The 144,179-nt window shown below is 40.7% G+C and overlaps 5 protein-coding genes across 6 annotated transcripts; 1 reads left to right on the forward strand and 4 right to left on the reverse strand.

Annotated features, from left to right (window-relative positions):
• Positions 1–4,603: 4,603 nt before the first annotated feature.
• On the reverse strand, positions 4,604–37,053 carry LOC124258826 (ATP-dependent RNA helicase DDX54-like). Of its 2 annotated transcripts, XM_046692919.1 has the most exons (20): positions 36,817–37,050; positions 33,752–33,863; positions 32,754–32,824; positions 29,165–29,350; positions 28,610–28,659; positions 28,296–28,337; positions 28,016–28,111; positions 26,257–26,440; positions 18,578–18,709; positions 17,310–17,520; positions 15,980–16,114; positions 14,969–15,060; positions 14,447–14,582; positions 13,916–13,989; positions 11,427–11,618; positions 10,729–10,880; positions 9,480–9,584; positions 6,821–6,925; positions 5,849–5,973; positions 4,604–5,376 (listed from the first exon to the last, which is right to left on the reverse strand). In XM_046692919.1, exons 2-20 carry the CDS (start codon positions 33,840–33,842, stop codon positions 5,186–5,188), a joined length of 2,370 nt encoding a protein of 789 aa, XP_046548875.1. In that variant the 5' UTR covers positions 33,843–33,863; positions 36,817–37,050; the 3' UTR covers positions 4,604–5,185. The 2 variants fall into 2 exon arrangements, with proteins under 2 accessions (XP_046548875.1, XP_046548876.1); XM_046692920.1 differs by lacking the exons at positions 4,604–5,376; positions 5,849–5,973; positions 6,821–6,925 and adding an exon at positions 7,680–7,749 and having other exon boundaries at positions 36,817–37,053.
• Positions 37,054–37,164: 111 nt separating this feature from the next.
• Positions 37,165–58,844, forward strand: LOC124258779 (mRNA-capping enzyme-like). Its single transcript, XM_046692867.1, has 19 exons — positions 37,165–37,273; positions 38,009–38,101; positions 39,472–39,581; positions 40,210–40,313; positions 41,737–41,825; positions 47,141–47,216; positions 47,997–48,027; positions 48,243–48,351; positions 50,621–50,724; positions 51,003–51,106; positions 51,594–51,695; positions 52,315–52,449; positions 53,080–53,152; positions 53,807–53,986; positions 55,671–55,742; positions 56,247–56,347; positions 56,549–56,615; positions 57,265–57,388; positions 57,804–58,844. The coding sequence occupies exons 2-19, from the start codon at positions 38,032–38,034 to the stop codon at positions 57,944–57,946; spliced, it is 1,794 nt and encodes a 597-aa protein (XP_046548823.1). The 5' UTR covers positions 37,165–37,273; positions 38,009–38,031; the 3' UTR covers positions 57,947–58,844.
• A 3,068-nt stretch (positions 58,845–61,912) lies between these two features.
• LOC124258761 (COX assembly mitochondrial protein homolog) lies at positions 61,913–65,666 on the reverse strand. The gene is made up of 4 exons (XM_046692843.1): positions 65,549–65,666; positions 64,460–64,564; positions 63,828–63,918; positions 61,913–62,804 (listed from the first exon to the last, which is right to left on the reverse strand). The coding sequence occupies exons 1-4, from the start codon at positions 65,625–65,627 to the stop codon at positions 62,687–62,689; spliced, it is 393 nt and encodes a 130-aa protein (XP_046548799.1). The 5' UTR covers positions 65,628–65,666; the 3' UTR covers positions 61,913–62,686.
• Positions 65,667–66,818: 1,152 nt separating this feature from the next.
• LOC124258760 (carboxypeptidase Q-like) lies at positions 66,819–69,401 on the reverse strand. Its single transcript, XM_046692842.1, has one exon. The coding sequence runs from the start codon at positions 69,356–69,358 to the stop codon at positions 67,958–67,960; it is 1,401 nt and encodes a 466-aa protein (XP_046548798.1). The 5' UTR covers positions 69,359–69,401; the 3' UTR covers positions 66,819–67,957.
• A 35,661-nt stretch (positions 69,402–105,062) lies between these two features.
• On the reverse strand, positions 105,063–112,207 carry LOC124258749 (monocarboxylate transporter 6-like). Its single transcript, XM_046692831.1, has 6 exons — positions 111,849–112,207; positions 110,322–110,413; positions 109,862–110,005; positions 108,308–108,967; positions 107,774–107,872; positions 105,063–105,290 (listed from the first exon to the last, which is right to left on the reverse strand). Exons 1-6 carry the CDS (start codon positions 112,205–112,207, stop codon positions 105,145–105,147), a joined length of 1,500 nt encoding a protein of 499 aa, XP_046548787.1. The 3' UTR covers positions 105,063–105,144.
• Between the last annotated feature and the right edge of the window lie 31,972 nt (positions 112,208–144,179).

Genomic DNA, 144,179 nt, shown 5'->3' on the forward strand with positions numbered 1-144,179 from the left:
CCTCTGGCACAACAATTCCTCTCCTAACTTAATTTTTATGAATGATAATGCCTGTACACATTGAGAAAGAGTTGTTAATGACGTTGTTTAGATCAACAACGTCACACGTATGGACTGGCTTGCATGGTCACCTGTACAAAACCATTTCATATCATTTTGTTAATTGTGTGTACATACGTTTCACCTTTCTACTGCATCATTCCATGATTTGCAATTTCAATAAATGAAAATGTAATGAGACAAAAAAAATTGTGTTGTGAGGAGTATAGTAGGTAGGTATTTCATGTTGTAATTAACCATGCACACAGTGATACACTATCAGGTAGGCATTCCAGAATGTTTGAACTTGGTGTCTGTAAGTATGGATCATCTAAAACAATGATAGGACAAATGTTGTAAAACTGTATAAATTGTGTAAATATTTATAATAATTAGTGAGTGTCATTGTATCTCGTTATTACTTACCGAAGTGATACAATGTCATTTTCTTACCCCCTGGAAAAAGTTTGACGAAAGTGCAACCTGTAGATAAGTTGACCCCTTTCTACAGACAGCCTTTTTTGTCCTCAAAATTCGGCTTATCTACGGTAATATATGGTACATTACAAACTCTGAAACTGGAAACTCTAGTGCTCACATGTCTTGTACTTAGCTATGAAATGAATGAGTGGCTATTATTTATCTTGAAATCTGGAACAGATATCTGCCTACAGTTCTAGATAAGATGCTTACCTGATCCAGATTGTAAACAAATGTAAACAAAAAAACATTCAAAATTGAATGTCATGTAGTGAATAACTGTAAAGCTTTGTGTTGTATAAACAGGAGGACATACATTTGTTTTAACCTGTGCATTTTATTGTAGATTGTTAAAGCAAAGATCAGATGTATTTTGTGATGTGTTGTTAATACGTGTAGGACATAGTAACAAAATATTTATATATTTACATTTATGTTTATATTGAGTTTAATATTGTATTTGCATCCAGTTGAATGACACACATAATAACAAAAATAGAAAAATAATGCTTCTTTTCTTCATGGGATAATGAGGATTTGTGATTGTATCTTGTTATTAAATACTCTGAAATTGGAAACACTGCATACATAATAGCAGTTATTTATCTCATGCTGAAAATAGCCATAAAACATGATAATGAATTATCCATTATCGATTTTAGAGAAAACAAACCATTTTGTAATTATTTGTAGCATATATTCCATGACAAATATTTCAAGTATTTGTATGTTTATTTCTGCAAATGAACCATACAAGAAAATCTGAATCATAGCTAGTCTTTTGTTATTTCATGCTGTACATGACTGAACATCATATTACAAAATTAAGATGTCCGTTAACAGGATTTTGATTGTATTACAGTCTTTTGAGGAGAATGTTGGAGATAAGTCAATTAGGAAGAAATGATGACATGTATGGTTGTGTGCATATAGTTTCTGTAGTATTATAGAAACATTTTCACTTTGTAAATGTGATGTGTCTATATGCAGTTGCTGTTTGCTTTGTGTTATTTACCCAATCCCTTATCAAAATGACCAATGTCATTGAATGACTTGTACTTGTGTACCAATGGCTTGTTTTGTGGATATACAGTATGTCATTGTATGGGATGTATTATGAACATCTGAATTCATTGGTTTTATGGCTAGACAATATATATGTCAGAAGTTATGAAGTTGAGAAATAAACGTTTAAACATTTCATTTTTGTAGGATGTATATTTTTAGCATGTATTCTTTAGCTTGTGTTTTTACATCTTAAATGCAACTTATGCAGAAACTATTTGAAAAGCAATTAACACATTAGACTTCATATGTACTGACAGCATATCAAGGTGAGCTACAGTACAGTGGCACAATTTATAAACTTTTTTTCAAGCTTATGTACACAATTGTTTTCTGTCTTGGCAGGACTTATACATGTAGTGATTTTAAAATGAATATTATTTTTAGTTGATTTGATGCCACGTTTTTATCGTTCCCTTAAATATAAGCAACGTTAGTTTATAAGAAAAGAGTTAATCAATGCCCCTTTACCATGTCAAATGAGAAAATGAATTGGTTCCTGTGTGAGTATAGTTTTATGCTGCTTTAGTGATATTCCAGCAATATGATGGTGGAGGACACCACAAACTGGATTCACATTTGGCACTCTTGTGGAGAACCAAACCAGGCCTTTATGTGATGAACTAAGACTTTAACCACTAACCTTCCCCTTACCCCAAATTAGCATCTAAATGTACATATATTTTGTTTCCTTAGTATTGCTCAGTTAAATGATTCGAACACAGGATGTTAATGAAGAAATACTGTTCGCTCTACCACCATGTATAGTGTAATAATATACACTTTTGCCCTGAACTATTATAGTTAAAGTATGAGGATGCCCATACAGGATATTTAATCTTGATATTAAGCAAATGCAATTATATGCCTTACTTCACCTTCTTTTATTCAATCTAACTATGTACATTTTGATCTTCATGCCTTGAATACTCTTTAGTAACATATTACCCAAGACTAGTTTCAGCGTTTGGATCACAATTGTTTGCAATGCGCTGTACATGATTAATCCCATAACTTATGAATTAAGAATTTTATTGTTTTTGATCATATAAAAATGTACCAGTTATATGGATTGATCTAATTTCTCTTCCCAAAACAACTACCGGTATATATTGTTTCAATATTGTGAATATTCCCAAAGATTTATATACTTATACTGCACTTATAAAAATGATCTTGTCACTATAAGCAATTATATTGTGATAACCAAATAAATCCATTTTACCCAAAGATTTCATATACTTGCCTTTAGTTAACGATCCAGCAAACCATTCCAGAAATAAGTATGATCCATGTCAGATGAGATTTCAATATTATGCCTAAATAGTTTCCATATTGTTTGAAATGTCAATCAGTATATAGAAACATTTTGATGAAAATGGTAAGTTCCTCACTGAACAGACTGTTGCGAGAAGTCAAGCATTAAGATGACAATTACATGTATATCTTCTACTGTTCTACACAAAGAAAATGTTGGGCATGCCATATCTCATGAAAAATGAAATGTATGACGATAAATTTTGGCTGATATTTTCCAACATAAAGAAAAAGCATAGCCATGCTTAATGTTTTTCTTTGTGTAATGCTTCTCACATCTTTTCTTTTCAGATCTTCCAATAGCAAAGTATTAAATCTTTTACTTAATTTAATAACTCAATGCCTGTTAACTTGAATCTTTATCAATATAAGCAGCTTACAAAAACACACATGCTTTTGAGTTTTCTTTTCAGTTACCATCTGTGTGTGTGTGTGTGCGCTGATGTGAGTGAGTGAGCGAGCGAATATTTGTTATATGATTGTAGCTGTTAATAACCAGACAATACAGTGATCAGTATTATGATCCACCCTTAGTGGAAAGAATGGCATGCTATTAACCAAGTCAGATCCTGAACCATTAAGCCACCTCTTATGACCAGCATTGGTTTTGTGAGTGATTCAGTATCACAGCAGCCTATGTGATGATTAGACCTGGGTGAGACATAAAGGAACAAACAACATAGTGGCAAACCATGAATTGCAATGAGAAATACTACTGCATGTATCCACAGATATTACCAGTTTATCACAATAAGCTTTGCAAATGATAGGGATCCATATATCGGGAACTAATAAATGAATCTTTGTGATTACCTCTATGGTTTAAGTTATAATCTTCAAAGACTTTCATTCACACTGACTTTTCAATGATTAATTGACAAAACAGCTTACAGGTACTTTATATACAGAAAATACAATCCCTCAAAATAAATCTAAATTCAAAATTTCTGTTATCATATCATTTATTTTTAAAGCTACAGTATTAAGGAAATAGGTTGCATGTACAATCAATGTCACTCACTGTCAAACACTCATGCTCCCAATACATCTCAATTTGTATCAAAATAAGGGTACCAGAATCACAATATATTGCAATATAATTTATTTGCCAATACACGGCCTTGTGCATCAACCTTGTCAGCATGCCTGCCAACCCATGGTCAACCCTGTTAATCACTCCTTACAACATACAAGGTTGCTAAAGATCAGTTGTAACTGTATCTTAATGGGTCTGAGGAGATGTATGGCAAATTGAGGTCTGCAGTCTGGACTTCCAAGATCTACAGGCACTTATATACTCCTCATAGAGCTGAGCAGGCAGTCTATATGCACACCAATCATTTCGGCAGGATGCTAATCTTGTGCAATGAGCATGCTTGTGGGTTTGGATATGGCACAATGTAAGTATGTATACTAATTACTGTAAAGTTTTTACACAAAGAAGAATTATTATTCTGCTAATTATAATAATTGAGAATACAATCCTGTGCATAACCCACTTCAAGGTAGGCTATGTGCCTGTAGCAATACGGTAATACTCAACATGGAAAATGTTGTATTTGTCATGGTAACCCATACATCCACTCCATTGCATGTTGGTCTGTGGACACAAAGACAAGGTACTGATGTCAGGAAAAAATATATACAATAAGCCACAACAGTTGAAAAAGCATGTACACAGGCAAAAACATTGGCAACAGCAAAGCATGGAATACTTTATTCTCAAATTCTGCACGTTTAAACCTTGCATACTCACAGACATGAATTACTGTGGACATAATGTTATTCAGCTGTGATTGGCACTGCCACACCTGTATGGAAGCATCACAACAATTTACCTATAGAGCAGGATGAAGGTATAAATCAACAAACAAAACATTAATACTTTGACATAGTTGTTAGCTTAACAATGAAACAAGTTTATTGTAAGACTTTAACCTTCAGACCTCTCCAACCAGCCTCTCGTATGTCATATATTTTAGGCATTTCAGCAGTGGGCGTATAGTGCAACTGTCCAGGCATTACTCTTGCAAGTAGCTACTCCATCTCAACACAAACAGGTGGTTATCCACTGCAACACAACACCTGCTGATAAGTAAGACTTGTCACAAGCAGCTTGTCCCATTGCAAGAAGTTTTCATACTTCTGAACCATAATTCAGAGTAGCATACATTGTAAACACTTCTGTTACTGTCTGACACGCACATCTTGACAGTTTCTTGATGTAGACCACATATTAACAAAACCGATGATGAACTCAATGACTGACGGAAGCTGTTTCCAATTATTTTTGTTTTTTCATCTTCTGGTTCTTAAATGTTCTCCTCTTACGTTTCTCTTCCCTTCTGTGTTTCTGGAAATTCTGGATTTTGCTTTTTTGGTTTCTATTCTTTGCTATTTGATCGATTGACTTCAGTTCCTTAAACTGTTTCTTCTTCTTAGTTCCTGAAGCTTCTTCAGATCCCTTGGTGTGCCCTGCAATAACAGCAGTAATGTTTAGACAACCGCCACCCACGCAATGCAGACACAAAAACTGATGCCTTACATATAAGAAGAAATAATGTTGAGAGAACTGATCATAAATGAAATGTAAACAAACAAAATGGAAATACATGGCTATGTAATATGTACATGGAATCAAATGAATGTTGTTTTATGCCCCATACATAAAAGTTGTTGGGTTATAATAATCAGGTAGGTGATACTCTATTACTACCTGATCCATATTAATTAGCAGTAGTATTACAAGAACAAGTTACCTGATCCTGAATTACCATAGGATACATCTAATATGAGTATCATAAAATCTGATTATTTTGAAACAGGCTTTCATTTCAAATTCAATTGTTTGCTCTTCCTGAGAGAAAGCTAATTGTTAAATTGTTAAGCTCCTGAAACAAGTTTTAAGAAAAGTGTTAAGTTTGTATGGAATATACAGTGAACTCACACAGTCGTCCCTTGGAGCCCATTACCACTAGGCGGCCTGGTCTTCCTGACCTTGACTTTTGACCTTCGCCATCACTGTCCCCTGGGTTGGAGTCAATCTTGTGTTTGTCTCGCCAGTCACGGTAAGTGAAGACATTAAGGAAAATACACATAAGGGAAAAACTGGTTGAGCAAATTCTGCCTGATTTATCTATTATGAGCGAGTGAGTTTAGTTTTATGCTGCACTCAGCAATATTCCAGCTACATGGCAGTCTGTCAATAATTGAGTCTGGTCCAGACAATCCAGTGATCAACAGCATGAGCATCGATCTGATTTGGATGCGATGATATGTGTCAGCTAAGTCAGTGGGCCTGACCACCCGATGCAGTTAGTGCCTCTTACAATAAGCATGGGTTACTGAAGATCAATTCTAACCCTCATTTTCACGGGTTTTTCTATCATGAAGCACTATAGTCCAGCCATGTGACAGCAGCCTGGAATCAATCAAGCCTGGACCAGTCAAACCATTGATACTGTGAGCAACAAGCAGACTAGGAGGACAAGACGTCGACCACCTTATCCACTTAGCTACCTTAAACAACAAATACAGGATGCTTGGGATAGATTCTAACCAATAATCCCAACTTGCGTCTCTGAGTGAGTGTATGCAGTGTAATGAAACGTTAGTCTTATTGCAATGGACACCTATACCTTTAATAGGTTGTGTGATTAGAGTAAGATGTATTTGTTGGTCAACGCATCACTCATCAATATTCAAGCTACATGATGACATCCTGTCAAGTCTAGACTAGATATACCAGTGATCGATATGACCAATGTCCTCCACCGTCATAAGAACATGACTTACAATCGTCCAAGTTACAGGGACTGACCACTCAATTCATTAGGTCACCTTCTAATTAGTATGACATCTTGGGAGCAATTCAAAACCAGAATGCCACAGGGAGCCGGTGTAGGAAAGCAAAGGATATGCATTGGACTTGTAAGAGGCTGAGATCCAGGTACCACTCTCTGTTTTTATCTTCCTCTTCTTCGGGTCTTGTTCTTCTCGGACAAACTTCTTCTTCTTTCTATCCCTTTTAACAAAAGTAGTTGATGTAGCTGCATGTCATTTCAGACAGATTTCTACGTAGAGTGAGTGAGTGACTTTAGTTTTACGTCGCACTCAGCAATATTCCAGCTATATGGCGGCGGTCTGCAAATAATCTTGTCTGGACCAGACAATTCAGTGATCAAGAGCATGAGCATCGACCTGCACAATTGGGAACCGATGACATGTGTCAACCAAGCCAGCGAGTGTGACCACCCAATCCCATTAGTCGCCTCTTATGACAAGCATGAGTTACTGAAGGTTGATTCTAACCCGGACCTTCACGGGTCTCTTAAGTAGAACAAATCATGCACATAAATCACCACTGCCCCACCAAACCTACTTAATTCTGAATATGTTTGAGTATTTGTCTGACTTCAAAACACTAATGAAAGACCACTTCTGCAGTTAAGGACATTACCTTGGGGAAGGTTTGTTTGTGGTTTAACATCGTACTCAGCAGTTTCTCAGTTATATGACAGTATTTCTGTAAATAATCCAGTCAGATAATCCAGTGATTGACAGAACAAATCGATCTAAGCAACTTGGATATGATGACATGCATCAACCACCCGATCCCATTCGTCGCCTCTTACGACAAGCATGGGTTGCTGAAGACAAATTTTAACCCAAATATTCACGGTTCCCTTTGAGGAAAGACCAAACGTTTTTAATAACAACTCAGAAGGGCAAATCCTATTGTGTGACAGTTAACATTACCCAGGATGCTGAGATAATGGCTTTTTTCTGACAATTTACGATCTAGATAAAGACTGTTCTTCTCGGACAAACTTCTTCTTCTTTCTATCCCTTTCAACAAAAGTAGTTGATGTAGCTGCATGTCATTTCAGACAGATTTTTATCCATACAAAAGTGTTCCTCTTCATTATGCCAGCTTCTACCGTATATTACCGTCTATAAGCCGAATTTTTAGGATAAAAAAAAAGCAAAAGAAGAGGGTCGGCTTATCTAGGAGTTACACTTTTGTCAAACTTTTTTCCAGGGGTAAGAACACAACATTGTATCACTTCACGTGAACAAACAACAGAAGACAACTTTGTCAGTAAAGACGTCAAATTTGCAATTAAACATCACTAGACAAGATTATTTACCTTTTAAGTTCTAAGTTGTTTTTGCTGGGCATTGTATTATTTGAAGGGATTAAGATTACCGTGTGTATCTGAGCCAGAAATAGCAATCAGCTGTGCACCCGTTTCCTGGCGATCAAGTTCAAACATGCACAATAATATAACGGGATGAATTCTGACGCAGTCATCAGTAAAATATCATACAGAGTGCTATTATTTAACCCAAAGAAATATATCCTAGCATTGAGTAATTTTAATTACAGTTTTTGATCTATAAATGTAAAATATATATAATCAACACTAAGGTTATACAGACCCTCAAGGTAAGCGGAATTTGTACACATTTTTACTGATGTTAATGTAAACTAGCAGCCCATGGAAAACAAGGCGGTAATCAGTTTGTCCTTGTTGAATGGGGTAAAATACGCAAGCCAGTTTGTTGACATGTGATCGTCCAACTACAAGTATGATATTTAGCGAAACAAAATATATTATCCATTTTCTGTCAACTACCCTTCATTTCGATGCGTGAGTAGACGCAATATGATTGTGAATTCCTTGAATAATGTGGACCAAAGTTATAATTATTGGTAACTGCCAGTTGTCTGTGGTCTGTGTTTGCCAGGATTGGAACCCTATCATGGGGGATGTACGAAACATACCATTTTGACACTGATTTTAAGGGTCAAGTTTCAGGGTTGGCTTATTGACGGTAATATACGGCAATTGCCACTTAAAGAAGTAAGATTCATGGTGAAAGTAGGACAAGAATGTTTACTTAGTTTAGTCATGAAATAGATAACTGAGACATCATGTAAGTTAATTTTGTCAGATGAAAACCCCCAAAACACCAGGAATTTAGGTCTTTGTCAAACATCAAATTGGTTGAACAAATCTTTTAATAAGCTTTAACATCACCGAAGGTTAATCACTTTGGGATGTACAAGAACCCAGAAAATGTACAGTCATTAGTGAATGCAGAAACTGTTATGATCCTTAGGCTACAACACATTAATTATAAGATTTTCATCCAAATTTGCCTTAAAACACGCAGGAGCAGGTAATTCAAGTCATACTGGTTTCCAAATGACATCTGCTTTTATTTCATAAACTATCAAAGGATATCTTTCACATGGTGTGTTTTCAGTAGGATATATATGGGGTATTCAATCAAATAAAGGGAACAGGATACAGGTTGAAAGTTTGGTTATTTACACAAACTGGAGGCTGATATATAAAGTGAAGAGAGTTCTTTAACAGTGAGGTGAGACAAAGAGACCACAACCCTGATATTTAATCTCCTACAGCTGTAGAATCAGTCAGTACCATCCAACTACATTATTAGCATGGTATGGGACAAGACTGAAATTTGGTTCACACAATGTTTAACTACTCAATGTTTCTTATGTTGAGCATTGACAGTGAACTGGTAACTAAAGGGAGACAACTCACCATTTCAGCTGATTGTTTTTCTTCTTGATCCCGGTCTCGTCATCCCCTGTGAGATCCAGAACAGCACTTGAGGCCTGCTGCTCAAATGTACTGCTGACGCTCAGGCTGAAAGAAAACACTCCATAACATAACCAGCTGCAGACAACATATATATGCAAGATGGCCCTACTTGCACAAAATCCTTGAGAAAGAATGTGAAGCTTTATTGACAGACTCTCAAAAACCTAATTCTATAACTGCAATGGCCAATCCATAAGGGACCAGACACAACGCTTCACAATCCAAACACTGTGAATTTAACTGATGAATAGTGATTATTACCCAAGGGTGTTTGTGTATCATGAATACCCCACATTAAATAATGTCTTATGCTAACATTTAGCAAGCATAACAAGCACCTTTAATTCCTCATACTGGACATTAAATTTAAGAAACAACATTAATCATCTCTGATTTTGAAAATGATTTTTTTTTAATGCAGTGTTCAAGATGAAATATCACTCCATGAAATGAGTGAGTGTGGTTTTAAGCCGCTTTTAGCAATATTCCAGCAATATCACGGTGCTGGACACCAGAAATGGGCTTCACACAATGTACCCATGTGGGGAATCGAACCCGGGTCTTCGGCGTGACGAGCAGACGCTTTAACCACTGGGCTACCCCACTCCATGAAATGACCTTAGAAACCAGGTATGAATATAGTATATGCATGTCCCATAATATAGTGTATGCATGTCCCATAATATAGTGTATGCATGTCCCATTAATCAGATAGTGTTATTATTCATATATTTGTCTACAAAATGACCTACACATCAGAGAACCTTTGTCTGAACTCAATGGGAACAATGAGCAAACACACATCTCATATATATGGAAATAGATGCTTGATTGGCAATTTAGAAGATGATATTTGATGAACATAGAGATTTTTTCTGGGTTAGATCTTCTTTTTATTCTCAAGTGCAACGTTTCAGGGCTTGTTCTGGCCCCATCACAAGCCCTGAAAGCGTTGTACTCAAGAATAAAAAGAAGATGAATCATGAAAAAATCTCTATGTTCATTATATGGAAATAGTTCTTGCTTGGAGACTTCATTTACATAGATCCTGCCACCAAGTTATCAAATTGTCTGTGTTTGTGAGCATTTCAGCTTAATTTATTCCCTATGTGGTTATTATTTATAACTTTTTTTAAAAAGCCACCTATAGGTTAAACAGTTTATTAGCCAATCTGTAGTTGTGACTGACCCTTTTTCACTCTGGTAGTCAGCAGGACGGTAGTGGAGATAGTTCTCTTCATCTTTGATGTCTGTGAGTTTCCGTTTCTTCCCCTTCCTCCTTTGGGAGGTCTCCCTGCCAGAGTGATGCTTGCTGGGTGCAATCACAGTGCTGAACACGTTCTACAGACAGAGAAAGGACATTTCTACACCATCTCACTGCTAAGGATCTACATGCATTCAACTTGTATATAGCTCTACTACCCTTATGAAAGTGTTTGGATCTTATGACAAGCCCAAGGTAGAATTCAAAATAGAATATCATTAACACATTTTCAACAATATATATAAAAGTATGACTTTAAAAGTTATTACGAGATTATTGTAAACATGTTGTTCAAGTTACTGGTAGAAGAATGAAAGAAATTACTACAACATGTGAAAGTTTCAGAGATTCTTTAAACCAACTGGACAGTGAAGCCTCTGTGAGTGATTGTCATTGAATCACATCACATGTCAGCATAAAGATCCTGACACCCACTGACCACTGAATTCATTTAGCAGTAAATGACGAGTCAGGGGATCCTGTTATGGCTAAGATACACTCCAAAGTGAATAGTTATGCTTTACACGTCCTCCATTGCTGTCAGTGTCTGTGGTAAAGTAGGAATTCCAGGAATCAGGTGTGCTTGATTAGCCCTGCAATAAAACATGTCTAGCGACACAAACCTTAACATCCTCCTGATTTGCTTCCTCCTCCCCCTCCTGATCCTCCTCCTGATCCTCCTCTTCCATGTCTGCGTCCCGCATGTTGGCCTCCTTCAGTCGGTTGCTGCAGACCACCTTCTCATGCCATGTTCGCTTGTTCTTCATCACATCAAATGATGGATTCTTGTTGGTGGAATTCACTTCAAATATTGTCTGTAACATGATTTGTTCTTGCAGTGAATGTCTGGTCACTATATCTGTTATATCACAGTGTGTCAGCGAAGTGAGTAATGCAAAACTACAAGCCCAGGTATGGTGCTGACAAACCGAATATCATAATCTGGGCAAGTATGATCAAAGGACTGTGGCATGCAAGGGGAGGCAACTCTGTATGGCACATGGTGGTGCTAACATGACTGGGTCAGCCATAAACTCTGTTACAACAGAAACCTGTTGGCAGGTATGTTAGCTCATTACATGTATGATGTTTACTGTACTAAGCTTAAAACAAATTAGATTGTGAAACATGTGAAACATATATATGTAATAATCTACACTTTACGGTCTTCAGTGAAATACCTGCAGTTTCAAAATTCCAAGCTAACACATTCCTCTGTAAGTATGGAGTAATGTCCAGGGCAATGTATCACAAAGTATCTTACTGCTACCATTATCTAAGCAAGTTCAGCCCATGTTGAAGAACAGGAGTTGCGATCACCTCATATTTGGGAGTTATGTAGCCCTTTGCAACAGTAATTGTTCTGGAGGTTCAGTTTTGAAAGGAGTGAGAGTGAGTGAGTTTAGTTTTACGCCGCACTCAGCAATATTCCAGCTATATGGCGGCGGTCTGTAAATAATCGAGTCTGGACCAGACAATCCAGTGATCAACAGCATGAGCATCGATCTGCGCAATTGGGAACCGATGACATGTGTCAACCAAGTCAGCGAGCCTGACCACCCGATCCCGTTAGTCGCCTCTTACAGTTTTGAAAGGGATGGGCAGGGTGGATTTCATTACATTGTATATCCACATGGACATTTCATATACTCCATCATCTGCACCTGAAAATGTAGAAATCAGACAGCACTTCATTGAAAGAGCTCTTAGGTTGTACTGCCTGCTGTGACGGTGTGTGTTTGATGTTAACTCCATATTCAGCAATGGTTCTAAATTATCAATTACACTGACAATCAATCAATCAATCAAGTCCAGGAGCCTGACCATAGTATACATGCAGTCATCATTTACAAACAGGATTGGTTGCCTGGGCCAGTTCTAATCTACAAATCTCAAAGGATTTCCAATTTTATCGTCTGTTGGATGCTTGACAGACATTTAACTCCAGGTTCACATGGACTGACTGACTGAGTTTGGTTTTACGCCGCTTTTAGCAATATTCCAGCAAAATCACGGCGGGGGACACCAGAAATGGGCTTCACACTTTGTGTCCATGTGGGGATTCAAACCCGGGTCTTCGGTGTGACGAACCAACACTTTAACCATTAGGCTACCCAACCGCCCCGGTTCACATGGATGCTTGACAGACATTCTACACCAGGTTCCCCACCGCCCCAGTTCACATGGATGCTTGACAGACATTCTACACCAGGTTCCCCACCGCCCCAGTTCACATGGATGCTTGACAGACATTCTACACCAGGTTCCCCACCGCCCCAGTTCACATGGATGCTTGACAGACATTCTACACCAGGTTCCCCACCGCCCCAGTTCACATGGATGCTTGACAGACATTCTACACCAGGTTCCCCACTGCCCCGGTTCACATGGATGCTTGACAGACATTCTACACCAGGTTCCCCCACTGCCCCAGTTCACATGGATGCTTGACAGACATTTCTACACCAGGTTCCCCACCCAGCCCCAGTTCACATGGATGCTTGACAGACATTCTACACCAGGTTCCCCACCGCCCCAGTTCACATGGATGCTTGACAGACATTCTACACCAGAGTTCCCCACCGCTTCCAGTTCACATGGATGCTTGACAGACATTCTACACCAGAGTTCCCCACGCCCCCCAGTTCACATGGATGCTTGACAGACATTCTACACCAGGTTCCCCACCGCCCCAGTTCACATGGATGCTTGACAGACATTCTACACCAGGTTCCCCACCGCCCCAGTTCACATGGATGCTTGACAGACATTCTACACCAGGTTCCCCACCGCCCCAGTTCACATGGATGCTTGACAGACATTCTACACCAGGTTCCCCACCGCCCCAGTTCACATGGATGCTTGACAGACATTCTACACCAGGTTCCCCACCGCCCCAGTTCACATGGATGCTTGACAGACATTCTACACCAGGTTCCCCACCGCCCCAGTTCACATGGATGCTTGACAGACATTCTACACCAGGTTCCCCACTGCCCCAGTTCACATGGATGCTTGACAGACATTCTACACCAGGTTCCCATGGAATGCGACAGGAATTGATCCTACACTGACAGAGGAGACAGACACTGATCACCACATAGATACTGACTGTGTTTGACTTGTAGCTACGGAGAGCATCCAGCAGGTTCAGCCGCTCAGACTCGTCTCCAGTCTTGACACTGGCTGTGGAAGGAGAAGTGTTCCACAATAGTCACACAATCACATCTTGGTCACATTTCCTGCTCAGTGTTGATAAATAAAATACACACCTTACATGCAAGCAACAATAGGCAGACTTACTAAAGGATCACTGTTTTATATCTTTTGTGAAAAATTCTTGTATATTTCTTTCCATGAAACATTCTGGTTCATACAGGTATGTAGGACAAAATAATATAAAAAAGACATTTTCAAAACTTATCTGAACAGATTGTTTTAGTGAAGATATGTTTTGACTACAAACAGCCATTTTCTGTTCAGTGGTTTTGAGTATATTCTATTTAAGATGCTCTAGGGTAGCTTCAAAACGATAAATCTTCATGCTTATTGCATAATGTGGAAAGACAGTTGTCATGGCTGGGAAAAACTGGACCTACAAGCACCTGAAAGTTAACCAACAGCCCATGGAGCACATCCTTACCAAAACAAGGGTGAGCACCCAGTTTCACCCCTGACTTGTCAACATCTTTCACTCTCTTTACAGACTCTTGGGCTGGCAGAGGTCGAGATTTGACGTAGTGCTTGTAGGCATTCTCACTCACACGCTTCAAGTTTTGCTGAAGAAGGGAAATCCACTTTTATACAATATTGTCACTTACAGGTAATGAAAGGGTTAAATGACAAATAAGAACATGTAGCCGAAATAAATAGTGAACTGTTTACTTGTCATTTTTAGATATTTAGACACATTAGATATTTATGGATAACAACTTTTATATTTGATGATGATGAGATAGTACAGTATAGATCTCAATATCTTGTCAGGCGTTGTCGTATCAACACACAAACATTGTGACTATCACAACAACACTGCATATGAATAAATCAGTTAAAAAGTTACATTCACTACTTATTCCAGTGGTCAGGAAGAAGTGCTGCAAGATTCCAATTTTCCTACACATATATAATTTAGAGGTCCCACAGCCTGCCCTGAACAACTCACCAGGTCCACAGACTCGTCGTGCAGCTGCCTCACCATCTCTGCCTCACTGTCTATCACTCGCTGCGGCACCTCACCGAACCACCAACCATCATCTGTACACACAATCAGGCACTGGTTAGCAACAATCAAGATCTCCAGGGCCCCGTTCCACAAAGTGATCGTAGCGCTAAGATGATCGTAACTCCCATACCTTAACATAGACTTACGACAGTCGTAGCGCTACGATCGCTTTGAGGAATGGGGCCCTGGTTTTAAACAGAACAGGAAAAATCACATTGCAACTTTCAGTTACAATGAAACTGGCTGCCTATGTGGTGTGGTGGTTAGAGCGTACACCCCCCACCCCCAACCAAGAGCGCAAGGTCGCGGGTCCTATCCCCTGCCACGACATACCAAAATACGTCTAAAAGGTTCTTGTTGGTCCCTGCCTGGCGCTCGGCATTAATGGGTACAACAAGGACTGGTCGGCTCGGAGTCAGTATAATGTGTCTGAGTGGGGTATTCATGCTTCACTGCGGCATGGTATGTCAGTGAGCTAGCACTATATAAAACCAGCTTAAGTTTGGGCTAGTACAAGCAGCCACACATACACATGAATGCACGTCGTCATATGAGTGAATAATTAAAAAGTACAATGTTAAACCCCTTTTCACCTCATCTACAATGAAATTATCAACAGATTTTTCCAACTTGCATCAAAGCTTTGCTTTCATCAACAGTGACAGGTTCTGCCACAAATTGAGCTAACTTGCTAATATTGGTTGCACAGTTTCTACTACACTTGAGTTGAGTCCCATCATTGATTATCTCAGAGTAAGGCAGCTAATCACCAGTCCACAAAGAAAGCAATCTAACACACTCAACCAGCTACGTAAAGTCCGACAGGTGGTACTCTAGATCACATACTTTTTGTCCCTAGCTGGCAAGTGAAACCCGTGAAAGCCATTTTCACTGTGGAATCAGTTCAATCACAGACAACATCTGGGCAAAGCTTGATATAAACTGTCATACCTGTGATTTTTTTGCCTTTGGGAACAGTCCTGACAGCCCTCCCCAGAAACACGTGAAGGTCATAGAGGTAGGGCACTTCCTCGGGGGCTACGAGGCTGTAGGCAGTTCCACTACGACCAGCTCTAGCAACACGACCTGAAATAAACAGTTGGATGTACAAGGTCATGACACTTCTACCTCACATAGCTTGATTCATCGGTTGCTTCTGTGTGAAATCCTCCATGTTACTTGAGGCCAGCTAACCACCTTCCAATTGGTTATTTTAAGCAAAATTATAGTACATGTGTATTATGCAACCAGATTTAGCATCATATTTTGAGAAATATGCTAGGCTCAGCAGTTATCCAAGTTATTGAAAAACTTTGTATATATTACTCGTCATAAATCAGTACTCAATGTAAACACCATTTGTATGAGTGACCGCGTGGCATGTCACATTGTCAGGTGTTAACTTGTGACGTATCTATATATTGATGAATCTTAATATGCACAATCCAACAAAAACCAAATGAAAAGGTGTAGGATCAGCAGACATATTGGTGATGTGTCCACGCCTTGCAGATAGTCTCAGAAAAATCTGCTGTCAAATGCACATATTACTTTCGCAGCTGAACTGTGCATTTTCTGTGGCATGTAAACAACCTTCCACCAGGATATGAATACTTAAGAACTGAGTCCTCTTTGGGATTGTAGCTCTGTGACTGTAGAGTTTAACCACCTGTGAAGGTATGGGTTAGAATGTGCCTTCAGTAACCCATGCTTGATGTAAGAGGCGACTAACGGGATTGGGTGGTCAGGCTCGCTGACTTGGTTGACATATGTCATCGGTTCCCAATTGCGCAGATCAATGCTCATGCTGTTGATCACTGGATTGTCTGGTCCAGACTCGATTATTTACAGACCGCCGCCATATAGCTGGAATATTTCTGAGTGTGGCGTAAGACTAAACTCACTCACTCAAAGTTTAACATGGATGTACAGCTGTTGTTCCTCCCATAGTTTAACATGGATGTACAGCTGTTGTTCATCCCATAGTTTAACATGGATGTACAGCTGTTGTTCCTCCCATAGTTTAACATGGATGTACAGCTGTTGTTCATCCCATAGTTTAACATGGATGTACAGCCGTGGTTCCTCCCATAGTTTAACATGGATGTACAGCTGTTGTTCCTCCTATAGTTTAACATAGGCTTACAACAGCAGGAATGAAACTTCAGTTATGAAATGGAACATTATGTGAGAAAGTATATCATACATTGTTTAGACAAGTGTATGCTCACAAGGATGTATGTGAATTTATATGGAAACTGCACATGAACACTACACTTACCAACTCTATGAACAAAAAGCTTGGACTTTGCTGGGAAGTTGAAATTGATGACATTGTCCAACATTGGTATGTCAATGCCTCTGGCTGCCAGATCAGTAACTATCATCACATTGACCTTCTTGTGCTGGAACTTGGCCACGCTGATTTTACGATACGTCTGGTCCAGGGAACTGTATATGTAGCTGGATGGGATTCCGGCCTTGGACAGGACCTGGTGTGAGTGAGTGAGTGAATGAATGTTGATGTACGATGATGGGGGAGGATTCTTGGACAGTTTCATGCTTGTGTAACTGTCAGCTTAAATCAGGATTGGATGGTAATAGTGTGTTACCCTATTCTGCCCAAGAATGCCCCCATGAAACATACACTGGCACTTGAGGCCCAATCCTTCCGAAGAGTGAATACATGGGGCACAGGGGACGTAATCTACTCAAAAAAGATCAGGTAAAACAATCATAGTCACCTATTCTACCCAAGAATGCCCAGGTAAGTCAAGCATTGGAACCTATTCTACCGAAGAGTACCCAGTTAAAACGATAGTGGGGACATATTTTACCTAGGAATGCCAAGGTGACAATTATTGGAACCTATTCTACCCAGGAAAGCTCAGGCAAGACAATCACAGGGACCTATCTACCCAAGAATGCCAATCACGGGGACCTATTCTTACAAAGAAAGCTCAGGTAAAACAATAATGGGACCTATTCTAGCCAGGTGAGGCATTCCTGGGGAGCTATACCAGGTGGAAAAGTCGTGGGGACCTATTCTGGATGAGAATCCCCAGGTGACACATACAGGGGGGACCCATTTTGTCCAGAGACAAGCACAGCGTACCAAGCATCTAATCTGTCTTGAAATCCCAAAATTTTATACGCTTTTTGTATCTACATTTCAATGACAAAATAGTACTTTGAACAGAGAAAGAAACTATATCAATGCTTAACAATGAGTGAGTGAGTCTGGTTTTATGCCGCTTTTAGCAACATTCCAGCAATATCATGGCTGGGGACACCAGAAATGGGCTTCACACATTGTACCCAAGTGGGGAATCGAACCTTGGCCTTCAGCATGATGGGCGGACAGTTTAACACTAACACAACTGATGAACATGATGCAATCTGGTAGCCAGTGATGATCCCTACAGCTCTTATAAGAAACAGTTTCATATTAAGAGGAACTTTGTTACCCCCTTTTTAACAAAGATTAAACTCTGCTGCATGCTTGGTGACGATGGTCTCTTGCTTAACCTTCTGTTACCATGTGCTTACCATGTTTAGATATTCCACATGATGTTTGGTGGCGGCAAACACGACCGTCTGCTCCTTGGCCTTGATAATAGACTGTAGCAGGTAGATGAGGAGGGGCAGCTTGTCGACAGCCCGACAGGCCAGGAAGGAAAGCTGGAGGCAAACAAGCAGAGTTCAAATTATAAGTCTTGTTAAAATAAGATCTTGTGCTCTAAAATGACACCTCTCTGCATGAACAGCCAAGGACATCTTAATAAAGGTCACATGAGGTGAACTCTGACTGAACCTTGACTGCCAACTGATGTCCAGTGAAGGAAGAATGGGTTCTTAAGCAAATAGGGTGATAATTTTGTACAGTGATTTGGTTTCAATTATTTACCAAATTTATGCAGAAATATTGATTTTGACAAAAGAAACCCTACAGAACACAAATATTTATGACAGTATCTTCTTGGGTGTAGATACCATGGTGCTCGAGACAGGGTGAATAAAATATGATCAACAATATAATTTGTTCATTTTCACAGCAAATTTAGAAGCTTCGATGCAGAATGGTTGACAAGAAAGGACACTTGATACTATCATCTATGGAGGTGTTCTCATATGTTCACATAAAAAGGTCGCATGTCGGAGTAAGCAATTGTGCAACTTTATCACTGATGCTTGTGAATCTGTCTAGCTATTCTCGAAACGTTCATAGCCCTATGAACTTCTTAAGCCCATTCTTAACACATTGGCTACGATCAAAATTACGAATTCTTAGGTCTAGAAATGTTTCGAGAATAAGGGCCCTGGTTGGTAAACATGTAGCAACACTAATGCATTGTCAATACTTGGACTACTGGCATGTATAGTGTAATTTTTTGAGTAAAATTGATATTTTATACTTATCCTGACTCATGCTCTTTGCTTGTCCCTTCCTCTTGCTTAACATAGTGGAACACTTGTATCTCCTTAATTGAAGCTCCCTTCAATGTAAAATCACTAATTGGTACTCACCCACGAAGTTACCTCCCCGTCGTAAGCGCTGAACAGGTGTCGCCACCCTCTGGCCTCATGCTTCACTCTCTCCTGATTTTATGAGCCCAACACTTGAATTTACAGGGAAATCCAAAGTGTTATGTGGGAGGATGGGAGGGAGCATTCATGAGTCAGGATAAGTATAAAATATCAATTTTACTCAAAAATTACATATTTTTCCTTATCCTGACTCATGCTCTTTGTTTGTAGAATCCAATCGGAGAGGTGGTGGGTAAACAGAATACTTTGGATTAATTAGTGATTTAAGTAAGTGATATTGTAATAACTTCAAGGAACTTCATAAGGCATTGAGACTTAGGATATTTCCTTTATAATAAGCCATAGATATATACACTATAAGTGGGGTATTACCTTACTAATATACTGATATATCAATATATATATATAAACTGCTACTCTAACGTAGCTGTACACTGAATATAACTCAGTATGAGCTTAAGGTTGAATAACCTAAGCTAAATATGTACATAGCCCTAGAACTCCATGGAGTTATAAGCTAGTGAATATATGTATCATATATCTAATAATCTCGTAAGTGAATATTAACGCCACGAGGGACTGTCAATTGCTGAGCGAGGACCAAAGGACCGAAATGATGAATGCCAGAGACGCCCTCGGTGGTGATATCTCTGAGATAGTGATTAGCAAACACCATGTTAGATTTCCAAAAGCATCCTTCCATAATTGTATTCAATGAACAGTTACCATGAAGGGCGAGGGTGGATGCCAATGCCCTGATTTCATGGGGATTTGATGCTGTTGGAGGGTCCAGTCCTGCTGCCTTATAGGCTGTGAAATGACAGTTCTTATCCATATAGATATGGTGGTACGAGAGACTTCTGTCTGATTTGTAGGCTTATAACGGATGAACAATCTTCTGAGCCATCTTCGCTTTGTTTTGGAACGACGCAAATAGATTATGAGAGCTCGTGACTGGGCATAGAGATAAGTCCAATGTATCTTGAGATCCAAGAATTGAGGATAGCGCAGGGATGTGAAATAACCTGTCTGGTTGACCTGGTAGTTGATTTTGGCGATGAAATCCCATCTTAATCCCAGGTGCTTGTCTTTTGATTTTCATCAAACTGTATCCTCTCATAATCTAGAGCATGAATTTCAGATATTCTGGCTGCCGTGGGGCTAGCGATAACAGGAAGACTGTTTTCTGTGAGAGAAATTCAAACGCTTGTCGATTCCAATGGTTCATAATCCTCACTTGTGAGGTGTCGTGAAACTACATTCAGATCCCAAGCTAGCGCGTGGAATTTCCGCTTTGGTCCTCCAATCGAAAGCACGAGTAAGGCCAGTAACTCTGGTGTTCTTGTTAATTTAACACCCGCTCTCATAGAAATCACAGAACTAAGCTGCAAGATATGTTGACAATGTCGAGCCTTTTAAATGTTTGTTTTGCCGTAAGTAACACAAATAGTCTGCCACTTGAGGATGCGTAGCATCTCTCGCTGTAAAACCCTTTGTTTGTTGCATAATTTTCAAACTTTGCCACTTGTCATCGCATAAGCTACGCTGAGTATCGTAAGGCAAGCGGACCGCTTTTGCCGCCTCTGGTAGAATATCCTCTCTGTTTAAACACATTTTAATACAGTCCATAATGCGAAGTTTGAATACTTGGGTTTCTGTGCACCTGTTTGGTGTGAGGATGTATTAACAGGTTTGCGCTTTTGGGTAGTTCTAGTGCCGGGTTGACCGATATCTTGTATTAGGGCGGAAACTGACGCTCTGGCCGGCCAATAGGGCCACCAAAGTGAGTTGTAGGCTCTGGCGCTTGGTTGATTTTCTGTAATACTAGAGGTATTATTGCTGGGGCGGAACGCTGCACGCATTGAGGCCTTCCCATGAAATGCTTAGAGCCGCCTGTTGCCCATGCTTGTGGGTCTGGCACTGGTGACACGTAATGTCGGTAGTTGATTGTTGAACCTTGTGGCTTAATAGATCTACTAGCGGCCCCCTATTTTGCTTGATTATCTGTGCAAATATCTCTGTATTGAGCATCCATTCTGTCGGGCGACGGTAGATGTGGCCGAGAGCGCCTGCTAGTATATTCCTGGCTCGGGAATGTGGCATGCTTTGACATGTAGATTTAGATCTTGGATTAATTCAACAGTTGAAAGGTTAAATTCAAAAGGTTCGGCGATCTCGCTGAGCCTTGTCTGTTCACATAAAACGCCACTGTCGAAGTTGTCGGTATGTATCATCAGGTGCGATTCTGTAGAATGTTGCTCCAATGTCTTATGGCGCTGATTACAGCTTTCATCTCTAATGCTTATGTGGAGTTTGCTTTCTAGCTGAGTCCATAACCCTGATGTCAGTCCGGTTGGAGAGATGAGCTCCCCTAACCTTGGAGCGACGCTGCCTACATATAGATGGGTCTTGAATTCCTGCTCTGCTAAACAAATCCCTTCGCAGACATTCGATTTCTTTGTCCACCATAATAGATGAGGTCTGAGATGTATCGGTAGACTGAATGGTTGTAGGTCGCCGAGATGTGTATTGACGAAGACCTGTAATGGACGTAACTGTAATCTGCCTATGACTGTCAAGTCTTGGGCTGATGTTAGAAGACCTAGTAAGCTCTGCCATTGTCGGTGGTAGCGTGAAAGTAGAGCTGGTGGAATGATCTGTTGGATCTTGAGCCAACGGTCTTCTGGTACGACTATACGGTTGAGATTGGTGATAAATCGGATTCCTAGGAATTGCAGATCTTGGCGATGGTACTAGGTCCGACTTGTGTAAGTTTACTAACCATCCCAGCTGTGTTAGTAGCTTTATGATGTAGTTTAACTGTAGTTTGAGATGCTGTGGATCTTGATCTACTTGTATCCCGTCAAGTCGAGGAAGAACGCACTCATGTGAGCCCTTGACGATGTAGATAGGTAACAATCGGTTTCGCTATCCTCGTGAATAACCATGGGGCTGATGCTATTCAATGGGAGTACTTTCCACTGGTAATGTAACCCGCCTAGCGAAACCGGCTGGTATTTCCTGGATTCGATGTATTGGGATGTGCAGATAAGCATCTTGTAGATCTATACTGCCCATGTAGTCCATGGGGCTTAATCATCTGCCAGAGGCTGCGTAGATGTATCATAGTGAACCTGGGTGGTCTGCTTAAGTAAGTCTTGTTGAAGAAGCTCATGTTGTAAATGAGTCTGTATTTCTCCTTGGAGTTCTTCTTGGGTACTAGGAAAACTGGGGAGTAGAAACCTGGTCTCGATGTTTCCTTGCTCTATTACTTCTATGGCCTGCTTGGTTAGGAGTAATGTAACCTCCTCTTAACTTTAGTAGTTGTTGTGCCTCTACCTCTAACTTGTGAGGGTTGACTGTTAGTGGAGGCTTGGCCTGTAGTGGGATAATGAAACCGCTGCTGAAGAATGTTGGAGACATAGGTGTCTTGAAGTATTCCCAGTTTTCCCAGTGTAGTTGAAGACGCCCACCCACTTGTGACGGTTGTACTGGAACGGCTGGGGGTGGAAGACTCCAGTCGCTCCGAACCTGTCTTTCAGCTTTATAGTTATGGGAACCTCTGGGTGTCCTGCCTCGCCCTGACCCTCCTCTATAGTTGCCATATGGGCTTAATTTAAAAGAATCTCTTCCCCTGAACTGGCAATCTTCCTGTCTCTAGCTCTTTGTAGGCCCGTGAATTTAGATCTCCCTGAGTATCTTTGTGAAGTCTGTCGAATGACACTGGCTAGCGTGTCCATCGATTTAATCATCAGGACTTCTCTAGAATCCTTGGTGACTTCTTTGAGACTGTGTCTATTCCTCCGCCAAATATGGATGGGGAAGACCACGGGCTGTATATAGTGGAGCTGTAAAGTTCTCACCCCAGTTGCAGGAAGCTAGGAGGCCTTGACGACGAGCTAAGGTCAGTGCTGCTGAGACAGACGCCAGATGATCTGTTAAAAACTGCTGGTCCTTCTTTGCATCAGTAGGGCCGAAAAATCATTCTGTCATCTTCAGAGGTCGGTTCAAATCTGGAGATAAGTGTCTCATTTATTGTTCTAGATCTATTTAGACCAAAGAACATACGCCTCGCCATGGTTTCTATCTGAACCAATTTCCATCATCAATCTTGTAGTACTTGTTCTTGGCATCGGAGATCAGCTTATAGTTCTCATCGATGTCTTGGCGCTTTGAAGAAGGGTTCCATATTATGCGGAGAACTTCTTGGCTTCGAAATTTGGCAGATGTGGCGCCTGAACCTTTGTGGCTTTGTTAAATGCTGTATCTAGGTTCTGAGGTACCGCCGCTAATCGGGTCGATTGGGGGTAGTGTAATAGCATCTGCGCCATCTTCTTTCATCAGATAAGTCTGCGCTCTTTATTGCCACTTTGAAGGTGATGAGAGATCTAGATTATTGACCATCCAATATCTTATCTCTGCATCTGAGAAAATAATTCCTCCATCATCTTCCATTCCATCATCATAGATAAGAGGTTGTTGCTCTTCTGATGTAGGGCTGTGTGGCTCTATCTCTATATCGCTTGACGCTTTGTGGAGATCTAGTTGTAGGCTTATGTGCAGACCTGTGAGGTGATCGACGCAGGATCGGGCGAGGTGATCGCCTTGGTGATCTATATCGATAGGTTGACCTTCTTGGCGACCTATGAGGGGACTGATAGCTTCGCTGGCTCTTGTGTAGTCCCTTGCTGATCTTTTAGATGAAGACGATCTGGGTTCAGGTGTCCTTCGCTAACGCTTCGCTAAGCTTCGCTTATGGCGTCGGGTCCTGGGGAACGATGATATGACCTTCGCTGGCTTTGCGCGGTGGTCTGATGATCAGATTCCATATCTGAGTATGACGCCAAGAAGGTGATGATTCTTCCCGCCGCACGAAGGCCTTCGCTGGGCTGTACATCTGGGTCCTTCGTCCGAGGTGGTCTGTGACTTCCTTCGCCGGCTGCATTGTCGGGCTGCTACGCTGACAGATGGTGCCCCTGGGGTGCTGTTCACGCTGGAGCCTTCGCTAAGGCTCGACCCTGGGATGGCTGCTTCTCCAGTCTATAGTGGCCTTCCATCATAATCATGATCTGTTTCATAAGATCGCTTTGGGATGATCTGGCGACGTAGTAGATGGTGCCCTTTCTGCTGTGTTAGCGGTGGGGCCCTCAGCGATCTCGGCCTGACATCAGTGTAGAGGCATCAGGCTGCTTTGTGATCTCTGCTGACGCCACTGTCGCTGTCACTGGTCGCTTCTTGTATGCATGTCGGGTATGATGATAGGCTGGTCATCGAGAGGCCAATTCTGCTGCTGGAACGATCTCGCTGAGAAAGTTCTCGATGACTTCGTGATTTCCCTTTGGAGGAAGACGCTGCCCTGGGGTACGTAAGTCTGCGCTGAGAAGACGCTTGAGGCCCTCTTGGACTTTGTCTGCGATGACTGGATGTCTGGAGAGGCCGGTCGCTTCTTAGAGGTGACGGACTGCATCCCACGCCCCTCTTCCGATGGGGTCTCAAGCAGAACACCAGACGGGAGGGGATCACTGACAGCAGTTGACTGGATGGGCAATCCGACGATCGGGCCATGTCTACACCTAGTTTGCGGACCTATCTGCAACACGCCTCAAGACGCAAAGATGGTATTTATCAAAGGCAGAATTGGTTAAATTTATGCAGTAACTGCAACGGAGTCAAACGCACAAGCCAAGCGTAGTACAACTAGGGCATACCACATGCGGATCCGCGAGAGGAAAACGTAATCTACAAATAGTACAGTTTTTCATCAATGTAAAACTAGCTGAACAATCACGAACTCACGGAATAAACAGTAGAAATAATGATTAATTATTAATGCAAATAACTGAAGGATACTAGCTATACCTTTATAGTAAACTATAAAAGGTAACTAACTAAGAAAACCAAAGGATATAGTGTGTAAGGAGACACAGGCGCTCTCACATCCTGCTCACTGGGCGAAGAAGGAGAGAGTGAAGCATGAGGCCAGAGGGTGGCGACACCTGTTCCCGCGCTTACGGCAGGGGAGGTAACTCGTGGGTGAGTACCAATTAGTGATTTTACATTGAAGGGAGCTTCAATTAAGGAGATACAAGTGTTCCACTATGTTCTCAAGAGGAAGGGGACAAGCAAAAGAGCATGAGTCAGGATAAGGAAAAATATCACTTTTGCCTGGAACTACGAAACGCAAACTACGAAATCGATGTCTCGATCATTTATAAACAATGATCAACATATAACAAATAGAATATTTTGTTAATGTTGTCAATGGTTACGCAACTCGTGAACATATCAACTTTGTCAGACCACTCGATGACATATACATGTTATTTGACAACATTAACAAAATATTCTCCATGTCTTCTTTTTGGAGGTTACGGAAAGGGGCGAGTGGTGACAAATGACATTAAACATGAGCGCCATCTTGGTTCGCTTGGCGAGGCAGCTGTGAGAATGGTTCGCGGCGCCGAGCTGGCACAGGCGTTCAGGATCGAGCGCTCGCCAGCGTTCGTGGGCACTCGCGGTTCTGAATACGCCTCAGGTTACAGACTGCACCATAAGATCTCTCCACTGGTTATTCTGACAGCATGGGCCACTGGTGACCAGTAAGCAATTTTATTGCAATATTACAGAAAACCATGTGGAGGAAAGGACTGACTCAACTAACACAGTTCATTACACCTTACCTTGAGATTTTCACTGAGCTTGCTGTCAACGTCGAGTCTGATGAGTGTGGGGTCCGTCAGTCCGGCTTTAGCAAACTCCACCAAAAGTTTAGGCAGCGTGGCCGAGAAGAGCAGAGTCTGGCGTGACTCAGGCAGCCGGTGGATAATCTCATGGAGCTGCTCCTGGAAGCCCATCTCAAACAACCTGCAACAACACAACAAGATGTCACTGAAAACCATTCTCCACAACATATGCAGTTACCAGTTTGCTAATGCCTTTAGCAGGAAACACCAGAAATGGGCTTGACATGTTGGGAATCAAACCAGGGTCTTTGCATGAATAGCGACCACTTTAACCACTTAGCTCCCCATCCACCACCCCGACAGCAGTACAAGTGTTATCCCTCCACATGGGTACATAGCAATGCTCCAAACAGTTCCTGTTACATGCCAGACAACACTGGTAGCCATTTCCAGCATTGGCAACAGCACTTCCCACACATGATGGTCAAAGTCCTCAACTCATTTTTACTGTGCATGAGTGAACTAGTTGTTAAAACAATCTTTTACTATAAATGCGATCTAAGCATGAACACTGGTGACCATGGAAACAAACTAAAAGCCAAGAGGCATCAAATTTCGGATGGTTATTTGTCTTTTATAGACGTACAGACAAAATCAAACAACCTTTAATTAAAAAGATTATAAACTTAATCACTGACTGACTGAGTTTGGTTTCACGCCGCTTTTAGCAATATTCCAGCAACATCATAGCTGGGGACACCAGAAATGGGCTTCACACAATGTACCCATGTGGGGATTTGAACCCAGGTCTTCGGCGAGACGAGCCAATGCTTTAACCACTAGGCTACCCCACTGCCCCATAAACTTAATGAAATCAATATACTACCAAACAATTGTGGCATTACAATGTAAGTTGTGTAGTCATAATGGAGAATCTACTCTTCCTAGAACCTTTAGGACATATTGTACACACTTAGACCTACCTGTCAGCTTCATCAAACACAATACCTTTAGGACATATTGTACACACACTATACCTACATGTCAGCTTCATCAAACACAATACCTTTAGGACATATTGTACAATCACTATACCTACCTGTCAGCTTCATCAAACACAATACCTTTAGGACATATTGTACACACACTATACCTACCTGTCAGCTTCGTCAAACACAATACCTTTAGGACATATTGTACACACACCATACCTACCTGTCAGCTTCGTCAAACACAATACCTTTAGGACATATTGTACACACACTAGACCTACCTGTCAGCTTCACAAACACAATACAGGACATACTGTACACTACACCTTTGGGACATATTGTACACACACTACACCTACCTGTCAGCTTCGTCAAACACAATACCTTTAGGACATATTGTACACACACTATACCTACCTGTCAGCTTCGTCAAACACAATACCTTTAGGACATATTGTACACACACTATACCTACCTGTCAGCTTCGTCAAACACAATACCTTTAGGACATATTGTACACACACTATACCTACCTGTCAGCTTCGTCAAACACAATACCTTTAGGACATATTGTACACAAACTATACCTACCTGTCAGCTTCGTCAAACACAATACCTTTAGGACATATTGTACACACTATACCTACCTGTCAGCTTCGTCAAACACAATACCTTTTAGGACATATTGTACACACACTATACCTACCTGTCAGCTTCGTCAAACACAATACCTTTAGGACATATTGTACACACACTATACCTACCTGTCAGCTTCGTCAAACACAATGTACTCCACAGACTTCAGCTTCATGTCCATCTCCACGATGACATGGAGAAAACGTCCAGGTGTTGCGATGATGCTGAAACAGGCAAGTTCCACAAGGGTTCCATGATGAAGGCTGAACAGGTGTACCAACTTACGACTAATGCAATTATGTGCTGTATCTATTTCTAATATTTGTGGTAAACAATATGTCACGGAAAAACAAGTAACTATGATGGTAGAAAGTGAAATCATATGGACAAATGTCAGTTGATACTTACATATCTGGATTTTCATGTAATGCAGCAAATTGGTTCTCCATCCTATATAGAAAGCAATTACATCATGTTATGTCACACCATACACTATTGTCACTAGCATAATATTATTTCTGTAAATTTTAACAAATAAACTTTGATCAGGTAGGTTGTAGTCAGAAACATGCTATTGATGCTACTAGGCTTAACCTTGTATTGAAAACCTTTTCCCCACCAGGAACATTCTGACCATTAATATGACACATAACAAAATTGAATGCAAACATTTACACGTTCTAAAAACTGGTTTCCATAAACTAGAAGCGTCTATTTCTAACCTGTCTCCACCAAGGATAACGGCAGCCTTCAGACCAGTATATTTTCCCAGCTGGAACAAACATCAGAGGAAAGTCAACCAAACTATGTACGTAAGAGTGAGTGAGTGAGTGAGTGAGTGAGTGAGTGAGTGAGTGAGTGAGTGAGTGAGTGAGTGAGTGAGTGAGTGAGTGAGTGAGTGAGTGAGTGAGTGAGTGAGTGAGTGAGTGAGTGAGTGAGTGAGTGAGTGAGTGAGTGAGTGAGTGAGTGAGTGAGTGAGTGAGTGAGTGAGTGAGTGAGGTTTCATGCCGCTTTTGGCAATATTCCAGCAATTTCATGGTGTGGGACACCAGAAATGGGCTTTACGCATTGTACCCATGTTTGGAATAGAACCCTTGTCTTCAACGCAACGCTTTAACCACATGACTACCCCACAGCCCCTGTATGTAAAAGAAATGATAGATCAATCCGATATTGCTGTCAATGTATTCTGTATTTCTGACAATTATTTCAATATCAATGACTGTGTGTGGGTGACAGAAAACACAGTCTGGTTGAAACACTACACACAGCCTCACCTCCTTTGTGAACTTGAGTGTCTGCAGTGCCAGCTCCCTGGTGGGTGACATTATCATGGCCCTGGCTCCTTTAGCAGAATGGGCTTTCAGCTTCTCAAACATTGGAATGAGAAACGCTGCAGTCTTACCACTTCCTGTCCTGGCCATGGCAACCACATCCTTACTGTCCATGATGAGTGGGATTGTCTGGAGAGTACAGTAATATTATAGTGATACACATATCAGTACCTACTCAGTAACATTCGGGTTAGAAGTGGTCTACAGCAACCCATGCTTGTCATAAGATGGGAATTAACAGGATCAGGGGCTCCTTTCACAAAGCGCTAAGGTGATCGCAAGTCACTAAGGTAACCTGAGTGCAATGTTAAAGAATGGGAGTTAAGGTTAACCTTAGTAAAGGTTGCTTCGTGAAAGGACCCCCTAGTCGTCAGGCTCACTGACTTAGTTGACACGTCATCGTATCCCAATTGCGTAGATTGATGCTCATGCTGTTGATCACTGGATTGTCTGGTCCAGATTCGATTATTTACAGACCGCAGCCTGCTGAGTGCGGCATTAAACAACAAACTCAGCTCAATGTGAATTATTTTGTCTCACAGTATTACAGACAATCATTACAGACAATCATTACATCACGCACATACCATGAAATTTGAATGAAAGCAAATAAATTACAATACTGTTTGAATAATTACAAACAAACCAAAATTGGAAGTGCCGTGTTACATGCAACTGATGTTCCTATTCTGGTAAAAAATACACTCAATGTGTCAATGGTTGATTTTCTTCTGTACATCAACTCTAACACTCTCAGTAAAATTCTTGGAAATCACTTGACCAGTCTGAAACTATTATATTCATTCCTTGGACACCCAAAACTATGTCTGCGAGTCCTCTGGATTTATATATAGATTAACCATGGAGTGCCAGCACTTCAGCAAGGTCTATAACAACATGCAAGTTTTACATAAATCAAATGTCCCCATTTTCCAATGCATTAACAAAGATCAAATGGTTCTTGCTGCTCAAAAAAATACTTGACATCAAAAAGTGTGACAAAGGAACAATTACATATATTGTTAGTAATTGTTAGTAAACTTACCTCTGGATTATGGTAGCCTTATTCCTGTGAATACACAGAATACATAAAGAAAATCAAAAGAAATTTTAACACTAAGTCATAGCTATTCCTAGTGGTATACCTAATCTACCCCTGAGTTATCTCCCTTGATCCTGAAGTCACTGTATTGTTCTCCTAGAACCCTTCACAATTTTTCTAAAAAACAACACATCTATGACATCTTCTAAGGATAATTTCGTGGGGAGGACACAGGGTGGGAGCTACTCCCCATAATCCAGAGGTAAGTTTACTAACAATTACTAACAAGCATTGTCACTTAGGTGACATAATCCCCCTCCGAAAATTATCAAATCAAACTTATAAAGTAATGAAAGTTAAAGTTAAATGTCAACAAAAACATGACCAGTCAACCTCTCTTGATATCTTAACATCCAGGAAAAAAATGCGCCAACTCTTGAGCTGTGTCCTTTATAACCAGGAGTAAACTTGGAAAACTGGAGGAGCAAAACCTGTAGCCCTGCAGCAAACCAGCTAAAATAGGATAACATACCAATGGATGTCCAAGCAGCCATATCTAACTCCTTGAAATCGCTATTGTACACGGAAGTGTTTGCTCCCGGAAGCCGTTAACTTCTTGTAAGAGGACAAATCCTTATCCAACTTAGGTAGACTGGCTGGGATAAGTCTATCGTGAATGGTGTATACCTGGGCAGGTTATCCCGCGCCGTGGCCTTGGAGAGGCCTAAGTTATAATATTCCAATGGTTTCTTAAGTAATGAAGAATGCAGCAAAGACAGCTTGGGCATCCCTTCTGGCAGTAATCAGCAACCCAACTCCACGGGTATGTCAATTCCCTGATCCTCAAACGGAGGTGGAAGGATATTTAGTAAAGACCATATAATAGTTCCAACTTTTCCATAAAAATTCAACCCGGCGAGAAATCCTCTTCTGAAAACATCCATAGTTAGTGCTGTCAACAAACCCTCTCACATAGTGAACTCCGGTTGTGAGAAGGGATATACCGATGAAGCGACCAGATCGGCCAAGTCAGACACCAACGGGTTCAAGGACTGATTATCCGTGTCAGTATACGCCTGCAGTTCTGTGGCCGTATTCTCTGATCAAACCGCTAGGCCCGTGGCTGTCGGGTTGCTGGGCTGACAAGCGGTTATCAATAGCCACCTATCCAGTATCATGGCTCAATCCGGGACGGGAATCCCGTGCACCCGGCACGGTATCAAGCCAGTGAAAGTCCTGCTGCCTAGTCCAACCATGGAAAAAGAAAGCAGGCTGGGTTGACAAGCCCATTGTTAATAGCCGCCGACCCGGTGGCATGGCTCAAGCCGGAACAGGAATCCCGTGCACTCGGCACGGTATCCAGCCCGTGACAGTCCTGCGGCCATCCCACCGTTGGGAAGGATAGCAGGCTGTGAGCGAGAGGGAACCGCCATGGATGGCTGGTTCCGGGGAACCAAGATGGTGGAGTGTGTAGCCTGAGCCACGGTCACCCCGGACCTGGAGCCGGCTAGACCGACTCCGTTCTCGTCGCCTGAAGCCCTTGGGGGGACCGGCCTCCTGCGTACGCCAGGGCATGGTAACCGGCTTTCCGGTCATAGCACCCCTGGTTTCCGTCAGGAAATGACTTTGGCCCCCGGCTTGTGCCATCGACCACCAAGTCATTGCGGCTATCTGCCGTCTTGCGGGGTAAATATGTCTCCTCAATTGCTTCAATAGCCAGCTAAATTCACCTCATTTCTGAACTCCATGTCCCGTATGGACTTATCCATAGCGGCCTGAACATGGGACTTGAAACCAGCTAGTAAGTCCGAAATGGCAGACATATCCATGTGGGTGGATGATTAGATTTTGACCTAGATCTGGATTAAGGCTCAGATTTAATAGACAATGAAGGCGATCCCGTGTTGGCTTTCTTAGTTCCCGAGAATTCAGATGATGAAGATACTTACGCTTCCTAGCTATAGAACGAAATTTCTCCATAATAAGCCAACTCTCATTTGACATAATAGACCTCTATCTGATAAAAGCACGCAAATCCTTGAAGAATGAGACACATAGAGAGTGGGGATCGACGTCCGCCATAAACTTCTGGCATAGGAGACATATGTTATGCGCCAAATTCGTTCTAGTCAAAACGGGCGGGAAATTTTCAAAGTTCAAAAACAAGAAAATATACGTAAATACAATATCAAATAGTAATACGATTGAACGTTATTGAACGTCATAGGTGTGGACCATACAGAAAAATTATGAAGGGTTCTAGGAGAACAATACAATGATGTCAGGATCAAGGGAGATAACTCAGCGGTAGATTAGGTATACCACTAGGAATAACTATGACTTAGTGTTAAAATTCTTTTGATTTTCTGTATGTATTCTATGTATCCACAGGAATAAGGCTACCATAATCCAGAGGGAATGTTTACGTTATAATTAGGGTTCTTAGTGACCTCTCGGCACTATTCCAGTAACTCCGGTACCACCACTGACCTTCCTCTGTATGGGTGTTGGTATCTTGTAGCCCTTCCTTGTGACGCCCTTGTAGACAGGGTATGACAACCCTGAAACAAACCAGAGATAGCTATTAGCATTTCCATAAAGCTGCAGTACTTACTAAATTGTCACATTTTGTCACGAAGTATTTCAGTTCTTATTGACCTGTGAAGATCCGGGTTACAATTGATCTTCATTAACCCATGCTTATTGTAAGAGACGACTAACAGGATCGAGTGGTCAGATTTGCTGACTTGGTTGACATGTCATCAGTTCCCAATTGCATAGATCAATGCTTGTGCTGTTGTCACTGGATTGTCTGGTCCAGACTCAATTATTTATAGACTGCCGCCATATAGCACGAATATTGCTGCGAGTGGCGTTAAACAACAACCAACCAACCAATCAGTCCTTATCATTTATATTTATGAGCCTTTTTGGCCCACTGGAAAACACTGATATTTTGTTATGTAAATTAAACAGTAACTTCACCAGAGTATGAAAATGTGAGCTGTCCATGACCAAATAGGCCTTTACAATAGGCGCCCTCTGACTTATATCCTATGAAAATGAGCTGTATGCGCGATACTTTCATTCTCGTAACTACCAGTTTGGGCAAGTCTCTAGTATTTCCCTTATGCTGACAAGACAGTGGCATGTTTAACTTATGTCTCATACTGCGCATCACATCTGCCCCTACTCTAGAGATATACATGGTAATCTACAGCTCTGATAATCACAATAATGCTCTCTGATATCAACAATAATCTTGGCAATGACCCAATGAGGCAATAACAAATTAATTTGAATTTTTTCTCTTGATATCTTATTGTATAATTCTCTGACTGACAGGTCAACAATGGTAGGTACTAGATGGTAAACACCTCATACTGGATAATACAAATTATGTAAAATATACAGATTTGGGAGAAAATAACCAGTTCTCTATTATTTCATTATTCTCTGACTAAGGCAAAAGAATTATCAGTAATTACCCATAGCTTGGAAGCCACCAGACTTTTTCTTCTTTCTGTTTTGTTGTGTGACAAGTTTCCGTGTCTGTGCCATCTCCTCATCTGAGTCCATATCGGACTCTTCATCATTATTCTAAAATAGTAAACCATATATGTCAGTCAACACTTCTCTGCAAGCATAACATTCATTGTGTCCGGTTAAATCACACTTCAAAAACATCCCTGACTTCATATGCCATTTTTGTGAAAATAGCTACCAAATGTCAAACTAAACATGCACCTCATATTCATAACACTAACATTGTCATCTATCATTTCCATTTCATCAATACAATTTGCCCATACCATTAATGTCCTACTTCAAACTTCAAAGTATGGGATATTTTCACAATGAGTTTACTTGCGTCTTTGAGTAAATTTCTAATTCACCTTTTACATCTTTTCGAGTTTGAATGTGAATCTGTGAGTTTGGCATGACATGTTTAATTTGATTTATTTCTGTTTTCAAAAAGTAAAATTAAAGGAGCACTTTACTTATACTGATACCATTGTTTTAGCTACTTTTGGTTGTTGTATATAGGAGTCTAACCCTAACCCTATCAACATTAACCCTAACCCTGTCAACATTAACCCTAACCCTGTCAACATTAACCCTAACCCTGCTAACCCGTCAACATTAACCCTAACCCTGCTAACCCTAACCTGTCAACATTAACCCTAACCCTGTCAACATTAACCCTAACCCTGTCAACCTTAACCCTAACCCTGCTAACCCTAACCTGTCAACATTAACCCTAACCCTGCTAACCCTAACCTGTCAACATTAACCCTAACCCTGCTAACCCTAACCTGTCAACATTAACCCTAACCCTGCCAACATTAACCTTGAAGGTCACATGCAACAAAAAAATCAAACATAATTAAAACACAATTATCACTTATTCATGACATATAATATACATTACTGATTATGAAAAAACATATAAACAAAATTATAAGCGTACAATCACAAACCAAAAGTGCAATATTTTGTACTTGGGTTTACTTCCCTAGAAACGAAGCAGCCGGGATACCCTAACCCAGTCAGAGCATGTGGGGTGCACTCAAAAATAACAACTGGTTCATTTGCAGATGCCCTCACGGCTCATTGTGTGTGTATATATAGAGATGTTGGGTTTTGTAAATACATGCTCATTTTTTGTGTATAACATTTTGCAATCAACAGACATCATAGCATGTCATGTGTACCAGTATCACACCTGCCTGTCGTGTGTAATTACATAATGTGACAGAGACCGAACTCGGGCCATAAATCAATGCGTTTTGTTTATGGTGTATAGCCTGATAGGTGTTAAGTTCAAATTGCATGTGGTCAGTGATCGAGGTTGTGTATTGAATATTGTCATTAGTAGACAGGCAGGCAGACACATAGGTGTCAATAAAACAGACATTGAGTTTTGTCTGTGACAACAACATATCTATATCACAGTTAGAAATTCTGTCAACGCTAAATAATGACATTACTTTTAAGTATCGAACTGAGAAAGTGACTCGGTAAGAAGATCATGTGGTGAAATAGACAAATGAAATAATATAAACAGTTAAATCGGTAATCTACTGTCATAACATATAAAAAGCTCACACCTGTGAAATATCAACAAAACATTAGAAAAATAGCTCACACCAAAGCCTTCACCGAGTATTCACCGGACAACCCTCTTACAAGCTGTGCAAACCTATTTCACTGCTCATGTGCTATGAGCGCAGCCCAGCTGTTGAAACCACTTTTCCCTCAAGTGCTGGGGAAAAATTAGTGAATCGTTTTAATTCCGATTTCGCGTAGTTTTTTTCATCTCGTTATTTTTCAACTTTATAAGTTGAATTTGCATTTTTGATGATTTGTTTCGGTAAGTCCATACCGAAAGGTATCAGAATCTGCAAAGTTGTGTTTTACGTTGCATGTGACCTTTAAGCTTCCTTCCGATCATGCGCAGAAAATATGTTAAGTGGTACCAGTAGAAGTAAATCTACCCAAATTAAAATATAAAGAAGTTATATATACACTCCTAAATCTAATTCAATCTTAAAATCCACAAATCTATTTGATTGTTTTTAATAATCTGCTAATATATCCTGGTGTCAGGGGTTTTCGACAATGTAAGGCAAAAACGGAATTATTATCATTAATATCATTCAAAGTTTATATTTCACTAACCTTGAGTGATAAAGGATATATTCATTTATTTCACACACAAATATCAAGTGTTTCCTATAAAAATAGCATTGATGACATCATATCGGCGAAACTGTTGTCACTCTCCACATCCGGGGATTTTGTATGGGTTTTCGACAATGAGCCATACTTTTCGCTCCACACTGTGAGGGAGTGTTGTGATCACATGGCTTCCTATTTATATATTGCCTGTCACCAGCAGAAGACGGATCTTACTGAATTTTCGCTTGCTATTTTTTGTTATGATTTTGCATTAGAAGTGGTATTAACGATCTCAGGAAAATAATATTGGGGCTTGTTTGCATATATAACTTAACTTCCAGATTTCCATTGTCAATAAAACTTCTCACGACAGCGACTGGGCATCCACCCTAATGATGAAACTGTTTGTGGACTCCAATCGCGCACATACTAACCCAATATAGCGACGAGCAATGCAATCGTCGAAATCACCAAAATGTCAAATTCAGCTTGCTTTAGGATATCAACATATTTTCAATCATGTTCCACTTATCACAACAGCTTTCCGGAGAGATCTTTACCCGTCACCTCTCAACTTCATACCTTTTCTTGGTTTCCAACGTTATATTCTTTAGCATGAAATCTGGGTGACGAACATATCCTATAGCGGCTCCAAACTGAGAAATTGCTACAAGCTAATCAGTACAAGCTGCTACAGTACATCCATGTACTGCAATTTTGCAAATGAGTGTATAATTGCGTAAATGTGACAGGCAAAGTGCATACACATAAAACAAGAGTAAAATCGACACCAATACACATTATAGTAATATGCAAATATACATTCGCCACAATTCGCCGTTATTCGGTATATATCTCTTATCTGGCCCACCTCATGTTTGACATTCTTGTTGGTACTGACAACTTCTAAATCATCGGATTCTGGATCACTGTCAACTTCTTCATCGTGAGAACTGGACACCTTAGCCTCCCCTTTTCCTTCTGATGTAGTCCTTTTCTATTCTTTGGTGTATGTTTCTTCTTGTTTCTACCCTGTTTATGTCTTGCCATTTTCAACAACATTTCAACAACACGTGCGTGATTATTCATACTATATAACAAGTTGTCTCCCTTCGTATGAAAATATATAAGAAATATTTGTACTTGTGTCTTCGGGTCAAGGGGACGTCACTCTAATTGTAGTAAACAGGAAGTAAGAAATTACAAACCAAAACGAGTCTGTCATGGCGCCGATGTGGACGAATCACGCATATCGGCTTGTGAAAAACTGATTACTTAGACCCATATCACAATAATGATGACCTTACGGAGTAAACTGTAACATAGATGTAAGCATCGTCTTTAAGAGCGTAAGCAAAAGTCCCCCGTGCGGCCTGTCTTACAGGCTGTAATATTGTGAAAATGGAGAGTAGTTTACAACAGCATGATCTGTTTCATTCTACTTGTTTTTCTTCATGTTTTAAGCATTAAACAGTTTCTGTCAAACGTTTCTCTTGAATTGATGCCACAAATTTTTTATCAACTTCTTTTATAAACCTTCTACCTAATTACTGTGAAATCAACCCCAGTCAAAAGTTAGTGAATGTAAAATGCAGTAAACAGAAAGAAAGTAAAATCAAGCAAATACACTTCTTATGAGCGCAACACATATGTTTGAAATATTTTTCGAGGACATCCCAGGGGTTTACAGATGATTCATGTTACTACACATGCATTTTGCCAGACACCTAACCATCATCACAAATTGATGCTGATATTGTAGCCTCACATATCTGCTCTATTTTCAGATAACTATAGCAATAATGATCAGGGCCCTTATTCTCGAAACGTTCGTAGACCTAAGACTTCTTAACTTTGATCGTAGCCAATGTGTTAAGAATGGGTTTAAGATGTTCGTAGGGCTACGAACGTTTCGAGAATAGCTAGCCAGATGCAGAAGTTATGCTGCTCGCATTTTAGTCAAAGCCCTCCTACCACATTAAAAATTATTATGGAAAATGCGAAAAAGGTTTTGTGATTGCATGTAAGTCTGTGAAATCTAACCTGGAGCACTGACTTTTCAGTGTTAACTTTTGGAATCTCCATCATGAGTCAGAGACGATGGGAGTTACCTCCTAGATGGCTACACTGTCCAAGGAAGGGTCAGCCTATTGCAGGTAAATAATAAGGAAGATCAGGTCAGCCTATGTCATAGCTAAATTGTCATTTGATGTGCATAGTAGTGACCAGTAAATATCCTCCTCCTCTGAAATGTACATGCAGAGGAAGCAGAGACTTTGTACAAATACCAGTAATAATCAAGGTCTGTTCACACATACATCAGATCTTATCTTACCTTCATGTAAAATACTTTACTTTCATTGGTCAATGACCCTTTAACAAGTTTCCTTGTCACCCCGCTCAGGAGGGTGACAACTGGAAAAAATATTACCTGCTGCCACAGTAACCGCCAAGCTCTCCGATGAGAAGCTGAAGCGCTAATAATCATTTGACGTCATAATATGACGCATTGCGTGCCCGGAGTTCGAAAACCGTTCGATCAGCTGTTTTTGTGTTCACTTTATACAGATTTATTTTTCCGACTTTCACTGCTTTATTTAAGCTATTTTATACATTGAGTGGTTTGCACACTCAACTTAAACATAATTAACCATTTTTACAGCAGTTTTAAGCTTGTCAGTATATGTTTCACTGATTTTAAAAATCCAGTCGAGAGGCAGAGGCCATTTTGTTTACATGTCATATAGTCGGTCGCGATCTTTAACATGAAATAAAATCATGTTTTGTACATTTAACATGGCGGTAAGATAAATATGTTGGATGCTTCTCCCTCAGGTAACACAGTCTGATGTACGCCTTTTTGTAGCAGTGTCATCCCTCGCCTACCGGCTCGAGTGATACTGCTACAAAGAGGCGTACATCAGACTGTGTTACCCTCGAGAGAAGCATACAACTTATACTATCATTTGTTATTTTTGGGGCCTTTGAAAGTAATGAAACATATAATTAAAACATTAAACACCCACTAAACAGGATGCCAATGAAAATCTTCAAATGTTTCCTGTTCTATTTGTTACTACAGTTTCTTAAAGTGAAAGGTAATGAACTCATTGTCTTGTTGTCTCAGAAAGTACAAGGCCAAGAAAGCTAAGTCTCTTTGTCAGTGATTATGACAATGAGGAGTTTCAGTGCTTTAACATGTTTAAAGGCACATGTCCATCTCTGGACATCCTTTTTATTTCTCATGTTTATTTTGCTGTAACTACTAAAATTAATTTGTTGTAACATTTTATAGATGGATTTCTTATCGTGCTTATGAGCATGGCTAGTTTCCTAAAGTTTTCAGAAGCTGAATGTTGGAGGTGTCATACCTTGAAATATCCGTGTTCTAACATTAAATGATTCATGTGTGACTATGACTTTCTTCAACCTCACCGCCACTACTGTGGATTCATGTTAATGATATTTGACAACAATGATTACAAATGTTAATGTTTGCTCAGTATGTTAGTTGTTCATTCAACAGGCAAGTTTCTCCCACTCAAGACACCACTGGACTCAAAGTATGATGATCAAATCCCTGATGAAAATGTATTCAACATACAGATGCTTTTCCTTTCTCTCAAAACATTCAAGGTATGTAGTTTTCATCATGAATACATACCTGTTTGGCTTCTTGAAACAAACCTTTTTTTTCATTTTTCGTTCAACTTTCTGTAGATCATTTAAGACTAGTTTTTTGTGCTTGTCATGTTGAGGACCCATGCTCGATTCCCCACATGGGTACAATGTGTGAAGCCTATTTCTGGTGTTCCCCCACCATGATAAATGATATTGCTGGAATATAGCTAAAGGGGGTGTAAAGCACAACTCACTTGCTCACTAGTTGTTTGTGTAACTTGGCCTTAAATTTGTGGAGAAAACTGTTTGTCACAGTTCATGTACAAGTATATCAATGTCTGTGTCAAATCTGTGACAATTAACTTTGGTCTGTGTGTGAAGCCCATTTCTGGTGTCCCCTGTCATGATATTACTGGACTATTGCTAAAAGCATACTCACCGTCGGTATCCATTGAGCAACAATTGTAATATTTCTCAAATGTAGACTCTGTGTAACACATCTTTGTATTGTGAAATGTTTAGTCAGTATATCGTATCGAAGATGTTTGAAGAATGGGATGACAAACGTTTTTAGTCCATGTGTTTCTTTAAGTATAACGCCTTTTTCAAAGCCATATCAATTACTCATCTTCACTTGTTTCAGACAAAGATGGGGCTACTGATCGACCTGACCAACACAACTAGGTTCTATGACAATAAGGAGGTTGATGCACAGGACTGTAAATACCTCAAGCTACAATGTAAAGGGTGAGTAGGGCTGGACATTCAAACAAATAGATACAAGCTTGTTTGCCAAGTAAAAAGTACAATCTACATACTACATTTGAGTACCACTACCCCAGTATACAAAGCATTTAACATATTTGTTCTCATTCAGTAAGCATCCCCTACCCAAATCCTAGACATAATGTTAATGATCTATATAAGTGCCTCCTATATTAAGAATGCAAATTAACATGACACTCCATGTTTTCTTATGTACAGTGAAGCCTCGTTAATCCGGACGGTTGCGTTTCTCAGTAAATTCGTCCGGATTCCAAATAGTCCGGACTACTGAATCAAGACACAAGTTGCTTCCCTAAGAATTACAAAAACGACACGAATCTGGATAAAACAAATAAGCATTTAATGTAAAGCTTAATTCATCACATCAATAATTTTACCGAGTGACATCCGCATGTTGATCCGACGTGTCTGATCACGTCCTTCCTCAGCACAGGTGAGGTAATGTCTAACAAGCGATCTATTGTAGTATGCCTTGAATGTCCGAATTATTCCTGCATCCATCGGTTGAATATGAGACGTGGTATTTGGTCACATTTCGCAAAGTTAGCGTAGCACACTTGTGACTTGCAGCATTGTCGTAAAAGCAAAATCACTTTTAGTCCACGTGACTGGATCTGTCTGTCAAAGTACATTAACCAATCACAAAACAGCTCACTTGTCATCCACGCCTTTGTTTTGTGGTGTCAATCAAAGTGTAAATGTACAGTATCTTCAGTCGGGAGCTTTTTATGTCTAACTAAAACAACAACCCAGTTGGCCAGTTATTTAAGTAAACATCGCCGGGCGGTGTTGTTACGGTTCGTGAACACGACTTACAGCGTCCGGACTTTGAAGCAATTTACTGTTTATTTTGCTGATTGGTGACAGCTACTTACCGTCCGGTTCCGGAAATTTCCGGATTATCGAGGCAAATTATATAGGCATAGATTGGTAACAAGCTGAAATCGCCCGGGAGGCGAGACATCCGGATTATCGGAGTCCGGACTAACGGGGCTTCACTGTATATTCAGGGAACAATAAGAAGGGGTATATAAGATAAAACCTTTGTTTCATCAATGTTTGAACTAAGTTTGTTCACCTGCTTGTTTTCTGAAAACCAATTGATCCATGAAGATCCGGGTTAGAATTGGTCTTTAGTAACCCATGCTTGTCGTAAGAGGCGCCTAACAGGATTGGGTGGTCAGGCTCGCTGACTTGGTTGAAACAATATTGCTGAGTGCGGCATAAAACTAAACTCACTCACTCACTCACTCACTGAAAACCGATTTCTTTTGTAAGAATTTAGAAAGCACTGCCTTTGACAATTTTGTTAGTGTATGGGTTGTTTATTCTGTGAAATATGGTAATTGATGTTGAAAATGTGGTTATATGTTGTGTGTTTCAGTCGATCAGAGACTCCCACTGTGGAGCAAACACAAGCTTTCTTGGAAGTGTGTCACAGATTTTTATCACAGAAACCTCTGGAAATTATTGGTGAGAATGTTTTACTATTGTAAATATGTCAGATTATAAGCATGTGTCAGTTGATATAAGTAGCACATTAAACAAAGGAACCGATATGTCTGTTTGTATGGTTCTCCTGTCTGTCCTTTGCAGGTTTCTTACTCTTTGTGATTAATGCAGTATTACAGATAGCCAGGGGAGGCAGATCATTAAACCAAAAGGAAATCACATCCCCTCCATTTCAGTATGCAGGGATGTTTAGTTTTCTAAACAGCGCACTTGCTGTGGATTTGGGAAAAGAATCATTGGGTTTTTTTTCTGAAGTTCTTAGATATAATAACATTTCAATCTGTGCAATAAAATATGCCTAAATTTTGAATTCTCTTCATCTTTATTGGTCTTATCAGTGTTAAGTTATCACTACAAAGTTGAAACATTAGAAGCTGTGAAGATCCCGTTAGAATTGGTCTTACGCAACCCATCTTTTGGGTAAGAGGTGACGCAATTGGGTGGTTGGACTCTCAGACCTGGTTGATGCATGTCATTGTTTCCAAAAGAAATGTGATACCCTGGGTTAGAATTGGTCTTCAGCAGAGGCGACTAACGGGATCAGGCTCACTGACTTGGTTACTCATGCTTTTGTGAACTGGATTGTCTGGTCCATAAGATTAGTTACAGACCGCCGCCATACAGCTGGATTCTTTTTCAGAAGAAGTCCTCCTTGGGGTTACATATAAGCATGAAAATGTCCATTTTAAAATACCTACGACAGTTGTATCAATATTTCAGTAAAATATTTTACCAAACAAAAAACTGAGACCACCCCTACAGGGCCCCTCACAGGGCCCCCTGCAGCCAAGAGCAGATAACTCTGGTTGCTTACCTCGTACCTCGCTTTTCATGCTGTCGTTGTCAAGAACGGTTGTGCATGGTCCAGTAGAAGATATGTCTTCGCCTATCTACGAAAAGAGAAATGAGTGAGAAAGAATCGAATTCTGTATGTATGGTTCCTTCTTTTTCGCACGGGCGTTAGCTGGAATCTTCGTATGACTTTTCATTCATGATTTGTTGTCACTTTGTTGGCGTGTTCGCTGTTTCCAGCCATGTGGCAGTCAAGATGGCGGACCGCGTGGTCCCTTCTTTATCCCTTCTGCTGGCTTTGTAAGCCGTTAAAGTCAGGTTGTAAGGTTTTCATATTTCATTACGTAGGTTATGCTTGCCTAAATTCCTCTTTTTCAGCGTTTTTTTTGGTAAGTTATGGTAGAGTGATTCTGTAGCGTGTTCGTTTCGTATCGCTCTCAAATGTTGCTCTTTGTTAGTTATGTGCACAATTAGGCGTCGCTATTGTTGCTTTATGCTAGTATTTTAATAGCCGCAGAGGCTGTGTCAACCTTCAAGGACTCTAAGCCCAACACTTGCCTCTGCTTATCCTTCTGCCGCGGCGAAGGAACCTGTTAAATGGGCTCTGCCATTACAGTCGCGGAAGGGCAAGGACAGAGGCAAGGGCATAGGGCTGTGGCGCCCCACCAGCCTTTTCAGAGGAAGGGGAAGTCAGCCCCGGCTCAGCAATAATTCCTCCGGGGTCTTGTCAGTACCAGATCAAGTAGTTGGAGTACTGCCGACTTCGGGTATCCATTGCCTCATGCCAAATATCCCTGTGGGTGGTCGACTTACTCTCTTCCTGTCGAAATGGGAAAAGGTCACCTCCAATCCCTGGGTCCTGTCCACACTCAGCGAAGGCCACATGCCACAGTGGAAGCGAGACCCACCTCCCTTCTCCGGCCGCTCCGGAGAAGGCAGAGGCACTCTGTGCCGAGGTCCAGTCATTACTGGACAAGGCAGCCATCGAGGTGGTTCCAGTGGGACAGGAAGAGGTGGGTTATAACTCGACCTATTTCCTTGTCACCAGAAAGGACGGAGGGGTGAGACCTATTTTAAATCTCAAAGGTCTGAACGACATGATAGAGGTACCGTCCTTCAAGATGGAGACACTGCGTTCAGTGATGTCATCTGTGGAAAAGGGAGATTGGCTCGGGAGGTGCTATCAGTTTTGTGTGCTCCCCTTCGGCATCTCAACGGCGCCAAGGGTGTTCACCAAACTCATGCTAATTCCAGCGCAGGTAGCCAGGTCACAGGGCAGGGGCTGTCACCCGTACCTAGACGATTGGCTCCTTCGTGCGCTTGCCACTGACTCGAGTCAAGATGTGACACTTTCTGTGATGAGTATACTCACCAAGTTGGGCTGGATTATCAATCTCAAGAAGTCAGAACTGGTTCCCACCCAGGATCTGGTTTACTTGGGAGCAAGATTCGAGAGCAGCGCGAGGTGTAGTCTCCCTGCCTCCGGACAGCGTCACCAAAGTCCAGAGAGGGCCTCAGCTCGGACTGGGCGTGCTGGGCGACCTGTCAGTCTCAGGCCTGTGGTCACAGAGTGAGGCGCAACTGCACTTCAATGTGCGAGAATTTCAGAGCAGTCCGGCTAATGTTCGAACGCTTCCAGGAGCAGGTTCAAAGCCGTGTGGTTTGTCTGGAGATGGACAACCAAACGGCGATGACCTATATCCTGAAGCAGGGCGGTACGGTTTCTACAGGAGGTGTGGCAGTTTCTGCTCTGGTGTGACATACAGGTGATGCCTGTTTATTTCCCCCTGGGGCGGACAACGTTCGAGCAGACGTGCTCTCTCGACGTATCCTGGCCCCGCACGAGTGGATGCTAAATCGGGAGATATAAGGGATTATCTCCCAGTTGTTTGGGTCGTTCCAGGTGGATCTGTTTGCTTCTGGAGGGACGAACCAGATTCCGGTGTTTTGCTCTCGGATCTGAGAGCCATTGCCTCAGAGCTTTCCAGCTCGATTGGATGGACTGGATTCTGTGGGCATTCCCGCCATTATTCCCAAGGTCCTCTCGCGGCTTGCCACCCAACCAGCTCAACTGCTTGTGCTCCTTGCACCTCTTTGGTCGGCTCAAAGCTGGTTTCCGGTGTTTCTGGCTCAGCCTCCTGTACTATTACCCTTTCGACCAGACCTACTATCCAAGAACGGAGCGCCGCACCCGAATCCCAGGATTCAGTGGGTGGCCTGGCCACTGTCCGGAATCTCCTCCAAGCAAGCGGAATTCCTGCACCAGTTGCAGACACAATTCTGGCTTCGCGGAGGGATTCGACAAACATTCAATATGAGGATAATTGGGCCTGTTATACGCGCTGGTGTGTTGACAGAGGGATTCGCAATCCCTTTTCTTCAACTGTAGTTGAAGTGCAGGAGTTTTTACAGTCTTGGTTAGAGGCCGGCTTAGCCACGTCTACTATCCGGTGCTACTCCGCGGCAATCTCTGCCTTCTATGTACCTGCCGACGGTGCTCTCTTGGGGCAGCACCCTCTTGTGCAGCACTTTTTTAGCAGGCGTGGAATCCGTCCGACTGTCCGGCGGATTAGTCCCCCCTGGGACTTGTCAATCGTTCTTGATTGGATGTCTGGTCCTCTCTTTTACGATCTGTCGTCTCTTTCACTCCAACTGTTAAGTTGGAAGGCTGCCTTTCTTGTGGCGGTAACGTCAGGCTGGCTAGTAGGCGATATCCATGCGATGTCAGCGGATCCTGCTCTGACTGTCTTTCACAAAGACAGAGTCAGTATTCAGTTGACAGACTCTTACCGTCCTAAGATCGCAGGTGCCCTTCATATAACGGCGCCTATTGAACTGCCAGCTTTCACTCAGCCTCCATCGTCCGGTACCTCTCTTTGACGCGCTCATGTCTAAGATGTCCGTAAGACTGTCAAGGCTTATATCAAACGAAAGGAAGCAGCTGTTCTGCTGTTATGGCGGTGGTAAGGCTGGTCTTCCGGCGAACAAGCAGACCATATCTAGGTGGCTTGTCTCTGACATTTGTATGACTTACACTCACAAGGGGTTAACTATTCCTGATGGGTTAAAGGCTCGTTCGGTTAGGGCAGAGGCTACATCATAGGCATATGCTGTGGCACTGCCCATTGAAGAGATCTGCTCAGCGGCTCTTTGGAGCCTACCGAGTACGTCCATCCGCCATTATCAACTGGACAAACACTCACAGGAACGTGCTCGGTTTGGCCAGATAGTTCTCACCAGTGGGCAGTGTCGTGACTGTCTAGCCGAATGAGCTTTCGAAGTCACGACTATTTTTACTTCCTGGTGTCGGTTATAAAAATTCCACAATTTATATCGGTGGTGGTATCAGATTGGTGGTGTTTTTTACCGATTTTATTGGCTCTAGCGTTGTTATACGCTATATCCACTGTGTTTCCTCCCTGCACCACGCGTCGCTGGTTTGGGATTATGAGTGAAATATTTAGGACTTGCCCATACATTCCTTCCCATTTTGATGGTTGACGTCTGTCATCATAATTTCGCCAATAGCATATAAGCTAGGCTCCTTCTACCCCGCCTTGCCACGTCCCCGCCTGATTGACATCAGCGGTCATGTGACTCAGTAAGTGTGTTTTTCTCTCTCTCTAGGCTTTGGCTGTGCCTTCGATTAAACTAGAGGGTATGTCAGCCAGACAGAATACCGCTCCCAAATCGCCATTGTTGGGAGTCTGTCTTATGCTTATATGTACCCCAAGGATGACTTCTGAAAACAAATTTTACAAACCTGTAGAGGTTATGAATTCTTTGAAGAAAGTCCTCCTTGGGGTACAGCCACCCACCTCCCCTCATTCTGTCTGACATGTTCAGCATGAAAAGTGAGGTATGAGGTAAGCAGCCAGAGTTATCTGCTCTTGGCTGTAGGGGGCCCTGTGAGGGGCCCTGTAGGGGTGGTCTCACTAAACAAAACAAGATTTTGTTTGGTAAAATATTTTATTGAAATATTGTTACAACTGTCAAAGGTATTTTAAAATGGACATTTTAATGCTTATATGTACCCCAAGGAGGACTTTCTTCAATGAATTCATAACCTCTACAGGTTTGTAAAAATATTGCTGAGTGCGGTTGTAAACAACAAAACAAAACAGAACAAAACAAAATATTGTTTCCAAACAGCATTGATGATGCCTATCATGTCTGTCATTTGACTATCAGGTCCAGACTCAGTTCTCTACTGACCACCGTCATATGACTGGAATATTGGGACTTCAGTGTTACAGAACAAACAAACCTAACATTAGAAAGAACTTTATAACATGAATGGGAAAATGTAATCTGAATCTTTGACATTTGCTTCAGACTTATTGCCAATTATTGGCATCTGAGCATGTCTAAATGAACCCCAAATATGAGGACCAAGTCTCAGCAGTTCCCATGGTTGCGCTGGGTTCCTTGACCCGTTGTGTTGAAGTCTGTAACTGTTGACTCATGTCATGTACTGCATGCAGGTGTCCACTGTACTCACGGCTTCAACAGGACTGGCTTCATGTTGGTGGCGTACCTGGTGGAGAAGATGTCATGGAGGTGAGATGCTTTTATAGTATCGGTGACTGTACAGGCAAAGGGGCAGTGGGTTAGCCCAGTGGGTGGGAGTTTCCACATCACATTTAAGATCAAGGTTCTGTATGTGCTGTGATGTGGCGGGATTGATATTTTGGGCCATGTACCTCACGGAAGCAAGTCCTGAAATGTATAATTTGGTATTTAATAGGGGTGGGTATTGCAGAGAATTTCCATATTGCGATATATTGCGATGCGAAAGCATGTATTGCCATATGTATTGCAATATATTGCATGAAGTATTTTTAAACAAAAACTACTTATAATCGATTTACTTCTTGATTTATAGAGCAAAAACACAACAAAATCACTAGGCTTGATTAAGCTTTAATAACAATTTTTAATCATGATAAAATAACAATGTGAATAATATTTGGCACAAATTAAACAAGGACATATCTGAACATTTCCGAGTGTTACGAAGTTTCCGAATGCAAATCAAAATACCGGTTTTCGATCAGCATATCGCAATATGTATCGTTTTCATGTCTGAACCGGTAAATACCGGTAAACCGTTTATATTGTGCAGCCCTAGTATTTAAGACCCAATCTTAGAACTACTTCCACTGTTGTAGGTAAATTTTGACATATTTCTATCAGTTAGTGTCAGTTTAGTGCTAAGATTTGTTTGAAGCACAAGCTTCAGTGAAAATACAATAAGCATTGATTTTACTAAGGGTGTAATTATTGATATCTGATATCTGACAGTGATTAATGATGGTGACATTGTGTTTTCACTTTCAGTGTAGAGGCAGCTGTTCGAGCTTTTGCACAGGTGAGGCTTGGTGTGATATATGTGATGTTGATTCTGGAAAGCTAAAAATTTACAATTAATACTGTTTCTCCCTTCATCTTAAACGGTAGAAAATTGGAACTGTTGAGCTTAAACTGTAGAAGGTTGGCGAAGATCAAATAAACAACCTGTTCCAACCTTGTAACCTATTCTGCTTCTGCCTAAAATCATTTTGATAATGCATGTCAAAATTGTAGGCACGCCCCCCTGGCATCTACAAGCAAGACTACTTGAATGAACTGTTTGAGCGTTATGGAGACAAGGAGGACACACCCTCTGCCCCACCCCTCCCTGACTGGTGTTTGGGTGAGTCTTCTGAATTGGTCTCTTGGTGGAACATTTCAAACTACTCTTTATTTAGAGAAAAGAGCATGTGCTGGCTTGGTGTCTCGGTAGCTGCAAGCCTGCAGTGCAGAGTTGCCTCCCTTAGTTGTGCCAGAAACCTGTGGTCATGGGTTTTGATTTCCAAATTCATCCTGATCATGTTTTTGAAAGTTTGTCAGCACCATACTCGATAATCTCCAGGGTATACGTTACGATAAATCTCCACTAGTACCCTGGATTCATCTATGGCTCGGCCCGATAATTTATTACCTCCCTTTGCTGACTCCGCATTCTCACAGTAGCCAATCAGCTAAGCTGCTGTTACAACTGAGCTTGCCAGTGTCAACAAAGATAGCGATTGCAGCTGTGAAGGTTTGTTCGCAGAGCGACTCAGATTTTTGGGGAAATCATGCAGACAAAATGACAGGTCTGAAATCTTAAAAAATATATGCAAGAACTCCTTCTACCTCTTTCAGAGTACCCTGCAACAATTGTGTTGCCAAGTTTAATCGTTTAGATAAAAGAAGCGAAATTGAGTTGTGATTGTTACGCTCAACATCCCAGCGTAGACACCTGATTGGATAAAAAGCCAGCCAAGGGAGGTAATAAAATCACCTGGCCGAGCCGTAGATGCATTCAGGGTATAGAGGAGATTTATTGGAACTTATACCCAGGAGATCGAGGATGACCCAAGGTAAGACTTTTATTATCTATGGCTTCTATCGCATATCAAGCTGAGATGCTGTGATATACCTAATGTACTACACAAATCTCACTCATACAACATTGAAAAGAAATAGATAATCACCAGGGCTGTTGTTGGACAGTATTATCTGTGGTGCTTGATTTCATGTGTCATAATCAGTTTACTGAATACCTTTTGATGAAAGACTGTGCCTTGTCTGATATCATGGTAGTGTCTGATGCCATGCTTATGTCTGTTGTCATGGTTGTGTCTGATGTCATGGTATTGTTTGGTATCATGGTTATGCTTGATGTCATGGTAGTGTTTGATGTCACGGTAGTGCATGATGTCATGGTAGTGCTTGATGTCATGGTGGTGTTTGATGTCATGGTTGGGTCTGATGCCATGGTAAAATGGTTGTGTCTGCCAGGTGATGTTTGATGTCATGGTAGTGCAGGATGTCATGGTAATGTTTGATGTCATGGTAGTGCTTGATGTCATGGCTGATATGCCATGGTAGTGCTTGATATCATGGATGAGATATGGTAGTGCTTGATGTCATGGCTGAGATGTCATGGTAGTGCTTGATGTCATGGCTGAGATGTCATGGTAGTGCTTGATGTCATGGCTGAAATGTCATGGTAGTGCTTGATGTCATGGCTGAGATGTCATGGTAGTGCTTGATGTCATGGCTGAGATGTCATGTTAGTGCTTGATGTCATGGCTGAGATGTCATGGTAGTGCTTGGTGTCATGGCTGAGATGTCATGGTAGTGTTTGGTGTCATGGCTGAGATGTCATGATAGTGTTTGAGGTCATGGCTGAGATGTCATGTTAGTGCTTGATGTCATGGCTGAGATGTCATGGTAGTGTTTGATGTCATGGCTGAGATGTCATGTTAGTGCTTGATGTCATGGCTGAGATGTCATGGTAGTGTTTGATGTCATGTCTGAGATGTCATGTTAGTGCTTGATGTCATGGCTGAGATGTCATGGTAGTGCTTGGTGTAATGGCTAAGATGTCATGGTAGTGTTTGATGTCATTGCTGAGATGTCATGGTAGTATTTCAACTTTGATGACATGTCTGAGATGTCATGATAGTGTTATATTGTATTGTCTTGTATAGTTAAAATGTTTTAGATTTAGTTACTAGTTTTAAATTTCTAACTGTGATAATCTAGTTGTTGTACTGTCCTTCGTCAACAGGTTTTATAATTTACCTTTAATTTATATTAATGTATAACTTGATTTAGTCACAGTATGGCTGAAATATTGCCAAAGTGACTTTAAATTTTAACTCACTCATGATAGTGTTTGATGTCATGGCTGAGATGTCATGGTAGTGCTTGATGTCATTGCTGTCATGGTAGTGTTTCAACTTTGATGTCATGTCTGAGATGTCATGATAGTGTTTGATGTCATGGCTGATATGTCATGGTAGTGTTTGATGCCATTGCTGAGATGTCATGGTAGGGTTTGATGCCATGGCTGAGATGCCATGGTAGTGCTAGTTTTGACGTGAGGCTTTAGACACACACTATCTTAAGGTTTTCACCTTTCTCCTCAGAATATGACGACAGTGTTGATGATGATGGGAATAGCATGAACAATCAGTCAGAAACCTCCAGACAGAACGGTTCTGGCAAACGAAGACGAGAATTCAACAAAAAGGTGAGTTAAATCCTTAGCAGATTTCTCATCTTCAATAAAGTAGGCTTTCCTTCTGTTGCTTACAGTAACACATCCAGGACTGCCTCTGAACAGGCCAGTTTTTGTGGTTCAGAAAAAATCCATAATTTGAGTAATTTTCAAATCTTACAGTTTATTGAACTGCACCATTTCATTTTGTTACAGGATGTCATACTTCCTGTAAGGACCTTTTGAAATTTATGATTTGGGGTACCCTGGAGACCCAGTTTTGTAAATCAAAGTAAAACATGTCATTGCAGGATGCCAAGTTTATGGAGGGTGTGTCAGGGGTGTTGCATGTGACGATGCAGCCACGGCTGTCACAGATACAGCAGAATGTCCAGCGGATGTGTGACTGGTCAAGGTAGGAAACTGCTACAACTGGGATGTATTCATCAGATTATGTATATATCTTTCCTAGTGGGTGAGGCCCAGTATGTTGAGGTGAGGTGAGGTTAAATTGGGTTTAACGTCGTTCTTGAGAATATTTCGCTCATATGACGATGTGCATGCGTGTATGTGTAGGTGCGGCTGCTTGTACTAGCCCAGACTGAAGCTGGTTTTATAGTGCTAGCCCACTGAGATACCATGCCGCAGTGAAGCATGAATACCCCACTCAGACACATTATACTGACTCTGAGCCGACCAGTCCTTGATGTACCCATTAATGCCGAGCACCAGGCAGGGACCAACAAGTACCATATTTTAACATCTTTTGGTATGACGCGGTGGGATCGAACCCGCGACCTTCCGCTCTCCAGGCGGACGCTCTAACCACTACACCACGGAGGCGGTCCCAGTATGTTGAAGCAAAGCTGTATGGCTGTATCAGGTGTGAGTTTGTGTTGCAGTAACGGATTTCCTGGCTCCCAGCCTGTGTCAATGGACATCAACAACCTTGACTTCATTAGGAAGAAACCATACAAGGTCAGCTGGAAGGCAGACGGAACAAGGTGAATATTGTGGATGTTTTGTGCGTACTGATTAACAGTATCAATTATTGCAGTTGTTTAGGGACTGATCATTCAAGTTGTCTCAGAGCAGAAGTTATTGTGCTGCAGCACTTTCTACAGTTGCTTCAGAGGGCTCTGAGGCAACGAAGGGACTGTAGTCGTCGTATCAGGGTAAATATATAATAGATAACGAGGGCAGTGAGGTCGCCCAGTGGTGAAAGTGTTTGCTGATCTTGGTTGCAACCCGGGTTGGAGTCCCCACATCAGTTCAATGTGCGAAGCCCATTTTTGGTGTCCCTCCCATCATGATATTCCTGGAATATTCCTAAAAGTGCTGAAAACCATCCTTACTCATTTATGCATTATTATGTAATGAGGGTGAAATCCTTTGTTCATGAAACATATAGCACAACAGGTGATAGACGAACAAGAGATATGACAAGTTTTTAATTACCATCAAGTCTGAGTAATTAACAAGGTACAGGCACACATGCTTTAGTTATGTAACATGCAGAAACACTCACAGGGGATGTTGTCTTTTGTCGTCAATATGTCCCAAAATGTGACATTACTAAAGCCTGTGGAGTGTCTGGTACAAGTTCCCTGCTGTGTATTTCAGGTACATGATGTTCATTGATGGTGTAGATGAAGTGTTTATGGTGGATCGAGACAATGCAGTGTTTCATGTGCCTCACCTACAGTTCCCCAAGAGGAAGGACCTTAACGCACATTTGAGGGAAACATTACTGGATGGGTAACACCTTTATCATTTTATATTGCCAGACATGATTGACAACAGTAAAGGCAAGAAATCAGATGACAGCTTCTGTGTTCTATTATGATATAACGTTTCAATACAGTTCCTCATACTGCTGTCAAGCTAATGTGAATAATGATATTCGAATCGGATAGTGATGATGATTTTTAGGGGGGTTTCCCATTTTGTTCTGGGGAGCTAGGGGGTCATCAACTCATGTTCAGATCGCATGATCGTACTAGGGGGTCATCAATTTTGTACATAAAAATATGTTTAAAATTATGCTTAGAAATAATGGAAGGGGAGGGGGGGTCATTGATTTTGTACGACATGCAGGGGGTCACTTATTTTGTACATAAATATTAGGGGGGGTCATTCACATTGTACATGCTTCTCCATAAAAATCATCACCCCCCCAAGCCATAAATTATGAACAGTCCCTAATAACTGATATTTCATTTCATGCTCCACTGGAAAACATATTTCCTTCCTCCAGTTTCAGTATTTAGGAATATGTCAAAGTGCAAACAAAGATTTATTCAAATTTCAAATGATCTTGATGACATGTGTTTACAGGTAGACATGACGGCAAATAGTGCTGAACATTTGGGTATTGATTATGTTGCAGGAGATGATTTTAGACAAGGTAGAGGACAAGACTGTGCCAAGATATCTTGTATATGATATCATTAAATTTGAGGTGAGTAACAACTGATTTCTTCACCTAGTTTACCAGCTGCTTTAATAGAGTTTCCACTCCAAGAAGTTAAAGAATTTGTTTTACAGCAACCCATGCTTGTCTTAAGAGGCAACTATAACATGATCTGATAGTCAGGCTAACTGACATGGTTGTGGTGTGTCATTGTATCCCAAATACACAGATCAATACTCATGATGTCAGTCACGGAATTGTCTGGTCTGGACTTTACAGACTGTCATCATACAGCTGGAATATTGCTGAGTGGGGTGTTCAACAAACTTCTGCTTATGCAGGGGAAAATCCTGAAAATTCATTTTTAATATGAACAGCAGTTTGAATATTAACCAGATATATCTCAATAAATGGTTCATGTTGGCATGTTAAATTCTGACATCTGGGTAGCAAGCATCATGGAAAATATTGATGATGCCTGCCAAAGCAGTTGTAATTCCACAAATATCAAGGATTTCATGATTGTAAGCTAACAAAAGCTCTGCATTTACTTATGTATACAATGAAATTCTGACATCTGGGTAGCAAGCATCATGAAAGATATTGATGATGCCTGACAAGGCAGTTGTAATTTCACAAAATTTCATGATAGTAACTAACAAAAGCTCTGCATTCACTTATGACTACAATGTTTCCTGTCAGGGTCAAGATGTTGGAAAGACAGATTTTGACCGGCGATTGTTATGCATACAGAAGGAAATAATTAGTCCACGACATGCAAAGATACAACAGGGCATGCTGGACAAGACTAAGGAGCCATTTAGTGTGAGAGCCAAGCCGTCTCAGCCAAGATTGGGATGTGACCATGTGGTATGCTGGGAGGTGATGTGTCAAAGGTATCTCAGCCGGGTCAGGTGGTATCCTCAGGGATGAGGGGTTAGGTGGTATCTCCAGCAGGTCAGGTGGTATCTCAGCCAGGGGTCAGGTGGTATCTCAGCCGGGTCAGGTGGTATCTCAGCCGGGGTCAGGTGGTATCTCAGCAGGGGTCAGGTGGTATCAGCAGGATTCAGGTGGTATCTCAGCTGGGGTCAGGTGGTATCCCAGCAGGGGTCTCAGCAGCAGGGGTCAGGTGGTATCTCAGCCGGGTCTCAGCAGGGGTCAGGTGGTATCTCCAGCCGGGTCAGGTGGTATCTCAGCAGGGGTCAGGTGGTATCTCAGCCGGGTCAGGTGGGCAGGGGTCAGGTGGTATCTCAGCCGGGTCAGGTGGTATCTCAGCCGGGTCAGGTGGTATCTCAGCAGGGGTCAGGTGGTATCTCATCTCAGCAGGGGTCAGGTGGTCAACAGGGTCAGGTGGGGGGTCAGGTGGTATCTCAGCAGCAGGGGTCAGGTGGTATCTCAGCAGGGGTCAGGTGGGTCAGCAGGGTCAGGTGGTATCTCAGCAGGGGTCAGGTGGTATCTCAGCAGGTGGGATCTCAGGGGTCAGGTGGTATCTCAGCAGGGGTCAGGTGGTATCTCAGCAGGGGTCAGGTGGTATCTCAGCAGGGGTCAGGTGGTATCTCAGCAGGGGTCAGGTGGTATCTCAGCAGGGTCAGGTGGTATCTCAGCAGGGGTCAGGTGGTATCAGCTCAGCCGGGTCAGGTGGTATCTCAGCAGGGGTCAGGTGGTATCTCAACAGGGGTCAGGTGGTATCTCAGCAGGGGTCAGGTGGTATCTCTGCAGGAGTCAGGTGGTATCTCAACAGGGGTCAGGTGGTACTGGTGAAGTGTACATGTGAGGAGATATCAGAAAGTATAGAGCTTGGCATATGCTAAGTGTGACATGGACTATTATTATCCTGTATTTGTTTGATCACCCTTCACAATCTGGTGTTCTTCAGTCCAGTGACTTGCTCATAAGGTACCCTACTTCTTAGTTTTGAATTGGACTAAACTGATCAAGATTGTTATCTTTGTTGGTCAGTCTCAAAGAATATTGATGAATACCTACTTCTGTTTATTGTGAGGCAGCCCATTGAAAATGAATTAAGTATCACTGCTTCAGTGTTGTAATCTGTCAGATCTTTGTTAATCACAAGCCTTCCATTTCAAATGAAATTTAAGGGATGATTATTTTGCTCTATTCCCACATTTAGTCACCAGAAAGAGACACAGAAAGAGAGCATTTGTGTGTGATACAATGTGTTATCAACTTACTCTTATCAAGAATACATTTATGCCTGTTTTCTTTGCTTGTTTTATGAATATTTTAAAGGGACCTTGTATTGTTGTGTGAAAGATTTGCTTCTAATTTTACACTAAACAAATATGAGTGAAATTAGTAACCAATTTAGCTTGTCGTTTTGACAAACAGTTATTGTGAGAAGGTGACTAATTAAGACTTGAATGACACAATTTTGTTTGTTTCCCAGTAGTCATTATGTGATCAGCATTGGAAACTTACAATGTTGTTTCATCCAAGTCACTACTTATATTACAAAAGTTTTGAAAGATGCTTTCATTATGTGGATTAGTGACCAAAAGAAGGTTTGTGTATTGTGTTGCTGTATAAAGTCGTACCTCATTTCCAGCTCCTTGATGGGAAATTCACCAAGGAAGTGAGCCATGAAGTTGATGGTTTGGTGTTCCAGCCTGGATCTGATGTGAGTTGATGCTGATGTTGTTACATCATGTGTATAAAGTCATTCAATTGTCTTCTTGGGTTTTCTTGGGTAGTAATGTCCGTTATGTTATTTGCATGCGTGCCCGTGCAGCATTCTATACAAGTGGCCTTATTAATGGTGATGAAATGTTTCATTTCTTCTTCTTGATGGCTATTACCTTCTCCACTCCTCAGTCATATTTCTCCCTCTTCTCTTCCTCCTTGTTTTTCTCCAGCTCTTATCTATATCCTTTAGCTCACCCTTTTTCACTCTCTGTGTCCATCTTCTTCTCCTTGTTGCTTTTCCTGAAACTTTTTCTGCTCCTTCTTGTCCGTCTCCTAGCCACCTTATTTTTATGTTATCACCATGAACAGATTTTTGGCAATAGTTTGAGATGTGGTTGGTAAATGTATACTGAATATATGTCATAAGAGATTCTTTTTGGTTTAGTATTTGGTTTGGGTAAAATGTAAGGATTTTAGCGATGAAAATATTGTATTACAGCCATACAACCCTGGTAGATGTCATGACGTTCTCAAGTGGAAGCCCCCAAGCATGAACTCTGTTGATTTCCGGTTGAAAATAGTCAAAGAAAACAGACCAGGGTAGGTTAATAAAACAGCTGATTCAAATGGACTGATAGTCATCAAGAGTGAAAATGTAAAATGTACCTGGCCTTCGGTTAGTAGAAATTTTGTGTGTATTATTAGTTTCAGGCATCTATTTATCAATAGTAGGATGAAAAGAGCTGAAAAATTGTCAACGTTGTAATGCTATGTAAACAGTCCTGAAATTCCCTTCTGCAGAATGCTGCCTGAAACTAAAGGCTACCTGTACGTGGGCAGCTTAGACCAGCCATTCTCAGCCATGAAGGTGAGTATCCATTGAAGTACTTTAACCCTGCCCTACTGCCAGGCTGTCACAAGTATTGCTGACTTGCAAGATCAGCATTGTGTGTTTGCAGATTTCACCATGGTGTTGAATAGTTCAAGTAGGGGGAGCTAGGGGGAGTGATGATGATTTTTATGGAGAAGCATGTACAATGTGAATGAACCCCCCTAAGATTTATGTACAAAGTAAGTGACCCCTCCTGGCATGTCATGTACAAAATCAATGACCCCCTCACTTGCCATAATTGATAAGCATAATTTTTAAAATATTTTCATGTACAAAATAGCTGACCCCCCCCTAGAACGTGTGTACAAAATTGATGACAAACCCCCATCTTCCCAGAACAAAATGGATGGCAAACACCCCCACCCCCAAATCACCATTCTTTCTCTCTTTTCTCTCTCTCTCTCCTCTAAGTTATTATTAAAGTCACAATGCATAATATTTGCAAGGCATTCATGTTGGCATGCTGAATGTCATGTTTTCAAGTTAAGTTTGAACAAATATAATAGTTATCGAGAAGTATTCCAAGAAGTACGGCACAATGATAGGTCTTCAAAAATAATACTTAGCAATGTGTTTCATCCGATCAGACTCACAAATATTCACATTGGTTTTTCCATGTTTTCAGCTGAACAAAGAACTGAAAAGTTTGGACAACAAAATCATTGAGTGTTCCTGGGATGGAAAAGAATGGAAGTTCATGCGCCAGAGAACTGACAAATCTTTCCCTAATGCATACAGCACAGCCATGGGTGAGTGAGTCTGTGAGACTGCTACAATGGGAGGCATTTACTCCTACCTCAGAAATGTGGAATCATTTCAGTAGGCACCATGAATGTTTATATTGTTTTTAACATAATAATTACTTGAACATTTTTAATGTAATTTCAACTTGTGTTCTTCTATTGTGATGATTGATCTGTAATTGGGAGATGGGAACCTTTTGGCCTGTGGCCAGTCTAGGAGAGGTCTCAAAACACACTTCAGTATTACCAAATTCAATATTTTAGGGGGGCTGCGCCGTTTTTTGTGCTTTGACATTCTCATGTCTGCAGTTAACACTGGGTTGTATTTCCTTACAAACATACATGTGGTGCATATGGTCATTCTCTTATATGACATTCCAATCCGTACACTGCCTTACTTAAGTGTTTGTGTTCCCTACAGGTGTCTGTGAGAGTATTCGTAGGCCGGTGACAAAAGAAATCTTGATACACACCATAGAGAGAGAGAGGTGGACACCCCCGGGGTCAGGCCATTCCTCGGACAGAGACTTGATGCCCCCTCCTGCCAAGATGCCCAGACACTGATATGAACTGTGATTTGTGTCTGGGTGGATGTGTGTGTTTACTGTGTCAAATAACAACAATGTGCAACTGGTGAATCACTTCAGTGGAGTGTGACTGTCACAACAAATGATGGTGGGCGGTCTGGTCATGGAGAATTATTAGGCACCAACCACAGCTTGTGCCGACCAGTTCAGAGATGAAATGCCCACCAAGAACATGCTAGTGAAGGATCAGCAGAATGTGACAGTACAAGCAGTGTGTAACTAAGTCATCTTGGCTCTTTGGACTTGGACCTAACAGTCCGTAGTCAGCTGTCTCCTCTGATGATGCACTGACATAGAAGTAAACTGTGTTTCCCATGGGCCTAGACTGATAAAATCAGTCATCTAGGATCTGTTTCTACAATAACATGATAATTATTATGTGTGGGTAGTCACGAAGGAATAACAACCTGCTGAAACAATGGTCATAACACACCTTATTGGTGTTACTTGATGTAATGTTCAACAAAGTGTATCTTTAATCCTTCCCAGTGCTGTTATCTTGTATGGGTTCTCCAAGCTGTTCTTTAAAGTGTTGGAAACAACTTTATTCTGTGTAGGATGAAGTTATTTGCACAGTTCCCAGCTCTCTCTCATCTGTTGTGTCCAATATGTTTAATGTTAAAACCACTGCCATGTTCACTGCTGCCACGTGTCTCCTAATGTGTGTAGACAGGAGGGAAATACCTTTCAGTGTGTAGTTTGATTTTAGACAATGCCAAGATGAGGTGAAAGTCATTTTGTGTACATATTAGTTTACCAGATGTTGTATGTATTATATTCATCTGTACATTGACTTTGGTTTCCTAACATTGGTAGGACAGTTGATTCATGAAGATACTGCTTTAGATGATCCTTTTGTTGGATCCCAAACACGACTTAATGTAACTGGAAATTCTTGACAAAACAAAAGCAGAAATGCATAGCTGTCAAATGACATGAAATATCTCTTCGAAATGTGAGAATCTGTAATGTATTCAAGTAAAATAATGCACAGATACACGGACATTCCTTAGATAAAATGAGCTATACCGGAAAACATAAGCTAGGGATCATGAAGAATTTGGGGGCTATGTTTTATGCTTATTCTTTATCACAAAAAAATACCCCCTAAGCATTCATGAGCCCTAAGTTTGTTTGTTCAGTATATATATAGTCTTTTTGAGTATTGTGGCGATTTCAAAGGATTTGCTCAGCACAGTCCCAGCTTTACGCCAAATGCATGATGCCAATTCTGTCAAGATCATCTTATTTTTTTCTTATCCTGACTCTTGATCGTTTGCTTATCTCCCTTTCCCTTGCGAATGGTAGTGGAACACTTGAATCCCTTGAAGGTCCTGAAGCGGACGTAAAAATACACTCACCCACGAGTTACCTCCCTTTTCCTGCGTAAACAGTCATGTGACCAGCCTTACTGATGGAGGTTCGAGAAGGGATACAGGTTCGCAGAAGGATGATTCGCGGAGGCATAGCTCTACCGTTCAGGAGATAACTGATGAACAACCAGACTTCGTCTTCCTGGACTCAGAGGTTACAGCTTGGGGATAGCCAATGGCTTGAACTTGGAGTCTCCTTCTAAGGATATAGATGAAGTCTACACTTATAAGATGCGTAATGACGACTTTGACTCGGTGACTATTCCTCCGATTGAACCTATATCCAAGGTACCTTCTAACCTACGCTCAGCTTTGAGAAAGCTGCAGACATCTACAAGGTTCGAGAACTCTCAGATCTACAGGCAGATAACAGCAACGCAGACATCTACAGGGTTCGCAAACCCTTACATCAACAGGCAGGATGTTGACGTCGACCAATGATGAAAACGGATGGTTTTGTCAGAGTTTTAAACTCTACAAAAAGATATACAACATGTGCGATCTCTACAGTTTACAGTCTGCACAACTCTACAACCTGCACAAACCTTATACCTGTATAGGTTCAGTTTCGGACGACAACCTGCTTGATGAAAGGAATCACTTCATCTACACGGATGCTGAGGTCTTATACCGGGTAGCTGATGGCCTGCGGATATTGTAGCTCACTCACTCCAACCCAACAGAGACGGACTGCATATAAGCTGATGACTTCGACTCCAATATGATATCACCTATGAAGCCGATATCTGAAGTACTGGAGAACCTCAAGGCGACCTTTGTAAAGGGCTTAAGGTTAACAACGCCTTCAAGTATCCTTGAACGGACGTACTGATGATATTTTGACCACTCGTCACTCAGCGTGGGGATTAGGATTTTATATCCTATCAACTAGATTCAACATCTGTATTTCTTCAAGATCCATACAGACAATACGTCTCGACAGCCTCCTTTGTCATGATGGCTTATATTATCCACAATGGGAATACGTGATTTATATCACTGAACGAGAAAAGGGAGGTAACTCGTGGGTGAGTGCATTTTTACGTCCGCTTCCAGACCTTCAAGGGATTCAAGTGTTCCACTACCATTCGCAAGGAAAAGGGAGATAAGCAAAAGATCATGAGTCAGGATAAGTATAAAAATATCAATTTTACTTGAAAAATTACATTTTGTTGCTACTCCATAACAAATACAATTTATTACAAATCTGAAATTGGCACATATAAACATCTAAAATAGATATGGATATATCGCTTAATCACATTTCTTGACATTATGAACTTCAAGGACTGCAGTGTAGGTCCCAGGACAACAACAGTCTGATGACAGCCCAACAGAGCGGAGTATTTCTGTAGTGTGTACAATATGTCACTCAGGCGATCTTCAACCATGATCATGTTGGATGATAATTACATGTTGTATATAACATCAAGATACAAACTTTTGTATTGTTGACAAATATGAACTAAAAATGTTTATGGCTTACTTGTAACGGCAAGTACTGAAACATTAAACTTGATATTGAGACAAGTTTGTTAATGTTTGTGTATATATCTGCTACCATTAGTACCAACATCTCACAATCTAATCGACTATGTTCATGTGAACAGGAAAGACCCTGAGTGAGTGAGTGAGTGAGTTTGGTTTTACGCCGCTTTTAGGAATATTCCAGCAACATCACGGCGGGGGGACACCAGAAATGGGCTTCACACATTGTGCCCATGTTGGGATTCGAACCCGGGTCTTCGGCGAGACCCTGAAGAAACCAGATAATATCCATAGTGGTTAAAGCGTTTGCTCGTCACGCCAAAGACCCGCGTTCGATTCCTGATGTGGGTACAATGGGTGAAGCCCATTTCTGGTGTCCCCACCCTGCTGTGATACTGCTGGAATATTGCTAAAACTGGCGTAAAACCCAACTCCCACAAGAGCTGACTAACATGGGATCATGGCTGTGCGAAAATGTCCTGAAACTCATGCTTGTCGAGGTGACCTTGCAGTTACATTTATTGCTGAGTGTATTGTTTGTTGTCATGGCCACTGTGGATTGTTGGTCATGCAGTGAACCACAGGATTGCTGGGCCCATCGTTTACAGACTGCTGCGATACAACCAGAATGTAGCAACTTTAACTACACTTAATCACTCACTGAATCTGGTTACTATAGCTTGAGAAGAAACACTTGGGTGACCAACAGGAAAGATTCACTTTCTTAATCACCAGAATCTACAATTTAGCCACTAAGACAATCACAACTCCAGTAGTTTAACACTAGTGTAGAACTGAGATTATATCAAGTTATCAACCAATTATACCTCAAAGTTTGTTTGTTGCACATGCATTCATACTGGAAATGTAGTGATGGAAATGAATAGGCAAAAATTCTTTTCCTTGTTTCTTCGCATGCAGTTTGTGAAAATCCAGGAATACATAAAGGAACATTTGTAATTTTAGGTGTTCCCTTCATTTGTGGTTTGACAGTAATAACTATGATAGGTATTAACCAATGAGAGAGTTTGTAATTGTATAATGTATTTACACACCTATAATGTATCTAGAACACAAAAGTGTAGGTTTTTGATATTTTATTTCAAATATACATTTCCTTGTGAAGGTACATTTGCAAAACAGTCACAATGAATCACTTCTAAATGCTTTTACAAAACAAACCCTTCCAATCTCTTGAACGATAATCACTGCAAAAGGAGTGACAATAGCTTCAAGTTGTAGAAAGCACAAGGAACCACCCACATCAACACCATTGCGCTATACCTTCAACATATCTCTTTTCTACATACAAGTAACTCAGTGCACAGCATCGTAGCTTGCTCTATCACTAAGCTCACTATCAACAAAACTAGTATCTTTGAATTATGTATACATCAGTAACAAGAGTTTCAGCTTCTTACACACACACATTCATTCTCCACAACTTGTATACATGGTAATTTGGTATATCTCCACTGATTCTGTTACAAGTCAAGAGTTGCCGTTTATCACATGTTTATATTTCATGCTTGTGTTTATATCATTAGATCCATCCACCACTGGATCCATAATGTTCTAATGTAACGACAGTCCTTCATCACTGAACAAGAGTATTAACATGATAAATGGGTTATCAATGTTAAGACAGCTGTATTCACACACAGTCCTAAAATCACCACTGAATCACCATTCAAAAAGCATTATCTCCCTTTAGATTCAAAACCACCATGATAAATGCGTCCTTACTAAATCCTAATTTCAACTTTCAACAAGTTTACTGAACTTCCAAACACAATCATCACACCATAGTGGATTTCATTCTCCACAGTTATCCATCTTCTCTCAAAGTGACTGGATTAAATCATGACACCCTCTGACTTCTTCATTTTCTGTTTGACTCCAGTCCTGCGGTACTCCGACCTCTCCTTCAGATACTCCTGTGTACATTCATCAATGAATGCCTGATCTGCATATCTGGAAGATTACGACAGGGCTTAGCATATACATTTTCCTGGGATTAACCAAACCTATAAACCGGATACCATGATTCTATAAATTTGCAAATGAGGTCAAGCAGGAACTACTTCAAATCTCAAACCATTGATTGATACAATGTCTGCTTGCTCAATTCAACTACTGAATATTGTTATCAGGCTTTTATGAAATGGGTTTTCTGATATGTAAGTGATTAAAAAAACATGGCTACCAATTATTTGACACTATATGATCCTGATAATAAATGAGATTCATGCCGACGGTTTTACACCGTTTTTAGCAACATTCCAGCAATATCATGGAGGACACACATTGTACCCATGTAGGAAATGAAACCCAGGCTGTTTCTAATATATACTTCACTGAGCAGTGTTGAGTGAAATTACGTTTAAAACGTCTGTCATATTTAATTATATAAGAGATTTTTACCCATCTGTGTCTCCATGTAGTAAATTGTAAAGTAGGAATCGAAAAATGTATGATTTAAATAGTTGTGTGAGTTGGGTTTAGTGCCACTCGTAACAGTATTCCAGGTGTAGCAAAATGTGTCAGGAAAGGGAGGAAAGCATTAACTGGTGGAGGTGTTAGTATTTACCATTTTGGTGAAACCCATGACAAACCTAGAAACATAATCATGGCAAACCAGTATTCAAACCCACAGTCATTTTGTTTCTGGCATGCCCACGGGCTGCCACTCTGCACAGCCAAATACTGCCCTGGAGATGGCTGGTGTATTTGTGCCCTCTATTTAGATATGATACATGTGATATCTGAACACTCAGATCATAATTTCATAGGCAGACTACGAGTCTCAAGGCCATTTTAACAACATCACTAACTAAAACGATAACTAAATGTGAGCAACTTTCCAATTTTCTAACACTCAAATTTGAGATGCGACACATTATTATTACTGATTTCTACACACTTATGAAACAAAAATGGTTGATGATTACAGTACAAATAATCACTGTCAATATTACTGTTTCCTTGTCAACTTACGCTGCCGACAGACAGATGTGCATTTGTTTGGCTTGTTTTCTGCATTTGAATGGCAGCAGCAGACCAGCTTCCTTGGCACAGATTCCAAACTCTGCAACAATTGGAACTGTTCTGAACTTGGATGCACCATATTACAGCTAAACAACAACAAATGTTGAATTTGGCATGAAAAGAAAAACAGAGAGACTATTGCCAAGATGGAAATGTACTGTTTTTTCTAAGATTCTCAAAGATCTGAAGCAACAATTTGAAGTAATGTAACACCATAATCCATCATTGTTTTAACAACACCATAGGGTGTCAATCATTGTTCATAACATTACAGTATCTCTGAAAGTAGAACTGAAGTAGCAAGTTAACTTGGTTAAAGTGATGTGACAGCAAATTGCTCTACCAACCATTGTTAATAACTTTACAAACTGATGGTGCTGTACCATTTTGTGTGAGTTGTTGGTTGTGGTTGTGTGGTTGGTTTTAGAGGCTAACCAAAGCCTAATAAAAGCGCCTTGCTTGTGAAACAATAGCCTTCATTTCTAACATGCCATTTGTAATTGTATGGTTTTTTTTGGTTGCCTTAACTATAAACGAAAATGGTTGCAGGTCTTTAGTTAGGGATATCCCTAGAGAATTACCTTTGACCTGTTCAGCACATTTCCCCTTCTTGGCCTTGGCTTTCATCTTCTGGGGGATGACAATTTCTTTCTCAGCTTTGCGCAGGGTCAGATCATCAGGGTCACCTGCAAAGAAGCACAGTTTGCATATTGTGCAATGCCACAAAACATTGTCACCCTATTATCTGGAAGATGCACCACACGAAATATGTAATTAGTGGCAAACATAAATTTCTAATCATCGGAAATTATGGACGGAGAAGCAACCCACACGCATGTCAATGTATGTACATTATATGCAATTACTCATCAAAAACATGCGTGGTGTTTGGTGAAAACCAAACGTTGCCAATAAGATCTTTGAGGATCGAAGTGACATGGTCACTGCAGAGGGATATTACCCAATCATTATTGATTAGTGCACGTGCCTCCATGGCAACACAATGCATTGTGTTACTAATATGCCGAGTAGTAAACTAAATCACTTTGTTTTACTTTGGAACACACGACAAGTATGACCCTAAGTTTTGAACCCTTGACTTGATGGATGCACTGATTCTCCTGGTCACTAATTTATTTCTCTGAGTAAATATCTGATGTGTCAAAATGAAATGTGTGAAATTTTTTATGTGTCAATTTTTTTCAGGTCATCTGGTCATTGTCAATTTTTCTTTGCCTTAAAATGAGACGTGAGAGGTTATCACAGAACTGACAACTTGGCATTTCACATTTCAAACCTATGAAGTGAATTAGTGATGTATTTTGAAACTTTATCTGACTTCAAATTAGGGGGTTAGATTAGAATCAGAGGACCCTGTGGTAACTAGAGGGTTAGCAGACCAGAGGTGAATAACAAGTAACCGGTATTGAAGCAGGTACTTTCGACATTTGAATCTTTTGCTTCTACTGGCAATTCTCAATGTTAATCAAGTTTGTAAATTATTGCAGATATCACATCGGTACATTGCCGCTAATGGTGTGGTCCCTCTTTCATCATGCTCGATATTCTCCGTGGTAGAAATTCTCAAAACCACACATCACAGTAATGTTCAGACACTGACATAAGTATGGTCAGTTAAATATAATATGTTATTTAGAAAAAAGCCATACCAAGTCCCATGGGCCCTCCCCCTAAATTCTCGCTGAGCATGCCCTTCTCCCTTTCGGGATTCGAAAACACTGCCCCCATGTTGGATTTTTGTTTTGTCGCTTGTAACGCTCAATATTAATTTCTGTTTCGCCAGTTCGTTTCCTGCGGTGAGTTCATGATGGGGGTCATGGGTAAGTTGGAAATATCCAAAGATATCCCACTAATGTTAACTATTCCCAGAAAGTCGTATATATACAAATAACGGGGTTTTTTTGTTTTCAGTGGTGTAAGCGGCGAAATAAGTGAGGGAGGGCTTATTGTGTTCGATGGAAAGGGAGAACTTAATATCAGCGTTAAGCGTTTTGAATGATCTTCGAAGATGTACTGAATGTGTGAATGATATTTTAAATGCAAAAAATATTGAATGAAAGGACAGTTGTACTTTTCACTCAAAAAACACACACACAGACATTGAAATTATTTGGGCACTAGTCATTTAGTATATAGGTGTGTGGTCATGAAATATTGTTACATTGCCGGAGTTGGTTCATGGCAAAATGTTCGTTCAGTTTTGGGGTCGACCAAATACGACAGTACTATGACTTTGAATCATCCAAAGTGCAAAACAAACCATGTCTGATCGTTGACCGCTCAAAATATATCTCTTCTAACATGCAAGAAAATATCAATCTGATCTGTTCGTTTGTCTTCCTTATAAACCCATTTAAACTACAAGATCCTGCCTAACGTTATTGACATTATGTTTGCACAATGTACAAATAAAGCAACTGCGTGTGGCAAGTTTTGCAATATGTTTTGATCATGTTGTGATTCCAGTTACGGGAAATAAGTAAATTGTCACCTCACGTTTGGCTGTTTAGTTACAGTTTCGGCCATGTTCGGATATCCTTACTAAGTATTTACCTTTGTCTTGAAACAACATGTTGCTGGTTGTGCTAAACAAAACTGGCATTCATTTCTCGGAGATACAGGATCATTTATGTTTTCTTTAACCATGAAATCAGGCCTTCAGTTTAAATCGGATGTCCAGACTATTAATGTACTTAATTACAGAAAGGTCCGTCTTAAACTTACATGTGGCTATTGCACATTTCGTACGTAAAGATAAATGTGATCATAATGTCGGTGATAAATATTGCTCCCACTGTCCAGAAGATAAAAAGCACATTTTATTGTATGTTCTCTGTATATGGATGCACTTACCCATTGTCAAGTTTGTACAAAAGCCTGCACCTGTACTAAACGCTTCTATGATGTAAGCAACGGATATTTACATAAATAGACTTTATTTCAATCAGAAAATATGTTGACATATATATAATACTAAACAGTGAACTGATGAATTTCTTTCTTTTGTTACAATATATTAATTGTATACACACACATTACACTGACTCTCTGACATCTCATGTACAAACACCTCCACTACACACAAACCATGTACACGTGTCCCAGCAGAAATTCCCTCCTGCTACTTTCGGGCATTTGTATGTGCGAACTGAATGTCTTCATTGCAGGTGTCTGTGAGTGGCAGTTCCCAGGCTTCTATATCTGCACAAAGTATCCTTTAAATAGATGTTATCTAGATACATGGGCATAACCACCACAGGAGCTCGTGGAATAAATTAACAATATTAACAGATGGCAACTTTAGCTTTATGATCGCGACCACTTGACAAGTAGTGACCACAGGGAATCACGTGACAGTACATAATACGGTTCACTGACAGAGAAATACTTTCAACTGATACTTATAGCTGACACTAAACCAAATAATAAAGACCCCGTATCATTCGGAATAACTGAATAATTGCGGCGTAAATGACTTACCATGATATACATGGCAGCCTGTTCATGTATTTAAGACAGGATGGAAACAGCTTGTCGCAAAGTAAGACTATAGACTACAAGGAGAGGCTAGTAAACTGAATTGTAAATAATAATATCATACTACAAAGTCCTTTGTAAATATGTGGAGTCAAAATCTAAATAGAAATACACTTGTGAAAACAAATCTAAATAGAAATACACTTGTGAAAACAAATCCTTCAAAGGATGAGATCCAGAAGTCAAAACGAACATATAGAGTGAGTGAGGTATTTCAAAGTGTTTTTCAAATGAAAACATAACGTGAGTGGTATATGGTAAAACAGAAGATACGTATCATTTTGTATGTTAAAGTGATACTGTACGCACACACAAGGATGACTGTCTTATTTGAAAGATTTCCTCCCGATTTAATTATATCTGAATTATGTTGGAAATGTGGTTCTTAAAGGCGAAGGTAGAATAATTCAGTTTGGTCAAAACCCTTTTCAACTGTTGAACATAAAAGATACGTTTGATGGAGCAGTGGTATCCCTGCCATGCAAGTAACACTCTGTTATATTAGCATATTGTTAAACAACCTAATCCCTAGGTAACATTTGGTCCATATCAGCTACTACGTAGCTGACAACTGCCCACAATGCAGAACACAAATCCATCGCGTGTGGGTCCTGAACCGTCATTGTGTCGGCGTTGCTATGGTGAAAATAAAAGTACTTGTCATTCATATTATTGAGACTACCCCCTGGCACCCCGGCTGTAACGAAGTTGGCAACATCCCCACTATCAGCTGGCGATGTCAAAGTGCTTGCGTTGATAGATTTAAGCAGATTGAGCACTCCCTGCATGATAACAGTTGCAGCTTTGTTACCACTGAATCCCAGTCCCGTGGGGGTGAAGGTACCCCCGTCCGACTCCATCACAAGATCGTAGTTGCTGACGTTGTTCTTGTGTCTCTGCCAGTACTGTACTGCACCAACGTGGCCGGGTTCCTCTGCCGTCCACATTACCATTCTCATTGTACGTTTAGGGCGGAGTCCGAGCTGGCGGATGAGGGATAGAGCTTGCCACGAGATGAACGCCCCGCCCCCATCGTCCATCGCTCCCTGGCCGACGTCCCAGCTATCCAAATGTCCGCTCACCAATACAATCTCTTCTGGGTATTTGCTGCCAATGATTTCTGCGACTGTGTTACGGGATTTAACAGGAGGCAGATTTTTGGCCTCCATTTTCAAATTAACGACTATCTTCTCCCCTCTCTGCGACATCCTGTACATCATTTCTGCATCTTCAACTGTGATGCAGGCTGTTGGGATCTTGGTAACACTGTCGTTATATTCCTGTATCCCTGTGTGGGGGCTGTAGATGGAAAATGATGCCACGCTTCGTATTAAGGAAGCTACGCCACCTACTTTAGCAGCCTCCACAGCGCCGTTCTCGCGATACGCAACAGTAATTCCATATTCCACCCAGTCTTGATTATACGCAATGATCTTCCCTTTAGCTAAATCTGCTTTCTTATGAAGCTCATCAAATGATTTCACCACAAGAACTTCAGCCGTTATCCCTTCTGGAGGTGTCGCTATGCTACTTCCGAGTCCAAGAATAGCCATGGGGTGTACCCGGGGTTGGAGCATAGTCGCCGACTCATTACCTCTGATCCAGCGAGGGACCGTTACCTCTTCTCCATGAACATTTTCTAGGCCGTCTCCCTTCAACACATTCAGCATGTAGTCTATTGAGTTCTCGAGGTTTTGAGTACCCACCAACCTACTTCCGAATTTGTCAACAAAATTGGCTAATCGTTCATACGACTGGTTTTGGGATTTCCCATACACCGATCTTTGAATAATTTGGTCTGCAACACTCTGGTATGATGATATTTGTTGCATTACACGCTTTAGGTCCACACATGATGCCGGACCCGTAAAAACAGTACAGAGAAACATCGCTGATATCACGATACCCAGTGACGAAACCATCGTAAACCGCAGTCACATGACATTCATGTGACCACTTTGATGTCGGCCGGGAAAGTCGGTTGATGTAAATTTGGATTTCGGAAATATAAAACGAACGGCGTTCCTTAGCGAACAATATATTAAATTTGAAAACATGTTGACATTAATCAGCATGCTAAAGCCTCAGAGTTTAGGTTTCTTTCAATTTTATTAATTTTAAACCCACAAAAAATGTTTTGTTTTGTGATTGTCAAACAGGCGGACAGGATCCATGTCCATAATAGTATCTAGGATTAACAAACAGTTTTGTTAAAGCTTCTTAGAATGGGAAATACAAAGATGCGTGATTTTCCACAAGACCCACACAGACTGCGAGAATACTATATTAGTATTGCAATATAAATACACAATATGTAATATTTATGATGTAACTCATTTATAGGAGATAGTTGCGTTAAATGAAACCTATTATGTTAGTCTCAGCAACCTAACGAGAAATGTTTATTCAGAGCGGGAGGTCATTGGTTAATCATTTCATAGTCGTAAAATCAAGACTGACTACAATATTTCATGCAAATATAGACCGGTGTGATAAATGAAATAATATCACGAGTGCGATTGCGCGTTTGGGAAAGTGGCTCAGCCAGTTAACCCGTTAACACTTTCAACTTCCATGACATTCACATATTTGTGTGAGAATACAGCTGCACGTACGTCCCTATTCATACATTAAATTTCAGACACGCAAACGAGACAGGTGAGTGTGTTTTAATTTTTCGCCGCTTTTAGCAATATTCCAGCAATATTACGGCGGCGAATATCAGAAATAGGCTCCACACACTATACCCATGTAGGGAATCGAACCCGGGTCTTTGGCGTAACGAGCGAAGGCTTTAACCGCAAGACTACCCCACCGCCCCGAAGAAACGTGATGTACAAGAGGTAATTTTGACAGACACGCAAGCAAGCCTCCATGAAACGCGCACACGGTTTACACGTACACGTCATATTGATGTACTAGTCTTTCATATGATATGATTATAACATAGGAACTGTTTATTTCTGTAAATTATGTTCATTTCAGAGACTCGATGTTGGTCTGATTGATGAACACGTGACGATGTTTCGTACACCAACGCCACACGTACACATGCGCATATTGTACTCGTGATGTATTTTTCGAGTCAAGCACAAGGAGACACACGTGATGATTTTTCATAAACGCACGCAAGGACACGTGAAGAAGAAGAATGAATAATATTTCATGTATTCAAGCAGCAACACATAAAATGCATGCACACGTATGTACCCTTCATGAAATGTCTGACAATTTGCCAAAAGCGCAATCGCACTGGTGCTAGTATTTCATTTGTCACAGCAGGGAGACTATATAACGTTGTAGATTATCCCTGGTCACAGCGACCTTATTTCATTTATTGCCATTACATTAGGCAGGAGGCCATATTGCGGAATAAAAACGCATGTCGTTTCATGCAGTTCCCGTAACATTTACAAGCCAATTGAAACTACGAAGCCAATTTAGTGTTTACGTCAAAGTAAAAAAAGTTTAATCTGCACGTCAGACATATTGATGTGGGAAGATAGCATGGCTAAAGTAACTACGAGGGTGGATATTCTCATCAAGCGGCCTGCTCTGAATCACTGTTTGAACAATGCAATTTCTATTGATTTATCGCCTCACAGCAGGCGGACTCCTCGGGTCATATATGATTAAGAGTAATTGATCTTGATCCACTGAGCAGTCCCCATTAACGAGGAAAGTTGTTTTGCCGTTTTCTGGTTCGATTGATGTGCAGTAGAAATGGATAACTGTTTATTCAGGGATTTACGTAATTTCCATTTTCTGCAGCAGAAATCTCAGTAGGCCCATAACAAGCATACCTGTCATTTGACCTTCACCCTGCAGTAAAAACACCAGATCTCATTACGCGTTACAGAACTACCTTCGACAAAACAAAATCTGGTCTCGAAAATCTGGAAAAAATATGAAAAGAAAATAGTTTGCCGGCGAGGTTGTTATTTCCTTGCAGAGGATCACAATGTATGTATTGTGGCGATGCCTCACATACACCCTGTCTCAAACAAAAGTCCTCCCAGAATATATGATGGCCATTCCCCTACTATCTAAGTTTCGGGGATGCACACGAGTAGTAACAGAGAGTGTGTGTGTGTGTGTGTGTGTGTCTGTGTTTTACTACCGCAGATGCGGCTTAGAGGCTTATTTGTGGGAATTAAGCCTCCCAGTCCCCCTTAAAAAAATAGCGAGAACCATCCTTCGATGTGCAAGTTCAAATAAAGAAATAGCAAAAGCCCTCTGTGGCCACAACCCACGGAGGGAGAAATTGATGTTTTGACCAGAGACCCGCCTGTTCCCTGGTCTTATGATGTTTATGGTGCGCTGGTATTTCTCCCGTGGGGTTGTGGTCGACTGCGCTCTCCCTGAGAGCTCCGTGTGTTTTTGTTTTCGAACGGTAGGCTTCGAACCTCGGTGACAGAGATGCGCAACTCTGTACCTTGATCGTACCCAGCAGTCGTTCGACTGAGCCATAGAGGACCTGAGGCGTGTTGGACTGAGAGCCAGAAGACCCGACGTCGGGACCGTGTTACGTCGTCACCATCGCGCTCAACGTCTCCGTTATCTAAAATGATCCACTTGGTTGTATAGACATTTCCTACTTCTCAACCGATGAAATTATTCATGTACTAAAGTCTATTTGTGGACGAGTTATACATGTTTGAAAATACAACATTTTCGCAACAGATTTCTGGCCTATGCGTTTCTTTAGTGGGATAGTATATGAATTTTTGTTATGGTTTTCAGTTATGAACAAAGGCGTTCATGGAAAGTTGTTGGTTTTACAAAATATGTATTCTAAAATAAAACCTTCTGTTAGAATACCTGGCACTTCTATAACAGAGTATTTTGATTGCTATAGTGGAATAAGACAAGGATGTGCCCTTAGTCTATTTATATTTTCAATGTTTATCTCAGAATTTCAAATTATGAAAGAAGATTCTGATGTCAAAGGTATATTTATCGGTAAAGAATATTTAGAGTTGTTATTATTATTGTATGCTGGTGATTTATGTATTTGTGATGATAGCGAAGTTGGGCTACACATGAAAATCGATATCTCGTGTAAATTTTGTAAGTCTTGGGAATTACCAGTTAACATGGATAAAACAGAGATTTTAGTGTTTCGAAATGAGGGGTTACCTTCGTAACTATGACAAATGTTTTCCGATGGCGTACAACTAAAACATCAACATATTATAATTACCTTGGCATCTTGCTTTCTACTAGGTTGTCTTGGAGTGTTTGCACTAAGACGCTAGTGGCAAAAGCCAGCAAAGCCTTATTAGTTATAAAACAACTACAACATAAATTTACAAATATTCCTGTTCATGTGTTATTTAAACCTTTTGATTGTAAACTAAAACCAATATTGCTGTATGGGGCGGAGGTGTGGGGATTTCAAGAAAGAAGTGTTGTTAATAAATTTCATAATAATTTTTACAAATTGGTTTTGGGAGTTGGCAAACATATACCAAGTAATTTATCTGAATGTGGACGATATAGTATGAAATGTTTTACATTTTGGTGTAAACTGGTAAGAATGTCTAATGATCGTCATCCTGAACAAAGTTAAAATTATATACATAGGCGGATCCAGAAATTTTCAAGGGGTGTTTCAGGGTTTGAACCCCACCTTGGCTCTGCCATTGCAAAACATTAACTTCAACGTGGTCTTTAGTCAATTTTTAAAAAGGGGTGGGGTGGGGTGGGGGTGGGTGTTGTCACTGATATACTTAGATTAGATTCTGTTGGTAGGTTTACATGTTATCTGGTTTCAAAAATACCTAAGCTTTTAAATGATTATAGATTTGGTTATGTTTGGCTTTCCCAAGACATTGGAAATGTGCCTTTTATCATTATTTCAGCAGCGGATACTTGATTGTTCAAAACAAAGTACTAAAAGCAATATCATGGATTCATTCAGTCTTGTACATTTGAAAAGTATTATATCATCATTGCCTCTTGATAATCACATTTTGATAATCACATTTTAAGACTTAATGTAAGAGATCTAAGAAGATATTTATGTTTGTTAAGATTCAATGTATTACCATTATGATGTAATATTAGATGGAAGGAAACTATGAACTCTGATAGAAATGAAGATGAAGTCCACTTCTTGTTTGAAGGTGATAAATATGTAACACTACAAAAAACGTAGTTACCTTTATGGAATAATTTAACACATGGTACATTTATTGAATTGAGCTAAATTTATCAAATCAGCTCTTAAATGTCTATCTCCTGTAAAATGACAACACAAATGTCTACCAGTTGCCATTCTGTACTGTATCATTTGTATTGCCTTTTGTACATGGGCCGATGGCCTACAAACTGAAAATATACTTTACCTTTACTTTACTAATGTACATCAATGATATGTTCCAGGCTTCAGCGGTTGGAGAGACAAGTGCAGGCTTGTTGGTTTTAGATGACCATGTCAGTCACGCGCGTTGAAATCCAGTGTCTAAGGGAGATTACTCTTAAAGGTCTCTCTCAAGCGGCCGCGTGTTGGAGAGCTAGCCCCTGATTGGCTGATAGTTTGAGCTGTTCGACGTCTTACAGAAGTAAAGGCATAAGACGTTTCACTTCGTTTGTTTTCATGTCAGACGATTTTGTTGTTTGTAAGTGAATAGACCCTTTGCCTGAACATCCTGGAATTGTTCTGTTATGCTATATTTTAAGTGCATAACGACATTTCTGAGTTACCGGTATTGTAAACGTTTATTGACCTTGCATGGTCACTACTTCAAAGTCAACACCTGTAGCAAACAATGCCAAATGTCGGCCATATTATTGTGATTTGGTAGTCTAAAATAAGGTTGTAGCCTTCATCCTCATCTAAAACTGTGGGTCACAATGACTGTAGTCGATTTTGTTCGACTTGTTTTGTCACGGTGGTTAAGAATGTCGCCACCCCCCTGTGCAGTCATGACTTCGCATAACACTATTGGTTGGAGACTGCAATGTCACCTTGGTGAGTGCTATTCTTAGAGTACTGAAACGGGAAATAATGGGGTTGTAACTGTAGAAAATTGTCAAATGTCGGTCATATCAGTATGATTTTGGTAGCCTAAAGTATGGTTGTGGCCTTCATCATTATCAAAACTGTGACTGTAGTAAATTTTGTTTAATAATGTCACCACCCTCCTGCGCAGTCATGACTTAACATAACACTCTTGGTTGGAAAGTGCAATGTCACCTTGGTAAGTGCTATTCTTAGAGTGCTGTTCTATAATTCTGTTGTAACTAAATGAAAAAGCAAAACGTTAGCTGTAGGTTTGTGTATCGCCAATGCCTGTATATAAAGGAAAGGAACCCATTGAAATGCTGGAATCCGGCTTACTGCAAGGGTTGCTTCATCAGCCAGTAAGGGACTGGTTGTATTATACGTAGACTGACTGACTGACTGAGTTTGGTTTTACGACGCTTTTAGCAATATTCCAGCAACATCACGGCGGGGGGACACCAGAAATGGGCTTCACACATTGTACCCATGTGGGGAATCGAACCCGGGTCTTCGGCGTGACGAGCGAACGCTCTAACCACTAGGCTACCCCACCGTCCCTATATATAGCTATATTGAACGAGTAATGATAAGGATGTAAGCGGCTGTGTTAACGGGAATCCTAAAACAATATATCTTCGTTAGACATTTAGTACCATTGTACGCGACAGACACAAGGTGAAGAAACTAATGACAGTGTATTAGCTGGTGAGGGAGATGATGAATATGAGATATGTAGTTGTTAATAGGATCTAGTTGCATCACATTGACTTGGATCAAATGCCATGTCATTCAGACTGCCAGACACTATTCTTCACTGAGCTGATTAGAAACATAAGAAGACATTACAAGGTTACCTTTGGAGCTAAAGATATTTATGATGTGAAAACGATTCAACAAAATACGTCTAGGTTTGGCATCAAAATGGAAATTTCTAAGGAGCACTGTGTTTGGAATAATATTACATGTTGTCTAAAGGCTAGGTTGCACCTGAATTATTCTGCTATGGTTAGTTTTATTTGTGTGTCAGTATAAAGAGCTTGTCATTTTTTATCATGTACATTGGTATTATGGAATACCATGCAGACAGTCTTATTATGTTGTAACTGTTTTGGTTTTAGAGACTAATAGTGTATATTTAGTGTGGTCATGACTACAATTTGTTTGGTTTTCCCTGATGTAATCATAATATTTTGCAGAATTGTTTCTAGTCAGGGAATGTGCAGCAGTATTTTGCATTTTGTGTACTAGTTTGGAATAATATCTTTATTTGACCAGTAGTTAAGTTCTCTGACTGTAGATACATCGTAGTAGTGGCTTAAGTCGTTGACATTTGATACAATAGATGCTCCCTGGCTGTTAAAAGTTTACTGCGAGCGAGCGCATGAGTGACCCGCGATGGTCAAAAAGAAGTTTGTTGAGAGCAAGTATATATTGAATGTTTCAGAGACGGTTGAGATGCACTCTTCATGTACAAATGTCACTCTTATAATATATCCATGTTTGTGGCGGTGTGTTATACTATTTTCAGAGTATTTTGCAATTATAGGAATGTTCAATTATTTGGTCACGTGCAAAACGACATTTCTGAGTTATTGTAAACGTTTATTGACCTTGCATGGTCACTACTTCAAAGTCATCAACACCTGTAGCAAACAATGTCAAATGTCGGCCATAATATTGTGGATTTGGTAGTCTAAAATAAGGTTGTAGCCTTCATCCTCATCTAAAACTGTGGGTCACAATGACTGTAGTCGATTTTGTTCGACTTGTTTTGTCACGGTGGTTAAGAATGTCGCCACCCCCTGCGCAGTCATGACTTCGCATAACACTATTGGTTGGAGACTGCAATGTCACCTTGGTGAGTGCTATTCTTAGAGTGCTGAAACGGGAAATAATGGAGTTGTAACTGTAGAAAACTGTTCAAATGTCGGTCATATTAGTATGATTTTGGTAGCCTAAAAGTATGGTTGTGGCCTTCATCATTATCAAAACTGTGACTGTAGTAAATTTTGTTTAATAATGTCACCACCCTCCTGCGCAGTCATGACTTTAACATAACACTTCTTGGTTGGAAAGTGCAATGTCACCTTGGTAAGTGCTATTCTTAGAGTGCTGTTCTATAATGCTGTTGTAACTAAATGAAAAAGCAAAACGTTAGCTGTAGCTTTGTGTATCGCCAATGCTTGTATATAAAGGAAAGGAACCCATTGAAATGCTGGAATCCGGCTTACTGCAAGGGTTGCTTCATCAGCCAGTAAGGGACTGGTTGTATTATACGTAGACTGACTGACTGACTGAGTTTGGTTTTACGACGCTTTTAGCAATATTCCAGCAACATCACGGCGGGGGACACCAGAAATGGGCTTCACACATTGTACCCATGTGGGGTTTCAACCCGGGTCTTCGGCGTGACGAGCCAACGCTTTAACCATTAGGCTACCCCACCGCCCCATATTATACGTAGAAATGATGAGTCTAGGTTAAAGAGTCAATGAGTCAAATATGTGATCCAGAGGGTGAATAATATGGCAGCAGTATCATAAAATAATAGCCCTTTTTTCAAAAGTCCAATATGCAAATGAACAATATATGTCACACTTGAATATCTTGGAGCGTGGTCACATAAGCCCCGCCCTCTCGTGAAGTTTAGTACTGAGATATACTGTGGATTTTCAGGGTTGTACACACGAGCTACGATCAAGAGTCCCCGCAGTGCTGGAAAGAGGCAGGAACGTCGCCGGTCTTCTGAAAGCATCCATTCGCACTGAGCAAGGAGAGGGAGGACAACTGCTCAAGAATCGTCCTCGTGTTGCGCATTGAAATGTATAGCTGTCCTTCGTGAAACACAACCGCCTTGGACAATATCCTCCGTCAACAAGTATAAACAGGATCGTAGACAAGCTAGTGGTTAAAGCGTTCGCTCGTCACGCCGAAGACCTGGGTTCAATTCCCCACATGGATACAATGTGTGAAGCCCATTGTGTGAAACCCCCGCCTTGATATTGCTGGAATATTGCTAAAAGCGGCATAAAACCATACGCACTCACTCGACTCAAGGGAGCTCTCCATACCAAGAGGGTAACGAAAGTGTCTAGCGCTGGAGCAGAGTTTGGATGATATAAAAGAAAGTCATTCTGTATCAAGGACCCTACCAACGGTCAATTTCGCATGAATTTCACATTAATGTACTCCCGACCATAAAATACAATTAAATATCCACGGACACATAAAACGTACACTGTAAACAACTAGTTACAGTGACATCTTTCATTTTGGGACATTATAGCTATATTGAGTGAGTGGGTGAATGGGTTTGGTTTTACGCCGCTTTTAGCAACATTCCAGCAATATCACGGCGGGGGACACCAGAAATGGGCTTCACACATTGTACCCATGTGGGGAATCGAACCCGGGTCTTCGGCGTGACGAGCGAACGCTCTAACCACTAGGCTACCCCACCGTCCCTATATATAGCTATATTGAACGAGTAATGATAAGGATGTAAGCGGCTGTGTTAACGGGAATCCTAAAACAATATATCTTCGTTAGACATTTAGTACCATTGTACGCGACAGACACAAGCTGAAGAAACTAATGACAGTGTATTAGCTGGTGAGGGAGATGATGAATATGAGATATGTAGTTGTTAATAGGATCTAGTTGCATCACATTGACTTGGATCAAATGCCATGTCATTCAGACTGCCAGACACTATTCTTCACTGAGCTGATTAGAAACATAAGAAGACATTACAAGGTTACCTTTGGAGCTAAAGATATTTATGATGTGAAAACGATTCAACAAAATACGTCTAGGTTTGGCATCAAAATGGAAATTTCTAAGGAGCACTGTCTTCTCATTTATAATTGTAATTTACCAACCAGTAACCCAATATGCCATTTAATAAAATAAAAAGACGACATTGTTTAGCAGAAGCCAGTATGTTTGACAGCAGAATTATTTATACATTGTAACACTTCGGGACACGTTTCCCCTCATGGCTTTTTTTAATGGTTCCCAAGATTACAATGTCATATGTTCAAAAGTGAGGTACATACAGATAGATAATGCACGGGTATTATGTCAATATCATGTTAATACACATATATAAGTCAATAAAAGAGAAATATCATATCAGGTAAATATAGATACATTTTAAATTCATCAAAATACTTGGAAGAGAGGCCCCATTTATGATTGAAATGTTCTGTTTTATAAATTTTGTTGCATAGAAACAAAGAATATTTCTTTTCAGAGTTTTAGAAATATAGTTATGTTTGGATGCGTATTCTTAATACTGCATACGTAAATGTGTCTTTTGCTGCAATGGTGAATGTGATTTAGTAATATATTTTGAAATTCCATATAGATCTGAAAGTCCAAATGCAATCTAAGGTTGTAATTCCTGACTATGTCGTTGACAGGTAAATTGTACAGGAAAAACAGTATGGGGCCCAAAACAGAACCTTGCAGTACCCCATAAAGAAGCTCCTTCTCTTTTGACTGTTTACCTTTAATGATAACTGACTGACATCGGTTGCTAAGATATGATTTGAACCAGGACAAAACCTGGCCACTAAGTCCAACTCAGACTTCCAGCAATGACAAACAGGATGGAATGGTCTGTTGTGTCGAATGCTGCTGACAGGTCCAACGTTACCAGTGTAACCATGCCATCAGCCATGAGCGGATCATTCAGAACTCTCAGAAGGGTGGATGCTGTACTGTAGGCAGATTGCATGGTCTCCTGCAGCTGTGCCTTCACAAGATAGTCTCGAAGACATGATGCAACTACTCGCTCAATAAGCGTAGAGAGTAAAGTCAAGTTGGAAACAGGTCTGTAGTTCTTCAGGCAGTCAGAATCTAGATTTGGCTTTTTGAGGATTGGAGTGATAAGAGCTTCCTTGAGAGATAAAGGAACTTCACAGCAGTTCAGTGAGAGGTTTAACACTTTGGTCAAAACAGGAATAGTCACATCTGCCCCTAATTTTAACAACCATGTTGGCAAGGGGTCTAACGACTTTGTTGGAGAAAGTATTTGTGATATTTCTATACAGGTAGTCAGCTGAAATACAGCAAGTGAAGTGTGACAGGATGGTTGTTGATTGAGAAGACTATTGTCCTGGTTTAACGTTGATTGGAAATCCTCCAGTCTGGATCGTATAGACAATATTTTGTCATTGGAAAAGGACACACATGATTCAGTCAGTTTCTCAGAAGACTGATGAGGTGGAAGTTTGCTGTTCTTTCTTCTAAATAATAGTTCATTGCAGACCTTTGGAGTCTTGGCATCAGTTAAGATGTTTTATAGGATTGTTTGGCTTCGTCTACAAGCTTGTTGACTAGGTTGTACTGGGCAGAATGAATGTCACGATCTGTTGTGAGACCAGATTTCCTCATCTTCTTTTCAAGCTTCCGGCTCTGTTTCTTTGAGTCTCATAATTTTGTATCAATCATTCTCAAACCTCCTTCTTCATAGTTGTTTTAATTACATTCCTTTTTGGTTTATCATTCTTGTCATTCCAAATACATTTAAAAACATATTTTCAAGGGAAGGGATAAATTCTGCTGGTGGGTTGGTCAAGGCATTGAAAATATGAACCAATAAGTGTTAAACCTCTTTTTCTCCAAGATGCTAAGAGTCTGTTAATTTCCTCCAGTCTCTTTCTGATGTTGATTAGCCATAAGTCTTCAAGATCTGGTGTAAAGTTAATACCTAGTACATCAAATTCACCAATTACCCATTCAATTTTCAGATCATTACATGCGAGTATTTTATAAATAGATTTAGCTTAGGTTCTAATCCAGATTTATCTAAATTAATTTTCAAACCTGACATTTTGTAAAAAGTATTAATTGTGTCAATAGCAGTGTGCAAACTCTCTTAAGTTTCATCAAGAAATATACTAGGCAGGCACAAGAAATAAGGGACCCCCAAGTGGAATACATGCTACATAAAAGTTGCAAGCTAGTTGAAACAATGCTACATAAAAGTTGCCAGCTGACAGCATTCGGACCCAGATCGGAAATCACTTACGGCTGACACGACAGGCACGCACCATATTACCGTGTTGCCGTGAACGTCTTGCAACAACAAGGTTTACATGAAACACGTGCATGCCTGCAAGGTCTCATGCACATGGTGGACACACGTGCATTCTATTCATTATCATTGATGCCTATATTTGCAAAGAAGTCAGAACAAGATGTTGTTTCGATTAGTTAATATATTTATCCTTTTTATCATTTCAGGGCCAAATTCACATTTATGTATAACTAGGTTGATAAAAACAGTGTCAAACGCTTTTTCAAAATTAATCAGAAAGCGTGTCCCACTATCCCTTGTGAATAAAAATGCCACCTCGACAGGTTTAAAGTATTCTATCCTGACAAACGCACAATAGGAAAGAAATGCTAATTTCATCCAAACTGGTTTCCCTTTCAAGATAGTCTCTTAGTGTTTTGTTTAAAGGCCATTGGCATGATAGAGGGTGGATGATGATTGCTTTTTTTTGAGAAATTCCTCTAGATGGCAGAATAGTGTTGCCCGGTTCTTCAAAAGTTCTTCATCAGTGTTTTGAAAGTTTTTTCTAATAGTATCTTCGACCTGTTTTATATTTAATTCTAGTTCCTCTGTATTTTTTGCTTTTATTTTCTTTATGTAGGATGAAAAAGATACAGTCTTTCCTCGGATTTCTTTAATACAGTTTCCAGAAATAAGGAGTTAGAAATTGTAAGTTTAATATTTTCAGTGTTTCTAAAGTCATCAATGTTTTTCTGTATCATCAAGTATTCCTGAACAGTGTCATTTAAAATAGTTCTGACTAAGTGGCAGACTTGGATGGAAAGGCTCCCAGCAAACAGCTGGGTAATCAAGCCTGGCCACCCTATTCTTATCTCCATTACTGCAAGCACTCGCAACAGTGGTAGCCAGGCGTGTGGTCGAGATAGGTATCCGCGTTATCGCCGAATGGGGCTTCAACTGATTTTAGGAATGTTCGATTTTAAACTTGGTACTTCTAAAAGTGTCAAAGGACCGATCTCTGTATGAACAATTTGCAGTGTAACTAACACAAATGGAACAGATTCACTGTAAGCAGACCAAAATAAGCAACGTGAGTGAGTTCGATTTAATGCGATGTATGAGCAAAATGTAGAAGGAAGCTGGAAGTGTCAGACATCCCCCCTTGGGCGGAACCCATGACCACGGGTCTGGTGCTGACGAACAGAAACATAATCTGGTCGAACCTGGATTCAAACAACCGGCGATCATAGGTTACTGGCGTGCCTGATGACGCAACTCGTCTTAGACGACTGGGCTGTGCAGCGTAGTTCGATGCTCATGCTGTTGATCACTGGATTGTCTGGCCCAGACCCGATTATTTACAGACCGCAACAATAAAGCTTGAAAACTGGTGAGTGTGGAGTTAAACAACATACCAACCAACCATACGTACACCTTTCAAGGGACATTCTGTCTGTAACAGATCTCTGGAATATTTAGTAGTCGGTCCCTAAGTCACAGCATGCGACACACGAAAACCATTCATACACACAGTGTCGTTTTATGATGGTCCGTTACATTAAGTAGGAGGGGAGGTGAAGTAGCCTAGTGGTTAAAACGTTCGCCCGCCACGCCGAAGACCCGGGTTCGATTCCCCACATGGGTAGGATGTGTGAAGCCCTTTTCTGGTGTCCCCCGCCGTGATATTGCTGGAATATTGCTAACAGAGGCGTAAAGCTAAAGTCATTGAGTTGAGAACCATCGGTTTGAATCATACTGTGATGATGACTCATTGGACCGACAGAAAAACGAGGGTAACCACTGTAGTGCATCCATGTCTTTATTTCAGAAGATTTTTGTACAAAGATGCAAAGATAGTTGACGCAGCATTAATAGCGAGGAAACTAAGAATCGCAAGTACATATCCTGCACTACGTGTAATCTCTTTCAGGAAACTGCTGACATTTGGACTTGATGGAACAAAATTCTGTATATGTACTCGCAGCAGATGGGAATTGATTAAACCGGGCATCTGAGACAGGGCAATGTTGAATCCTGCCATATTTCGTCGTTAACTTGAAATATTCAGTTCTTATAACAACATCCGTTCTATGCGCTGTTCCTTAAAGAGACTATTGACAACTAGCAGTTAATGAGCTCTCTTGTCAACAAAAGATTGAAGTGTTTGAATCCGAAATCCTGAAACATTCCAGTTGCCTTTCTGAAGGGTTTACGTTTCTACAAGAACTCGTCCATTCGTTGTAAAACATATTCAAGTCAAAACAATTCTGGAAAAATCCAAACTGCACTCATTAAGGGCACACTGGCCCAGACCTCATGACATGTTTATTGAAACGAATCATTCTGAAACGTCTCTTGTGAAGTTACAGCTATAATGCGATATCACAGAGTCACCGGGGCTATTCAAATATACCGTAATACTCACAGTGGGAACAGTGGTTATGCAATTGTGCTATGATATTCCCACCAGTCGAATTACAAATTAAGCTTTTCAGCATGTTCGTGAAATATTCAGTCTCAACCAATCCTATTGTATTTAAAGCAACTATGTTGTCAATCCCACGTGTACACGTGGACAGCGTGCTATTAATCATTTATCAAGGGCAATACTGTAATGATAGTCTGAATCGTGGATCGGAACCGATACCGCTCGTCCAGGTGGCAATGTTCGAGAGTTCCACAAGTGAAACTATTAGTTTACGACTGAATACTATACATTTGCCTCCTTAATGGACTTACGTCCATGTTCCTGCTAATGTGGAAACAATTGCGATACGTCAATGTGGTAGAGGCCTGGGGCCTGTCGGAAAGCTATCGTAGCGCTACGACTTCGTAAATCTTCGTTACAGGGCCTAAATTTTTGAAGCTCTTTTAGAGCTAAGATAGTCGAAGGTTAATGTCAATGTTTGGCACTTAAGACCATCTTAATATTAGGAGAGCTTCGAAAATCTAGGTCCAGTATAGGAGGTACGACAGTCGTAGCGCTACGATAACTCTGTGAAAAGGGGCCCAGGATCCCTTTCCACAAAACGTTCGTAGCGCTACTACATTCTTAAGCCTATAATAAACTGTTGAGTTACAACAGGTCGTAACGTTACGAGCGCTTTATGGATCGGGACGCTGTGCTGAAAATGTGTATTTTTGCACCGGTTTAGGGTCTACCTTCAAGACGCATACCCTTGAGACATCAATCATCGAAATGTGTTCATCAAACATGTGTCGACTGCGGGAACTAGCTCAGAATTAAGAAAGACAATGAGTCCAAACTTCTTAAGTTGGCTATACAATGCATGATAAACAATACACACAGACAACAATGGACGGAGTTTCCGACTCAAACATAGATCAGGTGAGCGGAGTTCGAGGCGTTTCCTACGAGCGGCACATCCTGCTCATGGTCGTCGGTACACAAGTTCAGTCTGAATGGCGGACTGCGTGGAAGTATAAATATACACATATATATAAATTTAAAACAAGACGAAGCCCGTCGCCGAAATACCTTAGTTGTGCATGCGACGTTAAATAAAGCAGAAAATATTACAAGATGAAGTGACATAAATGGTCAGATAAGTAGACTATGGCATTGTCTTAAACATATTAATATGATAGCATCGCGGCCAAGGGGATGACTAGTTAAAGAGTCGCTGGGTTGGCTGACAAGTCAGTTGTGATGAGGATTAAGAAATGGAGACAAGTTACATATATATTATTGCAAATAGGTCATACATGTTTTGGCTACATAGTTTTTGGCTTTTGTGATTATTTGGACAATGACTGTCCGCAATCAGTTGCTATGGCATATTGGTGTTCCTTTGGAGAGTCAGAACTAACACATCCCATGATTATCATATCTGGATGTCATCAGATGAAAAGTAATTGTTACGCAGATCGCAAAAACGTTGAGTACTTAGGTAGTATTTATTTCCTCTGGCAGGAAATTGGCTTGCTTTAGGAAAATTAGCTTGAATTTCAATGCAAACTGGGTAGGGGATGCTCTTTCTCCGTTTAGGGATCCTGTTTAATGTATCTTTGAAAACAGGCACTATTGCATGTTGATACTTTGGTTTTAATCTTTTTAATATATCTGGTCGCGATATGGCTTAAATAATGCCGTTGTGACTTTAAATTTTAACTCACTCACTCTTAACATATCTTAATATATCAATGTATTATTTTGTACAAAACAGTGATCCCACCTAAAAGTTTGTAACATACATGTTAAATCTTTTCAAAGGAATTGGAAGGATATTTCAATGTTCCATTTGTAACTTCAGAGAATGTCTTCAATGAATGTAGAGCCTCATTGATGTGCAATAGTGACAGATTTGTGAGTTCCAATGGATTTCACACAATGAATGATGACTGGGAAAAAGGCGGCCACCACACCCACAGAGCCGAATATACGGAAAGGCAAATCATATGATCCAGTCAAGTCATACAGCGTCCCTGTAAATGAAAAAAAGAATATATATTACCTAAGCTAAACACCAAAAGGATCCAAACAGAAAATTCATTTGAGTTACGAAGGCCAAGAGTTAAGGAAACCTATTTTGCTCAATGGCAAGTATAACCGTTAAGGGAAAAACAATTGTGTATTGCACTGCTTATCGCGGTAGAGAAAACTTTATTACTTTTATATGATGCCAAATTAAAGACTAAACTTGTCTTTGATAAGATATTTAAGAGACAAAAACTATAATAAGGGGTGCCTCAAACTGAAAACCCCAGAACACTGCAAACAAATATTCTGACTATTTGCATGTATAGTGTTCCTTCTAGGACATATCCGGAGTTTAGTGTCACTGGTTATTGTGAGTTGATGTGTTTCTGTCCTAAACTTTGAAACTTTGTTTCCACCACTTATGTTAGCAGACTGATACAACTGCAAGCCTCGGAACACTGTGCTTACCGAGTTGGTTGCACTACATGATTCCCTAAAGAATACCTAGACCTTTAAAGACCTAGAGTCAGACATGGCGTCGCGGTGGGATACACATGGTGGAAGAACAGCAACATGGGTCGTTTTGTTAGACTGCAGTATGTTACTTAATGCCCTACAGTGGGCAACAGTCTGGGTTTCCGAGCTGTTGTGAAATGATGGCCGAGTCACACATTGTTAGAACAAGTCGGTCCCAGAGAAACATAATTAGCCAAATGAGACCTAAGCATATTACCCATTAGTATTCCTAGCGTTGTGTTGGAGGTTCCTGTGACTGCCCCGCCTAGACCCATGGACACAGCGTACATCTCTTCCCCTACCACTTGCAAGATAACTGAAAGGAAACGTTTGGTTAGATTAGCATCAACCTAGCATGACAAGTAGACGTTCTAGCTATGCCCTGATAAAGTTGATCCCAATGGTCCTTGCATCTCATTGAGAGGTATACCTTGTCATGCGCATATGGCCTGGTATAACATGTCTCAGATGTTTTTTGTTTTTTTGGTTTTTATTTGCATATATTTTCAGAGTACAGACCACATGCCTAAAGATGTTGAAATACTGTACTTGTTAATACCCTGGAGAGAGAGAGAGAGAGAGAGAGAGAGAGAGAGAGAGAGAGAGAGAGAGAGAGAGAGAGAGAGAGAGAGAGAGAGAGAGAGAGAGAGAGAGAGAGAGAGAGAGAGAGAGAATTCAATTGTCGCAACTCTTTGACTCACCAATTGCAAAGGTTGACACCATTCCGCCTGCAGCCAGTCCGTATACTGTATAGCAGGCAACTATCATGTCATAGGTGTCCGCCCAAGATATCACTACCAGAGAACCACTGGACACCATTACTGACAGACAGAACACATGGAAGGTCTTCACTCCCGGGATCATCTGTATCACACCTGCCATAAGGCGCATTGTAGTGCTTGTCCCATTGATTATCAACATAAACATTAATCCCGTGTCTTCAGGCAGACCCTTCGACATGCCAAAGTCAACTGCAGTCAAGACAGTCGATGTGATTGATCCAAACCCTATTAAGCCACACAATAAGTAAGCTCCGTACAAGGGATTCAACAGCAGACGATATTTTGGTGCAGCCTTGACATTTGTACCGTTTTTCATCCGAGCTGTAGGTGGTACGCCAAGTGACGACGTTACTAGTAGACCTGATATAGTAACATTCAGGTAAATACCGCCCATTATGAGAAGTGCACCTCTCCATCCAAATTCTGTCTTCAGTGCCGTCAAGATGGTTGGAAAAGCCATTGACCCAACACCTCCCGATGACGTCAGTAGTGCTAATGCAAAGGCCTTGGACCTTGGGTCACGAAATGCCAACGTTACGTTGACGTTGTTCCCCAGATACACCATGCTACAACCACAACCTGAAATCCAAAATCACAAATCAGCTATCAACAGACTCATGGTCATACTTAACCACTGGTTAAAACAGGAAGTATACAGGGTGTTCCTGCATACATACATTGTATGTGTTGACTGGCGTATGAAACCTCCGTGGACAGGGATGACTCACTACTTGCTGTGCATAGTTACATATTTTGTTAGCTGATAAACATTGCATAGAAGTCATGTACTTTGACTGATAGGAGCCCCATGTAGGATTAAACACAATACCCGAAAAGGGGCGGTGGGGTAGCCTAGTGGTTAAAGCGTTCGCTCGTCACGCCGAAAACCCGGGTTCGATTCCCCACATGGGCACAATGTGTTAAGTCCATTTCTGGTGTCCCCCGCCGTGATATTGCTGGAATATTGCTAAAAGCGGCGTAAAACTAAACTCACTCACTCACTCACTCAATACCCGAAAGCCTGCCTGTAAAGGTTGCTTTACATAGACTTCTGGGATCCGAAAGAGTGGAAACAAATCTCAGTACAGCATGCGTGTTTGAGGAAGGCACTGGAGAAACGACTGATGTTTTGTCTTTGAAAAGAGAATTTGAAAAAGAGGAAATGGCTTTGGAATGTTAGTAAATGGAAAGTTAGTAAAGGACACTTAGTTTCACACAAGCCGATAATTTTCTTTAGCTTGAACCAATTAATTCTCAGATGCCCCAAGGAGTCAAAGGGAGGAAGTCTATTCTGCCTCTTATGAGAGTTTTCCCGGTTTCAAGCTGCAGTGTTGAACGCTGATGTATTGGTTATTATAGTGACAAAAACTTTGGGTCTGCTTAGAAAATGAATAATTCTACTTTTGTTGAATTTGCTCGGATAAAGAAAACTTTAATAGGCGTTGTATGTCTAAGGAGGTCAGTAGTGAGTTTGACAGTGGTGACAAGTGATTCGTCCCATTGTTACTTGTATGTGCATATGTAACAATGGGACCAATCACTTACCTGCCTTCAGAGTTAAAGGCACTCAGTGAGACTGCCACCAAAAGGGTACCTAAAATTGTTTATAATAGCTTAAAAGAACTTTGTGGTGTTTCACAAACACAAAATGGCTCAAAAGGGGGTACTCGTGAACTGTTTCCACAAATGAACATTTCTACATTTCAAAAGGGTATTCCGTCCTTTAGGATTGGCTTGATCAATGCCAGATCTTCAAAGACCCATACTCAAATTGTAGATAAAGCCTAATACTTGAATGATCTAATATGTGATCACAATTTGGATGTGCTAGCAATCACAGAGACAGGGTTCCGCTCTGACAGCTCCGACTATATACCCATGAACAGGATAACTCCTCTCGGGAACAACGTTGTACATGCTGCCAGAACAGGAAGACATGGCGGAGGCTGTGCAATTGTTTACAGAGACACAATCAAGTGCTCAGTGGTCAATCATCTCACTGTGAATTCTTTTGAAGTGCTCTCTACAAACTTAAACATCTGCAATGAAACCGTCAATTTTAGTGTTGTTTACAGACCACCAAAGTCACATCTAATAAGCACATTCTTCACAGAATTTGAAGATTTCACTGACAAGATGAACAACCAGGGCGGAAAGTTAATCATTTGTGGAGATTTCAACATTCATGTTGACAAAACAAATGACAACATTGCCAAACAACTGAACTTCTTGCTGAAATCCAAAAATCTGGTCCAGCACCTTATCCACCCAACTCACAAGAATGGATACACTTTACACTTATTGATTACAAGGGCCAATGAAATAAATGTTTATGATTTCATCTATGACCATTCTGTTCATTCCGACCACGTTGGTTTACTCTGCTCCACAAATCTTCACAATCCCCAACGATCAACCATTGGAATCAAGTGATGAAAGTGGAAGGATATCGATATTATATCATTTACAACCGATGTTAAGTCATCACTTGATTCAGGAACGTCAGACTCATTGCCGGATGCAGTTAACACCTACAACCAAGCTCTCAGTGACATACTGGATAAGCATGCTCCACAAAAAACAAGGAAAGTAACCATGCGCAAACAAAGTGCCTGGTACAATGGCGACATTAGATCAGCCAAGCAAAAGCGACCGAAACTGGAGAGGAAAATGAGGAAAACGCAGCTGACCATTGATCGTCAGATACATGCTGAACAACGCAACAAAGTGAACAAACTAACTGAAGATGCAAAGAGAAATTACTTCACATCCAAATTGAATGAGGCAAGAAAATCAAAAAGAAGTTTTCCAGGTTGGAAACCAGTTGCTCTTCAAGAACAAACAACGAGAACTTCCTTCTCATTCATCAACTGAGAAGTTAGCCTCTTCCTTCATCAGTTTCTTCACGGACAAGATTCTCAACATCAGAAACATCTGGAGTACATCTCGCGACGAATGTGCGCTCAATGCAGCTCATGAGGAGACAGTCATATCTGTACATACTCACTTGACATGCTTTGCACCAACCACTGAGAAAGAGATCATTTTTTTACTTGCAAAAAGTCCAACTAAATCGTGTTCTCTCGATCCTTGTCCAATATGGCTTATTAAAAACAGCCCACAGGCCGTCATCTCGATCCTTGTCCAATATGGCTTATTAAAAACAGCCCACAGGCCGTCAAACCACCTATTACGTCCACAGTGAACCAGTCACTAAGTCAATGCCAGGTATCATCGTCACTGAAGGAAGCACCAATAACACCTCTTTTAAAGAAGCCAACATTGGAACCAAATGTCTTTAAGAACAAATGACACATATTTTATTCAAATTGTGAATATGGAGATCCACCTGTCACTTAATGTCAGTGACTTGCACGTGCCAGTCGCTATATCCATGGAAAGTGGAAAATAATACCTATGCATTGATGCTTTTTCACTGTTGTTCACTGTTTAGGTACCTGTTTGAAATCACAGCTTAAAATGAAACGTTTAAAAGGGGTCAGGCTACAAGCATTTTGGATTCTGGTTAAACTCAACAGCAGGTTGCTTTCCGCTTTAATGTGAGTCAGAGTGCTATTGGTAGACTGTAGCAGAGATTTCAAGCCAATGGGTCAGTGGAATATGCACGTCGACCAGGTCGCCCCAGAGTCACAACGGTCCGAGATGATAGGCAAATCATTAACTCTGCGTTAGGTAACAGATTCCTTAACGCAGTATACCTTCAGAAAGAACACTTCAATGTTAACAATGTAAGGATATCCAGGAGCAACCGTTCGTCGACGGGCAGCGGGACTCCGCTGTATGGCGACCTGCAGTTCGTCCACCACTAACACCACGTCCCAGGCAGGCGCGTTTGAGATGGAGTAGACAACATGGCCGTGTGCTCTTCACAGATGAAAGCAGATTCAATTTGTCTTTCCGTGATGGTCGACAGATGATTTATCGTCGCGAATCACAGGTGCAACTGTGGCCACGCATAACCGATTTGGCGGTGCGTCGGTCATGGTTTGGGAAGGGATACCCCCTACTGGGCGTAGTCCACTGCACGCCATCGACGGTAATCTTACCAGACAGCCTTATCGGGTTGAGATTCTGGCTCCTATAGCAGTACCATTCCTGGCTTTTATGGTTACTGCAAGGTGACAATGCTAGGCCTCATAGGGCCAGGATTCTCACGGAATTTCTAAGGCAGCAGCGAGTAGAGCGGATGGAGTGGCCAGCATGCTCGCAAGACATCAACCCAATTGAGCATGCTTGGGATGTACACACGTCACCTAGCACCTGTGGATCTCCCAGGACTCCGCAGAGCTCTAGTAGAGGAATGGAATGCGATTCCGCAATTTTTCTTTATGAACTTGATCAGGAGCATGAGAACAAGGTGCACCTGTGTCTTGGACGCACGAGGAGGGTACACAAGATATTGAAAGACCGAGTGCTTCAAGTTTGTCATTTTCATGTTATGTTTTTATTATTATTATTATTTTATTTTTTGGGAGGAGAAGGGGATTGGTCTATACAACTGATGTCTGTAAACATTATGGTGACACTCATTTCTAGTTAGTTCTAAACGTTTCTTTACATGTGCTATAGATCATTTGACCCTTTATTAATGACTCCTAATATGCGGTGGTGGTGGTGGAATTGGGTTTAACGTCGTGCTTGAGAATATTTCGCTCATATGACGACGTGCATGCGTGTGTATGTGTATGTGCGACTGCTTGTACTGGCCCAGACTGAAGCTGGTTTTATAGTGCTAGCCCACTGAGATACCATGCCGCAGTGAAGCATGAATACCCCACTCAGACACATTATACTTACTCCGAGCCGACCAGTCCTTGTTGTACCCATTAATGCCGAGCGCCAGACAGGGACCAACAAGTACCATATTTTAACGTCTTTTGGTATGACGCGGTCGGGGATCGAACCCGCGACCTTCCGCTCTCCGGGCGGACGCTCTAACCACTACACCACGGAGGCGGTCCCTAATATGCACTCGGTAGACCACAACTTACCCATTACCACGCCGACAGATATAACAGTGAAGATGTAACCTGTGGAGAACCAGGTGGCAAACAGTCCAAGAGAAGCCAAGATGCTGCCTGAACACAACACAGCTCGGACACCAAACCTCTGGATAAGGAAACCATTCACAAGACCTAGTAGAGAAAAATACAATCTATTTTGGGTTAACCTCTGATGATGTAGGTAGAGCAGGAATTTGTTATAGTTATGGGATATTTTGAAGGAATGTTCAGGCTCGAATTTACCCATTCATGACTCACTAATATTTTTACAACAGGAATAATGCATTTTCCAATTACTTGACCAGTCGTGAAAGATAAAAGGAAAAACTTGCCTCCCATGAATGTCAGTCCAGTGGATATTGATTGGATGACTGCTACTTCAGCACGTGTGGTTTGAAAATCCTCCAACCAATCAACAAAGAGGGCGCCAAGAGAAAATGGGAATCCCAGACCAAGGAAAACATTGAAACACCCACCAACCAAGGTGACGATTTGTCGAAGCAGCTGCCTCGATGTTTCCTTTTTGTCTATCTGCGACTCGTACCTGATTGATAAATAACATACAACATGCCATTTCTTTGTCATTTAAGAATGACTGATAATTGGAGAGTATATTGATACCTTTCAACAGATTCATTAACAGTTAGTATTATTATCAATATTGAACCACAAAAGCCTGAATGTGCGTACCTAATACATGCGCCTTTGGAACCGTGTTGGAGATAGCCGTCATCTATGACAAACAGTCGAGGCTCCATTTCTAGTTCATCAGGGACATATGCCACATTGTCATACTCTGGAACAAAGGCTTCGTCCTTCTGTAGTTCTGTTTCCACATCTTTCACGATGCCGACATGTTCGCCTGTCTCTGACAGCGGGGCGTAATGAGCTGACGGCCTACAAAGAAGAAAGTCGGAAACAGACATGACTATGTGAATTCTGAAGCCCATTTCCTCGTGAGCATGTGAATACAGGCCTTTTAATTAGATTACATTTGTACTTCAATATTAATCGTGCCATCGTTTCTCTTGTGGATCATGGATAATTTCAAATAATGCTGAACATGTTCCATGTACAATAGATGCTGTATTCGTCTTGTTAATGTTGTATATATTATTGTAATGTTATCCGTCTCATAAGGATGGTTTTGTCTGTAATTGATCTTTGTACTGTATGTTATTAGGATATTCCTAAATACAGTAATGTTTATCATTTACTAATACCCAACAGCTTTCTTATATTTGAAAATTTTTCCGGACTCCACCAAACAAGTTGTTTAAGAAAATATCATCACTGAAAACGCACAAGTTGTTATCTGTCGCGGCGGGGTGAAACAGCAGAAACGGAACAGCCAGTTATGGCGGGGGACATCTCAAAATCTATTCCGGGAGACCTGTCGGTTCCTCGTCTGTCGTAGTGTCATAGTCACGACTTAAAGGGATGACAAGTGGCGCAACAGTTGCCTGTTGTAAGCCATCCCGAGACCAGTAACCTTGTTCAATGACGTTAGCTACCTTGTTGACACAGTTTTGCCAAGTTGCAGTCGTGATTTTGTTAAGGGATTCCTTAACCAAAACCTCTACGTCACGTAATCTAAAAGTCGTGTTTGATCTGGCAACATCTCCTTTGACAATACCCCATATCATTTCAATGGGGTTAAGGTCACAGAATATCGTGACCCTTACTTTTTATGTAACTCTCAACCTTGTAGAAAGGTTCACCTTTGTGGGTGTTTATGATCTCATATAGCTGAGGCTTCGTTGCCCTTGAAGGCCGTGCGATCTGAAATTTGTCGAGCCATGATATCATATCACCTTTTCGACTGTTCGATGTCGGGGCTTTACTGTCGGGGTCCTGCACGCTGTGGTATTGGGCATTGTCCATTACGATAAAAGACTTCTCTGGTAGAGCTGGTACCAACTTGTTTTTAACCCAATCGAGGAAAACCGCGCCATTCATCTCGGAATGGTAGTCTCTGTTATCTGTGGACTTTGCCCTGAATACCAAGTCGCAGCCTGGGAGAAAGCCTTTGCTGGAGCAACCAGCATGGAGAATGATTAGTCTTTATGACCCTGAGAAAATTATTTCTCAAGCGAACGATATCTGGGCGTTCACAGAGTACTGACCTATTTTCCCCCGGCGTTTTCTTATAACGATACCCAAAAGAGTGTAAGAGTCGCCAGAGTGTGTACTTTGATACTCTGAGGTTGTGTTCTTGCTTCAAATGCTTTTAAAAAAAATTCAGCGACATGTATTTGTTTCCAGAATAGAGCTTTTGATAGACTGCCTTACAAGGTTCTTTTGAAAGTTGTCCAAATGTTTTAATTTGTGTGATTTTGACACGACCCCTACCTGCTTCGCATCACCCTCACAATGTTTGTGTTCCAGAACATTTGTCAGTACCCTTGCTGATACTCCTAAAGCTTTTGCTGCCCGCTTACGGAATTTATTAATTGCATAAAATGGTTTGCCCCTTTCGCCTTCAGCACGGAAAAAATCGTACCCTTTAATCATCAACTGTTTGACGTCAGCATTCAACTTCAGTTTTCAGCAGGCATGTGTATCCCGTGCACGACGAGATAGTGGCTGTTCCCTTTCTGCGGTTTCACCCCGCCGCGACAGATAACAACTTTTGCGTTTTCAATGATGATAGTTTCTTAAACAACTTCTTTGGTAGAGTCCGGAAAATTTTCAAATATAAGAAAGCTGTTGGGTATAAGTAAATGATAAACATGTGTACTATTTATCTTTATGTGACAATTTTGTACAATGATGAAATTTGCAATTCATCGGTCCGTTTCTGACTCAAACGGACTGTAGCCCCACGCTATTGGACTTTATGTTACTAGCCAGGTGATTAGATATGGGGAAATTGCCGATTTTACCAGATTCACCCGGGGCTTTGTAGTTTTCTAGATCGTCGTTGATGTTTTGTAAGTGTTCTGACAAACGCCATGCGAACGTCAAGGTACAGCAATAGTACATTTTGGGGGCGAGGCCTGTACTGACAGGTGGCTGGATTGCTATGAACCGCCAGTGCTCATTCAGATAATTTATGGGCGCCATTACCTGGCCATTTGCTTTTATGGGTGTCCTTTTTGTCTCTTAACATAGTTCGATTCCCCACATGGGTACAGTGAGTGATGCCCATTGCTGGTGTCCCCCGCCGTGTTATTGCTGGAGTATTGCTAACAGCGGCGTAAAACTAAGAATCTAACTCACTCACTCAATAACAGGGTTCAGCTTCCAATATGTGCCTTGGCAGAAGAACGCCGGTATTCATGTAATGTGAGAGTCAGGCGTACGCCTCCTTATATTTATCCTTATACATGTATACTCATTTGTGCTGAAACTTCAAGATTACTCTTGACTCCCAGCTTATGTACAGTAAGTAGCACACAACTGCCTCATTAACACTGAAAATCTTAACAGAAACAGTCTGTTACATTTAAAACGCTTTTGTTAGTCAATCACACTGCCAACTGACACACTATACACATACAATTAAATACGTAATCTAATCCTATATATCATTTACCTTTCATCCATAGCGTGTGAGTCGCTGATACTTGGAATACTGGCAATACAATCCGTTTTATCTTCATTTGAAACAATTTCCCCGTTTCCTTGAAAGCTATACGACTTTGCTTTGCTTGTGATTGAAGATATAGCAGTATTTCCATCATCTGATTGGTCAACATGATTAGAGAGTTCTGAATGTTCATTCCCCACAGCTTTTTCCACAACTTGAGGATCTCCTGGAGAAATACCAGTTGAAGGATAACTTGAGCCAGCCATTACACCATCTTTTCCAACATCTTTCCTTTCTAACGCCCCATCTATGCCCACGTCTGTTGTGCTTGCATCGGTGGAAGTCGGAGCCTTCATATTTCCTATAACGTCTTTCGTTGACCTTGTTTTATATCGGGGATCCAGTAACACTCAGTTCCTCTGCTTATTCCAGTATATCATCAAAGAAATATTTTGCACCGGAATACCACAGTTCGGACAAAGCATATATAAACAAGTTGTAGAGATTAATGGCGTCAGTAATCCAAATCTCACCGCTTCATATCAGTCCGCACATAGTTAGGACCAGCGCTAACTGAACTAATGACATTGCGCAAACTGGGTATATCTCAAACGACTCATTAAGTCTGCAGCACGCATCCATGGTTATAAATGGTTCCTCTCAAAGTATGACTAAGTTGAACAAGGCCTGGATTTGTCACTCCCTGTCACAGGAATCCGGGAACTTTGCCCACAGGTACTCTGTCCACTAGGAACGCTGCCAACCACAATATTTACAGGGGAGGGCCTTTGCTCACAATATAAAGTTCTTTTTTCTAATTACAATTAACACTCACCTTAAAACTCACTCACCTGAATACTCCCACTGCTCAGGTTATATATTCTTAAAAGAGATCAAACATTAATTGAACTTCACCTAAACTTCCCTGCTGCTTTGTATTTTTTTCTAACAACAATTAATACTCACCTTACTATACACTCCCTCAATTGAATAGGATCAAGCTTTGGTATTCACAGCTATACCCCAGACGATCCAAGGCCTGCCACCACGAAAGAGAAGGAGAATGACAACTGTGACCCTCCAACAAAGACTCAAACAACGATGCATTGACTACACCAATCTGCAATGAAAAAACAATGGAAGAATTTCTGAAGTCTGTTGGTGCCACTATTAGACTGAACAGAAATGGTTAAAGGTCTAATTACATGTATTAGACTGAACTAAAACTGTTAAAGTGCTATTTATCTTGGACTCTATCAATGTGGTATATCACATGCTGTTTCGGGGTAGTTCAATGAAACACTACATACGTATTTTATGTAATGTTGTATTATTATGGTGGACAAAATAGTAATATTGTGAGGAAAATTCCTCCCCTGTAAAATTGTGGTTGGCAGAGTTCTTAGTGGGCAAAGGTCCTTGTGGGCAAAGTTCCTAGTGGGCAAAGTTCCTAGTGGGCAAAGTTCCTTGTGGGCAAAGCTCCTGTGGGCAAAGTTCCTAGTGGGCAAAGTTCCTAGTGGGCAAAAAGTTCCTAGTGGGCAAAGTTCCTAGTGGGTAAAGTTCCTAGTGGGCAAAGCTCCTAGTGGGCAAAGTTCCTTGTGGGCAAAGGTCCTTGTGGGCAAAGTTCCTAGTGGGCAAAGTTCCTAGTGGGCAAAGTTCCTAGTGGGCATAGTTCCTATTTGGCAAAGGTCCTTGTGGGCAAAGTTCCTAGTGGGCATAGTTCCTAGTGGGCAAAGGTCCTAGTGGGCAAAGCTCCTGTGGGCAAAGTTCCTAGTGGGCAAAGGTCCTAGTGGGCAAAGTTCTTAGTGGGCAAAGGTCCTTGTTGACAACGTTCTTAGTGGGCAAAGGTCCTTGTGGGCAAAGCTCCTAGTGGGCAAAGTTCCTTTTGGGCAAAGTTCCTAGTGGGCATAGTTCTTAGTGGGCAAAGTTCCTTGTTGGCAACGTTCTTAGTGGGCAAAGGTCCTTGTGGGCAAAGCTCCTAGTGGGCAAAGTTCCTTGTGGGCGAAGGTCCTGTTGGCAAAGTTCTTAGTGGGCAAAGTTCCTTGTTGGCAACGTTCTTAGTGGGCAAAGGTCCTTGTGGGCAAAAAGGTCCTTGTGGGCAAAGGTCCTTGTGGGCAAAGTTCCTAGTGGGCAAAGGTCCTTGTGGGCTGTGGGCAAAGTTCCTAGTGGGCAAAGGTCCTTGTGGGCAAAGTTCCTAGTGGGCAAAGGTCCTGTGGGCAAAGTTCCTAGTGGGCAAAGCTCTTAGTGGGCAAAGGTCCTTGTGGGCAAAGCTCCTAGTGGGCAAAGGTCCTAGTGGGCAAAGGTCCTTGTGGGCAAAGTTCCTAGTGGGCAAAGGTGGGCAAAGGTCCTGTGGGCAAAGTTCCTTGTGGGCAAAGCTCCTTGTGGGCAAAGCTCCTTGTGGGCAAAGTTCCTTGTGGGCAAAGTTCCTAGTGGGCAAAGCCCCTTGTGGGCAAAGTTCCTAGTGGGCAAAGGTCCTTGTGGGCAAAGTTCCTAGTGGGCATAGTTCCTAGTGGGCAAAGTTCCTTGTGGGCAAAGTTCCTTGTGGGCAAAGTTCTTAGTGGGCAAAGATCCTGTGGGCAAAGTTCTAGTGGGCAAAGTTCCTTGTTGGCAACGTTCTTAGTGGGCAAAGTTCCTTGTGGGCAAAGTTCCTAGTGGGCATAGTTCCTAGTGGGCGCAAAGTTCCTAGTGGGCAAAGTTCCTAGTGGGCAAAGGTCCTGTGGGCAAAGTTCCTAGTGGGCAAAGGTCCTTGTGGGCAAAGTTCCTAGTGGGCATAGTTCCTAGTGGGCAAAGTTCCTTGTGGGCAAAGTTCTTAGTGGGCAAAGGTCCTTGTGGGCAAAGTTCTTAGTGGGTAAAGTTCCTTGTTGGCAAAGTTCCTAGTGGGCAAAGGTCCTGTGGGCAAAGTTCTTAGTGGGCAAATGTCCTTGTTGGCAACGTTTCTAGTGGCAAAGTTCCATACAACCTGTCACAGGACCAAAAGCCGCGTAACATTTAACTGAAATTTAAGTAAATACTCTAGGAAATGCACACAAACATGCATGCGATTTCAGTAACATGTCGGTATTTGTAATTATTCAGATGTTGTTCTTGTTGTATCAGATGAAACGCTATCCAAAAATTGATATACAACATCCGGAACTTCAAATCTACTTTAGTTCTATGTCACTTCTTGTGGTGTATGTATCCAGGTACGTTAACAGATTCCCGCATGCATAATTAGCTTATAATACACTGAAACAATGAGTATGGTTATACAAAATGCAAATCACATATGTTAGCAAATATATAATACATATAAACTCGTCCAAAAACAGGTAAAAAATAAACCGTATTAAACGGATTTAAGCACACATAAGTCGATTGAGCTTGAACATAAACTAGTGCTCAAAAGAAACCATACACCGCAACAAATTACATAAATTTTAACAGAAATAAAAATGAAGTGATAAAACCATACTGAGCCATGTCACACATGTACAGACCCATCCTTTCCGGGAACACATGTACAGATCCATCCTTTCCGGGAACACATGTACAGACCCATCCTTTCCGGGAACAAGCGGCGAAACAAATTAACGAATCGTCTGAACGTCACAAAAAATCCCAAACGACGTTTCCTGATGTAACACGTAATGCACGTGCATACTGACGGTATAAAAACACCTACGCGACAAGTGAACCACACAGCTGTAAAAGATCATAAAAAATATGCCACGTTTGAGGCAAATCATCGAAAGGGGACTGTCAGAATGTTCCAATAAGGAGCTAACCACACCGTCATTGCCAGAACCTTCGGCTGCACCCGAGCAACTGTCATCAGACTGATACAACGACTATGATAAACAGGCAATAAGTCAGGCCTAGGAGTGGTCGACCATTGGCAACGTCCGGTGATGATCGCCACATCCGGACAATTCATCTGAGAAATCGTTTTGTAACGACGATGTCAGCCGTATCAGTCACACATATACAGTGTTTCGGCGACTGAGAGAACAGATTGGAGACATGTGGTGTTCACCGACGAGAGCAGGGCCCCGTTCCTCAAAGCGATCGTAGCGCTAAGATGATTGTAACTCCCATACTTTAACATAGGCTTACGACTGTCGTAGCGCTACGATCGCTTTGAGGAACGGGGCCCTGGTTGTGCCTGTAAAGTAGCGACGGCCGGGTTCGTGACGTTTAGCAGACGTTTAGCGCCGAATTGGGTTCAGCAAGTACGACTGTTTGGAGCCGGTAGCGTGATGGTGTCGGAAGACGTCTCAAAAAGAGACTTGTGATTATTCATGGAAGCCTGAATGCTCGAAGGTACAGGGATGACGTTTTGCGACCAGTTGTGTTGCCATTTATCCAGAAACAGCCACGTGGCATTGTCTACCAATACGATAACGGAAGACCTCATCCTACAAGACTGACAAAAGACGTTCTGCATAACGCTAACATCGTTAGTTTTGCCGTGGCCAGCATGTTCTCCCGACATGAATCCGATAAAAAACTTATGGGACAAATCAGAAGACTACTAGGGCCACCTGTCACCGCTCAACATCTGGAACAATGTCTAGTACAGGAATGGCAACGGATCACTCCTAAGGTCATTCGTGGTCTGCGTCGACGTCTTCTGGCGAGTACTGAAGCCAGTGGTGGTCACTTTCACTATTGATTCAACATTTGATGGACATTTTGCAGAAACAAAATCGTTGATTTGTGTAGAAGTTCAGATTATGATAGCACGTGTGTTTCTATGTCAGCCCGACGGTACTTTCGACCTTTCATGAAATGAAATTCACACATTTGCTGTAGAAGGGAATAATAATAATAATAATAATAGTCCATTTATATTGCTCATTTATCAATGCACACTGCATGCTCTAAGCACTGACATATTACCCCTGGTCAACGAGAACAGAACACTCCATGTGGAGAATACAACCAGTCGCCTGTCAGGAGCTCAAGGTTCAAATTCAGACTACCATCGTATCATACCAGGTACCCAATTTTACTGCTGGGTGGAATTAAAAAGATGTTCATTTATATATGCTTTTCTTTTCAAGTTTGGTCAAACACACAGTGTACTTTCTTTTGAGCACTAGTTTAGATGAAGGAAATTCGACAACCGGATAAACATATGTATTGTTGTCATTGTAAACATTAATTTAGTTCACTCACTGCACATGTGTGGACAAAAGGGTGCGTTCAGGTCAGTACCTGGTGACACCACCCCTTGCAGCCGCCACTGCTCGACACCGCCTTGGAAGGGATTTCACAAGACGTCGGATTTTTGTTTGGGGAATTCTTCGCCATTCCACTTGCAACGCATTGGCACGTTCTGCCAGTGTCTGAGGGCGACGGTGACGTTTACGGACGCGTCGATCAAGTTTGTCCCATAGATGCTCAATCGGGTTCAGGCAATTTGGAAGGCCAGGGAAGGACATTGACGTTTGCACTGGCGAGATGGGCACCTGTTACACGAGCTATGTGGGCTCGAGAGTTATCATGTTGATACAGCTCCCTCCTACGGTGCAACCGTTTATAGGAGGTGAGGTCGCAGGATTTGGTCGATGTAGCGATTTGCTGAAAGATTGCCATGAACCACCACTCGCTCTGATCTACCCGTGTAGGTCAGTCTGGAAGTAACCCAGAGTACGGGGATGGTGACATCTACAAAATATTCAAGGCGAACTGGGATTCGAACCTTCTGTCATAGGTTCCGGTTGTGCCCAAGGGACGTGGCACTGCATACCAAGCTGGTGCCTTCCTTGAAACAATGACAGAAAAGATAATCTCTTGAATCTTTAACACTCGGTCCCAAAGTCAACCACACATAATGCTAGACGAAAATACCACGCAATATAACCTTGATAACCTTCATCGTTACCCTCCTACTGAGGATGATGAAACTCATAAGACCAAAAGGAAACTGATGCTGGATCACTGTAATGCTCTATATTTCACAATATGTTTGTGCATACACGTGTCATAGCGACTAATGCAGGAGAGCCACAGTCCAAAATTTCAAAAGACCAAAAGCTGCCTAGTCAAGACATTTGGGACTATATTGTAATGGTTTATATGACGCCAATCTCCATTCTTAATCCTAATCACCACCACCAGCATTGAACACTGTGGTGTCAACCGGCATGTACCTCTCTGTCACTTTCATTTATAGCCTTAATTGATCATCCTCTTGGCCGTGCCTGCCATCCAAGGCGGTGCCATTGTTTCTTGACCTGTCCAATGTTTTCTCTTCGTCTGTCCAAGGTTGTCTTGTAACCATGTATATGTTCATATCTACATTGTCATCAGTCCGGTATTCCGACTCTCTGTGTAGGGACGACCCCGCGCAGGATAATACATCTCGTAGGAAATGCCCTGGGGTTGAGCACGAATTCTGCTCACCTCATTTCTGTATGAGCCGAAAACTGATCGCACTGCATGGATGTGGAAAGGGTTTGTCGTTTCTGTTTGGTCATGTGATGTATAGCCAACTAAAGAAGTTTGGACTCAATGTAATCTTTTGTCTTCGTCAACGTATAATTCTGAGCTAGTTTCCGTGTCGACACCACATGTACACGCGTTGACACACGCAATACAAAAAGGCATCACAGAAATAATATATATTGTCAAGCCAGTGGGCGTGTTGAGTGCATATTCAGCAGTTCAGGGATATATGTCTCTTCTAAAATGGACAAATCACTTTTAAGAGGTCTGCTGAACTGTAGACATGAAGGAACAAAGTTTTGTGCAGTCATAATTTACACTAAGCAATATCTAAGAGAGGGAAAATATACCCTCCATATCTCAATCGATAACACTTGTTCATTTACTTAAGCTTGAACTAATCAGTCCTCATCATAGTTACAGTTTACGTCCTCTTTCTAGACAACAAAAAAGTCATCTGTTGTAGGCATTAGGGAAGTTGCAAAGTCGTTAATGACGCACCCCTGCACCCGCGCCTGGATTAATTTGGATAGATGTATACATATATCGAATAACCTCTGCTTTGTGTTACGGATTAAAAACCTTAAGTAATCACTTCCATTTCTGAAACATGAAATACTCATTCAATAAAAAAGCAGTAGGTTCAGATGACAGAGTGTTAAAATAATTTAAAACCACAGAACTAAATCTGTCTAAGCCATTCGAGAGCCTGTCTAGATTACATCATATTTTCCAGATGACGAGACAAAATCTAAAACTGCCCGTTGCACAGACCCATACATGATATTGGGGCCCAAAACTGTTGGGGCCCAAAATGAAAATACATCATCAACCTCAAGTACAGCACTTCTGACATTATGTCTTATGTTGTTATGCCCAGGGCATGTAAGTAGATAATGTTCGATATTTTCAGGCGTCTCCAAATTGCAATGGCCACATTTAGAAGAGACCGTCTTATCTATAATACTCCTGTAAGCATTTAGCCCACAGTGTCCAAGTCTTGGACGTGAAAGAATAACCTCATCACGCCTTTTACGACGACGAATTTTATGACCAGATTTTAAAGATGGTCTAAGTTTGTACATATGTCGGCCGGTAGTACGTGTATTCCACAACTGTTGCCAACTCCTTGTAACAGATTTCGATAAAACATTTTCAAAATCTTTAGGAATTGGTTGAAATTTAAATAAATCAACTTCAGGAAACTGTAATCCGGATTTGGCCAAATTATCTGCAATCTCATTCCCATGTATTCCAACATGAGCTGGGACCCACACAATGTCGCATGCAATGTACTTCATGTTTAAAGATGTATCCAACTTTAATATCTCATGAACAATGTCATCTCTAGATGCATCTGCACCAGCTTCTATAGCTTTGATTGCTGCCATGGAATCTGTAAAGATAATTGCTTCATGGTCATGTTCATCTACCCATCTCAGTGCTTGCAAAATGGACAAAAGTTCAGCTGCAAAAACAGAAAGATAATCCGGGAACACCTTAGCGATCGATAAATTGGGTATCCAAAAAGCCCCAGCAATACGATCATTGGATGGTTCTTTCGATGCATCAGTGTATATATGTGTGAAATTAGAATAATTTTCAGACAGAAAATCTTCAGTTATCACTTTTATTATGTTTTGGTCCATTCTCTTATTCATGATTGAACTGAGTTCAGAATTCAAGCCAGACTTCAGAAGAAGGCACGGAGGTGTGACAGGTGGAGCAGAAGGATCAACTGGGTTACAGTTGGAAATACCATGTTGATCCGCTAATCTCAAAGGGTAATTTGCCATGAGTCCAGTCTCACATGAAATATTCCACAAAGTCATTAACAATCTCAGTGACTGCATGGTGTTTGTTCTTGGTTTTCATTTTTAAGAAATATTTCAAAGATACCTGTTGTCTTCGAAGGTGAAGGGGCATTTCTGAACATTCAACTTGAAGCGCTGAGGTTACAGTTGTAGAATAGGCCCCAGTGCATATTCTCAAAGCTTTAGACTGAATTCGATCAAGCTTATTAAGATGACATTTAGCTGCAGACATATGCACCAGGCAACCATAGTCAAGTCTTGACAAGATAAAGGCCTTGTACAGCAATAACATAGTTGACTTATCAGCACCCCTCTTTGTTTTTGAAATACACTTTAATAGATTGATGATCTTGTTACATGTGTTATACAAATGTGTGATGTGATGAGACCATGTTAATCTTTGATAAAAATACACACCAAGAAATTTGAACACTGACACCATTTCCAGTTTATGGTGTCCAAGAGTTAGATTGATATCATGAGGGATCTTACGTCTTGTGATCATCATTGCAACTGATTTTGATTTTGAAATCTTAAACCCCATTTTGAACACCATGCACTGACTTTACTTAAGCAGTTTTGTATAGATTCTAAGACAAACTGAAAGTACCAAAGCGTCTCCAAAACGATCCGACATCAGAAAACTGTGCTGCATTTATGTTTTGAGGCAGGTCCTCGAAAATGTCATTGATCATGATATTGAATAAAACTGGACTTATTACACTTCCTTGTGGGGTACCATTTTCAATCATATGCACGCCTGACAGTTCTTAACTTATGCGAACTTGAATGGTTCCAAATGACCATATCCTCTTGAACATGTTGCCTCTAATTCCAAGTTTCCACAATTTAAAAGCAAACCATTTCTCCAAGTCATGTCATAACCCGAGAAGCCATGTGTGGAAATTCAGAGTTATCCCTCCTTGGAAATACTCCTAGACTATTTTCATCTCCGTGACCGTTTGCGCTGAGACAAGGCCCAGTCGTCAATCTGGCCACGAGTGGGGTACGCTTCGCCATCCGGCTTGCCAGAATGACACGAGTAGTAACGAATGGTGTTCCCATCTGAACGACCCAGTCGTTCAATTTAAAATTACGCGTTTCAGCTTGCCCGTGAAACATTCTGGCCTAAACAATGATATTTAGCCGAATTCAGTTAGACTGTGTCGTCTATCCGAATTGTATGTGTATCAATCATTTATCAAGGGCATAACTGTAATGAATCGTGAAGAGGAAAACCGACACGGTGCTTGTTGGTCCTTGTAGGAATGTTTCAGTGTTCCAAAAGTGACCACTGCACTGTCAGTTTACAACGCTACATGTAGTTATGGACATGTGTCTTTTCGCACCTATTACATGACATCGTCCTCAGGGTACCGTTGTACAAAACAACCTCAGTGCTATGACTGTAGTAAGTCTATTTTAAGATATGGGAGTTTCGATCACCTTAGCCTGAAGATCGTTTTGTACAACGGCACCCATACGAGTTATAAACAACCATGAATTTTGCATCATCAGATTTAAATGTAAAAGTTTTGTGGATCATACACTCAACATTAGGTAATTCGTATTAAACTCGTTTAGTATAAAACTAGCTTGCTGTTGGAAAAGTCGACTAAATTTCTAGACAAAGACTTACAATTTCTTCAAATATTTACTTTGAATATTTCTCAACATTCATGCACAGGATTTTCACAATTGAAATGTTGGCAGACACAACTTATGATATTCCGCTGTGAAACAATTTCAATAATTTAGGCGTATCTCAACTTTAATTTTTATTTGGTTTAAGCTGTTAACGTTAAAGGGTAGAGGAATATATTCAGTGAATACATGATTTTTGTTCCTAGTACGAGTCTCTGCATGGTATGCTCAAATGAAGAGTACATGTACACTGATGTCACCATGATACTTGATGGTTGCGTTGCTCCTTCTCCGTTTGCTGGACCGGAGCGGTTTGTGCAAATAGTTTACAGGTGAATCTTGGTTTTTAATATGAATTTTGTCTTTTGTTAAAAAACAAAGCAGGTGGAATAATAACTGAAATACTTCAGTAATATTTTTAAAAAGCTGCATGGATAGTTTGATGTTCCATTTGTGATTTCATTGAATGTCGGCAATAAATGTAGAACATTATTTTTGTGCAATAGTGACAGATTTCCGTGTGCCGATGGATTTCACACACTGAATGATCACTGGGAAAAAGACGACACCCACACCCGCAGAGCCGAATATCACCAAAGGAAGATCATATGATCCAGTCGAGTCATACAGCGTCCCTGTAATGGAGGAGAAACATACGTTACCAAATATGATTACCTTCAAATAACCGAACCTGGTGAACAGCAGCTTCCAGGTACGAATGCCATGTGCTTAAAGGTCACATGCAACCAAAAAATCAAACATAATTAAAACACAATTATCACTTCTTCATGACATATAATATGCATTGCTGATTATGAAAAAACAAATAAACAAAATTATAAGCGTATAATCGCAAATCAAAAGTGCAATATTTTGTACTTGGGTTTACCTCCCTCGAAACGAAGCATCCGGGATACCGAACCCAGTCAGAGCGGGTGGGTGTGCACTCAAGAGTAACGGCTGGTTCATTTGCAGATGCTGCCCTCATGCACGGCTCATTGTGTGTGTATATATAGAGATGTTGGGTTTTGTAAATACATGCTCATTTTTTGTGTATAACATTTTGCAATCAACAGACATCATAACATGTCATGTGTTCAAGTATCACACCTGCCTGTGTGTGTAATTACATAATGTGACAGAGACCGAACTCGGGCCATAAATCAATGCATTTTGTTTATGGTGTATAGCCTGATTGGTGTTAAGTTCAAATTGCATGTGGTCAGTGATCGCAGTTGTGTATTGAATATTGTCATTAGCAGACAGGCAGGCAGACACACAGGTGTCAATAAAACAAGACATTGAGATTTGTCTGTGACAACGACATATCTATATCACAGTTAGAAATTCTGTCAACGCTAAATAATGACATTGCTTTTAAGTATCGAACTGAGAAAGTGTCTCGGTAAGAAGAACGTGTGGTGAAATAGACAAATGAAATTATATAAACAGTTAATTTACTGTCATAACATATAAAAAGCTCGCGCCTGTGAGATATCAACAAAACATTAGAAAAATAGCTCATACCAAAGCCTTCACCGAGTATTCACCCGACAACCCGCTTCCAAGCTGCGCGAACCTATTTACTTGCGCACGTGCTATGAGCGCAGCCCAGCTGTTGAAACCCGTTTTCCCCAGAAAAGTCGGGGGAAAATTAGTGAAACGTTTGAACTCCGATTTCGCGCGTTTTTTTCATCGCGTTATTTTTCAACTTTATAAGTTGAATTTGCATTTTTGACGATTTGTTTCAGTAAGTCCATACCGAAAGGTATCGGAATCTGCTTTTACGTTGCATGTGACCTTTAAGAAATCTCGTTCCATTCTGTGTTTACCGGGGATGGGGGTATTGTTGCATGTGTCCAGGGGCTCCTTTCACGAAGCAACCTTTACTAAGGTTAACCTTAAGTCCCATTCTTAACATTGCACTAAGGTACAATCACCTTAGTGCTTTGTGAAAGGAGGCCCAGAGACAGACATATTCCTAAGGTACCGACGCCCACCACGGAGTTGTTGGTACTGTAGTACGGACAACGTGGTTTGAATATGTCAGTAATAATAATAAAATCGAACAGAAAAATAGTTGCAACATAAGCTAGACTTTAGACTGGAGACGTCGGCAGCAGGGTACAGCTGTACTCTGCAGCGTCCGTTCTGGTCTTTCTGGACGGATGATGATGTACTTCCGTTAGACTCGTACCCGTGAAGATCCGGGTTAGAATTGAGTGAGTGAGTGAGTAGGGTTTTGCGCCGCTTTTAGCAATATTCCAGCAATATCACGGCAGGGGAACACAAAATGGGCTCCACATATTGTACCCAGTTAGAATTGATCTTCATGTGTGTCGTGCGAGGCGACTAACGGGATTGGGTGGTCAGGCTCGCTGACTTGGTTCACACATGGCATCGTATCCCAATTACGTAGATCGATGCTCATGCTGTTGATCACTGGTTTGTCTGATCCAGACACGATCATTTACAGACCGCCGCTATATAGCTGGAATATTGCTGAGTGCGGCTTAAAAACTAAACTCACTCACTCACTCCGTTTGACTCAACCTCAGCCGAGATGTACAGACACAGTAGCATACAACTCAAAACTATTTTACTGGGAGTCCGTGAGTTTGCGCAGTTTCCTCGCAGGGCTCGCCAACTAATACGTTTCAACACAGAGAGAGTACGAACTTGTCGTGATATATTTTAAAGAGTGTATAAACAAAATATTAGGGCAAGTGATCTCAATATTCATTGTCGAGTGTACCCCCCGGTTGGATCAAGTGGGCTGTCGTTAGACATATCGTCCTTATGTACTATGTAGCTTAACAGATAAGTGCCAACCTAGAATGACTTCTCTACAAATGATTGCTCCATTTTGGGCAGGTGGTTCACAACATGTGAAATATTCCTCGTTGTCGGATGACCAGGTTACGAACTGTGACGACCAGGCCCTCCTTTCATAAATCACTAAGGTGATCGTAAGTCACTAAGGTAACCTTAGTGCAATCTTAAAGAATGGGAGTTAAGGTTAACCTTAGTAAAGATTGCTTCGTGAAAGGAACCCCAGATCATTACCAGAAGCCTTTACCACAAGCCTAGCTGTGACTTTGAGAACTAAACGTATTACCCATTAGTATTCCTAGCGTTGTGTTGGAGGCGCCAGTGACTAAACCGCCAAGGCCCATTGACACAGCATACATGTCTTCCCCAACCACTTCCAGGATAACTGAAAGGATACGAGCTGTTAGATTAGCATTAACCTCGCATGATAAGTAGACTTCCGGCTGTGCCGTGATATACTAGACTACAATAGACTCGCACAAGCAGTAGACTGCCGTGAGTGCATGTTATTAAAAGAATAAACGGTAAAGAACAGGTCCCAAACTCCACTGATATAACAGGATTTGAGAGTCGTACATTTTGTGCAGAATTGATCAACATAAGACGTCACAGATGTCTTTCACAAACAGCACAGATCGCATCTGTATTCCAGTAGATGGAGTGTCTGCCCGTATAGTGGAAGGGGTTGCGTCGAACCGATAACCTACATCCTACAAGCACTGTGAAAGCGATATTAGTCTGGCTGATACACACAGACGCTATATAAGTACAACGGTATTTAAAATGACCATAACCCCAATGTCGCATCTGTATGACTCACCAATCCCAAGGGTCGCTATCATTCCGCCTGCACCCAGTCCATAAACTGTGAAGCAGGCAACTATCGTTCCATAGGAGTCAGCCCACGATAACACTACCATAGAGCCACTGGACACCATCACTGACATACAGAACACATGGAAGGTCTTCACTCCCGGGATCATCTGTACTACACCTGCCATAAAACGCGTTCCAGTGCTTGTCCCATTGATTATCAACAACAACATTATTCCCGTTTCTGCAGACAGGCCCCTTGAGATGCCAAAGTCAACTGCAATCAAGAGAGTTGCCGAGTAGGAACCAAACCCTATCAAGGCACACAACAAGTAAGCCCCATATAAGGGATCCAACAGTCGGCGATATTTAGATGTGGCCTTGGCATTTGTCTTGTTTTGGATCCAAGATGTAGGTGGTACGCCAAGTGATGACGTTACTAGAAGACCTGATAAAGCAACATTCAGGTAAACACCACTTATTATAAGAAGTGCCCCCCTCCAGCCAAATTCCTTTTTGAATTCCTGCAAGATATTTGGGAAAATTATTGACCCAAGCCCACCCGATGACGTCAGTAGTGCTAATGCAAAGCCCTTGGCTCTTGGGTCACGAAATGCCAATGTTACGATGACCATGTTTGATAGATACATCATGCTGGATCCCCAACCTGAAATCCAAAATCACGAATCAGCCAGAAGTAATGGTCACACTTAACAACAACTGGTTAAAAGGGAAAGGTATTTACAGGTGTTGCTGAACAGATACATGGTGAAACGTATTGCATTAGTGAAACAGAATATACCATTCATAAAAGTAGGGGATATTGGATTTACAAGATTGATAAAATGCAAAGGATGAAGCCAAGGAGGAAACAGGTGATGAAGAGAAATTAAGGGAAAATATGTCTATTTATTCCATTCCTTTGGAAGTGTTTCATCTGGATGGATATATATTATTTTTGCTCATATACATTGTTGATGCACATTATTTTTTATATCATTACATCCTGTGACACTGGGGCGGTGAGTTAGACGAGTGGTTAAAGCGTTCGCTCGTCACGCCGACCACCCGGGTTCGATTCCCCACATGAGTACAATGTGTGAAGCCCATTTCTGGTGTCCCCCGCGGTGATATTGCTGGAATATTGCTAAAGCAGCATAAAACTAAACTGCCCCACTCACTCGTGTGACACTGTTTTAACAGTGAAGAAATTCAGAGGCACGGGGATTCTGTCATCTGATTCGCTACAACTCGTTGTGGAGAGTTACGTCTATGGCTAGCTGTGTGGGTCAGGTGATGAACAGTAAAGATAAATGCTTCAAGCAACAGGAAATTGATGTTGGACGCACTTGTTGAGCATATAGCTTTTCGTTTCACTCGGGTAATAAATTTATGCATAAAACTACTTTCAAGACGTCTACAAATGTATGCATAATCAGTTTATAATTACGCGAACAGACTCGTGAAAATCACTTGCAATGACAGTATCAATAGACGTACACAAAGTATGGTATATACCTGTATCAGCTAAAATTATTTTAATCATGAATCGATGACTCACCCATTACCATGCCGACAGATATAACAGTGAAGATGTAACCTGTTGAAAACCAGCTGGCAAACAGTCCAAGAGAAGCCAAGATGCTGCCTGAACACATCACTGCTCGGATACCAAACCTCTGGATAAGGAAACCATTCACAAGACCTAGTGGTGAAAAATACAATCTATTTTGGGTCAACCTCTGATTGCGCAGGTAGAGCAGGAATTTGTTATTGTTTCTTGTATTTTTTCTTTAGGCTCGAATATACCCTTGGATGTCTGTGACGTAGACTCACTAATAATTTTACTATATAAATGATGTCTTATGACCAGTCCTAAATGATGAGAGAAAATAACCTGCCTCCCATGAATGTCAGTCCAGCTGTTGCTGATTGGATGACTGCTGTTTCAGCACGTGTGGTTTGAAAATCCTCCAACCAATCAATGAAGAGGGCACCAAGTGAAAAAGCGAATCCCATACAAACGAAGATGTTGAAACATCCACCAAGCAGGGTGACGATTTGCCGAGAGAACTGCCTGGATCCTGTCTTCTTCTCCATCTGCGACTCCTCCCTGGTACAGGAAATAAACCAGTAGTTTCCAAAGGAAGCCCTTCTCTCTTTACACGAAATATTGGATTTTGTTTAGAAATGTAATTTGCTTCTCAGGAATGTATGCATCATAGATATCTAAGAATGAATATGAAGACATTCATTGATTCATTGAAGATATGTTACCATACCACTTACATATAAACCCAAACACACACGTCTGAATGTACTACCTCATTTTTGTGCCTTGAGAACCGTCATCTATGATGAATAGACGAGGCTCCATTTCTAGTTCATCCGGAACATATGCAACATTGTCATAATCTTGAACAAAGGCTTTGTCTTTTGGGATTTCTGTAGCCACGTCTTTCACGATGCAGAGATGTTCATCTGTTCTTGACAGCGATGCATTATGAGTTAACGGTCTACAAAGAAAAAAGTCGGAAACATATTGAATTAAATGAATCAGAATGTTTGAATTCTACAGGCCCATTTCCAATCGTGCCTCCGAATGAAGACATGTGTTCTGTTGCTGTCTACTAGATTATGGTTCCACTTTAGTTTCAACCGCATAATGGTCACCTTTTCTAATGACACATCATGGTAATTCTTAAGTAATGTTGTACAAGCTTAACCTACAGTAGATGCTCCATATGTCTTGCTAATGTTGCATTCTGATGTCGGTCTCATAAGGAAAGCGTCTGTAGTTGGACTTTGGACGGTGGTTTATTATGATAACACATATTGGATTAACCTTTGTCTCGGTCATTATTACTGCAAGAACGCCACTGCAACCTGCCAATGGAAGGACACTGGACAGTATTACTTAGGCAACATACTAGTACATTTGTTGGTGTCGTTTGCCACATTTGTCTCTTTTATCTTTCAAGACGATAAGGAATGAGCCCACACTACTCGTATCGTAACCGAATATCCAAAATAGCACCAGACTTCAATGGCCAGCAATGTGCCCTGACCTGTATTGTGAGCATGTCTCTGACATGACCATGAGATGTGTATGTGATATGGCCTTAGGGCCAGGTGTTGCAAGATGAGTGGCTTAGACTCACTCAGATTGTTATTGAGAGGTTGACCGTGTACCCGAATGCTTGAAAGATCGTGGGGTCATTTTTTTACACATTATACCACTGTCCTCTTTCTTGGTTGTTTGCATCCTAACAATACATCAATATATTGTTCTGTTGATTTTCATGTTACATGCAGACCTTTCTTTTCCTTATCCGCACCTCTTTGCCTTTCTGAGACCATTTGTTATTTTCGGATATCTCTTTTTATTTGGGAAATATAGTTTTGATTATGTTTCCACAGAAAAAATCGTTTGAACAGAACTTCGAACTTACTCATTAATAGAAACTGTTCACACATCTTACACTGACAATTGACATACACGTAATTATGTTAATTTTGTAATCAGGTAATATATAAACGTTATTTACCTTTCCTCCATCCTATAGTCATTGCTCCTACTGGGAATATTTGTGTACCGATCTGTTTCATCTTCCTTTGAACTAATGTCCCCGTTTTCTTGGAAGGTACACGACCTTGTTTTGCTTATGATTGACGACATAGTACCATTGTTTGGTTGGTGAACATCATCAGGGAATTCTGGATGTACATCTTTCCCAGCCGTTTCCCAAAAATGTCCTGGAGAAATACTTTCCGCAGCCAACCCAGTTGAAAGGTAACCCGAGCAAGCCATTACACCATCTTTTCCAACAGGTAGATTTTTCCTTTCCAGCGCCCCTTCCATGCTCATACGTGCTGCATCTGCACCAGTGGAATTCGGAACCTTCATAGTTCACCCACCGTCTTTTCGTTGACCTGGTTTGATATCGGTGTTCTGGTACCACTCACTTAGTGTCAGCAGTTCTTGTGCTTATGTCAGAATATTCTCAAAGAAATACTTTCAATATCAGGAAGAATTGACTTGCTGTTATCTATAACACTTTTCTCAACGTTATATACGTGTATACGCATAGTAAGAACTAAAACACACTAATGACATTGCACAAACTAAGGTCGTCTTACACAACTGATTAAGTCTGAAGCACGCACTCATGTTCATGAATTTTCCCTCTCAAATTGACTCAGTAATTACTCTGCAGTACTACTTGTATTTAATGTCCAAATCCAGTAAATTTGATATTACAATTTATGGTTCAGTGTCACTTATTTGGTTGAGGAGGAAATTCTGTCTTTTTTGATCTGGTTGAAGTAGAAAAAACGTTTTTTTAGATAGAAGTGAGATTTTAAACGAAGGAATTAGAAATTCAAACCAACAAAGAAATTAAGGTGAGTCAATTCAGTTCGACGAATGATTTTTCCGTCTCAGTTCCTCAACAGGGGACAGATCGTTTGATCTTTACAGGCACATCTGATAACGGGTACAGCTGTCACAACCAGAACCAATGAATACACAGTGCCGTTTAGAAACTTTGTGTGCTGACGATTAGATGTGTAGCTCTGAGCGTGTGGGTTCGAATCTGGCATGAGACTCAACTGAAGAAAAAGTACTAGAATCTGTACTTTACTAAGAAAGCGTAATAAAATATGTAACATGTCGAAGGAGAGTACTCACATTTTGGCTGTTGAAGAACCCTAGTCACAATCGTTTTAGGCTATGCCAGAGTTCAAAGGCAAATGGTGGAACTTTGTTTGGAACAGCAGTTGTCAGGCTGCTTTTGAGAAGATTTAGGTCATTCTGTCATCAGTTACACATTTGGGCGATGATGATGATGATGATGATATACCTGTTCCTGATGCAGCGGGCTATTCTGATGGTGATGGATCTGACAGTGACTGGTTTGAAGACACTCATTGTGTATTGATGTATCATTGTAACGAATTCCTCAATATTTATTTGTCCACATACAGTCACATATCATCTCCTGGTTCTCTCTCTGTCTTCAGTTTATTACACAGAAATACCCATAGCCATGCCTAGGTATATGGGATGCAGGCATACATGTTAACGTGTCCGATTACAAAGGAAGATTTCCAGCATGCTCGTGAAATATTCAGACCCTCTTTCGTCAACCCTATATAATTCAGCATAACTGTGTTGTCTTTCCACTTGGTTATGTACCAGACATGCTATCAATGCTGTAATTGTCGCCTGAATCGTGAAGACACAATGGTTGTCTAGGATTTAACGTCACATCGGCAATATTTCAGCCATACCGTGACGAGAACATTCCAGACATTAAACCGACATATTTCAGAAGTGAATGCGCACTGTTAGTCTGGTGTTATGATAGGCCAACTTGGACAGTGATGTAAATGTGTATGTTTGCACTCGTTATGTGATATCGTTCAAGACACATTCCCTTGAGACAACAGTCATCGACACGCCGGATGCTGCCTCTGCCAGGAACCTAAACAATGCCTCGGTTCGCTTATCCCCATGTCATCTTATGAAAAAGCAGTGAGTGAGTGAGTTTCGCTTTACACCGCACTCAGCAGTATTCCAGCCTAATGGCGGGGGTCTGTACATGGTGGAGTCTGGACCAGACAATCCAGTGATCAACATCATGAGCATCGATCTTTGCAATTGGGATACGATGAACCAGGTTAGCGAGCCTGACCACCCGATCCCGTCAGTCGCCTCTTACGACAAGCATGGGTTACTGAAGATCAATTCTAACCCGGATCTTCACGGGTCATGAAACAGTAACAGTTTCATGGATCACCAAACAAATCACAAAAGAATACCCAATTTATATTCAAATGTATGGCATGAAACTGGCTTTCGAAAAAATACATTTAATGTGACAACCAAGACTCATTTAACTCACCTTCATGCAAATATACAGTGCGAATTGTAGAATGCTGATACATATTCCGATAACAATCAATTTCAATCAATCCGTCATTTCTCAGATTTCATTGTCATCTAATTTAGTCTTCGGTGTGCATGTTAAAGCTATAAACTTACTGGATTTTCGCGTATTTAGGGAATATTTGTTGAGTTCTAAAGGGAACGAGTCAGTGCACCATGATGTAATCCAATACGTACTCTGGCATAACCCTAATGCTGGGTAGGGCCTGCTCTTTCTATGTTTATTGGCCCGATTCCGTTTGCACAAATTGGTTTGCCACATTTATATATCTTGTGAATGAAATATTTATTGCTTTCCAAAAGATAGGATTGATATTTTCTTTGCTGGTTTTGACTTCGTCGTCGATATATGTACAAATCATAACTGCAACAGATATGTCTCTAGTATTTTAAAAGAATATGAATTGAACATGAATTTTGTCTTTTGTTAAAAAAAACAAAGTAGGTGAAATAATAACTGCAACTGAAATATGTCACTAATATTTCATGAAGAACTGGATGCATAGTTTGATGTTCCATTTGTGATTTCAGTGTATGTCGGCAATGAATGTAGAGCCTCATTGATGTCCAATAGTGACAGATTTGTGAGTTCCAATGGATTTCACACACTGGATGATCACTGGGAAAAAGGCGGCACCCAAACCCGCAGAGCCGAATATCAGGAAAGGCAGATCATAGGATCCAGTCAAGTCATACAGCGTCCCTGTAATTGGGAAGAAACCAAATGTTAAAAGTTACCAAATATGATTACCAAAAAAAATCCAAACCTTTTGCACAGCAAAATATTTTCACTTGCCAAGGTCAATATAATATATAAGGTTTGTTGCAATTCTCGGTTTGAAGTTCAAGGAAATCTTGTCAGATAATCACTTACAATAACACATAGCCAGATGTCAGCGAAGGAATGTAATGTAATAACTTATAAGTGTATATTGTTTCACACCTTAAAATATACCAAAGCGTTCTCAAAACATGGGCGTGCAGTCCAGTGATTGAGATGAACAATTCTCCACACTGTTCATTTGTAGTAGGCCTTACCACAAGCTCAGTGGTGACATAGAGCCCTAAACGTATTACCCATTAGTATCCCTAGTGCTGTGTTGGAGCCTCCAGTGATTGCCCCGCCGAGGCCCATGGACACAGCATACATGTCTTCCCCAACCACTTTCAAGACGACTGCAAGGAAACATGTGGGTTAGACTAGCTTTAACCCAGTATGAGAAGAAGACATTTTTGCTGACCCACCGCACCCCACCCCACACTAAAGCAAGGCACACACACGGACGCACGGACGCACGGACGCACGCACGCACGCACACACACACACATTGACACCACACTTGGTCGTTGCTATATATATAGTATACTCTTTAACAGGACATTAATTCCCATTTCACCAGTGTTACATCTGTGTCACTCACCAACTGGAAATGTTGCCACCATCCCGCCTACAGCCAGTCCGTATACTGAGAAACAGGCAATTATCATGTCATAGGTGTCCGCCCAAGATATCACTACCAGAGAGCCACTGGACACCATCACTGACAGACAGAACACATGGAAGGCCTTCACTCCCGGGATCATCTGAATAAAACCTGTCACAATACGCGTTCCAGTGCTTGTCCCATTGATTATCAACAACATCATTATTCCCGTTTCTGCAGACAGACCCTTTGACATGCCAAAGTCTACTGCAATCAAGAGAGTTGCCGAGTAGGAACCAAACCCTATCAAAGCACACAACAAGTAAGCCCCATACAAGGGATCCAACAGTCGGCGATATTTAGATGTGGCCTTGACATTTGTATTGTTTTTGATCTCAGATGTACGTGGTACGTCAAGTGATGACGTTACGAGTAGACCTGATAAAGCAACATTCAGGTAAACACCGCTTATTATAAGAAGTGCTCCCCTCCAGCCAAATTCTGTCTTAAGTGCAGTCAAGATGGTTGGGAAAATCATTGACCCAAACCCACCCGATGACATCATAAGCGCCAAGGCAAAGGCCTTGGCCCTTGGTCACGAAATGCCAACGTCACGTTGACCATGTTTGATAGATACACCATGCTAGAACCACAACCTGAAAACCAAAACCTCAAAATTAACTACAAAATAAGTCATGCGATGATCATAATTAACAGTTAGATAAAGGGGACAAGTATTTCAAATCTAAAACAGAGTACTAACTATGTTGAGTGTAAAGACAAAGGAGAGTCATCATGGATTAAAAAGGCCTTCACTCCCAGGATAATCTGCATAAAACCTGCCACAATACGCAATCCAGTGCTTGTGCCATTGATTATCAACAAAAACATTATTCCCGTTTAAACAACACACACACACACACACACACACAGAGTTTTTATGTTTATTCTACAGGTGGTGATTTCAATGAGTTATAAAACTTCATGGAGGAGGATGCACTCTGTATAATTCAAACATCACTGATTATCTGGCACATCCAATTTCCATACTACACTGAAAGGAAAACGGCATTGTGACAACAAACAGAACCAGTGTGAAAGTTTTACTACTGACTGAGATGATGACGTTACCTACAGTGTCAGATGCAACCAACACAACCAGTGTGAAACTTTTACTACTGATGGACATGATGACGTTACCTACAGCGTCAGATGCAACCAACACAACCAGTGTGAAACTTTTACTACTGATGGAGATGATGACGTTACCTACAGTGTCAGATGCAACCAACACAACCAGTGTGAAACTTTTACTACTGATGGAGATGATGACGTTACCTACAGTGTCAGATGCAACCAACACAACCAGTGTGAAACTTTTACTACTGATGGACATGGTGACGTTACCTACAGTGTCAGATGCAACCAACACAACCAGTGTGAAACTTTTACTACTGATGGAGATGATGACGTTACCTACAGTATCAGATGCAACCATTGAGATCACTCTGGATGCAAACATTTCAGTTGGCACTGAAGAGGATGATATTTGTCAACTAACTTTTTTCTGATGCTCATGATATAGTCACAATTGTACAATCGATTCTGAGATTTCTTATGAATGTTGAAAGGGTTTTGTCGGTTCTATGTCAATCCTGGATCCATGACTCACCCAACAGTACGCCGACAGATATAACAGTGAAGATGTAACCTGTGGAGAACCAGGTGGCAAACAGTCCAAGAGAAGCCAAGATGCTGCCTGAACACAACACTGCTCGGACACCAAACCTCTGGATAAGGAAACCATTCACAAGACATAGTAGAGAAAGATACGATCTATTTCGGGCAACTTTCGATGATAGAGCAGGACTTTGTTATCGTGGGAGAATATCTTATAAGGTATCGATGCCCAAATATACCATTGTCTGTTTGTGACAGACTAAAGTACTTTCGGAAATGCTAGAAAAATGCTTTTTGACTTATATTTAAAATTCAGAGGTATTACAGTTACTTAAATAACAAATATCACTTTAAGAAACATCTACCTAATGTAAACCGAGGGAATAAATTTTGAGACATGCCCTAAAATGCGTTTTAACTGATGAAAATACCAAAGACTTAGAAGAATAAGGGGTAGTGGGACGTTATTTGATACAAACATTAACTGCCTGTGTTATGTCATTAACATGCACGGTATCGACAGGTGAAATTGACACCTGAGCACGTGCTCGAGCGAGGGGTCATCTTAAGATATGTTTTCTTCAAAATGTTGAATATGTGTACGTGTAGTATACGTATTGGTTATGTAAGGGATCATTTGTGTATGTGTGTTTGTTGTGAAATAAACATACGAATTACTGTACATTGGAAAGAATCCTATCACTTGTGTTATCTTATCGATTGATTGTAGAAATGTGCACCGTTTTAATAAATGTTTTGCATGTCAACAGTATATTTCATTGCAAAAATATGGATTTAATTCGGTCAGTTTAATCTAGTTGTGAACATTGGCCAAAGATTTAACGAAGTCACTGGTGTAGCTTCTTTAGAATATATATATTCTTCTTCTCATAAAGTCTGTAGACCGCCCGTCTAAGTACTCCCTTGTCAAAGTTTTCAAGGATGGTTTTACGTCCCGGTTTTGCTTTTGAGACGGTCCCTGTCTTGTCTGATTTGTTTACAATATTGTAAACTTGTTGGTAAGACATACCAACAGCTCTACAAGTTCTGTAATAAATCATTTCTATACTAATGAAAGGTTTACCTCTGTCTTTTTCAAGCACAAAAACTTATAAACCTTTGCAACAATCGTCTGCAAATAGTTGGCCATAGTGGACGCTGTGATAAAGATCTGCATGCACGACGGAAACTTATTTATCAAGACTTAACATTTATATTAATATTTCTTCAATAAAGAAACGATAATTAAGTAAAGTAACACAAACATTAAACATTTATTTGTTTAAGAAAAACGTTAATTTATATTTTTACACCACCTGTATTATTAGCATAAATGTAGAGACTATTTCAGATTTCTGTTGTTGAACTCTGGAAAAATCTTGAGTTGTTGTTTTGGTACCAAATTCTCTCCTGTAAACTGCCCTTTAAATGCATGGGAATGTTAAATCAATTGAAATAAAAATTATGTACACTATAGGTGAGTTGATATATTGACAATATAATACATTTATCACCTTTCTAAAGATATTAAGGCTAAAAAGCATTTTTCTAGCATTTCCGACAGTACTTTAACAAATAATTTTACATTCTCCAATTACTTGAGAATAGATGAAAGAAAGAACTTGCCTCCAATTGATGTCAATCCAGTTGTTGTTGATTGGATGACTGCTGTTTCAGCACGTGTAGTTTGAAAATCCTCCAACCAATCAATGAAGAGGGCGCCAAGTGAAAACGAGAATCCCATACAAAGGCAAACATTGAAACATCCACCAAGCAGGGTGACGGAATGCCTAAGGAACTGCCTGGATCTTTCCTTCTTTTCCATCTGCGACTCATCACTGATACATTTACTAATTTGATAAAACCAAGAGTTTCTACAAGAAACTCTAAATTTTGCATTGTGTTTAAAAATATTTTATACTTAAAACTATGAAGGAATGAACATCGAGATAATCATAGATCCATTAAAGGTATGTTAGTATTTATAGCGTTTACGTTTATATTTACTCTGAAATAAAGGCTGTGTCCTTGTGTACTTCTGTTTCCTCTTTGGTTGTGATGTTTCTACCGATGCAAAGATGACCATCTGTCTCTGACAGCGAGGCACCATTAGCTGAAGGCCTACAAGGAAGAAAGTCGGAAACATTAGTTTAATGAGTACTATGTGAACTATGCAGGCCCATGTCCTGGTGAGCATCTGAATAAAAGTCTGCTAATTGGATGACTTTTGTACTTCAATAATTTCAAATAATGTTAAACAGGTTCCTTGTACAATATATGCCATATTCTTCTTTGAGAGGCATTTTAGAAGTTGTATAGATGAAGGAAAACCAAGTTCTATGGATAGTCAACTTCTTTATTGCAATGAGTGCGACGTTTCGGTGTAGGTTGTAACACCGTTATCCAGCAAGTGATGATCCTACACCGAAACGTCGCTCTCACAGCAATAAAGAAGTTGATTATCCATAGAACCTGGTTTTTCTTCATATGCCGTATTCGTCTTGCTACTTTTGTAGTCTGCGTTTTAGTTGATCTCATAAGGATAGCATTGTCCGTAACTGACTTGGGTGCATTTTGATATTATTTTTGTCTCAGAGCGGAAGATTTCATATTCAGGAGAAGCGGAGATTACACCGATTGGAACTGACTGCAAGAGATAAAGGCTCCCCCCAATAGTAGATGATCACGATATATACATAGTATAGTCCTTCGTCGAAACAAAGGTTGCCTTGAATAATGAAAGAGTGAAAGAATTATTACAACTCATGCAATTTCAGGTACACTAGCATTGTGTTTGATGTATTAGAAAACAGGCTATCAATATCAGAACTGTCAAAATGACACTTCTTGTGATTTAAGTATAAGCTGCGTTCACGAGTTTTCCTGTAAACCATTGTGCATGGATTTACAAAGCCGTGGTTAGTTTCAAGCAATGATTTCAGGATCCTGGCACGCCCCAGAAACTCAACTCTGCAGACATATGTAACTCACAAAAAAGCGTATTCTGAATGATAGAAAGTACTTTTGGAACATGTCATTTCATAATCTTTTATGACAACGTGTTAATTCTTGCATGCAGATTTCTGTTGGTGTCATATTTACCTGAAACGTGCCTATTGTATCAGGGCAGATCACAAAAAGGCACATTTTGAAGAATATAAATTAGATTTATTTCTGGAACATGTAATTTCACAAAGTCTAAGTCGTTTTAATATAAATATTGATTAATAAAGTGAAATCAAGTTAAAAGGGAAAACACGTTAAAACCGTGAAAAATAGTATTTGAGACAATAAGGTGGCTCAGTGGCTCAGATCGCAGTCTTTGTGCCATACTCTTGGAGTGTGGGTTCGAATGCGTGCGGACTCCACGTAACAAATAAAAGTACTAGAATCTGTACTTTACTGGGAAAGTGTAATCCCAAATATAACATATGTTACAATGATTTCTACACCACGTCCCACTGGAATAAAAGTGTATCTTTTAAACATTTCTGTGGTATTACTAGAAAGGTAAGTTAGGTTTAACATTTCTGTGGTATTACTAGAAAGATAAGTTTGGTTTAAAAATTTCTGTGGTATTACTAGAAAGGTAAGTAAGGTTTAACATTTCTGTGGTATTACTGGAAATATAAGTAAGGTTTAACATTTCTGTGGTATTACTGGAAATATAAGTTAGGTTTAACATTTCTGTGGTATTACTAGAAAGATAAGTTAGGTTTCAACATTTCTGTGGTATTACTAGAAAGATAAGTTAGGTTTAAACATTTCTGTGGTATTACTAGAAAGGTAAGTTAGCTTTAACATTTCTGTGGTATTACTAGAAAGATAAGTTAGGTTTAAACATTTTTCTGGTATTACTAGAAAGATAAGTTAGGTTTAAACATTTTCTGTGGTATTACTAGCTTTAACATTTCTGTTAGTAGTTTAAACATTTTTCTGGTATTACTAGAAAGATACGTTAGGTCTACTATTTCTGTGGTATTACTAGAAAGATAAGTTAGAACATTTCTGTGGTATTACTAGAAAGATAAGCTAGGTTTATGGCTGATCAGACGTACAAACACTTACTAACTGTTCATCTGCACATGTATGTAGTATTCGGGAACCTCCTTACTGAAGGAAAGAAGTGTTGGCGGTCTCAGGCGTTTACGACTTAGGGGAGACCAACGAGCATGGATATGCTGCTGACAAATGTCGAATTTGTAATCGGCGAGAACCCGTCTATTGAAACGGAGCTCCTATCGTCACCAAAAGTGGGGTAGAAAAAAGTGTTGAAAACAAACAATAGTCGAGAACAATCACAATCTCGGGTTCAAATATTCCTTAACTGGACTAACATGTATTATATTGGTGTACACGCTTCAGCCACGAGAATGACTAACGTAAGATCGTAATTACCCAAACTAAATTCTCAATATTTGCATAATTTAATACCTATATAGACTTAGTGCTGGTATTGGCATACAACCTGCGATACGATGCATCACGATACTAATATTTTAGTCACGACGATATATTGCCAAAGTATCGTGCACCTAAGCTGCGATACGATACGAATCCCTATACAACAACCACTGGAAAACACATTCAGATAAAAACAAACTATTTAAAATTCGTCAAATGCCACCAGCGTTTTTCACTGTTATTTGGAAATGAGATAATTAAGTTTATACACGGACTTTGTGAATGTTAATAAAATGCGAGCGCTATGTTTGACACAGTTCCTGACGCAATAATTTCCGAGAAACTTATGAAGGGAAAATAAGTATGCATATATTTTAATCATCAAACAAAGTAACAGATATCGCGATTCGGCAAAATTCAAAGTGAAACATCGATGTATCGTGTCCCATTTGAAGTATCGTATAGGGATATACGACAACGTAAAACTTTGTATCGATTCACTTTATCGGCGGCCCATGGATCGATGCATCGATGCGTATCGATGAATCGTCACACCACTAAGTCTATATAGTTTATAAGCTATTTATGAAATGAATCGCACGAGAAAAAGTAATCAAACTGTTTATTACAAAATAGCAGCAAGGTATTGTGCAAGATTTCAACGACAGAGAATGATCAGTCACGAGTATGTGCCGAAACGGACGTTAAGTTGAATTAGTGGAAATAGTGGTGGAAATCACTGAAATTGGTAAGAGAAGCAAGTAAAGGATAGGCTTTGAATAGCGCTTTGGGAGGAAATCTGAGAGTAAACATTCCATTATCCTTTTGGTATAATAACCGTGTCCAATATTTTACAATTGTTATATATTGACTAGTTTTGAAATATAATCATTCATAAAGTTCGGTGCATTTCTACCAAGAAAAAGAATTTGCTTTAAGAAATTATTGTATACTCTGTCTGCATCCAGTGAGGGATGAAATTCCCATATTTTCTTTGTGGTCAAAGATGTAGTGAAGAACAGATAATGTTAAAATTTTTAAATTTTATAGCTTGGAACGTAAAATATTTAACACTTTCTAGGCTTGATATGACAAAGTTAATTTGTGTTGTATGCCATGACCCACTGCATGAGAACTGAACACTTACATATTTGTAAGAAGACACAATTTCTAGTTGGGTATGATTCAAATAAAATATTTCGTATTTCTTTAATCTACCACCTTTCCTGAAAACCATAATTTAGTCTTACTAATATTGACGGTTAAACCACTTTTTTACAATGTTTTGATAGATTTTTCAATCTTTTTTTTGTAAACCTCGGACAGTAACATATCGTCAGGTCTGAGAGTAGCATGAAAGGTCGACAGACACCAAGGTCAATGCATCTATCTTCATCAACACCAAGAAATTCAGTAATATCATTAACATGCAATGAAAATAGCAGTGGTGATAGTTGGCAACCCTGTTTCACTCCGCTCACATAGTCAAACAGGTGTGCGTAGCCATCTTGGAATGAAAAACATGATTGAACATTTGTGTACATATTTCTAATTAATCTAAACAATTTCCCTTTGACATTGCCAGTCCAAAGTTTATACACCAAACTTGTTCTACTGACGGAATCCAGTGCAGCTCTAAGATCAACGAAACAACAGTATAGTCTACCCTTATATAAAGACAAATATTAGTGACCAGTGTATCTAACACAAATATATTGTGCTTGAATGAGTTCGTAAAGTTTGAAAGGTTATCAAATTAAGATGACACGACTGCTACTTTGAAAGGGATATGAAGGTGATACTTCAAAACGGTATAAGAATCCATACCGAAACGTCGCATCATATATAATAAAGAAGTTGTTATCCATAAACAATCTTACTTTCTTATTAGTCACCAACTTCTAAATGCCAATCAAACAGATCAATAAAATTAGGGTCGCTCGGGCGAAGAGAAACACAACATATATAATATCTGCCTTTTGTAAATCCAACACATCCTAAATTTATCAACTATTATCCTTCAAAAAAACAGAGTAGCAAAGTATGTATTTCTTGCCATGAAAATAGGAAATAATCAGTTGCAATTGTAAAGAAGAATATACATGGCACTCTATATACATGGTGCATACATGTTGTACTACTTGTAAAGGATAATTGAAAGAATTGGAAAAATGTATCTTGAATTTAATTGCGAAACTCTCTATTGATCTCGATTGATCTACCAAGATTTCACCATTGAATAATTTATTCATAGGTGTTATCTGAGAAATTTAGGTTGAGCATATCATTAAAAACAATTGTTTACCTTTCTCTCAGCTGCTGCCACAAGTTTGAAGTCCAGAGAAATTGTAATAAGAAGAACAATAAATGAGAATCAAGAAAACTATTCAGATAAATTTTGTCCTTATTAAGCTTTGGTGGGGGTGGGGGTGGTGGTGGTGGTTTCCCCGACAGATCGACTCATGTTCAGAATTTGGTTGCTACGTGGAACACAAAACAGAAAACTGATGCCGTATTTGTTCCCCTCAGTATCTAGGACTAGACACTAAATGCTCGCTGAAAGGGTAAGCATGATAGTACCCACCATGAACAAATTTACATAAATATTTAGTTAGTTTGTTGCGAATTCACAAGTTCTTGTATATATTGAACTGTGTTTCGTTTATTTGTGGAACAGAAAGAATTTTCAAATGCATCAGATTTCATTTACCAAGTGAGACATTAGCATTGCCGTTTCCGAAACGAGAAAAGAACATGCCTGTGTCCATTTTTCCCGAATTCAGTGTAGATTAAGTAGGCTTAATATGAGAAATCTTACATGTATGTAGTATATTAATGCGATTACATGGGCACTTGACATCCCAAATGCTATTTACATTCATATAGTAATTATTTGAAAAAAAACCCAAGGTGTTGTCTTTTGGATTGTTTGTCTGGCGGGGTGGAGGTAGGGTTGGGGGTTGGGTTGGGTTGGGTTGGCTTAGGTTGGGTTGGATTGGGTTGGGTATCCTAGTGGTTAAAGCGTTCGCTCGTCACGCCGAACACAATGAACACAATGAACACAATGTATGAAGCCCATTTCTGGTGTCCCCCGCCGTGATATTGCTGGGATATTGCTAAAAGCGGCGTAAAACCCAACTCACTCACTCACTCACTCACTGGCATACCGTGTCTCATACAGTCACGGCTTCTTGACTTGACCGAAAACAGGCACAAAATCATGGAAAATATGTACCGTTGTAGTGTTGCTTCATGGAAATGTGTGTGGTGACACTCGGATTTCGGATGTCTTTTACTTGGTTTTGCAAGTTTTTTTCAATTAACTTCCCTTTTTGGATATAGAAATAAGACATGCTACTGTATATGCATAATTTGTTAAACTTTAATTTTAATAGAGCACAGTTGTACAGTCATATTTCGTGAGTATGACGAAGTACAGTTGCGAAGCCCAAACACACGTTCCAGAAGTAACTGAAGATAAACGCTTCTTTTGGCCTACCAAGATAATGCAGATACTAAAATATGGGTACTCATCTTGCCTTTGCATGCTTCTCTGACGGCACAGCTGGCGGGAGAGGATCCTCTCAGCTTTCCACGAACACCTGTGACTGATCAGAGTGGATTGGATTGAAGACTGATTGTTGTGTGGCGTTTACTGGTAATTGTATGACTACTAATGGGCTTTGACACAAACAGCCAGTCATGGGACACGGTCTATAGAATATTGTCGTGGTATGACAACAGCTACATCACTGTACCGAAACAAATGTTATTGTGCTTCATGTCCATAGCGGTATTTTAAATTGTAATATCAAGATGAATGCATAATACAATTATTAAAAACAAGCGCAAAATGTCCTGACGCCGAAGCCTTGTAAACGAAAGATAACTACCACAGATAACATTAATTCCAATCTAATGTGTTTCTGTTATGGATGTTTTTAAGACATATGTCGCCGGTATGTTTGGACAGGATAATCCAGTGATTGATATTGTGTATAATCCTTTAGTTCAAATGGCACGCTGGTGAAGGCCACACCCAGGCGTTTGGTCGTCTCTTGACTCCAGCATAGTTTGCTGGGGACAGGAATCACATTGTAAAGTAGAATCCATAAAAGAATACCACACTGACAAGTCTTAACCGGTGTGAGGTACTGGAACGCCCATGAGTGCCAGTAGTTTTAAGACATTTAAAGATCACTGGGAAGGAGAGTTCCTGCTGGTAGCCATGCCCATAACATCTCCCTGGATGCTGTAAACAGCATGAAAAGATCTCGGCTGAATCTGTTACACCTTTGGTTGTTCTTGCTGTAAACCATGTGCATTAAAGGATATCAGCTGAATATGTTACACCTTTGGTTGTTCTTACTGTAAACAGTGTGCATCAAAAGATCTCAACTAAATCTGTTACACCTTTGGTTGTTCTTACTGCAAACAGTGTGCATCAAAAGATCTCAACTAAATCTGTTACACCTTTGGTTGTTCTTGCTGTAAACAGTGTGTATCAAAAGATCTCAACTAAATCTGTTACACCTTTGGTTGTTCTTACTGTAAACAGTGTGTATCAAAAGATCTCAGTGTGCATCAAAAGATCTCAACTAAATCTGTTACACCTTTGGTTGTTCTTGCTGTAAACAGTGTGTATCAAAAGATCTCAACTAAATCTGTTACACCTTTGGTTGTTCTTACTGCAAACAGTGTGTATCAAAAGATCTCAACTAAATCTGTTACACCTTTGGTTGTTCTTACTGCAAACAGTGTGTGCATCAAAAGATCTCAACTAAATCTGTTACACCTTTGGTTGTTCTTACTGTAAACAGTGTGTATCAAATCTGTTACACCTTTGGTTGTTCTTGCTCAACTAAATCTGTTACACCTTTGGTTGTTCTTACTGCAAACAGTGTGCATCAAAAGATCTCAACTAAATCTGTTCCACCTTTGGTTGTTCTTACTGCAAGCAGTCTGCATCAAAAGATCTCAACTAAATCTGTTACACCTTTGGTTGTTCTTACTGCAAGCAGTGTGCATAATAATATCTCAACTGAGGCAGTTATACCTTTGGTTATTCTTGCTGTAAACAATGTGCATCAAAAGATATCAGCTGAGGCAGTTACACCTTTTGTTGTTCTGGTTGGAAAGAAGGGTTAGAAGAATATTGTTGGTATACATGTGATATACACTCTTGCAGATATGCTTCTTTGTGCACCTGAATAATGCACAAGTGATTCACTTTATGTCGAGCAATATTCCTGTAGCTCCTGCATGTTTGTACCCAACATTTGAGGTGCCACATAGCATGTTCGTCTCGTAAAGCGTTAACAACGACTTTTGGTGTAGTCGTGGAGGATATTTCCAAATTTGACGAATCACAAAAAATATAGCCTCTGCAATTCCCTGTTTTCACTTGTACCACATGTTTCCACGTTTCTTTCAGGTGAACCATTGTTTTGCCTCATCATCTGTTTATGTAGGGTGTCACCAGTCACCACTGATTTCCTTGCACATGCTCGTGGTACAGTTACTGTACTATCGACTGTGTTTTCAGGAAAGATTTCTGACGAATTTCTGTCATCAGCCATCTGCCATCAGCACTTGGTAAGATAGAAGTCATAACTGAGGTTGGCAAATGCAGTTGATAACCTCTCTCATTAAGTCAGAAACGTGTAAAACAGGTTCCAATTGGGCCAGGTTCTGTACAGTAGTCTCCCTTTGTAGCACATGACGACCAATCATGTCCCAGACGTGCTCCAATTGGTTAAGATCGGGGCTCATTCAGCCGTGAGATTTATCAGGGAATGCTTAACTAAGTTTTTTTGTTAATATTAATATAAGTGAAAGCATTAGCCCTTTTAAGGCAAGTCCGTCGTATCCCTAGGACGAAACGAAATAGGTATAATTATTTTTATGACTGATTCACAGCAAGTGGTCCCCCCTAATGGCGGAAAGTGACAACAAAATACTGATCTTTTGTTAAACAACTTTCTTATTCGGGTGTCCAAAATTATAAGACAAATCATCAGAGTTGGTCTGTCGATTTCATGTGACTGTGCAAAATTTGGTTTGGTTGCAAATATTAGATTTTGTGTTAGTGAGCAATTCATCGGTCTAAAATGAAGTCAAACGGACTATACCATACAACGATTGTAAAGCTGAGGCCTTGAGCATTGCAAGCTTGATCAAACAGCTTCGGAGAATGCTTCATGTGACTTGCTTCGATTCGCCAAAAGAGCATGCTCGATTGTACCTGAAAGGTAATAACGTCTAGACAGGAAATGTAGTTGACTATAGGAAAGAGGAAATCATCCTTCTTGTCTTACTTCTTACTCCTTAAGCTTTTGCCATAGTGAAACTATATGAATATATCTCAATTTGAAATGTTCCAGCAATATCACGGCAGGAGACACCAGAAATGGGATTCACACATTGTACCCTTGTGGGGGATTCGAACCCGGCTCTTCTGCGTAAAGAGCGAGCGCTTTAACCACTAGGCTACCCTACTGCCCCTCGCACTTTACAGAAGGCATAAGTCAGCCTCAAACGCGCAGGTACGCACACACAGAGGAGATATTCGCCTGAGTGGATAATGTTTCCGACATTCACGTTAATATGAAGATGAAAGAAAAGGCTATTGTATTGGGTCGGCCAATCCACTCTACATCCATAAATTTGCATTTCCAAGAGTCACCCAATGTGCAGCTGCTCCAAATGTCAGACAAAAATGTATTACCATCGATAATAAACTTGATATTGACTTTCATACTGTCAGCTGAATATGTTCATGCTTCCCAAAAATAAATAATGAATGACAGTTTTGCACGGACACACATGATTCATCACAGGATGATCATTAGTGTGTGTCCATTATCATCCAGAACAATCACGCATTAACTGACAGTGATTCCTGTGGCGGATGGTCACTTCATCGAAGAGACATTTGTCACCTTTATCGGGATAGAGATATTAAACTAGGAAATAATGCTGTTCGTTTGAATAATTATGAATGTTGCAATCCCTATGTATGCCTTGTCGTGCATAGTTTCCTCTGGTCATTTATACGTCTTTTTGTTTCTGTGATATATATCAAAATATTTTAAGAATATCTTCGCAAATAGAATTCTGTTAGTGAAATATGTACCTGAAACGTAAATATCAGAAAACTGACAAGTACAAATTCATTAAGACATCCTCACTATTTCATTAAAACCAAAATCAAACACTGAGAAGTTAAATATGTTTCTTGTATGTAAATTTACAATTAAGTCAAAAGGACAACAATTTTATTAAGGTAACAAGAATTGTCTTTTCAAAGGCCGCGGGAACATGTTTGGTATTTTAAAATAGGTATTTTTCCAATTATGACTGACTGACTGAGTTTGGTTTTACGCCGCTTTTAGCAATATTCAAGCAACGTTAACATCACGGCGGGGGACACCAGAAATGGGCTTCACACATTGTACCCATTTGGGGATTCGAACCCGGGTCTTCGGCGTGACGAGCCAACGCTTTAACCACTAGGCTACCCCACCGCCCCTCCAGTTATGAACTGGAGTATAATGAGACCATCATAGATTACTCTGCTAGTGAATTTAACACAGCACGCATATTACCATCGAATACAAACCGACAGCATATATCGAAACCACAGCAGTCTCTTCTGCCATGGCGCAGGATCTGTCATTCTCTTGTTTAAAATAGAGTGAGTGAGTTGGGTTTGACGCCGCTTTTAGCAGTATTACAGCAATGTCACGGCGGGGAACACCAGATCGGTTTCGTTGATGTTTAATGCCGCACTCAGCAATATTCCAGCAATACCACGACACCAGAAATGAGATTCACACATTGTACCCATGTGGGGAATCGAATCCCGGACTTCAGGGTGACGAGCGAATGGTTTAACCACTAGGCTACCCCACCACCCCCGATTAAAAGGAGGCTGTAGACGATATAACACGGGTTGTAAGCAAGGATCTGTGATCTGCTGCCATTTTTCAGTCGTAACGAAAGTATAAATTTTATCCGGACATGAAGGTGAAAAATTGCAAATATGTTAAACTTCTGTCAATTATCTATTGGACAAATCTAAACAAACATCACCTGATGCTGCATGTCGCGTCAATTCCTGCAGTCTTGGAGCTGAAGTTCCGTGGTCAACCGTTATCAATATATGTTGTAAATAGTTCCGAGTCCTCTCCATCCCAGGATAACGTCACTGAAACCTCGCCATGCATGCCAAAGAATATATTGCCTTGAAACAGAGAACTATTGACACTTCACAGGTCCCTTCCAGCATACACAATATAAACATCACGTCATTTAGACAGATTGAGTGAACACTCTAACCACGTGACTACCCCTTACTGCCCTGTTTATAAATGGAAGAGGTTTGAATCCAGTTAATGTAAGACTACCTGCTTCATATCAGAGGAAAATAATCGTTATCGTTCTACAGCTGTACCGCAAAAACCTCAATCGTCCCAGTCATCTACTTTATGCTTGCAGTCGCGTGGTACAGTGAGGGAACTGATAGCAATAGCTTGCATAGAAGCGACAAAACCCTTTCCACATTCATAGGAAATCTCTACCAAAAGATCTAAGGAAGGCTGGTTGCACCCACGCATCATCAGAACAGGAAGAAGGGAAGTTCTGACAATCCGGCCGTGTCAGAGATTTAGCTGCATCTAAACATATGTAATTATATAGTAAAGTCAAATAAAGAATGAAACTGGTGTTATCTGTCTCGATCAGCCCCGGGTAGCCAGTTTTGGAATTTAACATAATGGAAAATAACACCATGGAATTTAACATAATCTGACAGTTTGTTTTGGATTTCTCTGATGACCCATAAATAAGATAGATAACTAATAGAAAAATATCGAATATAAATGTGTCAAGGACATAATTTGTGCCGTGATTGTGTAAATGAAGCTACACTAGAAAATTCCCATATTTGCTAGAATGATTTATTATGTTATGCAAACACTCAAACTTCTACATAAACTATATCCTAGTACATTATCGCACCATTCCAGTCATTTGAAAGGGAATGTTAATTGTGTTCCTCAGCATGATTTCCGGTAACAATAATCGTTCTGATATAGTGAGATTGTCAGTGCTAAAACCAATGAGATGTGTTAACTCTGCCGGTAATTTCTCTTGTATCTAATATCATAATGGGGAGGGGCGGTATACCCCTTACACTCTTCCCAATGATAAATGGTTATCATTACAGCGTTTTAGTTGAAAAATAATTACTATACAATTAAGCCGATATATTTGATAAAGTGATTGTTGGAAGATCGATTGTTCATGGTACAGAAATAGGTTCGTGTTCACTGATTCGTGGATTCACGTCATTCTGCCACAAGTCGAAGCAGCTGGGGTGTTGTGCAATACGGTTGATGCAATTCCTGTCATGTTTGCTCAATACGGATCAAACAATCCTGTCATGTTTGCTCAATGCGGATCAAACAGTTCCTGTCATGTTTGCTCAATACGGATCAAACAATCCTGTCATGTTTGCGCAATACGGATCAAACATTTCCTGTCATGTTTGAGCAATACGGTTGAAGCAATTCCTGTCATGTTTGCTCAATACGGATGAAACAACCCTGTCATGTTTGCGCAATACGGATCAAACATTTCCTGTCATGTTTGAGCAATACGGTTCAAGCAATTCCTGTCATGTTTGCTCAATACGGATCAAACAATACTGTGATGTTTGCGCAATACGGACCAGACATTTCCTGTCATGTTTGAGCAATACGGATCAAACATTTCCTGTCATGTTTGCTCAATACGGTTGAAGCAATTCCTGTCATGTTTGCGCAATATGACCAAACATTTCCTGTCATGTTTGCGCAAAACGGTTGAAGCAATTCCTGTCATGTTTGCTCAATACGAATCAAACAATCCTGTCATGTTTGCTCAATACGGATCAAAAATTTCCTGTCATGTTTGAGCAATACGGACCAAACAGTTCCTGTCATGTTTGCTCAATCAGGATCAAACAATTCTGTCATGTTTGCGCAATACGGATCAAACATTTCCTGTCATGTTTGAGCAATACGGTTGAAGCAGTTCCTGTCATGTTTGCGCAATACGGATCAAACATTTCCTGTCATGTTTGAGCAATACGGTTGAAGCAATTCCTGTCATGTTTGCTCAATACGGATCAAACAATCCTGTCATGTTTGCGCAATACGGATAAACATTGCCGTCATGTTTGAGCAATACGGACCAATATTTCCTGTCACGTTTGAGCAATACAGTTCAAGCAATTCCTGTCATGTTTGAGCAATACGGATCAAACAATCCCGTCATGTTTGAGCAATACGGATCAAACATTTCCTGTCATGTTTGCGCAATACGGGCCAATATTTCCTGTCATGTTTGAGCAATACGGATCAAACATTTCCTGTCATGTTTGAGCAATACGGTTGAAGCAATTCCTGTCATGTTTGAGCAATACGGTTGAAGCAATTCCTGTCATGTTTGCACAATACGGACCAAACATATCCTGTCATGTTTGCGCAATACGGATCAAAAATTTCCTGTCATGTTTGAGCAATACGGTTGAAGCAATTCCTGTCATGTTTGAGCAATACGGTTCAAGCAATTCCTGTCATGTTTGCTCAATACGGATCAAACATTTCCTGTGATGTTTGCGCAATACGGACAATGCAATTCCTGTCATGTTTGAGCAATACGGACCAAGCAATTCCTGTCATGTTTGAGCAGTAAGGATCATTCGGTTCCAGTCATTTCAGGGTTTTAAGCAATGGTCTAATTAAAACCAGATCTTTGCCTTCAGTACGATAAATCTCCAATATGCATGGAACAGAGGAGAAGCATTAGCGTACCTACGACATGGGGAATTGTCAGTAAACATTGACCTTTGATAACTGTTTCAGAACTATTTACGCATATTAGGTGGAATGCATGTAATGGAAACAATATGAACAAATAAGCAAATTATACATGTACAATACATCTCAGATGATTTTTACAGGCTATATTTTCAGTAGAAAACGGTTTTAGAGATATTATTCCAAACATACTGGCTGTAAGCAAGCACTCAAGGAACAGTTCTACATGCTGTTTTGTTTTTATAAGATATGGTTTGAATCAAACACTTTAAAAGTTAAGAAAATCTCATTATTCAAAACTGTTTCATGTATGTTTTTTTTCTTTGACAATACACAAATTTGCTTCTTTCTGCAGAAATTTCAAACAAGCTCATGTTCATGTTGCCACAAATTAATTCCATATCTCAGTCTTCATTGAGCCAATATACTTTAACACACATTTCTTACTTCCTGTTAGGAAAAGTTTAATAATATCTGTTGCAGTTGAATATCGGCCCCTGGGCAGGATACGATATATCATTGTGGGGATTAACAGTATCTGACTTACTGAATATGACTTGAATCTTTCTATACACAATAAATACCTGTCTGCCAACTGGTCGAGTTGCTCAATTATTCTCTGCACAAATTATATTGTGCTCAGTTTACAAATGACGAACACCACCGGGACCAAGCACAGCTAACTGGAGGATAGCTTCCCAGTCACGTTCTATCTTTAGCTCACCTGGATCAAAGGTTACAGTGAGGTCTTGTCATGGTGGGACGGTGGGGGTAGCCTAGTGGATAAAGCGTTCGCTCGCTGAAGACCCGGGTTCGATTCCCCACACGTGTACAGTGTATGAAGCCCATTGTGTTCCCCACTGGTGTTCCCCGTCGTGATATTGCTAGCATATTGCTAAAAGCGGCATAAAACTAAGCATCACTCACTCTTGTCATGGCGATGTGGCTGTTATCACCCTGGACAACCTTGAAACCATCGCACTTTTGAAGCTGAGGCTTAGCATGCATAAACTATCTTATGATAATTTGAAATGTTGTCAATATTTAAAGTTTTCTCTTTCAAAATCATAAAAAAACCCATATAAACAGTATCAGTTGTGTTGTCCAACAAGGCAGCGAAAATATTAACTAGCAGCTGGGGTAGATAACCAAAATACCCGTGAAGGTCTTGATTAGAATTGATCTTCAGTAACCCATGCTTGTTGTAAGAGGCGACAAACTGGATCGGGTGGTCAGGCTCGCTGACTTTGTTGACACATGTCATCGTATCCCAATTGCGTAGATCGATGCTCATGCTGTTGTTCACTGGATTGTCTGGTCCCAACTCGATTATTTACAGACTACCGCCATATAGCTGGAATATTGCTGAGTGCGGTGACAAACTAAACTCACTCACTCACTCCAAAATATTCGTTACCATTGTTATGAGAGTGTGTGATTTTTGCAATTGTAATATCACATTGATTAAGTGATAGTTATTATGGGTCACAATGTTTAAAGTTTTGAGTGTGGGCTTGGCTCGCATATCGCATCAAACATATGTTCGTTCAATGGCAATAGTATTTGTGGCGGCAGCCTTTTTGATAGCACTTCAGAGTTGCCTCCCTTGGCAACTTGTTAACTTCGTGCAGTGTGTTCCACATGATTTTATATCGTTCCGAGAGAATAATGATGGCGACTAGCTTTTCTAGAATGCTCGAGAACTGTGTAAGAGCTATATAAAGGCTAGTTGTTGAGTAGTCCGACGGAATTTTCACATGATAGGGTTTATACACATCTGTCTACCATCATTAAGCTGATCAACGTTTCATGACCGACTTGTGTATCCAACTGCTGTCATTGTAAACAACCTTCAGTCAGTATATCTGTTCTCACTGTAAATGTCAAGACTCTGGTGAGTTAATATTTTATATTTGTGACCAAGTATTTTAGCTTTGTGACTCAATTGCATTGTTCTAGAAATCTGTATTGTCATTCATTGTAGCTTGCTCATTGAATATTATTGAATATTATAGACTGGTCTGTGTTCTATTTTGCTGATTCAAAGGGGACTTTTAAACCTTTGTCACGGCAAATTATTAACCGTAACACCATCTCGTTGTAGCTTATTTACGTGCAAATTTGGAGAGAGAATGCTTTTTAGAATAAGAGTAATTGGAAAGTAGGTTCTGTAAATTACACATGTGTTGGTTAATTATGTTCCGCAATCTTCAGTCATGAAATGATGAGAAAGCTGACATGTTGTGCTAAGATGAAAATTAAGCATATAATTTTGCACATACTATTGTTAAAGTAGAGAGTATTATGATTGTTGAATTGTGCTGTTTTTGAAGTAGATTGTGTATGGTTGTCCAAACTTCATTGATTGGTTGATATTTGACGATATTGAAGTGACTGTCATATACTCCGTATCCAAGTGAGCTACTGCGCGTTGCACCCTCGAAGACATTTGTAACAAGCATGATTATCGAGTCCGTCCAGGTATAGAAACGAGCTTCCGTCCATAAATCAAGTCGGGGATAGTACATGTTGCAATTTCAGCTCCCGTAACATGAACCTTAATCCATTAAATCACGGCTGTGTAAAGGTAGTCACGAACAATCGTGAATCAGCTCCTTGTGGCTGACATAGGGTCATTTAGGTGACGGTTCCATCTATATAACGCCTGTAATATTTGCCGTGATGGATGTAATATGTCACACACTCACTCTCTCCTTTTTCCTTTTCATGGAATATTCCAAGAGGATTCAAGTATACATGTTACAGTTATGAGAGGTCACAAGTTATTTGTCGTTCGAATACAATTTTACCGATTACAGTCAGTTTTAGATGTTTTGTCATCGAGATCCTGGAAGCCAGAGGTCCTTCCGACCAGAACGTCGGATTGGGGTCATTCCGACCAAAACGTCGGATTCGGGTCATTCCGACCAGAACGTTGGATTCGGGTCATTCCGACCAGAACGTTGGATTCGGGTCATTCCGATCAAAACGTCGGATTCGGGTCATTCCGACCAGAACGTCGGATTCGGGTCATTCCGACCAGAACGTTGGATTCGGGTCAACCCGATCAAAACGTCGGATTCGGGTCATTCCGACCAGAACGTCGGATTCGGGTCATTCCGACCAGAACGTTGGATTCGGGTCATTCCGATCAAAACGTCGGATTCGGGTCATTCCGACCAGAACGTCGGATTCGGGTCATTCCGACCAGAACGTTGGATTCGGGACATTCCGATCAAAACGTCGGATTCGGGTCATTCCGACCAGAACGTCGGATTCGGGTCATTCCGACCAGAACGTTGGATTCAGGTCATTCCGACCTGCAATATTATCATTATCAATTTTTTGGCGATGCCGTCACACGGGTTTGTATCTACCAGTGGCTACAGGTTCTACTACACTAAATCAGATTCACTTGCTCGCTGAGCCAGTGTCGTGTGTAAATTTCTGGCCAGACAGAGACATGTGACAGCTGTGACTGGATGAAATTGTGTGAGATGTTTATGTTTTTTAGAAGCACACCCATCCAGTAATTAAACCTGACCACAATTTTAAGTATTTAGTGCTGTCATTTTTATCACCATGACTTATGTTTAATGCGTGTACAGATATTTTCCAGTAGGTGACATCGGTGCGGAACTGGGGTTGATCTGTTCAGCTTCCTGTGCTGGGAAAATAGGCAGGATAAGTTAGCGGGAAATTGTGTGTTTATTGTACTTTAAAGACCAGACTGTACCCATGTGTACATGGAATGGATGTTGATGATGATTTAAATAAAATGTATAACGTTACTATCGAAGTCTATGGGTTTTGTGTAATGTACAGGATTCGTTCTAAAATTGGTCCTACCTATATCCATAATCTCCTACTTATAATTGCATGATTTCACAACGATCCGGCTTCATGCTGACTTGTATCACATTTAACAGCTGTAGGAGTTTTGACTTTGACCCGAAACATTCTAGGTCAGGTGACATCCGAAACATTCTAGGTCAGGTGACATCCGAAACATTCTAGGTCAGGTGACATCCGAAACATTCTAGGTCAGGTGACATCCGAAACATTCCAGGTCAGGTGACATCCGAAACATTCTAGGTCAGGTGACATCCGAAACATTCTAGGTCAGGTGACATCCGAAACATTCTAGGTCAGGTGACATCCGAAACATTCTAGGTCAGGTGACATCCGAAAGGTATTTCCGATTTTACCGATCATGGAGCCAGTTTCGGTTGATACCAAATTCGCACGACCCGTGGAAATCCGGGATAAAATTGATCTTCAGTAACCCATGCTTGTCGTAAGAGCGACACGTAAAGGCGACACATGTCATCGTCTCCCAATTGCGCAGATCGATGCTCATGCTGTTCATCACTGGAGTGCCTGTTCCAAACTCAATTATTTACAGACTGCTGCCATATAGCTGGAATATTGCTTAATGCGGCGTTAAACAACAAACCAACCAACCAACAAAATTCGTACACTTACAAGTTTCAAAGTTTATGTTATAGTTTAATTGGTTTAACAGTCCCCGTAGATCATTCCTGGGTGGACTACAGACAAGTACCTGATTGTAAGGCGACGATGTGACGGACAGTGCCGAGTGCCTGCTGCTTCCAGTACAGTTGACATCCGGTATATGTGTCTCGGAATCTCGGGATCTTGTAAACATTTTTCATTTCTGAGATTAATTTAAAAATTCGTTATTGAACTATATCTACTTGTTGTGTGATCATTCTGCATTTCGGTAGTTTCCACGTCCGTAATGTGTTAGATCCTTGTGATGTCATACTGACAAATTCATACTGACAAATTCATAATGTGGGGTAGCGTGTGGTTAATTCGTTCGATCGCCACGCCGAAGATCCGGGTCCGATTCCCTTCATGGGTACAGGTAACCCCCCATTACCCCTAAATGCCACTACCCCTACATCTTATAACAACATAGTTTACGGTCTGTTGCACTGTTAATCCACTGCCTGTTACCTATTCCACACAGTGGACTAATCCACTTAAGAGACATAACAACACACAATTAAAAGGTTGAGAGAATGATTTTAATGAAAAGTGATCATCATTTGTCATCATCAAGATTTTAATAAGAATTAACAATAATTCGTCATCATGATTCTTTGATGGACATTAACAATTAATTGTTAACATTCAATGTTAACATAGTCATTTGTGTCAAGTGTTTCAGTCTATGAACATTCAGTGTTTCAATCTATCCCAGCTAAAGCAGATAGCCGACGGCGTCGAAGAACTGAAGGTGATTTCTGTCCAAGCTCAAGCTGCTCCTTGAGTCTACACAGGCGATTGTCAATCTCCCTGAAGACTCGCTTTCTGCTACTTGTCGCAGCACCAAAGTCTATTTGTGAAATCTTCACCCTCTCAGCATGTTCAATTCTCCTAATGACTTCTACAAATCTGTATATGTTCGGATGCCTGTGTGGAATTTCACGGTTCAATCGGTTGTGAAAACCTTCTAGATTGTTGTTTGTCCTCGGCCCAGTTGTCAGGTTGTGGTTCCACAGGGGAAGCAGAAATCTGGTTGTGTCGTCGACCCAGGTTGTCACGATGTAATCGTTGAAGTTGACTGCTCTTGGGACGTCTGGAGTGTCGTCCATGCTTCTACCCACGTGTCCTGGGCCGTGTCTTGAGGGAGTAGAGGTAGCCCAGCTGCTCTCCTGATCCACTTGGTGACTTCGGGGTTTTCTTTGTAGGCAACAGCCAGTCCAAGATCCTGAACCTCCTGTTAGTTTGTTGTCAACAGCTATATACTATACCGAACTATCAGTTTACTTTCTCGTCTCACCTTCTCATTTCCCTCCACTTCTCAATAATACTGTGTATCTTTTATCATGGCACTAAAACAACTTAATTTCAACATTTAACAACCTACACATTATCCAATTTGTAAAATTGTTCTACTCACTAGAGGTTTATCTTTCATCATGAAACCAAAACAACTTTTAGCTAATCCCAAATTTCCTTGACACAAAACACTAAAGAACAGTTTAATCCCTCCCTTGATCTCATCTGTATACTCTATGCACTAATCTCTCTTTTGGTCAGTTCATTATGCCAGACAGGTAAATGCCGTGTGTTGTTTTAACTAATTGTAGGGGTACTGGGCTGTAGGGGTAGTGGCATGTAGGGGTTATGGGATACAACCTGGGTACAATGTGTGAAGCCCATTTCTGGTCTACCCCGCCGTGATATTGCTGGAATATTGCTAAAATATTTTGTAGAAGAACTGGATTTTTACTATTTAACAGTGAGGAGAATTTTATCACATTTGGATGGACATAGTAATAGCTTTAATATATTTGGTTCGCAAACGGTCATAAAATAGATATATAGAGGAAATGTAACACAACTTCTATTTCGTTTAAATTACAAAGTGTACATAATCTATTTTCTAAAACCCATATTCACTCACTGACAAATGTGTGAATGACAACTGCTTTGTGCGAGTGTGACGTTCAGTATAGAACCGTTTCCTAGCAGTAATCTAACAGTCAACCATACATTGGTCAGTATCTTACATCCCAACTTAACATGCCACACAATCTTGTGAAATATTTTCACTTAACTCCGTCTCCCAGCACTGGTATCTATTTCGTCACATTTTGTGGTGTTTGCTTGTTGTTTAAAGCCGCATAGCAATATTCCAGCTGTATGGCGGCGGTCTGTAAATATCGAGTCTGGACCAGACAACCCAGTGATCAGCGGCATGAGCATCGATCTACACATGTCAACGAGCCTGATCACCCGATCCCGTTAGTTGCCTCTTCAGACAAGCACGGGTTTGCGAAGATCCATTCTAACCCGGATATTCACGGGTCTCACATTTTGCGACTGGTTGCAGCATGCATGTATTTCAGTAGAGTTTCCAATAATCAACATCGACCGTTTCTTTGGCCGTTCCATTTTACTTTAGGGACCGTTCATAATTTATTGCTTCGGGGGGTGATAATGATTTTTATGGAGAAGCATGTGCAATGTGAATGACCCCCCCCCCTAAATGTATGTACAAAGTAAGCGACCCCCCTGCATGTCATGTACAAAATCAACCCACCGACCCACCCTCCCCTTCCCATAATTTTTTAAGCATACGTTTTTAATAATATTTATGTACATAATTGTTGAGCCCCCTAGTAGTTGTGTACAAAATTGATGACCCCCCTACCTCCCCAGAACAAAATGGGTGACCCCCCTTAAAATCATTATCACACCCCCTAGCCATAAATTATGAACGTTCCCTTAGCTTGTTATATATCTAAGCCTCAGGGATAGACTTGGAAATATATACAAGGATACTGGTTTGAGAAAACAATTGAAAAGCTGTCTGTTATATACATATGTCGCGACAAGACTGTTACACAAAAGAACGATTTTCTCTGACGTAAATAGCATGAGAGTGTGCTATAGAACCGGATCACTTAAACTCAGTCATAACGCTTTAAAGGGTTAGTTAGGACCGGAGAGAGCTGAGCTAGGCACACAAAACTATAAACGATCAATCCAGAGTGACTGCAATAAGTTCTATGATGTACCAGTTGGAATAAATATACCAGGCACGGATACTGTGACACACGCAAGAAAATATACGTTTCATTGGTAATTTAACGATTGGCACCGGAAGTACATAATTGGAAAGAAATTGCTCCGGAACAGTAGTATTGTCCAATTATCTCTGTGTTTCTGGTATAGACGTTCTCTGGCCAACGACAATCAACTGATTGAGTGATCAAAGGTGGACTCGTTAGGACTGTAGTCTGTACCCAAGGGACGCGACACTTTGTGTCCAATTCGTTGAGCATGGCGACAATGTCAGACCGCCTGTTGATGATACGCATTACATTCAAGGCATGCAGGAGATGTGTCGTCAAAGTGTGTTTCATGTGTGCATGCGTTGCCATGGTCATCCATAATGACAGTTTGATGGAGTGACGTTAGTGATTCACACGCAGAGTTAAGCATCATTTCAGATACACAAAGAAATCGTTTATATTTGAATATGATTATGTCGCTAACATGGTTTCATACTGACAGAAGGATATTGTGCAACTTTCATTGACAACGCATTGTTATACTTCGTATGAAGGGGATTGGACTCTACGGTGCTGTCGCACGTGCACGACAGTGTCCTTTTTGCGATAATTATTGGCTGTCAGGTGAAAGTGTCTCGGAAAGAATGGCGATTAGCGCGCTGAAGGGGCCATCGATTCAGCGTGTTTTGGAGCGTGTCATTTAGGTACACCATGAAATAAACAAGAATATTCCGTAAGTTAGCGGTACAAATACTGAGCAGGGATTTTGGTTCGGAAGCTTCCGAAGACCGAACCTCCCACATTACGCCTTCCATTCTTGTGATCTATGTCTCAATTTGTAGGTAAATGTATTAGCTTGAAATCCGTGTTTTATAGCTTTATAAAGGAAGATACAGTGGGCGTTGAAGAATGAGGACTATTTTTATGGATATACAACTTCTTTATTCTATATAGGCGACGTTTCGACATAGATTCTAATGTCGTTATCAAGCAAGTTTTCGTTTATATGGGGGCGGTGGGGTAGCCAAGTGGTTAAAGCGTTCACTCGTCACGCCGAAGACCCGGGTTCAATTCCCCACATGGGTACAATGTGTGAAGCCCATTTCTGGTGTCCCCTGCCTTGATATTGCTGGAATAATGCTAAATGGCAACAATTTAATCAACATATGTACAGTGCCGTGAACTTCTTTAACATGGCGGCCTGTGGGATTGTGCATTGTGGAACCATACGTACGTTGATAAATGTGATGTCATCAGTTAAATAATGGTCTGAAAATTCAACGGCTATGTGCGCAGAGCCGAGATGATTTAACACTTGCCTGTCATATTTTACAAAGATCCATCCTAAACTCACTTCGTGAAATTATTTATGCTACACTGAAATACCATGTAAGCCTATGGAAATTACGTCAAGTGTCCGAATATAACTGGCACGAGTCTGTAGTATCATATACATCGTACATGTATCAATGTTTCATCGTGATATAGCTGGGTTGTTGCCTACTGTATAGAAGGTTCAGGGACGCAGAGTAATGGATACAAAATGTGCACGATACAGCTGATGAATCTTTTTAAAGTCGACAGAGTTATGATGATTTTCTTTTTGGATGTTGCCTAATTCTTCATACCTTGACAGTCGGAAATACATTACAGCTGGCTGAAAGTGAGATAACCCGTAAAGACGATATCTCGACCTGATTAGGCTAGTATACACATTTTTCAAACGCGCAGGTAGACACGTGTTATATGCTTCTAGGTCAGGTGGCACGGAAACAACACCCATCTTCCATTCTGCAGGCCTTGAAACGTTAAGCTTTCCCCTTGTCCTCAATGTGCCATGGCCATTGTGTTGAGCTTTTACTGCTAATTTTATTCATCTTAGGATAAAAGTTGTTTAACAAACGATCATAAATTCAAATGGCTATTAGTGGTTTGTATATATTAACGTCTTTTGGTATGACGCGGCCGATGATCGAACACGCGACTTTCCGCTTTCCGGGCGGACGCTCTTACCACTACACCACGGAGGCGGTCTGAAAGGGAAGGGTTGTTAAGAAGAATTCAGTTACACCATTGTGTACACGTAAAGCGTGACATTTCCTCTTGGGAAGATAGGAGCTTACTTGGCGCTGCTCGCCTTTTACTGCTTGAGAAATTGTACAGTGGACGTCATAGGTGACATGCGTTTATTGTACATTGCCTTTTTCTAAGTGTGTGAGTATGGTTTAACGCCGCTTTTAGCAATGTTCCAGCAATATCACAGCGGGGGACACCGGAAATGGGATCATGAAAAAATCTTAAGTCTAAAATATGCTGAGCACAAAAAATCTTAAGTCCAAAAATGTTTTATTGTTGAGCGTATAACGTTATGCATAAGCAAATAAACCCATTTCATATATACTTATGTCGTTCAGATATCAGGCTGTATTTTCTTCGCTCACACTTTCCGTAAGGATGCCAAATCAAAAAAATCGTAGCACAGTGCTTTTACCGGTGCACGATCTAAAGCGGAGAAAATTACTGTTTTTTAACGCATAGCAAAATTTTGGACATCATTTAGCAGTGTTTATTTCTCAAACCACCGAGGTATTTGCATTTATATTTATACCAACGGATAGGAAATTTAATATTCCACATTTCTGTCTAATTCTATAGATGTACGCAGATCACTTTTCAAACCTGAAAAAAAACTCGGCATCAAAATGGGCTTAAGACTGGTAGGTAGCAGTCTCAGGATTTAAGACAAAAAATGATCTCAGTCGTAACTTTTTAGACTAAAAAATGTATGTGATCCCCGATTTAAGACAATGTTTTGGACTTAAGATCAAAATGACAGACTTAAGGAAGTTTTAGACTTAAGTCACTTTCATGACCCCGGGGCCAGAAATGGGCTTCACACATTGTACCCATGTGGGGAATCGAACCCGGATCTACGGCGTAACGCTTTAACCATTAGGCTACCCCACCGCACCCTTTTCTAAGTGACTGAGACGGCGAGCATCATAATAATAATATCATCATAATATAGGGATACACCCTATAAAAATATATATTGTTCTCTTTTAGAACATACATGTGTCGAAAAATAAAATCAACAATATTTCCAAGTTGCCTTTTGTCATACGTATCAATAATATATATTGTTCTCTGTTAGAACATACATGTGTCGAAAAATAAAATCAACAATATTTCCAAGTTGCCTTTTGTCATACGTATCAATAATCTAGAAAATAACAACAGACATAAAATCCGATTATGTTGTCAGACGTGTTGATTCCCACAAGGCACGAATTACACGAATATACATCAAGGAGATGTGATGTTTCCGTCTTTACGCATCTCAAGGGAAATGAGCTCTCTCTTGGACATTAGGTTTAATTAGGGCATTATTGGAAATCAGGCATCTTGTCAATAGTATTCTGATGCTGATAATTCTTTCATCGTTGAGTTTTATAGACCCTAAAAACTGGGTTAGCACAGGAATGGGGTGACTGAATGATCTATCCAACCAATCATGAATACACTAATCAACAAGGAAAAGATAAGTGACTTTGGCAGCAACTCTGTGTTTATAACGTGTGTTAAACTAATCCGGTTTCTCATTCATCGAAACCCCGATTGGTGTCGCTTTCCGCAGCACTGCAAGAATAGCGCCGAACGCAAGTCAAACCAGTCGAGATTATAGTCCATAATAAGCAAACGTTAATCCGCGAAGACATACAGTTAAATACATTTAAATTTGGAGTGTTGTCTCCCTTCAGGCAGAATTTGAAAACTCGGAGTCTGAACCCTTTATCTGTATCGTGAAGTGGAAACGCTCGTAGCGTCCAGCTTGAGTGAGTGAGTTTGGTTTTATGCCGCTCTTAGAGGGGACACCAGGCTTCACACATTGTACCCATGTGGGGAATCGAGCCCGTTTCTTCGGCGTGACGAGCGAACGTTTTAACCACTAGTGTACCCCACCGCCTCCATAACTTTCAAAGGTATTGCAGACTTGACAGTC

This window comes from Haliotis rubra, unplaced genomic scaffold, assembly GCF_003918875.1.
Source record: "Haliotis rubra isolate DU_JTF1 unplaced genomic scaffold, ASM391887v1 Scf70, whole genome shotgun sequence".
In the NCBI taxonomy this organism is placed as follows: Eukaryota; Metazoa; Mollusca; class Gastropoda; order Lepetellida; family Haliotidae; genus Haliotis; species Haliotis rubra.

What these genes read in the sequence shown, in the direction of transcription:
- LOC124258749 (XM_046692831.1), bottom strand. Translation starts at nt 112,207, where the DNA reads ATGAAGGTTCCGAATTCCACTGGTGCAGATGCAGCACGTATGAGCATG. An exon ending in GACTATAGGATGGAGGAAAG is followed by an intron (nt 110,414 to 111,848) that starts GTAAATAACGTT and finishes TTCCTGTACCAG; the next exon opens with GGAGGAGTCGCAGATGGAGA. An exon ending in GATAGCGACCCTTGGGATTG is followed by an intron (nt 107,873 to 108,307) that starts GTGAGTCATACA and finishes GTATCCTTTCAG; the next exon opens with TTATCCTGGAAGTGGTTGGG.
- LOC124258760 (XM_046692842.1), bottom strand. Translation starts at nt 69,358, where the DNA reads ATGGTTTCGTCACTGGGTATCGTGATATCAGCGATGTTTCTCTGTACT.
- LOC124258779 (XM_046692867.1), top strand. Translation starts at nt 38,032, where the DNA reads ATGAGTCAGAGACGATGGGAGTTACCTCCTAGATGGCTACACTGTCCA. An exon ending in GAAGGGTCAGCCTATTGCAG is followed by an intron (nt 38,102 to 39,471) that starts GTAAATAATAAG and finishes TTCATTCAACAG; the next exon opens with GCAAGTTTCTCCCACTCAAG. An exon ending in CTGTTCGAGCTTTTGCACAG is followed by an intron (nt 48,028 to 48,242) that starts GTGAGGCTTGGT and finishes TCAAAATTGTAG; the next exon opens with GCACGCCCCCCTGGCATCTA.
- LOC124258761 (XM_046692843.1), bottom strand. Translation starts at nt 65,627, where the DNA reads ATGGGGGCAGTGTTTTCGAATCCCGAAAGGGAGAAGGGCATGCTCAGC. An exon ending in GGGAGGGCCCATGGGACTTG is followed by an intron (nt 64,565 to 65,548) that starts GTATGGCTTTTT and finishes GCTTCTTTGCAG; the next exon opens with GTGACCCTGATGATCTGACC. An exon ending in ATGTGCTGAACAGGTCAAAG is followed by an intron (nt 63,919 to 64,459) that starts GTAATTCTCTAG and finishes CAATTGTTGCAG; the next exon opens with AGTTTGGAATCTGTGCCAAG.
- LOC124258826 (XM_046692919.1), bottom strand. Translation starts at nt 33,842, where the DNA reads ATGGACTCAGATGAGGAGATGGCACAGACACGGAAACTTGTCACACAA. An exon ending in TGGTGGCTTCCAAGCTATGG is followed by an intron (nt 32,825 to 33,751) that starts GTAATTACTGAT and finishes GGTTTGTTTCAG; the next exon opens with GGTTGTCATACCCTGTCTAC. An exon ending in CAAAGGCAAAAAAATCACAG is followed by an intron (nt 15,061 to 15,979) that starts GTATGACAGTTT and finishes TTGTGTGTACAG; the next exon opens with ATGATGGTTGGTGGTTCGGT.